Below are 144,179 nucleotides of genomic sequence, written 5' to 3' on the forward strand. Positions count from 1 at the left end.
CTTCCACTTAGTTGTGCCAGGCTCCTCACTTTCATCTATCCTATCAGATCTTCCTTGATCAACTCTTGTTCTTTTCCGACCCCGACGCTATTAGGTTTGCGAGGGCTAGGGAGTCTTTCATTTTCAAGCCCTTCGTGGCCTTTGTCTTCCTTTGTCCGATATCTTCATTTTTCGAAGTGTCGGATCCCTTCCATTTTTCTCTCTGATTAGTGTTATATAGAGGATGGTTGCCTAGTTGTACTTCCTCTTGAAACAATAATCACCACCACCTCCCGGCAGAGTCGGGAATTTTAACAATAATTTCTTATTTCCGCTGGCACAGGGGCTGGGTGTAAGTGTCATCATCATCATCATCATTTCATACACATCACGTTGCGCGGGTCGCCTACGGGAATATAATCAAAAGACCTGCGTCTAGCAAGTCGAACTTTTCCTCGGACACTCCCGGCACTAAAACCAATACGCCATTTCATTTTTACGCACATGTAGTGACATTCTAATCAAAATAAATTTTTCATTTGCAGATTGCTAGCCAAATGGGTGATTTAACCTTTGAAATATCAATCTAACCTCCCCCCCCCCCAACCCCCCCCCACTCAAACCTAGTCTCTGACTCCGACATGTTGGTATCACAACGGTTACCCTACGACTCTAAGGAAAAGTTAACTCGGGGTACAAAATGTGTTAATTTCACCATTGACATCATATCGACTTCTGAATGTAAGCTTCCTCAACGGTGTGTGTATCACGAATAGACAATTCTACACCCAACTTAAAGTACCATTTATGTAGACGTAGTACAAATACAGCAGAAGTTATATGGAGTAATAAATGTTGTAAATTACAATATATATCTTTTATCTACTGTATATAAATGAAAAATGCCTTAGCTGGCGGGACCTAGTGTTTACAGTGCACTATGTCTTCTGGTATGGGCTAGAGCAATCTTGTTACTTTCATTGCTCTGTCTCAGCTTTATCCTTGGCTTTGACAAAATGAAAGTGACTGAGGTATGAGTGTCATTCCTTCTGCAGCCAGTCCCTGCTATGAATGGTGTGAATATATTGCTCATAGGGTCGGTTGCTGCGTGCATTTCAGTGGGCTTGGCAGACTGATATGTAATAGCAACTTCTGGCTCAGTGAGGAAAGCAACGGGAAACTACCTCACTCCTCATTTCCCTAGTACGCCTCTTCAGTGATGCCTAGTCCATCTATGACAGCTGATGGCGGAGCTGTCGAGGATCCAACCAGCCTTCGGGCTGAGGACTAAACATACATATAAATAAAACCGTAACGGTCATGTGTCAGTACATTGACTATTTTGGCGAAATGTTCTTATGGATATCCGTTTCACGTATAATAATGACCATCTAGAGATTTTTTAGCTTGGTGTCTATTGGTTTGCCTCTTTTAGTTATAACCGAAAATCTACTGGACAAATTTCAACCAAACGTCATATTAGAATCCACCTATCCACAGGTAGGTTTTAGGGTTCATATCATTTCAAAATCCTTTGGGTTTTATAGGAAGACCGAAACAGTAAAATATCCATGATCAACATTAATGAAAATCCACGAATATGGCAGGTTCGATCTCCGCTCATTCCGATGGTATATGAAGGTGTTGGTAGTGCTTACTGATTTTTCTTACTATTTGCTTTACGTCGCACCGACACAGGTAGGTCTTACGGCGACGATGGGATAGGAAAGACCTAGGAATGGGAAGGAAGCGTCCGTGTCCTTAATCAAGGTACAGCCCCAGCATTTGCCTGGTGTGAAAATGGGAAACCACGGAAAACCATCTACAGGGCTGCCAACAGCGGGGTTTAAACCCACTATCTCCCGATTACTGGACACTGGCCGCACTTAAGCGACTGTGGTTATCGAGCTCGGTGATTATTGTTTTAAGAGGAAGTACAACTAGGCAACTATCCGCTATATAACATTAATCAAGAAAAAAATTGGAAGAGATCTGACACTAAAATACGACAGCCCCATGTCAATAGATTTACTGGCACGTAAAAGAAATTATGCGGGACAAAATCCCGTCAGTTGGCGTCTCGGGAAACCGTAAAAGCATTTAGTGGGACATAAAACTGATCACATTATTATTATTATTATTATTATTATTATTATTATTATTATTATTATTATTATTATTATTATTATTATTATTATTATTATTATTATTATTTGACATGTACACATTTTCGATAGGAGGATAATTAAGTGAGATATTCTTAACGGAATGTTTTACTGTCGAAGTCCTAGCTGTCATAGCCCAGCACCGGGTGGGATAGAGATGATTTTTAGCAACGATAGAATACTACTGGAGATATTTCAGCGAAACTTCAAATTTCGAATATTATTAAACAAAGATAGCTTTCTGTTTTTGTTTTACACGATTTCAAAATCCGTAAACGAACGGGAAGACCGAAACCGTGAATTTACTCTCTCACAAATGTCCAAGACCAACTTTAATGTATATTTACCAACTTTAATTGAAATCTATTTCTAAAACCTTTTTCTTATGAACATTTTTCAATAGGGGAAATAATGAGAGATATTATTTTTATAACTGGGAAAACTAATGAGCATTCTTCCCATACTTCTTTAATTGTCCTTTATTAACCGTATTGTTCGGAGGCCTGGAGTTCAAATCTGGATGCCTACACCAGCCTTTGTCAGCGGAAAAACAGAGCATTGCAATTCAGTATAGTAGGCAAGTGACAACTAGGGTTATCAAGGAAAGGATGGCTTGATCGAATCAAGGAAGACATACGAGTGATCAATGTTAATAAGAAAAATGCGCAGAAATGTTGAACTTGTTACTCGAGATTACATTTAGGCGAGGCAAAGAAGAATACAGCAATAGTTGAGCAAAAGGAAGATAAATGACTGAGGCCACATTCATTGTACAAAGGAAAGAACATTCCGAAAGAACATTCCAAAATTTCTTCTATTATTAATCACAGACCAAACTGAAATGACTTTAATGGAATTAAGAAATACGTCTCCTTCCAGATGGATGCAGACCATAAAATAAATGTTCGGTTGTGATACAGCTATTTCTTCTAAAAACTGTGTAGGATATTTCTGTTCCTAGTGATAGTCTTCTTCCCTCTAAATGTATATTCGAAGAAATGAAGAAAAAATAGGAAACGAAAAGGTAGTCGGATTGTTACAAAATGTTCAGCGAACCACTGGAATTTTTGGAACAGTAATCCAATTTGACTGTACAAATATTCCACTTGGTGGGTGAAGGAACCTACTGCTTCATTTAAATGTCTGTTTTCACACAAGAAGTGGAAGTTCATCTAATGTCGGGTAGAGACATATTTTCGGTTTTATATCAACCAGTTTGGAAACTGCGGATGAATTTCCTTTGCCATCATCCACTATTGATAGAGGTAGCTTCCTACTGTGGATAAAATACCGTTTTCTCCTACCATTCTTCTACCCCAAAAGGTGATATTGCTTCTTATATTTCCAAGTAAAGAGCAAGTCTTGTATTTATAAAAACTTTTATGGGGCCGATGACAACAACAATCATCATAATCATCAGCGTGATCATTTTCATCAAAACTTTTGTGGGATTTCGTGGAACATTTGCGAGGTAGTCAGGAAAGTTGATCGTGCGCCCCTAAACAACTCAGTCTCAATGAACATTAATTATGCATTACGGTCGATCGTTTACGGGTTATTAATTTTTTACAATTTGCTTTACGTCGCATCCACACAGACAGGACTTATGGTGACGATGATATAAGAATGGACTAGGAGTGGGAATGAAACGACCGTGGCCTTAATAAGATACGCCCCAGCATTTACCTGGTGTGAAAATCGGAAAACACGGAAAACCATCTTCAAGGCTGCCGACAGTGGGGTTCGAAGTCCCTTGCCTGGCACAAACCTTGTCGAGTAGCTGTCGCCATGTTCGTGTACCAGCAGGGGTACTGCATTCTAATAAAAGACGTCCTCAAAATATCGACCATATGCGTGTTTCTACACCTGAACACACCACCTCCTTGATGGTCGGGTCGGACACGCCCGTAGCATCGTTGCACGTATTCGATGGCAACCTTGTTCCACACTCTGTACTGTAATGTCTATAACGGCATTCCCGACTAAAAATATAATCCTATGAGGCGTCTAGTATCAAAACCGGCCAAGTCACTCAAGGCATATTTTTCAATATGGACGAAAAACCTGTAGAGACAAAGCAATGATGGTCAGAAAAGATTTTCTTTCACAGTTATATCCTTAATGGTTTAATATTTAAGTTCCGCTGTTTTGAGAAATCTAACTCATAATTAACCCATCTTTTTTGTTAATTTCAATTTTGACTTGGCCGTTTTTGTTGCAATTTTGTACAATTTCACAAGGTATGAAAGTAAATCTTTCAGTTCTCCACTCGGATCAATATCCACGTTACAGCACACAATAATGACAAAATACGAGCACATCGGAAATAGGATTGCTTTGGCGCCAATGACGGTAAGAAGCCCGCGAATACGTAAATCAGTGTTGCAAACGAACAAAAAACAAAATGTTATGACTTCAAAGAATATACATTACAAGGAACGATTTTGCCTACTGGTATTATCACATTGTTGCTTAATGTAACTGTTACCGAGTTTTTGTGGTAGTTATGCTTGAAAGAAGGTGCGGGGTGGTGAACAGGTCTCAAGCTACTAAGAGTAAAATTAATTTAAAATTTAACAAGGTTATATTTTCTTTTCAAAACAAAGAAATAACAAGCATGGCAGGTACAAAGTAGCAAGTTCACAGGGTAGTTACAATATTTACAGGATTTGGGCTTCGCGCCCTGACTGCACAATGCTAGGGCAATCTGCTCAGTTTTACCCCACAGACACAAGTTTCAACAGAGGGGCAGAAAACCCCATTCATGCCTAGGAGCCCTTGCTCCAAATTACACTGAAAAGCCTCCACGAGGCATACAATACTCAATTTTCAAAAAGAGCCACTCGCTCTCAAATTTAAGCCTCTCCCAGGCCACACCAAACTCCACCTTCAAGCTGTCCTCAACGGACGTAAACACAGGGGTAAAATACCCAATCTACTGAGGTCTATTAAATGAAAAGGAGGTTAATTAAATGACCTCTAAAATAACAATTTGAGAGGAGGCGAACTTGCACTCCTAATACACTTTGATTAAGACCTACTTGGCACTAGGCCGTAAATACAAGGGCTAATCCCATACTAAAGAGGTGACTTAAAAAGAGAATAATTTGTTTTACATTAACGAAGAATAGGTTGAGAAAAATAAGTTCACCTCAAAACAATATGAGTGGGAGCTCGAGAGGGTTAGCACTCTCTATCCCAGTATGTAGCTTTAAAAGAGAATATATGAAAAGAGTAGTTACATTTAGGAAAAGGTTACATGGAGGAATGCTTCGAACCCGCCCCGAGAGTTAAACTGCTGATCTAGCAAAGAAAGAAGTTATTAATCGGCCATTACCTTGTTGTTGATCGCTGCCGAGGAAAGAGGCGCTTCCCGCCTCCTGCTATGTACTTTACACACTGAAAGATGGAACAGAAGTGGCGCAGAGACCCAAAAATCAGCAGTTTATATCCTCTCGCGGAAGGTTCTAGGCGTTAGGGGAATGAAAACACCCGCCCACAATTACTTTATTGGCTAGGGTACAGAAACATATCCAAGTTGGGGGAAGATACATCGGATTGGTCGGAAATTACTAAAAGAAATTCGGGATTGGATAAATCTAAAACAAGGGGGAAAAGAGGGGTATACAGCCAACTTAAACAATAACAGAAAGAAATTTAACAAGAAACAAACATTTGAAATAAAAATTTCTCCAACAAAATAGCTCTTTGACTCCGCACTAGGGTGCACTATTGTTGATCTTCAGTAGTGTCCTCTAGAAGAGAAAGTTCACACTTCTTACTTCAAGCGAAACAAAAACACATCAAAAATGACACAGTTCAAAAACTCAAAATTTTCCACGTGGTGACATCTTCTGAGAAGGTAAAGAATTAATAGCGTAGATAAAGTTCAGACTTCCTCCAGCAGAGGAGTTTCAACTGGCGCAATTTTTAAATTAGCGGCGTGGAGGTGTACCGCCCGGTACAGACCTCCGCCCCCCAAAAGTTCCTCCAGGGGTGACACATAAAATTGTTTGAAAACAAGGTCCAAGTTTGATGTAGATATGGAGATTAATTACCAAAAATAATTTATAAGACTTTCTTAATTTGGTTTGATTCAGTTTCAAAATTTTGTTGTTGCAGGTGAAGTACAGTCTTTATGTTTGTAGAAGTTGAGTTCTGAAGATAAACTTTTAATACTTAAAAGTGATGAAAAATTTTGCAATGTCCACCAAATATTGCTGTTGAATTCCCAAGTGTAGTCATTGCTTATCGTAACTGTCCATGTAGTTGATGTTGATGAAGTTGGATGGCCAGACCGGCCGTTGCAGCTTGCGTCCAAAGGAGGCCGCTCGGACCCCTCAAGTACCCTGAGATACCGCTCACCCGCACTATGAGGGGAGCAGTGGTGTTGAAACACGCCGCGCCCGCGGTGAAGAAATACAGGCTGCGGGCAAGTAGCAGGGCGTGCGCCGCACATTAGCCTTGGCCGGGAGGAGAGCTCCGGCTCGCCGTGCACATGTCGTCCTCGCAGGGGCCGAGGGGGCCCGTCCTCGAACCCAGTCGCGGCACAGCGCCGCGCGGCTGCGGGGGCACTGAAACATTAAAGCTAGGCGGCAGAATATTGTTGGACCATCATCTTTTTTTGAGGGCACAGTCTTGTTGGAGAGGTAGAGGGGCCAGCGGCGTGCAAATATCCATGGCATTTAATCTAATCAAGCCACAGTGTGTATTGGAGCAGGAGACGGGAGCGTGGTAATGGCCGAGGCAAGGACAGGATGGCAGTTTAACAAATCGGGGGAGGTTTCACACAAATGCTTACATATAAAACAAAATATTATAGAAGGGGCAGAATGCCTAGAAATTGAAAACTCAAAAAAAAAATATAACCTTCATATCCCCTTTCACAATAATATGAAGCAAGTTAACACAGAAATTACACCGGTTTCACCTGTGACAGGTGAACCCTAAATATCCTCTCGGTGGCTGGATTGCTTACTAACAACGTAACTGGCGTAAGAAAATCGAGAATGATACAAGGCCCATGAAATCTGGGGGCAAGCTTGCCCGCGGGAACAAAGTTCTTGACCATCACCTGGTCACCTACATTCAAAGGGGTGGGTCTCCGTCCACGATCATACCTTTCCCTAACCTTTTCATGAGATACCTTAAGATTGGCTTTAGCCTTCTTCCAAAGATCTTTAATATTATCCGGATCTATTGTCTCGGGTAGAATGTCACTCAGAGACCAGAGGTTAGAGAGCGGCGAGTTGGGAACAAATTTGAACATTAAAGAGGCTGGAGTGAATTTATGTGATTCATGAACCGCCGAATTCAAAGCAAAAGCTAACCAATGCAGGGACGTGTCCCACCTGGAATGATCTTCATGATGATAGGCAATAAGTGCGGACCTGAGATTACGATTAACCCGTTCAGCCAGAGATGGTTGAGGGTAATAAGCGGAAGTAGTTACATGAGAGATGGATAAATCAAAACAGAATTTACGAAAAAGATTTGATGTAAACGTCTTAGCGTTATCAGACACAATATATTGGCACGGACCAAAAGAAGCAAAAATAGAATTTAGGCAAGTAATGGTGGACTGAGCGGTAGCCAGCTTAGTCGGAAATAACCAAGAAAATCTGGTAAAACCATCTACGCATACAAAGATGAACTTGTTAGCATTACCCTTTGACTGGGGGAAGGGTCCTACATAATCAATGTACAGGCGTTCCATGGGGCGCGACGCTTGATGGGAAGACAAAAGGCCTACCTTGGTGGACATGGTTGGTTTACTAATCAAACAGGATTTACAAGCCTTTACTAGTTCACGGATTTCACCGTCCATACCTTTCCAAATGAAACTTTCACGAATCTTTTCACGAGTTTTAAAGATTCCAAGATGCCCCCCTAATGGGGTCTCATGATAGTACTTGAAGATCATAGGCACAAGAACAGCTTGAACGACAACCTTCATCATCTTGTCATGCCTCGAAGGGCAACATAAAACACCATTCCTCAGAACATAAGGGACAACATGTTCCCCAGAAGAAAGGGTTTCCATTATCGGAGCCAGCGTCGGATCTTCATGTTGGTATTTCTCGATATCCCTAAAAAGCATGGGAGCATCTGTTAGGATGGCATTAACACCAGATAGTATGGACTCGGGAGGTGATGAACTGTCGACCGGGTCGTGGGTCTCGACGTCGTTAGAAAACATACGACTGAGTCCATCAGCAACAACATTTTCAGTACTTCTGATATGCCTGACATCGAATTGGAAGGCAGAAATACGGATGGCCCAACGGGCTATGCGACCAGTACGACGCGGCCTACCTAAGACCCAGCTTAAGGCTTGATTATCTGTCTCCAGGTCGAATTTAACATGTTCCAGATAGAGACGGAACTTCTCTAAGGCGAATAAGACTGCCAAACCTTCGAGCTCATATATGGAATACTTGGCTTCTTGAGCCGACAATGTCCTAGATGCATAGGCGATGGGTCGCCTCCCTAGTTCAGTCTCTTGAAGAAGGACTGCAGCTACTGCTGACGACGACGCATCAGTTTGGACGATGAATTTCTTCGAGAAATCAGGCATAGCAAGTACAGGGGCATTACAGAGAGCCAATTTAAGATCTTCAAAAGCGGCTTGTTGAGAAGGTCCCCACTCGAATTTGATGCCTTTCCTACGAAGAAGGTTTAAGGGCGCCGCTCTATTAGCAAAGTTAGGAATGAACTTTCTGAAGAAATTCACCATACCAATAAACCTGGCGATGCCTTTAATGTCCTTGGGAGGTTTAAAATCACGGATGGCCTGTGTTCTAGAATGATCGATGGCTACACCATCAGGTGACACAATGTGCCCTAGGAAAGACATAGAGGGCTTAGCAAAGGCAACCTTGGACAACTTAACAGTTAACCCAGCCTTACGAAGGCGATCGAGAACTTCTCGCAGATGATCTAGATGCTCCTCAAAAGTCTCTGAAAATACGACGACATCATCCAAGTAGTGATATAAGTACTCAAATTTGATGTCGGAGAAGACCCTATCTAGTAGCCTAGTGAGTACAGCTGCTCCGGTGGGGAGCCCGAAAGGCACGCGGTTGTATTCGTATAAGTTCCAGTCCGTGGCAAACGCTGTAAGATGTTTAGACTCTTCGGCAAGGGGAATTTGATTATAGGCCTGATTCAAGTCCTAGATAGTAAAGAACTTGGCCTTACGAAACCATGAAAAACAAGAATGAAGGTCAGGAAGGGGCACAGATTGCAACACCACCTTCCGATTGAGAGCCCTATAATCAATGACAGGCCTGAAGCCCCCTTGGGGTTTCGGAACTAGAAAAATGGGCGAAGAATACGCCGACTTAGATGGCCTAATAATACAATCCTTCAACATCTGATCGATAATTTCTTTCAGAGCCTTCATTTTAGGTGGAGATAGCCTATACGGTGGAAAACGGACAGGAATCGAATCAGTGACCTCAATTTTGTATTCAATAAGGTCAGTAACACCAAGAGTATCAGAGAACACCTCTGGAAACGACTGACACAGCTTACGAATACTATCAGCCTGCTCCTCAGGTAGATGTCTAAGGTCTAACGACATCTCATCCTGGGTAGGCGAAATAGGTGAACATGATACAGAATTACACTTTAATAGAGGGATATTACAATTAGAGGCAAATTTGAAAGCGCAAGACCTACTCTGAAGATCGAGCACAAGACCAGTGTGAGAAATAAAGTCCGCTCCCAATATAATGGGGCAAGACAAGAGCTTGGCCACAAACAATTTAACTTTCCATGCGAATTTAAAAATACGAATTTTGACCAATAAGGAACCTAGAATTTCTAATGGGGATGAATTAGCCGAAACATATTGAACAGGAGATGAGACATAGTCAGGTAGTTTACAAACAGATTTCAATTTAGAATACCATTCAGCCGAAATAATCGAACAAACACTGCCTGAATCTAAGAGAGCTGTTATAGGCTCGTTATTTAGCTCAATCTTAAGAAAAGGAACAGGTGCGGGGAAATCCGCCGCGATCCTAAGACACTCTTTGGGACCTTCAAAAGATAAATTTGAAAATTGCTCGTTCCCTGAATTTACAACCTGTTTACCAGGGGCTGAGTCTCGGGAAGATGGACTAGTCGACTCAGCCGAAGCCACTAGTCACTTATTATTATTGGCATAGGTAGAATCTGCACCAGAAGTTGAGCCGGAGGGGGTGCTATTCGAGTTTGGGCAGTTCTTGGCAATATGTGAGAAAGCCCCACATTTAAAACAGCCTTGTGCTGAACCAGCTCCATTATTTGCCCTACTAGTTTTGACCAATGGACATTTATTGCGAAAATGGTCAGGCGACCCGCAAGCATAACATTTACGGGGTGTGACTGGTCGGCGAGGTGGAGGCCGAGTATTGCTAAACGAAGGAGGGGGTTCTTTTGCCACACGCAAAGAATCGGCGTACCTAACTCCTTCCGCTGAGACGGCCAACGCTTCAAGTTCAGAGAAAGTTTGCGGGCACGCCGCGAAACACAAGTATGACCTATAAGATGGTGAAATGCCTTCTACAATAGCCTGTACAATCTGATCTTCAGGAAAATGAAGGGCAAACACCCTAGTATAAAACTTAATGTCTTGTATGAAATCAGCCAAGTTCTCATCCAATCGCTGTACACGATAATAGTACTTCTGAATCAGAGAAGACCTCGCGCGGGCGGGAATAAAATTTGCAAGCAAGTGTGCATGAAAATCTTCAATAGATGACTGTTCGGCTATGGCTCTTACTATTTTGTCAGAAAGAATACCAATTGCATAAGGATAGATGATTTGCAAAATTTGACATGGAGAAAGAGAAAAAACAAGGGCATGATCCTGAAATTCAACTAGAAATCTTAAAAATGAAATTACGTCACTGGTGGTATTAACGGAAAACTTAGAGATACCTCTGAGCAACATTGCCGAGGGATGAGGCAAGCTACTAAACCCGGGTGACATAGTAGGTAAAGGTTTCAATGGCAAAGTAGTTAATTCAGAACGTACATTATTTAATGAGTTACGGCGTTCAGACTCGTCCAATGGGGCAGAGGTTGTTTGAGCAGCAATGGTTTTCCTATTGACTTCTCCCTTATGAGGCTCTTCCCCGCTACCTACATTCACCGTGACGGGTTGATCAGTTTTGGGAGGAACCTCCCCAGTTAACAATTGAGTGACCTTGCTAGATAATTCAGACATATTTTCAAGCAGCGTACTAGCTTCCTTCTTCTGAACGTCATTCAACTTTAGAGACAACAGATCGTTAACTCTATTTGAAAAATGAAACAGCCTAGCTTGCACACGCTTAATTTGATTAGGAGAAGGATCATTTTCATCAAAAAAACTAACTACAGAAGCTAGCCCAGTAATATTCTCCGTGATCGTGGAAAGAGAGTCGTCAATTTCTTTCTCTCCCAAGGTGGGGATGGAAATGGGCAAATCAAGGGACTCTCTAAGCTTATTTGTGTCTACTGCAACCGTGCCTCCAGTTTGCACATTTCTAATAGTCAATTCGTAAATCAACTCCTCCTTGCGCAAATAGTTAAGATGGAGAACATCGCGAGGGCCGGGCATGATGACAGAACAATTTTGAAAAACTCAAAAATTCCAGCAACTGAAAAAATGGTTAGGGTTCGGAACAAACAATGTTTAGCCGTCAAAAGGGGCTAAATTGAGACCCATTCAACCACGCTCTGCTACCACTTGTTACCGAGTTTTTGTGGTAGTTATGCGTGAAAGAAGGTGCGGGGTGGTGAACAGGTCTCAAGCTACTAAGAGTAAAATTAATTTAAAATTTAACAAGGTTATATTTTCTTTTCAAAACAAAGAAATAACAAGCATGGCAGGTACAAAGTAGCAAGTTCACAGGGTAGTTACAATATTTACAGGATTTGGGCTTCGCGCCCTGACTGCACAATGCTAGGGCAATCTGCTCAGTTTTACCCCACAGACACAAGTTTCAACAGAGGGGCAGAAAACCCCATTCATGCCTAGGAGCCCTTGCTCCAAATTACACTGAAAAGCCTCCACGAGGCATACAATACTCAATTTTCAAAAAGAGCCACTCGCTCTCAAATTTAAGCCTCTCCCAGGCCACACCAAACTCCACCTTCAAGCTGTCCTCAACGGACGTAAACACAGGGGTAAAATACCCAATCTACTGAGGTCTATTAAATGAAAAGGAGGTTAATTAAATGACCTCTAAAATAACAATTTGAGAGGAGGCGAACTTGCACTCCTAATACACTTTGATTAAGACCTACTTGGCACTAGGCCGTAAATACAAGGGCTAATCCCATACTAAAGAGGTGACTTAAAAAGAGAATAATTTGTTTTACATTAACGAAGAATAGGTTGAGAAAAATAAGTTCACCTCAAAACAATATGAGTGGGAGCTCGAGAGGGTTAGCACTCTCTATCCCAGTATGTAGCTTTAAAAGAGAATATATGAAAAGAGTAGTTACATTTAGGAAAAGGTTACATGGAGGAATGCTTCGAACCCGCCCCGAGAGTTAAACTGCTGATCTAGCAAAGAAAGAAGTTATTAATCGGCCATTACCTTGTTGTTGACCGCTGCCGAGGAAAGAGGCGCTTCCCGCCTCCTGCTATGTACTTTACACACTGAAAGATGGAACAGAAGTGGCGCAGAGACCCAAAAATCAGCAGTTTATATCCTCTCGCGGAAGGTTCTAGGCGTTAGGGGAATGAAAACACCCGCCCACAATTACTTTATTGACTAGGGTACAGAAACATATCCAAGTTGGGGGAAGATACATCGGATTGGTCGGAAATTACTAAAAGAAATTCGGGATTGGATAAATCTAAAACAAGGGGGAAAAGAGGGGTATACAGCCAACTTAAACAATAACAGAAATAAATTTAACAAGAAACAAACATTTGAAATAAAAATTTCTCCAACAAAATAGCTCTTTGACTCCGCACTAGGGTGCACTATTGTTGATCTTCAGTAGTGTCCTCTAGAAGAGAAAGTTCACACTTCTTACTTCAAGCGAAACAAAAACACATCAAAAATGACACAGTTCAAAAACTCAAAATTTTCCACGTGGTGACATCTTCTGAGAAGGTAAAGAATTAATAGCGTAGATAAAGTTCAGACTTCCTCCAGCAGAGGAGTTTCAACTGGCGCAATTTTTAAATTAGCGGCGTGGAGGTGTACCGCCCGGTACAGTAACAACACAAGATTCCAGACAATAATGCTGCGTCATAAAGATTGTCGCTCGTTCCTTGACTTGGCCGGTTTTGAATTCACTGGCTGCATGACTTGACCGATTCTGTTCCACGACCGAGAATTCAGTGGTCTATAACATGAAGACATGGACGATTTTTAAGCATATTCTTGTTTCACCTGATAGTGCTATTCTTCTACTTCAAATTGATAACCTTAACTCATTTTCGTAAATTTTGTGACTTGGCCGGTTTTGATACTGGACGCCTCCGAATTATCACCTCCCCTTCAGCTAATAGCATTGACAACATTTAAGAAATGTCTCGGTAAACAATTTATAGAAAATCTGGTACATGGGCGACAGCCCTAAATGCTGATTGATTGATTGATTGATTGATTGATTGATTGATTGATTGATTGATTGATTGATTGATTGATTGATTGATTGATTGATTGATTGATTGATTGATTGATTGATTGATTGATAACTAAAACAGACGTAGCTCGTAGGCTATATGATGACAGGGCCTTTGTAACTGTTTTTGTTTAGGGACGAACTACCCCCCTCCCCCCAACAACCCGAACAATCCCAACATATTTCGGAACATCCTGCACGTGAAACTGTACCCTCACCGATGTTTACGGAATTTTAGTTATACCGTGGAAATAATACGTCCATCTCGTCTGGGATAGCTATCAACTAAAGCATTGTTACTGTCATGTCTTTGAGGGTTTTTTAAAGTAAGTACACGATAAGGGTCGTGTAGAGTCGCTGTAGTCTTGCATTGCGGATTCGTAGTGTTCAGATTTCACGACTGGCAGCCTGGAAGATAGATTTTTGTTTCCTGTTTCAACACTGGGCAATTTCTGGGGCTGTACCTTAATTTGAGACATGGTTGCTATCGTCACAGTCCTGGCCCATTCCTATTCAAGTTGCACAGAACTGAGTAATTTTCAAGTTTGAAGCAATATCTTAGAAAAATATAGTGTTTAGTGATATTTACTTGTGCAGAATATCAGCTTTCTCTGTTCAAGATTTTTCATTATAATAAATATCCGGTTCCATGGCTAAATTTTTAGCGTGCTAGCCTTTGGTCCAATGGGTTCCGAGTTCAATTCCCGGCCGGGTTGGGTATTTTAACTTTAATTGGTTAATTCTTCAGGCTTGAGGATGGGTGTTTGTACTGTCTTCATTTAGAATTCATCTTCGGTGGAACTCCATCCCCACAGACGCACATGTCGCCTACAGGGCGTCCACTCAAAAGACTTGTACCAGGTCTCTCTAAGGCCACACGCCATTTTACTATTATATTAAATGTTGAATATTGTACAACTTTCCGACTGTCAACTATTTTCAGAAATATTATGAAGGAACTATTAAACTAACTTGCTGCAATTTGCTTTGCGTCGCATCGACACAGATAGGTCTTATGGCGATGATGGGATAGGAAAGGCCTAGGAAAGGAAAGGAAGCGGCCGTGGCCTTCATTAGGGTACAGCCCCAGCATTAGGCTGGAGTGAAAATCGGAAACCACGGAAAACCATCTTCAGAGCTGTCAATACTGGCGTTCGAACCCGGTACCTCCCGGATGCAAGCTCACAGCTGCTAACCTCACGGTCAACTCGCCCGGTAAAACTATTAAATATAGAACCTTTATTTGATTATGCTTGTAAGGATAATGCCATCTAGAATGCAATAATAACAGTAATAATATAATAATTTGGTGTGGCTATTACTAGCCGAGTGAAGCTCTTGTAAGGCAGACCCTCCGATGAGGGTGGGCGGCATCTACCATGTGTAGGTAACTGCGTGTTATTGTGGTGGAGGATAGTGTTATGTGTGGTGTGTGAGTTGCAGGGATGTTGGGGACAGCACAGACACCCAGCACACCAATGAAGGTTAAAATCCCCGACCTGGCCAGGAATCGAACCCGGGACCTTCTGAACCGAAGGCCAGTACGCTGACCATTCAGCCAACGAGTCGGACAATAATAACAGTACTGAGAGTTCACTTATTTATTAAAACGTCCTGGAAATATATTTATTTACTAGACCTACTTCCTCACATTAAAAATGTATTTTGAAAGTCACTACTGTTTCCTTCTACAAAGCAGAAGACGGACTGCGTTTAAAAAGCTTCAGTGGTTTTTTGTATGAAAATTAAATTATTTGTTCATTTTTCGAAGCTTTATGCAACCACACATGAACTGATATCATCACTTCAGTTGAGCACACCCTGCGTTGCCCCCCACTTGTAGAGTTACTATTTTTTAAATTCGTATATCATTCACGGCCGCATAAATTTAACAAAGCCAAAACAAAGAGCAATGATGTATCCAATTTTTTTCCATTTTTGGTATAAACTTAGCATTTTAATGATTATCTCAGTAATATCAAAAACAAATAACGTAATTTACATATCATTAAAAAGCCATTACTTTACGCGTGAAATTTTTTGTCTCTAAGGATGACTGAAATATGAGTCTCGGAAGTCAGATAGAATATTATTTATGGCAAATGTAATGGCATTTCTATTGGTGCTACTGCAGTTCGGAACATATTTTTAAATTAATAATCTTCATTCGGAAGCCTTTCTACACCTATTTTAAAATTTTCGTATTTTATTCATATAGTTGTTTGCAGTTTTTGTCCAATTTGACATGTAATGTTCCAATTGAAAGTGCTAAAGCTGCCAGTAGATGATATGTGGGTAAATACAGTGGATAATTACGGAATGCCCGAATTATTGTCTGAATGACTGTTACGTCGACCGCGCATGAGTGGAAAAATACGAAGAAGACTGTTACCCGTGTGGCCATCAAACGTACTCTATAGCAACTTCATCGAGCATGCCTTCCTTAGTCGTACTGTCCGTAACTGATGACACTGGCATCATCTAAAAATCAAAGGGAAAGCAAAGCCATGTCCATACAGTCCATGAATGCCAGCGGAGAAGTGAAGGCTTCTGCCAATCGTAAGCAGGCCGCTCTGCGGAATGTAATGGTTACCTCAACGCCGGGCCACCTTTGTGGCTTAGATGTTAACCTGGTACTCATATCTGATGCCGGCTGAGTGAATTTGAGAGACATGTGCTTCTACAGAGGTGGAAATATCGTTTCCAGCTTTTTCGTCTCCCTGGTGGAGAATATGTAACGGCATGTAAGTCTCTGGTAAGACCCCAACTGGAGTATGGTTCCAGTGTATGGGACCCTCACCAGAATTACCTGATTCAAGAACTGGAAAAAATTCAAAGAAAAGCAGTTCGATTTATTCTGGGTGATTTCCGACAAAAGAGTAGCGTTACAAAAATGTTGCAAAGTTTGGGTTGGGAAGAATTGAGAGAAAGAAGGAAAGCTGCTCGACTAAGTGGTATGTTTCGAGCTGTCAGCGAAGAGATGGCGTGGAATGACATTAGTAGACGAATAAGTTTGAGTGGCGTTTATAAAAGTAGGAAAGATCACAATATGAAGATAAATTTGGAATTCAAGAGGACAAACTGGGGCAAATATTCATTTATAGGAAAGGGAGTTAGGGATTGGAATAACTTACCAAGGGAGACGTTCAATAAATTTCCAATTTCTTTGAAATCATTTAGGAAAAGGCTAGGAAAGCAACTGATAGGGAATCTGCCACCTGAACGACTGCCCTAAATGCAGATCAAGATTGATTGATTGATTGATTGATTGATTGATTGATTGATTGATTGATTGATTGATTGATTGATTGATTGATTGATTTAATTCACGTCTTTCTGGAAGAAATGAGCATGCTCTTACGCCCTCAACTAGGCAGCCTCTCGTCATCTAGACAGTGACGGATATTCCTAAGCTATTCCTTCAAAATACGAATTTAGTTTCATTAAATGTTTGAGGAGGCTACCTATAGGTTTTCATATTTGCAATTCATACATATAATATCACGTACAACAAAGTTTTCTTCTAAAAATACTTCTGAGAACAGTTTCAAGAGATAGTAGATTATACATCGCCTAAATGTAATAAATATTGTACGACTCTAATAATAATAATTGATTTTATAAATTTTCAACTGATCTTGAGGAACAGTCTGAACGATTTGAAATGCGTAAATGCCTACGTAATGTAGTACAGAATAAATTAATGCTAACATAAAAAATTTGAAGCATTCATAATCAGTTCACTGATTATTCACAAATTGATACAACAGAAGAAACTATCTTCGACTAATAATCCTATGTGTGTCCTATTTTGCCCCTCAGAACGACAAATAATGAAAAGGAATCAACTGTTCAACAGAAATGACCGGGCATATGTTGCTTTAAGTTTAGCACAAGTGATATTTTTGAAAGAAAACTTTGTCAGATGTTTGTAAGAGTACATTTTTTCAAGAGAGAGACCGGCTCCTGTCTGAATGATCAGTATAGTCACCTTCAGTTCGGAGGGCCCTGGGTTCGATTCCTGGTGGGGTCGGAGATTTTAACCTTAACTAGTTATTTTTCCTGGTTCGGGGACTAGATATTTGTACTGTCTTCAACATTCCTGTAACTCACACACCACACATAACTAAATCCTGCACTACAAAAACACGCATTTCCCATACAAGGCAGAACCCGTCCACCTTAGAAGGACTACATCAGGCGGGCCGAACATGTCCTCGGACACTCCCGGCACTAAAAGCCATACGATAAGTAAATAAATAAATCAAGAAGGAACCACTCCAAATACGATTTGATATTCAAGGTTAATCGGGAACAATTAGTCAAGTTTTGGGTTTCATACAAGATTCCTTTCATATCAGTATCAAGTTTTATAGGCCATTTCAGTCGTGACATTAACATCTTACCAAAGGCAGGCATTTATACAAGTGAAGGTACATTTCTCCCATAGCGCACTGTCATTGCATTGTCCGGCAGTGACGTCTCAAGGGCACACTAGCCGCTAGTACCTTGGAAAGGGTAATTTCACCATTGAAACTGTGTAAAGAGTTTGAATGCAAGATTTCCCTCTTGCCAGTAGTTTATAGTCATAACATGGTCATGCTAATTATTGCAGATTTTCGGTGATGCTATAATCAGAAGCAGACAAGATTAGATTAGATTAGATTAGATTTGATTTGATTTGATTTGATTTGATTTAATTTAATTTAATTTAATTTAATTTAATTTGATTTGATTTGATTTGATTTGATTTGATTTGATTTGATTTGATTTGATTTGATTTGATTTGATTTGATTTGATTTGATTTGATTTGATTTGATTTGATTTGATTTGATTTGATTTGATTTGATTTGATTTGATTTGATTTGATTTGATTTGATTTGATTTGATTTGATTTGATTTGATTTGATTTGATTTGATTTGATTTGATTTGATTTGATTTGATTTGATTATTTATCATCAACAGATTCTCCAATTGCAGATGATATAATAAATTCAAATAAAAACAGTATTAACAGCACTTACTACTAATACTAATATTATAACTAAGCAATAAATAACAGCCTACACATATTTACAAAACACATAAGGAAGAAATGAAAACAGGAAAGTGTTTATACATTTGAAATGACCGAAGAAAGGAAGTATAACTTTTAGTTACCAAATGAACAGAACTAGATACAAAGAACACAGAAACAGGAACAGGAAAGTTAGCACGTGTACCACAAAATTCAGGGCCACTGCCGAAAAGTCCGAACCCAGTGTGTCCCTTATGCAGTCAAAGCTTATCGGTGTGTCCTGTCCGATCTACTCAGTCAGTATTTGATAAAAATTACAAAATTGAGGAGCATGGCTTTTAAAATACTGATAAATTTTCTTTCGTCATTCACCTACTGAGCTAAGCATTGGAATGTGTATCATGAAGGAATCCTCCTGTGGGTAGAGATAGCAGAATACAAACACATTATCCCCTGGCTGCCTGGCTGTTGTAAGAAGCTCTCAACTTGGCAGTGTGGGCTGGTGGCCCCGGGGTTCTAATTAAGTCTAGTACATCTTCATTTACTTGTATGAGACTCTTCACTTTAATCCTTACAATCCGACCTCTCTTGGTCAGTATTAGATTTTTTAGGCATAATTTTTTTTTCACCCCATTCGTGGCACATCTGTTCCTTTTGCCGAAACCTTCATTCTTGGAAGTAACAACTTGTGAAAATTTGACAATAGAAGCTTTTGAAATGTGGTGTTACAGAATGCTGAATGAGAGATTGGTAGATCGAATCATGAATGAAACTAAATCGAATTGGCGAGAGGAGAACGATTTGTCATAAATTTGGCCTGAAGAAGAGACAGAATGACTGGACACTGGACACATCTTAAGACACCCAGGACTTGTTCACTTAGTTTTTGAGGAGAGTGTAGGGCTCTAAGCTGGAAGAATTGTAGGGATTGATTAAGGTGATTTCCGACGAAAAAGTAGCGTTACAAAAATGTTGCAATGTTTGGGTTGGGAAGAATTGAGAGAAAGAAGAAGACCTGCTCGACTAAGTGGTATGTTCCGAGCTGTCAGCGGAGAGATGGCGTGGAATGACATTAGTAGACGAATAGGTTTGAATGGCGTTTATAAAAGTAGGAAAGATCACGATATGAAGATAAAGTTGGAATTCAAGAGGACAAACTGGGGCAAATATTCATTTATAGGAAGGGGAGTTAGGGATTGGAATAACTTACCAAGGGAGATGTTCAATAAATTTCCAATTTCTTTGAAATCATTTCGGAAAAGGCTAGGAAAGCAACAGATAGGGAATCTGCCACCTGGGCGACTGCCCTAAATGCAGATCAGTATTGATTGATTGATTGAAGGCACGAAGACGACGAACAGATTAGAGTAGATGTAGTTACGTAGAAATGAAAAGGAGGTTAGTGCAGGATAGTCAATCCCTAACTCCCCTTCCTATAAATGAATATTTGCCCCAGTTTGTCCTCTTGAATTCCAACTTTATCTTCATATTGTGATCTTTCCTACTTTTATAGACGCCATTCGAACCTATTCGTCTATTAATGTCATTCCACGCCATCTCTCCGCTGACAGCTCGGAACATACCACTTAGTCGAGCAGCTCTTCTTCTTTCTCTCAATTCTTCCCAACCCAAACATTGCAACATTTTTGTAACGCTACTCTTTTGTCGGAAATCACCCAGAACAAATCGAGCTGCTTTTCTTTGGATTTTTTCCAGTTCTTGAATCAGGTAATCCTGGTGAGGGTCCCATACACTGGAACCATACTCTAGTTGGGGTCTTACCAGAGACTTATATGCACTCTCCGTTACATCCTTACTACAACCCCTAAACACCCTCATAACCATGTGCAGAGATCGGTACCCTTTATTTACAATCCCATTTATGTGATTACCCCAGTGAAGATCTTTCCTTATATTAACACGTAGATACTTACAATGATCCCCAAAAGGAACTTTCACCCCATCAATGCAGTAATTAAAACTGAGAGGACTTTTCCTATTTGTGAAACTCACAACCTGACTTTTAGCCCCGTTTATCAACATACCATTGCCTGCTGTCCATCTCACAATATTTTCGAGGTCACGTTGCAGTTGCTCACAATCTTGTAACTTATTTATCACTCTATAGAGAATAACATCATCCGCAAAAAGCCTTACCTCCGATTCCACTCCTTTACTCATATCATTTATATATATAAGAAAACATAAAGGTCCGATAACACTGCCCTGAGGAACTCCCCTCTCAACTATTACAGGGTCAGACAAAGCTTCACCTACTCTAACTCTCTGAGATCTATTTTCTAGAAATATAGCAACCCATTCAGTCACTCTTTTGTCTAGTCCAATTGCACTCATTTTTGCCAGTAGTCTCCCATGATCCACCCTATCAAATGCTTTAGACATGTCATGACCCAAACACAAACAACAATCTATCAATAAACTAGTGTTTACACACATTTCAGACTCATTGTCCAATGTATTTGTAAGAGATATCATTCGGAAGTATGTTGAACATGCACTACTTCAAAAATAGAATGTGCTGCCGTGCAAGCACGTAAGGCGAAGAGATCATCCTGTCTCCTAGGAGAAGTAAATCAGATAGTTTGCCTTTGGCCGAACGTTCATCTGCTGGACCGCAAATAGAAGTTACTGATATCGAGGGAAGGAGGGCGCGACCTCAAAGATAGGAATGCGTGCGTTCACTCTGAGCTGACTGTCACAGTGCGAGTAAGTACTTCACAACGAACTACCAAATGTTCTCAGCTAAAGTAGTGCACCTTTGAACTGGACCTTGTGATGGACTTTCCACTGAACAGCTGAGTAAGTTATAAAAACGATTTACCACAGTTTCGCAGTCCTATTGCGTCATGTAAATCCATTTTCATTAAAAGTGCACCAAAATTCAACATTATTTCTCTGATAATTTTGACTTAAGTTGAGACAGATGGCTAAGTAGCAATTATCTGTAGGTGTAATCTGCCATACTATTAATTTGTCCCGCATCTTTACTTTATTAACATTACAGTTGAAAATCCTTTTTACATGTGTAGAGTCTAGTGCTGCTTAATTGTCTTTTTATGTAGAATAGTGTGACTACTTGTTTGAAAGAGCCGATAATCCTTTACGAGAAACCCTTTTGACACCACTCTGTTGCTTATCACAACTCTTATCTCTTGACAATATCAACGTATCAATTCAATATTTTACATATGTATTTTCTCCGAAGTATCAAAATTAAAACTTGATTGCTTTATTACAAGTATCATTATAACTTAATGTATCAAAATTCAAATTTGACAAAAGTTTTACTTTAAGCGATAAGGGGAATGCAAATTCAAACATTTATAGTTGACGAGCAGAGGTACAAAATAAAAGTGGTGAGGGACCAGTCAATAACCGATACGTGAGTACATATCAGAGAAAAGTACTTTTAAAATATAATTCTTGGAATATAGAACCGAAATAGCCGAGCAAGACGGGGCTGCATAAGACATTTTTCGATTTGTTCCCTTCTACATAGGGCTGTTGAAGTAAGAACGTCAAGAATCGAACTCGTAATGCCGTTCATCATGCATACAAAGGACATAATATTTGTGTTGAAATGCATTACATACAGTAGTCTTACCTTCTGACACTTGTCAACCGGTGAAATATAAGAGTAGATTTCTTATTTTGAGTTGTGTTTAGTGTGTTTTTAGGTTACTGATTGTAATGTACTAAGTTACATTTACATTTCTAAATTCTACGTCCTCATTAGGCTACAAATAATTTGTTCAGGCTCATGCTTCTCCTGTCATAGTTACTGTTATTTATTCAGTTTGACACATCTGTTAATTCTTTTACGAAATGTCTTTCATATTTGGCATCAACGTCATTTGGTTGCTGTATTTGTTTCTTATTACAAAGACTGCTGAAACAGATGTTTCATGTGAGTATATGGCTGAAGACTTAATCAATAATGTCAAAGTCTTTCCATTTTGAAGAGTGTTTTAATCTTTCAATGATATATATTTCCAATGGGCTTTACGTCGCACCGACACAGATAGGTCTTACGGCGACGATGGGATAGGAAAAGTCTAGAAGTGAGAAGGAAGCGATCGTTGCCTTAATTAAGGTACAGCCTCAACACATGCCTGGTGTGGAAACAGGAAACCACGGAAAACCGTTTTCAGGGTTGACGACAGTGGGGTTCGAACCCACAGTTTCCCGCATGTAAGCTCACAGTTGCGTGTCCCTAACCGCACAGCCAACTAGCCTGGTTTCGATAATATCCAGAAATTGATTAGTTGCATAGTTTTGTATACGGAGGTGAGAATGGCGCCAAAACATAATGCAACCGAACATTTTGTGCAGTTAAAATCATTTGTAAAGGGATGCATTGTCTTAAATCCCCCTTTACATGGAACGTCCTGTCAGTTATGCCAAGTTGAGGTAATGTGAAATAACTGTTTGTACGTCTTTATGTACCGATAAAGAATTATTTTTTCATATTTCAGTTTCATCAAAATCTAAAGAAAAGTGCATTTGGAATAATTCATTCCATAAATATTCCGTTGACAGGAAAAACCGATTCTGAGTGGCTCAGACGGTAAGAGCGCTGGTCTTCTAGCAAAAGCTGGCGGGTTCAATCAATCAATCAATCAATCAATCAATCAATCAATCAATCAATCAATCAATCAATCAATCAATCAATCAATCAATCAATCAATCAATCAATCAATCAATCAATCAATCAATCAATCAATCACAGTTGATCTGCATTTAGGGTGGTTGTCCAGGTGGCAGATTCCCTATCAATTCTTTATCTAGTCCTTTCTTAAATAATTTCAAAGATGTTGGAGATTTATCGAACATCTCTCTTGATAAATTATTATAATCCCTAATTCCTCTTTATACGTTCTGACGGATGACAGCGGAGTGATGATCATGCCACACCTAGAGGTAAAGTAAGGGTATATTCTGCCTGAAGGCAGGTCCGAAACTCCGCAGAGGTGTGTCTGAGCCGGATTTTACGTACGATAGGGTGGCCAGTTCCTTTCCGCTCCTCCATTCCCTTACCCCCACCAACAGCGCGTTGCAACACATCCAAATCTGGACCACGCCCAATGTTGCTTAACTTCGGAAATCTCACGGGATCCGGTGTTTCAACACGGCTACGGCCGTTGGCCTAACCTGGAAGACTACCACACATTTCCCAATAAGTGAAACACAAAATTTAAGTCAGTGTATTTTTGTAGAGATTCTGAAGTTTAAACTTGATGTCCTCTTAAAATGACGCCGACTTCAGGAAGGACGATTTTTAATAATATAATATAATATAATATAATATAATATAATATAATATAATATAATATAATATAATATAATATAATATAATATCATATAAATATAATATACGTTATTATTATCATTATTATTATTATTATTATTATTATTATTATTATTATTATTATTATTATTATTATTATTATTATTATTATTATTATTATTATTATTAACAACTACATTGAAACTGGGAGATATCCTGATGGCAATGCTCACTTACAACAGCATGATAAAGAGGTAAAATTAAAACAAGTTCTATCCCCTGACCCGATGTCTGAAGCTCCAGGACACTGCCCTTGAGGCGGTAGAGGTGGGATCCCTCGTTGAGTTAGAGGGAAAAACCGACCCTGGAGGGTAAGCAGATTAAGAAAAAGAAGATTAAAGCAAACATTACGTAACAAGGACAAAAAACGTACAACAAACAATTCTGTGAAAACAAAACATTACAAGAAGTATCGAAACAAGATATTTAACGATAAAAGAATAGAAATAAAAAGGAAGTTCGTTAAAACAAAACTGACAATTAAAAATGACATGAGCGAAGTGTGCCATGATTAAGAGCAATCGCAAAGAAATTCATATGTAATTTGCGGAAAATAACTTAAAATATTTCCTTACGTGTAACGTATTTAATTAGAACGAAGACACTTAGAAATTCACCCAAAATTTACTATTACAAGGTAATCGCATGAATTCTCACCCACATATTTCCATTGCTTTAACACTACGACGTACAATGCAGTACAATGACTTACTACTAGCTTAGTATTTTATATTCAACACTAACAATGTTGTGAGATGGACAGTAGGCAATGGTATGGTGATAAACGGGGTTAAAAGTCAGGTTGTGAGTTTCACAAGTAGGAAAAGTTCTCTCAGTTTTAATTACCGCGTTGATGGGGTGAAAGTTCCCTTTCGGATCATTGTAAGTACCTAGGTCTTAATGTAAGGGAAGATCTTCATTGGGGTAATCATAAAATATGATTGTAAATGAAGGGTACAGATCTTTGCACATGGTTATGAGGGTATTTAGGGATTGCAGTAAGGATTTAGAGGAGAGGGAATATAAGTCCATGGTAAGACCCCAATTAGAGTATGGTTCCAGTGTATGGAACCCTCACCAGGATTATTTGATTGAAGAACCGGAAAAATCCAAAGAAAAACAGCTCGATTTGTTCTGAGTGATTTCCGGCAAAAGAGTAGCGTTACAAAAATGTTGCAAAGTTTGGGCTGGGAAGACTTGAGAGAAAGGAGACGAGCTGCTCGACTAAGTGGTATGTTCCGAACTGTCAGCGGAGAGGTGGCGTGGAATGACATCAGTAGACGAATAAGCTTGAGTGGCATCTTTAAAAGTAGGGAAGATCACAATATGAAGATAAAGTTGGAATTCAAGAGGACAAATTTGGGCAGATATTCGTTTACAGGTAGAGGAGTTAGGGATTAGAGTAACTTACCAAGGGAGATGTTCAGTAAATTTCCACTTTCTTTGCAATGATTTAAGAAAAGTCTAGGAAAACAACAGATACGGAATCTGCCACCTGAGCGACTGCCCTAAATGCAGATCAGCAGTGATTGTTGGCACATGCAAATGATAAATGGCTAGCATGCTGCCTTTTGATCCAATATGTCCTGGGTTCGATTCCGGGCGGCGTCGGGAAGTCTTAACCATAAGTGATTAGTTTGTCTCGCTCGGGACCTGGGTATTTGTAATATCTTCGACATCATCTTAGGTACGGCCCCATCCTCACAGACGTGCAGATCGCCTATAGGTTGTCTATTCGTAAAAGATCCGCACCAGACTTCTTGGGAGGCCGTACGCCATTGTTATTATTAATACAGGTAAGTTTATTTCCAGTGCCTAAATTCTACGATTTCCGTTAGATTGTGCTTAACACTGAAGTAGAACACTTTAATCGAGCGAGTTGGCCGTGAGATTAGGATCACGCAGCTGTGAGCTTGCATTCAAGAGATAGTGAGTTCGAATCCCACTGCAGTAGCCCTGAAGATGTTTTTCCGTGGATTCCATTTACACAGCAGGCAAATGCTGGGGCTCTACCTTAATTAAGGCTACGGCCACTACCTTCCCAACCCTATCCCTTTCTCATTCTTCCTTTGCCGTAACCTTTCCATGCGTTTTTTTTACAAGTTGTTTTACGTTGCACCGACACAGATAGGTCTTATGGTGACGATAGGACGGGAAAGGGCTAGCCGTGGGAAGGACGTAGCCTTAATGAAGGCACAGCCCCTGTATTCGCCTGGTGTGAAAATGGGAAACCACGGAAAACCATCTTCAGGGCTGCTGACAGTGGGTTCCGATGTGTTAGTGCGACATTAAACAAGTAGCCAAAAAAAAAAAAAAAACTGAAACAAAGAAAACGTAGAAATTTGCACGAAACTTACAGGATACTGAAGTCTATTCTTGAAGGATCTTACATTTCTGGGAAAAGGCTCAGAGACTGCTGTAATTATGAATTCCCCATTATTCAAAGGAATATTTGCCACAGTTCTCTGCGGTATAATTTTAATTTACGCTCATATTCAGTTCTGCTTATGTAAGAGGGCTTTCTAGTCCATTGTTTAACTCATTCCAAGCTGGCTTATTCGTATAGCCATTGTACAGTTCCCTATTCATTCTACGTCCCAGCGCCTCACACCCATACTTTTCTGTCGCACTTGTCACTCTACTTCTAAACGGCTTTCTAGCCAAGACGGTAAAGACATGATCAATGGCAGGGCACAGAGCTAAGTGCCGCGGTCCAGAAAGTGGAAGTCTTTACCTTCCACTACTTCAAGGTTCATCATGGACTGTACGGAGATGGTTTTGCTTTTTACACTAATTATAGGATTGAAAGAATGAAGCACTAACCTTGCTGCCTTTCGCTGGACCAATTCTAGTTCATAGATGAGCCGTGTTTTTCATTGGTCCCATACGGGTGGCCCATATAAAAAAGATTAAGGTAGTTTCTTAAAAGTTACGTAGATACGTAGAATCCAAACGCCGTGCAAAGTAAGTATGGAATACTTGCTGTTCCATACTTCAAAACATAATTTTATAAAGTTTTAAAATTCATCTGCAAGTGAGCTTGATTTGATATTATTGTTATTTATTTACTTATTTATTTATTTATTTATTTATTTATTTATTTATTTATTTATTTATTTATTTATTTATTTATTTATTTAATCCGTTTAGCTCCAGGGTTGGTTTACCCCGGACTCAATGAGGGATCCCACCTCTACCACCTTAAGGGCAGTGTCCTGGAGCGTGAGATATTTGGCGCGGGATACAACTGGGGAGTAGGACCAGTACCTCGCCCAAGCTGCCTCACTGGCTATGCTGAACAGGGGCCTCGTGGTGATGACAATATTCGAAGAGATATACAAGGAAGACGGAAGGAAGCAGCCATGGCCTTAAGTTAGGTACCATCCCGGCATGGAAAGTGGGAAACCACGGAAAAACCACTTCGAGGATGGCTGAGGCGGGAATCTTCCCTCTCCTCATTTAACCTCCCGAAGCTGAGTGGACCCCGTTCCAGTCGTTGTACCTCTTTTCAAATTTCGTAGCAGAGTCGGGAATCGAACTCGGACCTCCGGCGGTGGCAGCTAACTCACAGAGGCAGACTTGATTTGAGATAACAAATTAGATAATAATGTAGCTATTGATGCTTTCACGGCCCGTACTTACAGACATGATACTGTATAGGCTTTTGGGCTTATGCCGTGTCAAGAAAATAAGGTGAAATTCTTTACGTTTCGCAGAGAACTGTGCTCTGCGTCATCAGAAGAAATTCTCGACTATTCACGAGAAAGGCTTCTTAGACAAACTTTCTGTGCAATCGTCCCAATAAACATACTCTTTTGTAATATTATTCATATAAAAAATGTTGTGTCTGTGCGTACGTTCGGTTCGGATATGAGAGAGTTGATAGCATATACGATGGAGAGACTTGTCTGTCATCATGTCATAATTTCATGTACGCTCAAATTTCAAGTCCGTTTTTCATGAAATTTGCCAATATTATAGTAGAGACATCCAGAACTTCTCTACACTTGGTTGCATTTGAATCCGTTGGATAGGAGCTGAGGAATAACGTCTAGAATACCACTTCTCTGCCAGAGAGATGCGAGCAATCACTAAACAGCGACTTCCCTCGCAGTCCACGGACACTACGTCTAGATTCATTGTTGACTTCTTTCTATCAATAGTGGTTGTATTTGGTACTTCCTTGTTCGCTGTGTGGAATTCAAAGGTACTAGAACTGAACTCCTCAACGTCTTTCACACAGGACACTGATTGCGTGACTTTGTCTTTTTGTCGTGAAAACCTCTTTCTTTTTGACCCGGCGCTGGGCGTATACTAGCGCTGAAACCCCCAACACAAAACGTGACGCTATTTTGCAACTAACTATAACTGTATTGTCCAACGAGGAAAATCACTTATTTATTTTCCGTATCTCTGTCTGTCTGTCTGTCTGTCTGTCTGTCTGTCTGTCTGTCTGTCTGTCTGTCTGTCTGTCTGTCTGTCTGTCTGTCTGTCTGTCTGTCTGTCTGTCTGTACTAGCATCACGAAAACTTGGCTGAAGATAATTTAATAACAATACGGATAGGACCTATAAATTTGGGGAATAAGGCACTACAATCTAGGCTATAAATAATTTTATTCACGCTGAGTGAAATGGTAGTTTTATTTTTAAACTAGCTGGTGTACTCGTGCGTCGCTACGGAATTCTACATTGTATACATAATTGTATACACAGATAGGTCTTAAGGCGACGATGGGATAGGAAAGGCCTAACAGCTGGAAGGACGCGGCCATGGCCTTAATTAAGGTACAGCCCCAGCATTTGCCTGGTGTGAAAATGGGAAACTACGGAAAACTATCTTCAGGGCTGCCAACAGTGGGATCCGAACCCACTATCTCCCGATGCAAGTTCACAGCCGCACGCCCCTAACCGCACGGTCAAATCGCCCGGTAGGAGGAAAGGTAGAGGGAGTTGCTTTTAGTAGTAAAAGCGGAGAAAATAACACTACATTAGCCACAAATGCACAAACTTTTATGTTGTCATCCAGTCTTTAAAAAAATAAAGACGTTGTTGATTTGTTTCTATGTAAGAACCTAACGTGACATTTCTTAGAAGAACTAACTTTGCAAGTCTTTAAGGTATTAACAGATAGGCCTCTAACTTATAAGGTAGCAGGCATATATATATATATTTTTTTTTGCAAGTTGCTTTACGTCGCTCCGACACAGGTAGGTCTTCTTACGGCGACGATGAGACAGGAAAGACTAGGAGTGGGAAGGAAGCGTCCGTGGACTTAATTAAGGTACAGCCCCAGCATTTGCCTGGTGTGAAAATGGGAAACCACGGAAAACCATCTTCAGGGCTGCCGACAGTGGAGTTCGAACTAGGGAATTCAATCCCGGCCCTTATTTCTAATCCCGGGATTTCGGGATTACACTTGGTCAGTCCCGGGATCTCGGTATTATCCCGAGATTGAAAGTTACAAATAAAAAACAAGATATTCTCACAGAAATCAGCTGTTTAATTAGAAAATAAAAATTTAGACAAAAGAAACATATTTTACGGTATACACCTAGCTAATCTAATCACTCTAACTAATCAGACTTAGAGTCAGACTAACCAGATTTAAAATCACTCACTCTCTATGTTAAAATTATTCTTTTCCAAGAGTCAGAGAGATCTCTTTAAACTTACATAAAGTTAAAAAACCCTTATATAACAAACTATGCAAAAAACTTTGGAAATTAACAACAATCTCTCTGAACATAGACTAAATAGACGACTTTCATGTTGTGGCTACTCTCACCACTACTTTATACCTTCATATATTCCACATAATATAAATAACATTTGTTTGAGCGCCAGTTGCTTTTTTAAGAAAAACAACAAAATTCGGTAGAGCATACCTCTTATATCAATTATCTCAAGGCGTGAGGTGATAAACTCACATATCTGGCAATATACAGGGATATGGATCAGGACAATATTAAATTACTGTTGCATTTCCACAATTGAGGATTGTACATGGAACTGGAATCACTTATTATAATTAAAAATAAAACTGAGTTTATGACTAAATTTACGTCACAATGAACAATCATTTACGTCTTTTAATTTAACAAAAGAAATATATCGTGAGATTTGCGGTACAAAGAAAAGGAAAATTTAATCTAAACAAAAAAAGCTATTGGCATGAACTTGAAGTGAGATGTGATATCGCCGCTGATTACACTCTTCTTCATGTTATGAATGCATAACATGTCTGATGCTTTAATTACCTGTTGTCTGCATACACCGCTGTTGAACTTGAAAATTCTTGGGAAAACCTGTGAGCTGAAGTCGGGAGCCGTCTGTTGTAATCTTCTTATATAACAAGGAGTTGGCCTACATACCATGTACGCGTGTAGGGAGCTCCAATGTAATTACGTCCACTCAATATATTTTAAATAATTGGAAAATGTTATTGAGACATCTTGTGAAGTCCATCCTCACAAGAAGATGATGTTTCTTTATCAGCATAGTACCCGTCTCTGCTCGGATACAAGCACCACTTGTAGACTTCCTCGATGATTACCTCTTCAAACACAACTCTTAGCTCTGACCATCACACTAAGACCACTTCTTCCATTTGATACATCTGACTGTTACATATGATCTGCACGATATGAACTGCTTATGAACTGAGTACTATCAACTGAATAGATATGATGAACTGAGTACTGTGAACTGAGTGATATCATCTGCCTCTCTCACTACCGTTGCCTCGACTTATATCACCTCGCGATGACGACTCATCTCCCCACTCACTGTTCATCCCTTCCACTTCCACATACAGTAGCTGGCGAATACTGACACTTGGTCGCAATCACGTGTCCACGCACTGATGTCATCAGTCACGCGCTGTCTAAGCGTACCCAAGCGGACCAAGAATGACTATACCGAATGCGTCACCGGGAAATCTCCTTGTACACAACATTCCCAGTTAAACATAGCCTCGATTGCAAAATACTATGCCAGCTCATCTAGCCAAAGTTACAAGCCACAGCATGACAATATGAAACCAACAAATCTCACTTACTACAATACAGAATAATTACAAACATATTCACTTAACCTATGATTAAATACAATAATATACGCGATATCTAATTATTACAGTCTAAATGATGAGAAAAAGAATATATAAAATCTAATGAATAGGGTTAATAATAAAAATAATAATAATAATAATAATAATAATAATAATAATAATAATAATAATAATAATATATACAGAATGGAGTCTGTAACCCTGTTGTACGGTTACAGAACGCCTCCCTCATGAAATAATCGATTAAATGAATCGATTGATTCATGAAATATCTACACAATCACCTGAAATCGAGTACACCATAGATACATGTATAAAAATGCCCTTTACAAATTTGGTACGTAATATCATCCATCTGGATGTTCGTTGTTACACATATAAAACATTTATCAATTATCATTTTCACTTTGATTATACAGTATTATTTACATACAGATTACATTTCTTTCTCACTTCTGTCGTTTCAAACGTTCATTGAGTGTTCAAAATTAATTCTCGAAGACATTTCATTATATACACTGTCTCCAAGCACTGGAGTTTATTGCACTGCCGTGCTCACTTAATATCACAACACACGCTAATTTCACTGAAGTCCTGTTCGCAATGCCAGCTTCATAAAATATGGTGAATTAACATAATAATGAAACTTAATCAACAAACTCACATGATATATTTCTTAAGATTTCTTATATTGTATGTGCCTACGATATTTCCTTCCTTGTCTTCTAATGAATAAGCACATTTCCCAATCCGTTTCACTACGGTGAAGTATCCCTGATATAACAAGAAAAACTTAGAAAATTGACCAGCTTCTGCTGATGACGGGAGTGGCACTCTGAGTAAAACCTTGTCACCAAGCTCAAATTCATCCAATATAGTCCTACAAAAGTTAAGTTATCAATAACATTAAATTTGTGTTCGTAAAGATGTGTTCTACCAGGCCGATCGCTAAAAACATCACTATGTGATATCAATAATTCACACAATTCGTCCTTCTGACTTTCCGCTAAATTACATTTCTCCACTGTCTCATACAATTCATCTCTAGAATCTCTCTGTATGGACACATGGCAGACATCAATATTTTTCCTAATATTAGGAATTTCACAAGATCCTTCCGTTCTAGAACACACTTTATTCGCACTAATTTCTGACAAAACATCATATGGTAAACTGACTTCCCTGCTACTCTTTCCCCAAATAAGATTGACATTACACAGATCAAAATTTAATTTAGCCTTGTGACACGTTAACCAGTCGGTACCTAAAATAACGGCATAAACTAAATTAGGCACAACTAAGCATGGTTGGAAAATACATTCTCCACTTATGCTAATGGGGACAGCTATTTGTTTATTCACTCTTTGAGACTTGTTTCCAACAGCTGTTACGATGAACGTATTCCTCACTGGAATTTCCGCTACCTCATACTTCTCTCTCAAAACTTCCTCATACAGCTTGGAATTTACACATGACTTCTCACTACCAGAGTCCAACAAAATCTTACCTTTTCTGCCCCATATCAGCAGTTCAATCGTCGGTGTAACAGTAACACTACTTAAATTATCCTCATTACATAATATAAGATCACTTAACAAATCTTGCCTTATATCTAAATTTAAATTACACTTATAAAATTTATTGTCTACGATTAAGTCGTCACTTAAAATATTTGAATTATTGCTACTTAGGTCACAATCATGTTCACTTACAACTATAGGCTGGTCGACGTTGTCATACTTATCTACCTTATACGTGAACTCACCATTTACGGACTGTCTCAGTGACCTGTTTATACAGTCCGTTGCGTGTTTAAAGTACTTGGTTCGGTTACGACTTGTTGGTTACACACCTCAGTCGGCCTCCCCTGTTGCCTATTTCCTCTAGCGTCATTATTATTATTATTATTATGGCCTGTATTCTCCCGCCTCCCAGCTTCTGGTTGATTACCATAATCACGCCTCCCAGTCCTGAAATTTTCCGAACTATTCTGATAATTTCTCTCCCTGTGGAAATTATTATTAGGTCTCTCCTGATATTCTCTTCTGTAGTTACGATTATTCATAGTCCTGTCCTGATTATTAGATTGGTTACCCCTTCCTTCTACATTCCTATTTAGTGTCCTACTATTATTCAAGCTACTACCTAAAGCATCAAAACTTTCCAACAAAATCTCCATTTCCTTAATAGTCTCCACTCTTTGCATACAAACAGCTTCTCTTATTCTATCGGGATAGTGCTTAGCCATAAGTCTAACTATATCAGCCTCAGGTCCAATACATTCTAAATTTCTCCACACCAAAACATGAGCCAAAAAGTATTCAGTCATTCTAACACCCTCGTTAGAATTATACCTGCCAAACATTACTCTCTCTCTCTCTCTACTCTGAACACCTTCACTCCAAAATTTAGCCATGAATTTCTCCTTAAATTCAGTTAGACTAGACATCGAGCTTTTATATACTTGAAACCAAGACTTAGTCTCTCCTACGAAAGCATTAGATAAGATCTCCAATACAGTTTCCCAGCTAATAATATTGTCTCTTAATTGAACAGCAAATTTCTTCTCTACTACTCTCATAAATTCCATCGGGTTAAATTCTTTCCCAGAAAACTTAGGTAAGTCATGATCTCTAGTGATTAAACCATTATTTACAATTATCTCACGTACATTCTTACTATCACGCACTTCTTGCTGGAGTACTCTCTGGCAACTCAGAAATTTTTCTTCCACTGTTTCCTCAGTCTTTTCTTGAATTTTTCTTAATTCCTCCAACTATTTTTCCGATTCTCTCACCTTCTGTGATAATGATTTTTGTTCACTCTCTAGATCACCTACTTCTCCAAGTTTTCTTTCCACATGTTCTACCCTACTAATACATTTCCTAGTTTCTTGCCCCACTATATTGGTTATCTTTTCAAACCTTTCTTCTACTAACTCATTGATTTCTCCTTTATTAGACTCGATCTTGGCGCCTAATTCATCAATCTGTTTGATGCATGTCTCACTAATTTGCTCTATTTCCGTATGGAGATTGCTCCGACCCAATTCCATCTCAGCTCTGATGTCACTACACTCCCTATTTACCTTACTTTCTAAATTATTAATTTGCTTACTTATTTCTAACACCTTATGATCTATCTTATTACTAACATCATCAATCTTCTTATTAATACTATTTATGACATTACTCTGAGCTTCAATTTTCCCACTCATAATATTATTCTGAGATTCAATTTTCTCACTAATGACCGCTTCAATTTTCTCACTCATAATATTATTCTGAGATTCAATTTTCTCACTCATAATATTATTCTGAGATTCAATTTTCTCACTCATAATATTATTCTGAGATTCAATTTTCTCACTAATGACCGTTTCAATTTTCTCACTCATAGCATTATTCTGCTCAGTCATTTTGGACATCAGCAAATTAAATAAACCCAGGTCAATCACCCCTTTACTTTGATCTTGCGTGACAGCGTTTTCCTCAGTTTTTACTATTTTCTGACTTTCAGCAGGTCCCACCTTAGTCACCAACTTCCTATTTATGTTACCACCTTGGATTTCCTTGGACACAATAACCTCAGCCTCATCACCTGACTGCATATTGCTATCCTTGTCCATCTTCGGTTTCCTACTAATTTTTCGCGATCTCAAAGCTATTTCCCCTTGCACTTCCTTTGACATTACCCCTTAAATACAAACTTCAACAAAATGACCTTCCTAACATTACTCGGTGAATTTAACATGTGCGTACTCATTAAAAGAACTGATCCATGTATATTGCCATTCAGAAACACTTTTTCTGAACCTTTCGAGCCCCACGCTGGGCGCCACTTTGTGGCTACTCTCACCACTACTTTATACCTTCATATATTCCACATAATATAAATAACATTTGTTTGAGCGCCAGTTGCTTTTTTAAGAAAAACAACAAAATTCGGTAGAGCATACCTCTTATATCAATTATCTCAAGGCGTGAGGTGATAAACTCACATATCTGGCAATATACAGGGATATGGATCAGGACAATATTAAATTACTGTTGCATTTCCACAATTGAGGATTGTACATGGAACTGGAATCACTTATTATAATTAAAAATAAAACTGAGTTTATGACTAAATTTACGTCACAATGAACAATCATTTACGTCTTTTAATTTAACAAAAGAAATATATCGTGAGATTTGCGGTACAAAGAAAAGGAAAATTTAATCTAAACAAAAAAAGCTATTGGCATGAACTTGAAGTGAGATGTGATATCGCCGCTGATTACACTCTTCTTCATGTTATGAATGCATAACATGTCTGATGCTTTAATTACCTGTTGTCTGCATACACCGCTGTTGAACTTGAAAATTCTTGGGAAAACCTGTGAGCTGAAGTCGGGAGCCGTCTGTTGTAATCTTCTTATATAACAAGGAGTTGGCCTACATACCATGTACGCGTGTAGGGAGCTCCAATGTAATTACGTCCACTCAATATATTTTAAATAATTGGAAAATATTATTGAGACATCTTGTGAAGTCCATCCTCACAAGAAGATGATGTTTCTTTATCAGCATAGTACCCGTCTCTGCTCGGATACAAGCACCACTTGTAGACTTCCTCGATGATTACCTCTTCAAACACAACTCTTAGCTCTGACCATCACACTAAGACCACTTCTTCCATTTGATACATCTGACTGTTACATATGATCTGCACGATATGAACTGCTTATGAACTGAGTACTATCAACTGAATAGATATGATGAACTGAGTACTGTGAACTGAGTGATATCATCTGCCTCTCTCACTACCGTTGCCTCGACTTATATCACCTCGCGATGACGACTCATCTCCCCACTCACTGTTCATCCCTTCCACTTCCACATACAGTAGCTGGCGAATACTGACACTTGGTCGCAATCACGTGTCCACGCACTGATGTCATCAGTCACGCGCTGTCTAAGCGTACCCAAGCGGACCAAGAATGACTATACCGAATGCGTCACCGGGAAATCTCCTTGTACACAACATTCCCAGTTAAACATAGCCTCGATTGCAAAATACTATGCCAGCTCATCTAGCCAAAGTTACAAGCCACAGCATGACAATATGAAACCAACAAATCTCACTTACTACAATACAGAATAATTACAAACATATTCACTTAACCTATGATTAAATACAATAATATACGCGATACCTAATTATTACAGTCTAAATGATGAGAAACAGAATATATAAAATCTAATGAATAGGGTTAATCATAATAATAATAATAATAATAATAATAATAATAATAATAATAATAATAATATATACAGAATGGAGTCTGTAACCCTGTTGTACGGTTACAATGTAACAACATAATAAGTAGGTAGAAATTTGCTTAGCAAAATGTATTTAAAAATAACATTAACCAGTCACAGTTCACATTTCTCGTAAATATAAAGAAAACTAATTTAATAGCAACATTCTAGTTTGAATTGCGAAAATATGATCTGAGAAATAACAACGCGTCCAGTGTCTCATCACCAAACCTGCTTCTCAATTTGTTGCACATATATGCAGCTGCTGAGAAAGCGTGTTCAGGTTCGATGGAAGTTGGAGGAATCGTTAGTAAATACTTATAAGCCTGTTCTAGGTTATAGCTCCGAGTAGAATTTGAAGACTCGTATAGGTTCATTTCTTTCTTAACAATTCTGGAAAATTCATTTTCATTTAATGCTTCAGGAGACATAATTTTCATGCTGTTTTCTATTTCCAGCTGAAGTTTTTGTTTGAGCGTCAAATCACTTTTTCTGTATTTGCAGGCTCGATTTGAATATTTTGTTCTTCCACTTCGTCATTTTTTACCATTTAATATCTTAATTAAGGAAACAATGTGTTTTTTATCAGGACTTTGCTCAGACTTGAAAATGTACGCTTTGTTTCATCATCGAACGCCAACGCCACATTGTCACTATGAGGATTTTGTAGGTAGCATAATACGCCACTCAACTCATTTCTTCGGCGATCTTTCATGCGCTTTTGTAAATATATCTTGGATTTAGAAGCCAACTCGGAGCTACTGTCATTTAACTGCTTAAAAAGAAACTTTAGGGCAGCACCAGTTGTGCATAAATACGCATCAGTGCGACAAAGTGCTTCTACAGTTAATTTGACTGGAGCTAAGACTTTAATGATTTCATCGATGAGCTCGAAATCGGACTCTTCCAACTGCACTGGATTATTTAAAGCTATAAGCGGCTTTTTGACGCTAAATTTCAAGAAGGCACTCACTCATCTCACACACACGGGAGAGGTAATGTACCATTGCACGCAATTGTGGTCAGATTTTCACGCACATAGGGGATGAACTCATGCGCTAAACGAAAACAGGCATTTACACACCGAAAAGACGCATAAATAACGCACTGAGAGTTTCGCTTCACGCATTCTATTTTGCAAATTTTTAAAAATGATGTCAATCCCGAAAATCCCGGGATCCCGAAAACGTAATCCCGAAATCTACGGGATTGAAAAGCGATCGGGATCCCGGGGTCGAATCCTCTAGTTCGAACCCACTATCTTTCGAATACTGGGCATAATTTCTAATAATAAAGTGTTAGTAGGAAAATGTTTGAAAAGCTGTGCAGGAGCAATTTACAAACCATTTTTCAAAACCCATAGACGAAACACAAAAAGTAAATAACTGTTTGGTACTGGTCATTTATTTAAAATCTTAATAAATTACTAGCTTAATCAAGCTGACAAATCCTGAATTTGACAACCCTGAGTCAGACTAAAAAATGTCTATCTGAGTCTATCTAGTGCGGCCTTGGCTTGCTCCTGCCCTGGACCAAAAGGTGTTGTACCAGACACTTTTAGAGCTACAAAATGTAAACCTGTATACTAATGCTTTTACATGAGGATTCTCAGAGAAAAATTCTGATTTCGCTTGTCAACAATGTTCTGGAAAACGAAAACGTCATGTTTAAAACATGCTGTAAATAAATAAATAGTTTTAAACGTTTTGTTGGCAAATGTATATACATCTTTCGTAATATATTATTGAATAACAATAGAAAAGTTACCATAGACAAACTCATGGCTAAGAAGAAGAAATCCTCAGGAAAGTAAAAATGTATAAACTGAAACCTTAGGAATTGTTAGGTAAGTTTTAAGTTGCAGCTTAATTTCTAAGAAAGGTTTCAGACTATTGTTGTGAATTACCGTCATGTATTTTCCTAGTAACATTACAACTATTTGTATACGTATCATGCGTTCTAATATTTTTCATGATACCGTGTTCAGTTACAAGTGACAGATGTCAGCATAATTTTAAGTAAAGAAATGTACGTATACTGCCCAGCTAGTTTTCTCCCCGCATAAAACTGGTGTAGTACCTATACAAGCCTAAGTAAAGCCACAATTGAAGGAGTGTTTGTCTGTCATTCACAAATATATTGAGAAAACGAGGTTTCAACAGCTGAAATTAGTACCAGTTATGTTGTGTTGTGTCTTCCTTATAAGAAAGGATACAATGAACCTCTCACGAACACGACTTTTGTACTTTTTTAAAGAAAAAATATGTTTCTATCAGCGAAGTTATTGCCTCATTCGCAATGATGACGTAGATACAAAGCAATATCTATCGGTAAGATGTCGAACTTCGTACATCGTGAATTATATTGCCTTCAACATGTGCTGTATAAAAAAAGGGGGGGGGGGAGGATGTTCGGGAGTTAAGCTGGTACCAGATATGGGCTACAAGATTAATGCAATGAAGACCATCATACTTAATTTTTTTTGTAAAAATGTCTATCTTTCAACAAAATTAATACATTTTTTTCATTTATCTCTGTCGATAACCACGAAATACAGCGGCCCCCCTGTTGGTCGTAGTCGTTAAAGCGTCAAGTTTATGTGGTCTAACACCGTGGTTAGCTAGCTCGAGTCCCGCTGGTAGAAAAAAGTTACCATCAGAATGTTGGCCAGAGGGTACGCCGTGGAGGTGGTGGCATACAATTCCTAATCACTAGGATGTGTGCCAAAAGTCTGGATTAAATTCCAAACCACTCTCCAGTACTCGCATGGAGGAAGGGCATATAACGCATTTGATGGTGATTCGTTTTGGACAGTTGTATATAGCTTCCTCAAGAGTACTCAGATCCATAGACGTCAAAGTACAACTCCGAACTACAACCGCACTCAATATGAATTGTAAGGAAAGACTACGGCATCCCACTCGGAAGGGTGAGGTTAGAATCTCGGTCAATCTTGGGTCAATATTTTCATCTCAAGAATCACGTGAAGTTAGGAAGGGCATCCGGCATTAAACCCCAGGCAAAAACTAAAATGAACCTGGGTGACTCCAGTGACCCCAGAAATAACTGGGATACGCTGAAGAAAGCTTACATTGTAGTCCGCCTGTGTGGTGTAGTGATTAGTGCGATTAGCTGCCACCCCCAAAGGTCCGGGCTCGATTCCCGGCTCTGACACGAAGTTCGAAAAGTGGTACGAGGACTGAAACGTTGTGCACTCCACCTCGCACGGTCAGCTAAATATAGGGGGTGGGGGACGGTCAATTTCCACCTCACCCGTCCTGACGTGATTTTCCGTGGTTTCCCACTCCTCCTCCACGCAAATGCCGCGATGGTACCTAGATTGAGGCCACGGCCATTTCCTTCCCCTTCCGATATTCCCATCACTCCACCAGGCCCTTTTTCAGATGGCAGGTGAGGTCGTCTGGACTAGGTACTGGTCCTTTTTCTCAGTTGTATCCCCGACCGAATGTCTCACGCTCCAGGACACTGACCTTGAGGCGGTAGAGGTGGGATCCCTCGCTGAATCCGAGGAAAACCCAATCCTGGAGGGCAAACGGATTAAGAAAGTAAGAAAGACAGAGAAAGTGACAAATTCTTGGCTAGCTGAGTTTCCAGTTATCTCCTTGAAATTGAAGTGAATTTCCGTGTTGGTTTAAAGTTCCAGAAATCCGGTGTGCAGATCATAAGGAGGATCAGTGTTATCTTTATAGAAAATTTCAAGATTTTGTTTATCATTCTGGATATCTGAAAACGTGTCTTCGATAATCAGGACTTTGAAATATTGCACATGCTCCTTAAAAGTCCCTTGAGTGCCACAACTGGCACGCGTGCCCTCGGTTGGCCGCCCGTTCCTTAATTAATCAATCACAAACAATCACCTCTGATCTGCCTTCAGGGCTGTCGCCTAGGTGACAGGTTCGCTGTCAGTTGTTTATCTAGTCTTATCTTTAAAGGTTTGAAAGAAGTTGGAAATTAATTGAATCTCTCTCTTGATAAATTATTCAAGTCCCTAATTACTCTTATAAACGAATATTTGGCTCAATTTTATGTCTTAAATTACAACTTTGTTTACCTATTCTGATCTTTAACACAAATATAATCCACTCGTGCTAATTCCTCTACTAACGTAATTCCACGCCATCGGCTCACAATATGCCGCTTAGCCGAACAGCTCGTCGCCTTACTCCCAAGCCGTCCCAGCCCATAGTTTGCGACATTTTAATTAACACTACCCTTTTGTCGGAAATAACCCAGAAGAAAACGTGCCACTTTCCTCTGGCTTTTTCCTGGTTCTCAAACTAAGTAATCATGGTGAAAGTCTCATACACTGGAATCATATTATAATATTGAGGCTTACCATTGACTCATATGTCCTATCCTTCACTTCCTAACTTCAATGCCTAAATACATGTATAACTATATAAAGAGGTCTGTAACCTTTATTTACAACTTCATTTATGTGATTCACCCAATGAAGACCTTTCGTTATATAAATACTTAGGTACCTAACTGTGATCCCCATGACGTACGTTCATTCCATCAACATAGTATTAAAACGAAAGGACTTGACATCTTTATGTCACTTAGAACCTGACTTTTCTAACACACCTTTACTAACATGCCATTGTCGCCTATACATCTCACAACATTGTGGAGTCTTTTTGCAGTCGCTTACAATCCTTTATCTTATGTTATTACTCTATTCAGCATGGCATCATTCGAAAAAACCTAATCTGTGATTACAGTCTTTACTCATGTAATTTATATCTTTGTCGAGTAATTAGTCCGATGGCTGGTTTGACCTTCAACAGCTCTACCATATATATACAGAATGTTAGGGGTATACGTGCAGATATTTATTGTAGCAATAGAGAACGATGTGACGAACCAATATATTTATATATATACATATTAAACTTTTAGTAATCCCCGGAAGTTACGTTCATGAGCAAAAGGATACGATGTTCGTAGAATAGGTAATATGCCTTGTTCGTGTGACTGATTCCTTCGATAACAGGCAAATTATGCGCCAAACTTGTTTCTGTTTATGTTTAAGAGCAAACGCACTAATACAACAGCTTAACGCTACTGATACAATGCCACGAGATGTTATCTTACATTGTTGCCAAACTTTTTTTTGCTATTGGCTTTACGTCGCACCGACACAGATAGGTCTTATGGTGACGATGGAACAGGAAAGGGATAGGACTGGGAAGGAACCGGCCGTGGCCTTAATTAAGGTACAGCCCCAGTATTTGCCTGGTGTGAAAATGGGAAACCACGGAAAACCATCTTCAGGATTGCCGGCAGTGGGGTTCGAACCCACTGTCTCCCAAATACTGGATACCGGCCGCACTTAAGCGACTGCAGCCATCGAGCTCGGTAATGTTGCTGAACTAGTTATATGTTTAAGAGCAACTGAACTACGATAACAGCTGAAGGTTGCTTCTAGGGCATGCCATGTTACGTAACATTTTTGCCAGACTGGGTTTGTGGTTGTTAGTATTTTGTTTCCGTTTTAGGCTTCTCAAAGCCTTTCTCGTGGACAGTCGAGATTTTATTCTGATGACGCATAGTGAAGTTCTCTGCGAAACGTGAAGAATTTCACCTAATTTTCTTGACACGGCATAAGCCCAATAGCCTACAACATGTCTATTCTTAGGTATTATTTATGAATTACGTTATAAGCTCAGTTCCATTTCAACCAACGAATATGTCCATACAAATCCGGATAACACAATAATTACATTTATAGAAAAAGGTTTGTACGAGTACAAAATAGTACTCGGTGACAACACGAGAAGTTACAAGAGTGGATACGTAGGTAAGGATTAGGTGTACTTGTCACAGGTTTTCGAGTACAGGAATTGGTCTGGCATGTGCTTCTACCACCCCTACTTGCCCAGCGGCTACGGGAAAGAACAGCGACATGTGTTGGCCTTCCATAAAAACAGGTTTAACAACCCCTATAGTCTGCTACTTTACTCTACTACACGAGGGCAGTATGACATAACCGGCGTTTCTTACTACGGCCGTTCAAAATACATTAGGTCCTTTAATATTTGGCTAATCCATGGGGAAACTAATACTACAAGGTAAAAAGTACATAGCATATGCTCTGAGATGTATTTTTCTTTACCTATTAGCAAAATATCTGCACGTATACCCCTAACTCTCTGTATATAGCCCGATATCACTCGTCACCCATGTCGGGGAAAAAGGAGATAATTAAACGTTTTCATTTTTTTAGTTCTTGCAGTAACCTACTAAAGTCAACGGTCTCTATCTTTTGACACTAACAACATTACTCATTTCGTCATAACATTGAAGAAATAGCCGAACTTTTCCTCCAGGTTATTCAAGAATACAAAACAGTCCCCGGTAAGACCCAGATAAGTTATCTTGTTAATATTCTGAATATTGTTAAGAAAAGTGGCTACAACCATATAAGTCTATTTGTTTTATGTGTAATACATTCTCTGTGGTAGTGGAGGACACCGACATTATTATCCTTTAAATGAATTATTGACAGTGAATTTTTACAGCTGCCTCTGTTGAAGAGAACTATTAAATGTTAGTATCTAACAATACACAAATGTGACATACACGCTTCGGTTTTCACAGGTTCATATAAGAAAATAATTGTTGTTCAGTACAGGACAAGTCGATTTCATTCACGATCAAAAGCAGATAATTAATTCATTTTTAATTAAACAAAATTCAACCGAAACCACTATTTAAAAGCAGTTTCATGTAAGGCAGAGTGATTTGAGAACATTTGGTGAATCGGTGATTTCGTATTGTTTACAAACAAATGCTTCCACTGAGAAATTACATTTTTTTGCTTATCTTTTTATTTTCTGGGATGAGTGATATCTACAGTATATTATATAAGGACAAAAGATATTGTCAGCGGGAACCCTTTCTTAATCATTACAAGCTAGCCTGCTTGATGGCCATGATCGTTTAGGCGTTGGTGTGACACCGTAATTAGCCGGTTCGAGTCCCGTTGGTAGAAAAAATGTTTACCTTCAGATCCAGCAGTGTAAGAGAGGTAATGGTCTGAAATTTGTAATCACTAGATTGCGTGCCAAAAGCCTGGTTTGAATTTCATTCCTCTCCGTAGTGTAATGAGGGCATATAACGATGTTGATGGCGATTCTTCCATCGGATAGATTCGTAAAGCTTTGAACAGATCTCTTTGTGTTATCCGACACCAGGTTTCACCCTCTTCCTGCCTCATTATTATTATCATCTTCCAACATCCACATGCGCAGGTCATCTATGGGAGTCAAGTAGAAAGACCTGCACCAGAACACTCCCTACACTCAAATCCATACGATAAATTAATGAGTTTATTTATCAAATATAAACTTCACCTACTCTAATTTTCTAAGCCTTGTATTCTAGAAATATAGCTACTCATTCAATCACTATTTTGTCTATGAAGTATCTATGAAGTGCGTATGAAGTGTATTACATGAATTTCGAATACACAATAGAACTAAAGGACACCCTGCAACCAATGCGACGTAAACTTAGTGTGATAAAACACAGTGACTCATTTGAGCGACGTCACGGGTACATCATCTGAAGATCGAAGTCCTTTACACTGCAGAACATAGCGCATCGAGTCATGGTCACATCATCTCATGGACGTGTGAAGGACGTGCACATCTCTTACACTTCATGCTCCCACTGAGAGGCACAAGGACAACCATATCATCAAGCTTGCTTGCGTATTGCTTGATAACCGTGTTATTTTGGTCTTTCTAGGGCAATGCAACAGCTACGTAGAGATGAGGAGGTTAACACAAGGGAAAATGGCATGGAGAGCCACAACATGAAACTATAAATATTACACTTTGATAGATCCGTGTCGGCCCCGCGGTGTAGGGGTAGCGTGCATGCCGTTTACCCAGAGGCCCCGGGTTCGATTCCCGGACAGGTTAGAGATTTTTACCTGCATCTGAGGGCTGGTTCGAGGTCTACTCAGCCTACGTGATTACAATAGAAGATATAAATGAGCGTTAAGATGGCGGACACGGTCTAGAAAGTCAAGTATAACGGCCGAGAGGATCCTTCGTGCTGACCACACGACACCTCGTAATCTGCAGGCCTTCGGGCTGAGCAGCGGTCGCTTGGTAGGCCATGGCCTTCAGGGATGTTGCGCCATGGGGTTTGGGTTTGGTTTGCTTTTGATTGATCCGCCTTGTCAATACATTACAGTACCGTATTGACCAGCTCCATGGCTAAATGGTTAGCGTGCTGGCCTTTGGTCAGAGGAGTCCCGGGTTCTATTCCTGGCAGGGTCGGGAATTTTAACCATCATTGGTTAATTTCGCTGGCACGGGGGCTGGGTGTATGTGTCGTCTTCATCATCATTTGATCCTCATCACGACGCGCAGGTCGCCTACGGGAGTTCAATAAAAAGACCTGCACCTGGCGAGCCGAAAATGTTCTCGGACATTCTCGGCACTAAAAGCCATACGCCACTTCATTTCAGTACCGTATTTATAGCCTAACACACATTAATACACGAGTGCACGTTTCGAGAATATGAAAATATTTTCTTCTCGGGCTCCTGGTTGAAAATCACTTAGGCACATTTGGCCTGTTAAAATACTAACATAAAACTAACATAAAACTATCTACAAACTATATCTAATAAAATTCAAACACGAATTTTACCTCCATATTGCGCCAAATATCCTCATCACTTAAAATGCATTTAAACGTCCATGTGTGATATTGCACTGTTAAAGTTTTCAATATTTATTTTATGTTACAACTGCGTGCGCCTCATGTTACAAAGATCCTTCATTTATTTGTAACTTTGAAATTTATACTGTACCCAAGGGGAGTAATTATGAAATCAAAATTATATTAAAAGAAGGAGGTTGAAAGAGATAGCTTAGCTTTAAGAAAGGGATACATCTGTTCTAGGATTGATTGGTGTTTTAGGGCAGTGGTTCTGAAACTATGGTAATGCGAACCCCTAGGGGTACGTCTGAGAATTTTAGTGGTGTACGCGAGCAGCCTTCAGGGAAAAATGAAGAAAATTGAAATATGTAAATAAACAAGTTAATTAAAATGCCTTAATAATACGCTGGTGAGCAGATAAAAGGTAAGTAAATTTTTATTACAGGTACTGGGGAGTTCTCTCAGTTATTAGCCAGGTACTCATATTTTGGAACATATAATTTTAGGATTTTTGTTGGGGTACATTGAACGTTTAGCATGAGTGAGGGGTAAAATCTCATTGTAGTTCGAGAACCTCTGTTTTAGGGAGTAAAACACAGGGGTAATAAGTGGCTGCTAAAATACACTTTTTCTGATTCTGCCTCGTATTTAATTTTTATCCTTTTCAGGTTGGATTTTCCACTGTACCTCTACTTGCAGTAACAAGATCATCAATAGCGAGCTAACATATAGGTACTCAGTAACAGATTATGGGGTATTTGGCTCAGGATAAGTAAAACTGTAAGGGAAGAGATTACGATATCTTGGCTGATATGTGGTATCCCTGTCATAAGGCGTTTGTAGAGTGCCCCTGCACTGCAGAGAAAACAACATTACAGAAACCATACCGAGTCCGAAAGACACACGGTTGTTAGAAACGTTGTCCCACGACTCTTACCTAAAGCAACATCAATTCGTCGTTGTTCTGGCAAAAGGTCGTACTCACAATGGTCTTCCTATCCATTATTTTCCTTAAGACTGGTCACCCCTCCCAGCCACATTTGGATATGCAGATCATCAGAACAATTTCCGTTGTGTTCATTTTCATATGCTATGGTGTAAAGGAAAATGAACCTTAAGTACATTATACTGGAGGAGTGTGTCAAAAAGTCATGCAAACGTACATTCCTAGAGTGCTGTACGGATAGGTTCGTTTTTCCTTTACACGTCAGCATAGGAAAACGAACACAACGAATATTGTTCTGATGGACTAAATATCAATTTATGGCTGGGAGGCGTGACCAGTCTTAACGAAAATAAAGCATAGGAAGATCATTGGGAGATATGACATTTTGCCCTAACAGCGAAGAACTGTCTTCAGGAAGAGCTAGATCATTCTAATATTCTCAACATTGCACACACCAAGTTGTAGATTACTTTAGAATCTATCTTCATGATATTTCAACGTATCGCTCAAGCCTTCACCTTAACCTCCCGTTCAGTACACTAACATTGCATCATACGAGCTGCAACAGGATAAAAGCAGAAATATCTGGGCGCGCCATCTCATTGCATCTCACCAGACGTGACCTCTGACAGAAAAGTGCGTCACATTTTTATAGGCAAGCGAAATGTCATTTCAATAATAAAAGTTTCCATTATACTGCAGTTCTTTCAATGTACTCATATAAAGGAAGTGTTATTGAACCCGGTCGGGCGAAAAGCTTATTTGCATATCACTCCAACTACCTGAACATAATTTCCGAACGTGACGCTGCAGACACGGTAAGAAGAGCTCAGAAGGTACATGGAGACTTCAAAAATATAAATCCTCTATATTTTCGACGTGGAGTTCGAACTAATAATAATGGAATATTTACGCATGACAGCATTCAAGAAGATAAGAATCATGGAGGAACCTGACAATCTCGAACCCAAGAAATAACAGAGGTCACTTCTGTCAGTTGTGTTAACCTGTGTTGTTTCTACACATTCGGTTGTAAAGTTCGGAAAGTAATCATTTATGAAAATTGTGTATTTGGACACCATACACAAAATCCACAGTTCTAGACCATCGGGCAAGCAACTCAATGTTGAAAATATCCTATTGATATGAGCTACAAATTTTAGGTGAATAAAATATAATAACATATGAGAACGTATTCTTTATTTATTCCTAAAATTTAAAATCCTTTTCTTATTCATGGTTATCCGGTTGATTAGATTAGCAGTTTGCCTTTTTGTACCACTACGAGCGCTAATGTAAGTCAATGCATTGTTTCACTTAAGCGGCACTACGAGCGCTAATGTGAGTCAATGCATTGTTTCACCTAAGCAGCACTACGAGCGCTAATGTGAGTCAATGCAGAGTTTCACTTAAGCACCACTACGAGCGCTAATGTGAGTCAATGCATTGTTTTACTTAAGCATCACTACGAGCGCTAATGTGAGTCAATACATTGTTTCACTTAAGCACCACTACGAGCGCTAATGTGAGTCAATGCATTGTTTCACTTAAGCACCACTACGAGCTATAATGTGAATCAATGCATTGTTTCACTTAAGCAGAACTATGAGCGCTAATGTGAGTCAATGCATTGTTTTACTTAAGCACCACTACGAGCGCTAATGTGAGTCATGCAATGCAGTACGAGCGCTAATGTGAGTCAATGCAGAGTTTCACTTAAGCCCTTATAACTACATTCGGCGCGGACATTTTTCAAAAAGTCTAGAAACGCCTAAGGGTATTGAACAAAGGAACACACTACAGAAGGAATTATGCAAGTAAGTTAATCTGGCTAGGAAATGAATGAAAAGTCAGACTAGTAAAGGAACAAGCGATTTTAGGCTGTCTTTCCGAAACTGCATTTAGGTCGGAAATGGTCTTCGATTTCTTTTAGTTTGATAGAGCTGTCCAAGAATCAAAGTTTGAAAACCTTCCGGGCCCTTTAGCCCTTCAATTTTGGGCACAATTGAGGAAATTTACTAATTTTACGTTTTTCGCAGTATGGGAACCCCTACTTTGTCTGCTAAGAAATGTTTCGGACATTAATATATTAGAAAACACATGAAAAAATGAAATGGCGTATGGCTTTTAGAACCGGGATGTGTCCGAGGACTTCGACTGGTCAGGTGCAGGTCTTTTGATTTGACGGCCATAGGCGACCTGCGCGTCGTGATGAGGATGAAATGATGATGAAGACGACACATACACCCAATTCCCGCGCCAGGGGAATTAATCAGTTTGGTTAAAATTCCCGACCCTGCGGGGAATCGAACCCGGGACCCCTGTGACCAAAGGCCAGCACGCTAAACATTTAGCCATTGAGCCGGACAGAAAACACATGATGTGACGTAATCCTATGCATCTTGCATCTGTCAGTAAGGAGCTTGTTTTGAGTGTCTCTCTCCGGTGTGTTCTACCAGAGTGGTTAACGAACGCACGAACACACACTGGAGTTCGAGGATTCCGGTTCGAATTCAGAGAACAGAATAACGTCCGCATACACAAAATGTTCTGAGACCATTTGTATATATTTACTGTTGTAAACATCGGCATGAAAAAATTATATCTGTTAAAAAATTACGTTATTTTGAATAAAGAGTGACAAAAACTGGTTAAAACCTGCATGAAAGACATTTGTGTAGGCCTACTGTATAAATAGAGTTCTGTTGACCGAGCGAATGGTTAAGCGATTTGGTTCAAGTAGCTGTCAACTTGCGTTCGGAAGATGGTGTGTTCAAAACCACACTGACGACAGTCTTGAAGATATCAGTGGTTTTCACAACAGGCAAATTATGGGGCTATACCTTAACTAAGGCCACGGTCGATTCCTCCTCGATTCGGATGTGTATTCGAAGAGAAGAGAAATAATTGTAATAGTAATAGTAATAATAATAATAATAATAATAATAATAATAATAATAATAATAATAATAATAACAACAACAACAATAATCGAGTCCCTGCCTTTGACTGTACCGAGACGTACGAAACCCCCAGAGTGATACACCAGGAACTATAAAAACAGCAATGCCAAACTGGCAAATTTACTTAGGTAAGATTTCATTGTGCCAGAAAAAATGTTTATTTAAATATTTCGGAATTTCATGATTTATAGTCCATTCTGAATTAATATTTTGGCGCCAAAAACAACTGTTCCCGGATGAGTAACCAAACCGTCTCTAGGTTACTTTAAGGCCAGCGAAAGGGCTTCTAAATTCATAATTTATCTCACTTGTTTCATAACGTCATCAAATCATCATCATTGATTCGTTTACGCTACGTAAACAATTTTGTTAATAATATATATGCCTGGTATAAAAATTATTTGATAGAATCGGATGTTCTTGTAAAACGTAACATGTTATTCCACTTATAATTGTTCATTTTTACAGCCTTTGTATACTATTCTAGTGTTATATTCGTGTTAGACTGAAAAGCGTATGTGCTACTAATCATAATTACTAGCTGATAATAATAATAATAATAATAATAATAATAATAATAATAATAATAATAATAATAATAATAATCCACGATTGTTTTAATAATTACTATCTGAGAGTAAGTCAATTATTACCTAAAACAAGTAGTATCTTATTGATTCTACGACTGTTATAACAATTACTATTGTGACCTTATCGGTCATGTACATATTTATTTATTAATTATTTGGCAGTGAAAAACCTTTGTAAGCTCCCTCGTACTTGTTACAAAAAGTTGCATTAGGTTGCACATGCTTACACAGCTTTTGTAACCTGCTAAACACCACTCCGTCTTAACTAAAAGGATACACAGATAGAGAGAGGGAAGAAAATCTCAAGCCAGAAAAATCGATAATGATACCGTCACCCGTTGAAAAAAATGGCCGAACACGATGTTGCCAGCTCGCGAATTGCATTATTATGATGAGATTTCGAGACATGCATAATATTTAATATGGGAAACCTCGGGATGTGATATAATTTAATTATAGACATCTGACAAAATTCTAATTATTTATAATATATTAACGTGTGGAAGAATACGCAATCGTTGCATTATATAACACGCTAAGCGTCCCTTGTACGCAGCACCTTCATGGAAGACATTGTAGGGGCATTATTTTGATAATTAATTTTAAATAAATGGCCGAACATTTCAGGTTCCGCACATAACCAGACTACTTAAGAATCTGAGTCACACGTTTGAGTGTATTACCGATGTCATACGACACGTGGAACTATTAATTAAAAAAAGTAGTGGGGCGGAAAGGTAGCACTATATCACAATAATTTAATTCTTATCATTTTTAAGTAACAGTTTTCTAATACATTAATGCTCAATTATAATTATTTTCTAATTATTCGGAGTTAAATGTCCACGAAACGAGAAGTTCCCTCGAGTTTGTACCTTTCACACTGCTCAATTCCAAGGATATCATCAATCATCAATTACCGCTGATCTGCGTTTATGGCAGTCGCCCACGTGACAGATTTCCTAACACTTGTGTGCCTACCGAGTGTTTGCCTGTGCGGTTAAGTTCGTGCAGCTGTGAAGGTTTTCCGTGGTTTCCCATTTTCACATTAGGCAAATGCTGGGGACGCTTCCTCCGCACTCCTAGCCCTTTCCTGTCCCATCGTCGGCGTAAGACCTATCTGTAATGGTGCGACGTAAAGTAAATTGTAAGTAGTGTACTTAGTCTTTCTTTCAATAATTTCAAATAAGTTGAAAATTTACCGCACATCTCTCTTGGTAAATTATTCCAAACCAAAAACCATACGAATGTCTGTCCCGATTTGTCCTCCTGAATTCCAACTTTATATTCTACCATTTCTATTATTATCTATTTTGCTTCTCAGCTGGGTATAAGTATCGTAACTTACTGTAGTTTAAAAATACGATCGATTAAAAATATTTTATTATTATAGGCATATCGACTCTCTTTTTGGAACCTTTTCTTCTGAAGAAGGCGATTTGAGGTATTTCTACTAACAGCACTATCATACTATCATAACTCATTTGTGTAAGTGTGGGTGAGAAATCAGTTGCAACACTATTTCAACCCGTCACTCGTTCAATACTCGACATGTTATTATGAATATAATGGAAGTATGTCGGGCTCAGTGGGAGAATTGACCTCATTGAGGTGGTGCACTCCGATTATTCGAGAGACCTAGATAGGAAGGAAATGGAGCAAACACTATCTACCACATGAAATGTGGCCAACAGTGGAATTAGCAGACAGAGATAAAACTCAGTGTTATGTTCAAGTTAGATAGACTGAAAATGGAATTCGATGGGGAGCTATCAATATTAATGGGGCGTATGGAAGAAAGAAAGTAGAACTGGCTGAGTCAGCAAAGAGGATGCATCTGGATGTTCTAGGAGTAAGTGATATTCGGGTAAGGGGAGATGACGAGGAAGAGATAGATATTATAAGATGTACTTGACGGGTGTTAATAAAAGAAGGACAGAGTCTGGGGTAGGGTTGTTCATCAAGAATGCTATTGCACTCAACTTAGATTCCGTTAGGTACGTAAACGAGCTAATGATGTGAGTATATTTGGCAGTTGGAGGAATCAGGACGAGAATTGTCTCAGTGAGGGTGCAGATGAGGATGAAATTGACAAGTTTTATGAAGCATTGAGTGACATCCTAGTTAGAATCAAGAGCAAGGATAGGATAGTGATAATGGGCGATTTCGATGCGAGAGCGGGAAATAGAACTGAAGAATACGAAAGAGTGATTGGTAAATGTGGGGAACGTATGGAAGCCAATAGGAATTGGAAGCGTTTTCAGGACTTCTGTGCTAGTATGGGTTTAGCAGTTACGAATATGCTCTTCAGGCATAAGGCTATTCACCGCTACACATTGGAGGGTAGGGGTACCAGAACCTTAATAGACTAAATTTTAACCGACATCCAATTCAGGAACTCTGTTAGGAATTTACAGGATTTTCGGGGTTTTCTCGGTTAAACAGACCACTATCTTATATGTAGTGAAGTAAGTATATCTACGCCTAGGATAGAGAAAGTGAAATCTGCTGCAAACGAATAAGTGTAGAAAATCTCAAGGACGAGGAAATTGGACAGAAGTACATAGATATACTTAGTGAGTAGTTCTGAACAGTGAACAGTAAGCAGGTTCAGGATATAGAAAGAGAATGGGTGGCATACAGGAGATGGCAAAAAACGAACATCTTGGTGGGATGACGAAGTGAGAGCAGCTTGTAAACGTAAAAAGAAGGCTCATCAGAAATGACTCCTAACAAGGGCTCATGCAGGCAGGGAATTTTACATAGATGAAACAAACAGAGCGAAACAAATAGTTGTTGAATCCATAAAGAAAGATTTTGGTAACAACCTGGAAAGTATATTTCAAGCAGCAGAGAAACCTTTCTGGACAGTAATAAAGAATCCTAGGAAGGGAGGGAAAAAGGAAATGAACAGTGTTTTGGGTCATTCAGGTGAACTCATGTTAGAACCCAGGGAATCACTGGAGGGGTGGAAGGAATATTTTGAACATATTCTCAACGTAAAAGGAAATCTTCCTGTTGGTGTTGCGAACAACCGAGATCATGGGGAGGAGGAAAATGATGTTGATGAAATTACGCTTGAGGAAGTGGAAAGGATGGTAAATAAATTCCATTGTCATAAAGCAGAAAGAATAGATGAAATGTGACTTAAAATGGTGAAGTACAGAAGGAAGGCAGGGATGAAATGGCTTCATAGAGTAGTATGATTAGTATGGAGCATTGGTAAGGTAGCTTCAAATTGCCTAAAAGCAGTAATTGCACCTATCTATAAGCAAGGGAACAGGAATAATCGCAACAACTAGGTAAGGAATTCAACAGAATTGAATGTCAGATAGGTGATACAGAGCTGGAGCTGGTAGATATTTCAACTATTTAGGATGTGTGTTCTCCCAGAATGGTAGTATAGTAAGTGCGAATGAATCAAGGTGCAGTAAAGCTAATGCAGCTTGGTTGCAGTTGCGATCAACAGTATTCTGTAAGAAGGAAGCCAGCTCCCGGACGAAACTATCTTTACATTGGTCTATTTTCAGACCAACTTTGCTTTACGGGAGCGAAAGCTGGGTGGACTCAGGATATCTTATTCTTACATTAGAAGTAAAGACATGAAAGTAGCGAGAATGATTGCTGGTACAAACAGGTGTGGACAATGGTAGGAGGGTACTCGGAGTGAGGAGATGATGGCTAAGTTAGGATGAATACGATGGCTGAAGCTGTACGTATAAACCGGCTTCGATGGTGGGGTCATGTGAGACGAACGAAGGAGAATAGTTTACCTAGGAGCATAATGAACTTTGATATAGAGGGTAAGAGAAGTAGAGGGAGACCAAGACGACGATGGTTAGACTCAGTATCTACGGTAACGATTTAATGATTAAAGGTATAGAAGACTGAATGAGGCCACAGCACTTGTTGCAAATAGATGTTCGTGGCGACATTTAGTAAATTCATAGAGGTTTGGAGACTGAACGCTGAAAGGCATAACGGTCTATAATGATGAAGTATGTATGTAGACTGAAATGTTGGCATAGATAGTATTATCGCATTCATAAAGTATAGATATATTCATTGATGCTACATGCTTCAGGATGCCACTGTTGTGTTTTCCTTTAGGATCATAATATAACTAACATCAAGGGAAAAGGTATATTATTTCAATCTAAGCAATTCATAATTATGAATTTAATCTATATCTTACATATAAAAATAGTCCGACTCGTTGGCTGAATGGTCAGCGTACTGGCCTTCGGTTCAGAGGGTCCCGGGTTCGATTCCCAGCCGGGTCGGGGATTTTAACCTTAATTGGTTAATTCCAATGGCCCGGGGGCTGGGTGTTTGTGCTGTCCCAAACATCCCTGCAACTCACACACCACAAATAACACTATCCTCTACCACAATAACACGCAGTTACCTACAAATGGCAGATGCTGCCCACCCTCATCGGAGGGTCTGCCTTACAAGGGCTGCTCTCGGCTAGAAATAGCCACACGAAATTATTATTATTATTATATAAAAATAGACGTGTGTGTCCGTACATTTCACCTTGCAGCCAAAACTACCAACCGCAGACCACTTGTCTTTGTGTTTGGTGTTGCATGTCGGTAGCTGTGGTGATTTGGTAGATATATGGATTGAAAGTAGCCAACAACTAGTCCGGCCCGCAGTGTAGGGGCCAACGCGTCCTCCTGTCACCCTACCACGCAGGGTTCGATTCACGCTGGGTCAGGAGTTTTTAATTGTAAATGATTGATATCCCTGGCCTTCGGATTGGGTTTTTGTGTCGTCCTTAACGTTCCTTTCCTCACATTCAAGACTCTACACTTCCTTCATTCTAATTACAGGCAGGTTCATACCATATGGTGCAAGTAGGGGCAAGAGATCTCTATAGGTCTTCGTCCGGAACAAATAGCAATTTTCTATTAAAAAATCTATTATAAATCTCTATACATAAAAGGCTAACTTCGACTGGCTGTAATCAACGCCCAGTCAAAACTATGCGACATAAATAAATCAAATTTGAGGATACATTTATATCACTAAGCGAGGATTTTTGGATATTCCGTCGCTAAGGGTGTGAAAAGAGGGTGAACTGTTTAAATGAGTGCATCTGTATCTCAAAAGATTAACGGTTTACAGACTTAAAATTGGTATTTGGAATCTACTTTAAAAATAGAGAAACCCGTAATTTTTTGTTTCGTAAAATTCCCTTAAGCGGGTTGAAAAAGGTGAAAAAAGTGGTTCAATACCTTTTATGAGAATACTTATATCTTAAAAACTGATGATGTTACAGACGTGAAAATTCGTACTTGGAATCTCCTTTAGAAATAAAAAACACGTTTTTTTTTCGAAAAATCCATCTAAGAGATGTGGGAGGGGGCTGTGAGAAAGACTAAAAAACGGGTCTAATACCTCTTACGAGGACACAAATATCTCAAAAACTGAAGATATTACAGACATGAACATTGTTAATTTGAATCTCCTTTAAAATACAGAGACACATTTTTTGTTTTCGGAAAATCCACTGTAGTGAGTGCTTGAAATGATATGAAATAGGAGTTGAAGTATTTTAATTATGATACTTGTCTATTGTAAATGAAATCGCAACGACCGTGTGTCTGTACATTGACTATTTTGTAGAAATTTATTCACATTTATTCATTTCAGGTATAATAATAAAATGACCATATGCATAAATTTTACCTTTCGTTTTCTCAAAATCCATATTTTTACTCATCATCATCATCATCATCATCTGTTTACCCTCCAGGTTCGGCTTTCCCCTCGGACTCAGCGAGGGATCCCACCTCTACCGCCTCAAGGGCAGTGTCCTGGAGCTTCAGACTCTTGGTCGGGGATACAACTGGGGAGAATGACCAGTACCTCGCCCAGGCGGCCTCACCTGCTATGCTGAACAGGAGCCTTGTGGAGGGATGGGAAGATTGGAAGGGATAGACAAGGAAGAGGGAAGGAAGCGGCCGTGGCCTTAAGTTAGGTACCATCCTGGCATTCGCCTGGAGGAGAAGTGGGAAATCATGGAAAACCACTTCGAGGATGGCTGAGGTGGGAATCGAACCCACCTCTACTCAGTTGACCTCCCGAGGCTGAGTGGACCCCGTTCCAGCCCTCGTACCACTTTTAAAATTTTCGTGGCAGAGCCGGGAATCGAACCCGGACCTCCGGGGGTGGCAGCTAATCACACTAACCACTACACCACAGAGGCGGACCATATTTTTACTCCTCTCCCCAAATTCAAGATAGCAATATGCCCGACAAGATAGAAAATTGAAATATGGCAAAATAATATGTTTTAGCCTGTCACCCACGGAAAATATCAAGGATGTTCATATTTTTCACTTTTTACCACCGGAAAATATTGAAATATGGACGCAATTTTAATGCCAGTGCAGACCCTTGTTTCGAGGTATTTCGTGGCTAAATGTTAAGCCGTATCACAAAACGGATGGCACTATTTCGGTTTAATTTTGTATGATCTACAACTTTGGTCCTATGATTTTTGTCGCATTAATGTCTCTTATGCATTAGAATTGGCTGTGTTTCTCGATTGTACATAAATTTTACAGTTTTTACACAAATAATTCATAGTTTGATACACTTATAGCAATGAAAGAGTCATCAAATTTAGCAAGAACATTGTCCCTCCTAGTAGCCATATGTGAGCCAAATTCTTTGTTTCTAGCTGTCACATAAGTATCCGAAAAGTAATGCAGTGTGTGAAAACCACACCCAAATTTCTCCATGTTCAAAATTTCTAACTCAATCTAACCCATAAATGGAAGACATACGAGGAAATATCATAGAATCAACAGTTTAGACAGCTAAAAGTGGCGCCTTGTAGTGCAATCCGTTTGTCCACATAACGTACCGTTTAGCAGCAGTTATATCTGTTAATGATGGTCTGCAATATTGTAAACATGCATATACTTTCGTATGTCGATGTATATAAATATATTCATTGAAGTTGATTTGTAGCGATCTGGAGGGGGTGTGTCTGTCATTATAATAAATGCTTTACAAATCCATATTGATTGTTAGCAGGAGGGCGTTTGCTCTTGTAATCAATACTGACTGACCGACTGACAGAAGGCAAGAGACCATGCAACTTTCTACAAAACTCCCCTACCTGATTGCGTCTGGAAATTGGAAAGAGGGCCTGTAACGAAAATTCCCCAAATCAATTATGACCGCACAGTAGAAAATGGGGCCTTCTGTTAAAATTAAAACTTCCCACTTCGATTGTGAATGACAATAGGCAAGTAAGCCTGCCGTTATCATCACATCTCCGCAACTGGCACTTTACATTGAAACAACATATGGGGACCTCCCGATGCTGTTTCTTAGATAACGCTAAGAGATGTGCAATCAAGCAAAAAACTTATTCACTGCATGTACAGTAATTTACCTCGATATCCGTATACAATGTAGAATACCGTAGCGAAGCACGGATACATTTGCTAGTCTATATATAAAAATATACGTGTGTGTCCGTATATTTCACCTAGCAGCCAAAACTACCCACCACAGACCACTGGTGTTTGTGTGGTAGTAACATCGAGTTTCTCATCGTGCACTATGGTGGTTGCGTGAGGGTAGCTGTGGTGGTGTGGTAGATATGGAGGTTGAACTTGGCCAGCTACATATGAAAATATACGTATGTGTGTTGTATATTTCACCTTGCAGCCACAAATACCCACAGTATACCACGGGTAATTGTGTGTGGTAGTAGCCTCGCGTCTCCCATCGTACACTATAGTGGTTGTGTGTCGGTAGCTGTGGTGGTGTCGAAATATGGGGGTTGAAGGTGGCCGATTATATATATAAATGGCAGTGTGTGTTCATATATTTCACCTTGCATCCCCAACTACCCACCGCAGACCACTGATGCTTTTGTGTGGTAGTAACTTGGAGTCTCCTGTCATGCACTATATGGGTTGCGTGCCTGTAATTGTGGTGGTGTGGGAGATGTGGGGAATAGAAATGGCTGACTTCGTCCCTGAATGTATTAAAATGAGTGAGAATGTACTGGAAGGATCGGAGTCAGAATGTACTCTAGAAGGCTGTGATGTGTACTCCTTGGTTTTATATATCATCTTTCATTCATCTCACAGGAGTGTGGCGATCTCAGAAATATAACAGTTTTCTTTTTGAGTACATCTGTGAGTATTTTCTGTAATTTATGAACAAAAAGCAGATACTTATTGAAACAGCTCCTTAACAGTATCATTGAGGCAGTAATCCCAACCGACAGAGGAAGAAATCGGTTTTCATACCAAGAATTCCATTGATCTCTAATGATTTATCATTTTGTTTCAAACGATTACACTTTCCAGTGGGATAACCTTATAGTAAGACTATCAGTATGACTCAGCGTCAAACATTCTACAATTGCGGAGTTAATTTGAAGGGTGTCTGTTTCACACATGGTCAGCTCAACGTTGCTTTCTCCCGTGTCGGACAAGCAGAAAATCTGTTTGTGCATGCGCCAGGCAACAAGATATCAAATGAAGTGTATGAGAACGCACTTTCATGAAATGATTTAGAATTGAAGATATTTATGTACCCAGGAAAAGAGTAAAAACAAAAGAAGAATCAGAAAAGAGTGGTCTTTTAATGCACGTCTTCTGTATTAGATAGAGAAAACCGCACGGATGTACAAAAGAACCAAGCGAAGCGGGTTGTCTTCAGCTGCTTTGCACGTATTACATACATCTTTTACGTGTAGTTTTCGCTAGACCTACTGTCTCCATTAATGTATGGATACTCGTTGCTATGAACACGGTATCAATAGTCGCTCAAATTCTGAAAATTTAATCTATTTCCTACATGGTTCATACATAGCACGAACAGATTCACAGCAATCTTATCTTCACAAAGTAGGAAGCAGCTGGCATGATTGCCTCCACGAGTTAAGATCAGCATCTAAAGCAACACCTCCATCAGGGAGGTTGCTTGCTTGTTGTTTAAAGGGGCCTAACATCGAAGGTCATCGGCCCTCCATCAGGGAGGCAAAGTGTATTTGCAGTCTCCCGAATATTAGAATTTGGGCTACTTGATCTATTACAATTAATTTTGGTTTGTTTTTATCCATATCATGAGGCTCATTGACGATATTTTTGAAAGTTTTCTCTAGTTGTTTGAGAAGTAGAATAAACTACTTATTGTTATTGATTTTACACACCGTCGGCATCCCTGAATGTGATTTTCCGTGGTTTCCCATTTTCCCACCAGGCAAATGCTGAGGCTGTCCCTTAATTAAAGCCACGGCAACTACCTACCTACCCCTAGCCTTTCCCGTCTTTACGTGACCAAAATACTTTGATTCGTATGTGCGCCGTTAAACCACCAGAAAAAAAAACGCTTTTAGATCATATAAGCAATTTTTTAAGGTATTTGGAGATGCTGAGGTGCCGGAATTTCGTTCCGAATGAATTCTTTCACGTGGAAGTAAATCTACCAACAAGAGGTTGTCTCTTTCCGGTGGTATGCTCAGATAATCAAGTACATCAGCCTTCTTATCGGTTATGAAAATTCAACCTAGTTCCAAATATGGCTCAATCTTGGCATAATCAGATTCACAGTAGTTAAATCGTCGTCCGTAAGATCACTGGATAGGCAGAAATTCGGTATCAAAGTGAAGAAGAGTGATTTTTTTTTCATGTATCTGCCATGCAAGCATAATCAGTTAAGGCACTCGTTGTGACAGTGACGGTGTTGGGGCTTAAATCCCTGGTACGATAGAAATTTAAGCACTTCCGCTTTAGATAAGTAAACATAACGTCCATTTAAAACATGTATATCTGCAAATGTGTATCATATGATTAAAACCTATATCATTTTATTGTACAAATGAAATGTAATCAAACATTTCATGTATGAGATAATATTTGTTATGAATTGTATGTGTTTCAGAATATATATGCACAATATGTTTAACGCTGTAGTAAAGATATATACTCTCTCCATGTAAGCTTATACACTACGGGTACAACCTTACTCTTCCACCCCTGTTAATACTGAATGTAGTGATATATAGTTATTCTCTAACTGTTGGGTTCGATTCAGTGTCACTAACCATACAGTTTAGGGACCCTACCTGCCGATACGAAATCTTACAGTTACTGTTAATCTTGCACGTTGGCACTATGTAGTCATGTTTTTTTTCTCTTGACTTGCGAGATTTATATATTGCCACTGCTGTATTATGAAAATCACTAGTGTTACATTTGAGGGTATAAGTAAAAGCATATTTTCTTTTTCTGTAGTATTATAAATCTGTTTGTGTCTTCTTCTCCTTCTTCTTCCACTGCTTTTTCCCACACCTGTGGGGTGGCGGGTACGAACTGCGTCGCACAGGAGGATTTGACCCTGTTTTACGGCCGGGTGCCCTTCCTGACGCCAACCGGTGGTTGATAGTGGTATGTCGTCTGAATATGAAGAGGAGTGTGTTGGGACGGACACATATATCCGGTCCCCGAGCCAGAAGAATTAAGCAGAAGTGATTTAAGTCCGCGATCCGCCTCTGTGGTGTAGTGGTTAGTGTGATTAGCTGCCACCCCCGGAGGCCTGGGTTCGATTCCCGGCTCTGTCACGAAATTTGAAAAGTGGTACGAGGGCTGAAACGGGGTCCACTCAGCCTCGCGAGGTCAACTGAGTAGAGGTGGGTTCGATTCCCACCTCAGCCATCCTGGAAGTGGTTTCCCGTGGTTTCCCACTTCTCCTCCAGGCAAATGCCGGGATGGTACTTAACTTAATCCCACGGCCGTTTCCTTCCCTCTTCCTTGTCTATCCCTTCCAACCTTCCCATCCCCCACCAAGGCCCCTGTTCAGCATAGCAGGTGAGGCCGCCTGGGCGAGGTACTGGTCATCCCCCGACCCAATGTGTCACGCTCTAGGACACTGCACTTGAGGTATGATCCCTCTCTGAGTCCGAGGGAAATGCCAACCCTGGAGGGTAAACAGATTAAGTAAATAAGTAAGATTAAAGTCCGCGACCCGGCCAGGAATCGAACCCGGGACCCTATGAACCGATATAAATCTGTTTGGGTGATACCAAGTAAATAGAGTTGTGATATGTTCGAATAATACATTTTATAACGCAGTTGGTTTTAAATGACGAACGCAGCATTTTAATAATACGGTATTTTTTCGTCCAATTCGTATGTATAGAATGCAATTAGGATATATAAGAAGCAAGAAAAATCTGCAAGGACTTCACCGAAAAGGACAGTTCAGTTGAAGTAGAAGGAAGTTTCGTTATCAACCTAACATAACTCAACCTTGTCTTGTCACGAGTTTGCAGTTTGCAGACATAGCCTTTCAAGATAAAGACAGATATATATAAGATTAAATTAAGTGAGGATGAGAGAGAAAATGCATTTCCTTAATTCCTCATTGAGCTTGAAAACCGACTTAATTACGAATAACTTCACTGGTAATTTATTTGGGTAAGGGAACCTCCATTATTGATACCTACATTGAGGTTAGTTTGCTGATGGTTATGTCCCGTGATTTCAAAATGTAACTAGTCAAGTTGGCAGCAGTGATGAGCCATTAAAGAAAGAGAATAGGGTGGTGATATTTGCTTTTTTAGTATACAGCCTTACGTGATGAGTAGTATACATAGTAAACATGCAACTCCCCCACTGTCAGCAGCCGTGAATATGGTTTTCCATGGTTTCCCATTTTCACACCAGGCAAATGCTGGGGCTGTACATTAATTAAGGCTACGGCCGCTTCCGTCCCACTCCTAGCCCTTTTCTGTCCCATCGTCGTCGTAATACCTATCTCTGTCGGTGCAACGTAAAGCAAAAAATAACTTGCAACTCATTGGCAGTATGGTATTTCAGTGCTGTTTCCTGATTGTACTTCATGTAAGACTTTCCAAAAGCTGGTTTCCGAGTTTCGAGAAGAAACTTTATTTTAACTGTATGTCTACCCCTCTGTCCCGTTTTTAGAAATAGGTCGGGCATGAGATGAGACGAATTTATGTGGCGTGTTTTCACGGCGGATCCCATTTCTGACTCCAACCTCAGTTGAGGAACTAATGAAGATAAAGTGAATGAAGGTGAATAAAACTGGGTAAGGCGGTAGAAAAAATCCGCTGTGGCCTATGAATAGGAACTGTCTCGGAATTTTTCTCGAAGTGAAAATGGGAAACCACAGAAAAGCATTCTTAGGACCGCCGACTGTGGGGTTCTAACCACGCGTCTCCCGAATGCAGAGCTTGGATCCATAGCCGTAGCGCGTTAACACTCGTGGCCACTCCGCTCGGTAAACTTTATCTTAATTCTTGACATTAAAATGTTATTTCTTTTCACTTGAAATTAACTTTCAATTGTACCAAATTAAATCTCGTTCCAGCTATTTCTATGAAGTGTTCGCAAGGAAAATTTTATTAGACCAGCTGTTACCCGCGGCTTTGCTCGCGTGGATTTCGTACTTTGATAAAAGTAATCATTCCTCGCTACTGCACTAAGAGATTTTCTGAAACTTTCTAAGGCACAAAAGCTTACCGGAAAAGTGAGGTTCATTTACCCCAGTAACTTCTTGAAAAACCGCGTGTGGCATTGAATCTTGTGACATGGAACTGTCCATGTGAGAAATAGCCCACTCTCAAGTCGAAAAATAATACATTCTTTTAGGAAATTCCAAATAACAATTTCCATGTCTGTAACATCAGTTTTATAAGTTTCCTCATAAAAATAATTCAACCCAGTCTTCATTTTCTTCACACCCCTCCTCCCATTCCTTAAGTGGATCTTCCGAAAAATAAAATATGCGTGTGTCTTTATTTTCAAAGGATATTCCAGTATCAATTTTCACGTATATAACATCTTCATTTTTTGAGATATACGTATCCTCATAAAAAGAATTCAACTTCTTTTTCAGTTCTTTTCACGCACCCCCTTAAGTGGATTTTCCTAAAACAAAAGAATACATCTTTCGTTTTTTAACGGAGATTCCAAGCACCAATTTTCACGCCAGTGACCTTCAGTTTCGAGACAGACTACAATTACTCTCACTTTTTCACATCTAATACGCAGCTATATTCTTCAAACTGGGCAGACCTATCAAAGTTGGTCTTATGGCATGAAAATACAGTACATCTCCATCGCCGAATATTGGGTTGCTATTTCCAAATAACAGGCACGGTTATGATCCTCCTAGCAAGAAATGAACTTTATGAAGCTTGGTGGCGTGTTCCCATCTTCCTATGTACAGCATTTCTCACCGGACTATCATGATATAGCGTAAACTGTCCGGCTCCATGGCTTAAATGATTAACCATTTGATCACAGGGGTCCCGGGTTCGATACCCGGCAGGGTCGGGAATTTTAACCATCATTGGTTAATTTCGCTGGCACTGGAGCTGGGTGTATGTGTTGTCGTCTTCATCATTGCATCCCCATCACGACGCGCAGGTCGCCTACGGGAGCCAAATCATAAGACCTGCACCTGGCGAGCCAAATGTGTCTTCGGACACTCCCGGCACTAAAAGCCATACGCCATTTAATTTCATTTAGCGTAAACTGCTGTCGCCTAGCGACAGTCTGTCGATCAAGTCGATCCGATCTTGGTGCGGGTTTGCAATTAAATTAATTACATAGAATTACTCATTACAAAAATACTACCTCTCGGATTTCGTTCAAATGAATTCCTAAACCCTCCCAAGAGTAATAAGAAAACATTGTGACATTTCGGTCTAGTAGGTTTTGAGTCCATTTGTGACATACAAACAAACATTCATTTATATGTATATACTAGAAAATATAACTCCGTTGAAGAGTAGAGCAGTTAGGTACGTAGATTATAGATATAGCATATAATAATTTAATCGTAATAGTTCTATTAATCTGCACGTTTTTTGTTTTTCTTTCGAGAGTCAGTATTAATATTCATTTCAGGAGTCGGGCATATGGAGGGACTGAGGATAACTACTGTGCTGACCTCTTTGGGGTGGGTGCCATGTTTCCTCGATAGCATGTCCGAGAAGTTCCATTTCTTACAATAATATTTATAACACACTTTTCAGGCCATTCTTTTTTCTGTTCAACTTCTCAATTACTCACAAATACTTGTATTAAATTTTTGTTCAGCATGTTTCCGGACAGGTTATTCTTTGTTTGTGCTTTTAGTGCACGTTTTTCAAATTATACTATAATCATTTTTGTAAACTGCATGTATCGAAAATTAAGATTAAAATAATCAATACCATCTCCCGGCTCTATGATTTCTGAAATTATGGGAGATGTGTATTATCTTATCTTAAATCTCCCGTTAACACTATGGTTGTGAGCTTTTCAATAACCCATCAGTGTAAATACATTTAGCCTTCATTATTTGATTGAATATTAAAGAATACTGCAGTTAAGAAGAGTGATGATGAATTTTATTTAGCGAATATCATAGGGACATACAAAATTATCTATACATAGATTTTGTTACCATCCATTGATACCAATATTTTACAATTGAAACTCTTCACATCAACTGAACATGCGTCATTTTGTCGACTCACCGCACGTTTCTCCTTTCTTGTGAGATAGTGGATAGAACTTCTCCACCATGCCTCCTTGACCTAACGCAGGAAGCTTTCGCAGAGGTGATGGCTCCTCCCCGCCATCACCCGTGGCGACCATCCAGTAAGTCGATGCGCTTTGTCGCCCCCGGAATCCTATCGGACGCGCACCTCATCCCGCGTATTTGTTAATATCTCCGAAGTTTCAGTCGTTTCCGACACTCGGGACTGAATCCCCAAACAAAGAAAACCCCTGTTCTGAGGAGCAGTACCTCGTGTCGAGTTCGACTGTCACCCCGACGATATTAACAAGTACAGTGGGGTAGTACCAACTGCGATCGCAGCAGGCTTCCCCGTAGTGATGGCCCCTCCCCGCCATCACCCGTGGCAACCATCCAGAGAGTCAGCACGCTTGATCGCCCCCGGAATCCTTACGGACGCGTGCTGTGTGAACGGGGAATAGAGACAACTTTTCTTATCCTTCTTATATGAACTGAATGCGGACTGCACAGTAAGCGACCTGTTCAACAATAGTATGTTTCTGTCGTGTCTTATTGTTGACTGTGCACCGAATGTGTTGCGATTATGGAGCAGAATGAAGGCTTCTCCCAATTCCATTATTTCCTACCAGAACTTAAAATTATAGGTATATTACACTAAGGAAGAGGGGCGTAAGAAAATAGAACTCACTTTCTCTCGTATATTATATTGTTTCCTTCCGGAGGATTGTTGAATTGGGCTGTGAAACTTCTGCCCTCGCATTCTGTTCTGGACACTTTTTCCTTTAAGGATATCAAATACTGTAGTAACGTTTCTACCTCAGTCCTGGAGATGGTGCATCACGCTCAATGATCAGTGACCACTATGTGTCGCATGTATGAGAAGCTGCCACTTTCTCATATATTAATACGTTTTTGTGACAATAATGAGATTATACGTTTCCTTAGAAACAAATCCGACATGTCAAGCTTCCAAAAACTGAACCGTAATATCATTTCCAGTTATTCAGAGAACTTCCTTCGTGATGTACAGGCCGTTTCGAGCCTTTCATCTACCCGAGAGTCCACATGCATGTCCCATACATTCTAAATACTGCCTTACGTTGTTGCTATATAAAATCTTCCCCCACGAGCTACATCTCACATTAATATAACAGTTAACATTTTTTAACTCTCCATCACATACTTTCAAATTTCTGTGAAGCTTATACAAGATGCTTGTTGTTTTAAGGGGCCTAACATCGAAGGTCATCGGGCCCACTTATACAAGAACATGAAAGCCCCAGGGCTATTAACTTAGAGCGTGGGTTGGCGACCAGGGGGCCTTTTGATTTATTACAGAACTCTAAATCACAAAATAAATATAAATCTGGAGTATACAGATTCAAATGTAATAACTGCAGCTCCTCGTACATCAGTCAAACTGGACGCAACTTTAATATCAGATACTCCGAACATATCAACGCCGTTAAATACAACAGATTCTCTGTTATAGGACAACACATACGAGACTCCAAACATAATTTCACCAATATTGAGAAAACACTACTGAAAATCGTTTTATTCACCTTGATCTATACTTCAACCCAAATTTCAATTTAAACGACATATCTGAAAAACCCAATATTCTTTTCGACTTCCTAATACTTTTTCTCAAAAATGCTAAATTTCTAAACACGAATTCAATTTCCCATGCCTTACACAGTTCCTACCCACGTTTTCTACCTCCAATAATCCATTCTCCTAACCCACTCTAAACTACCCCTCCTTTATTTCCCTATCCTATCCTTTCCCATTTTCTTTTAACGTCCAGTTCTGTTTATCTTCTCTTATCTACTAATCCTCCTCCTTTATTACCTTATCCTATCTTTTCTTTTCACCTCTCCTCTCGAAAAAATATATTTTCCGAATTGAATCTATACTATACTAGCTGACTACCCGGCGTAGCCTGGTTGGTTTAGGATGTTTTCTTTTAAGATTAGTATCACCAGTTAGTTAAGTTAAAGTGAGTTTTTATTGAATTCCTTTCTGGGATATGGATTTTTACCATCCATTACATAGTTTTAGAGTTATTTAGATGTGTTTGATTTCAAGTTTTAAATGATTTCATTTATGGGTAAAATTTTATCCTTGTGGAAGCTCATATTGTTTGGGAAGTATTTGATCCTTTCAAAAAGATAATAGGTGATAACTTAATGTGTTTATCAGTCACGATATAGATATGATCTACACGATTTTAACTGTCATTGAGACTCTCACCAATCAGCCTTGAGACCCCAAACGCAGTGGATTCACCACTAATTCTCGGTCATTTTATACTATACACTACAAAACTCCTTTCAGTGCACCGTCCCAATGGAGGCTGAACGTCGACTTAAACGATATTCAGGGAGTCACAACAATGAATTCGACATTAATATCGGTTATTTTCTATTATTTTTTTTAATTTTTGACGGTTGTTTTTACGTTCATTTTAACCCCTTCACAACCTCCATACCAATTGCGGTGAAGTATGACTTATCCATCTAGAGTGTCACAGTTCAACTCAATGAACTCGTAAACATTAATATCAGTCATTTTCGTTTATCTTTACATTTTACCACCTCCACGAAGAGTGCTACTGGTGTTTTACCCAATAGTATTTTGTTTCAGATAGTAAGTCATATGTGTACCAATTTTGTATGAGGGCTATTTTGGAAGAAACACAGAACGACGCCCGGAGTATCAATATTCGTCTCACTACTCCAAACTATTTTCGATTATTTTTACATCTCAGCCCTTCCCATCCCACCCCTAGCGTGTTAGGTCTACCATACCTCCTCGCAGTTTGTCTCACGATAGTAAGTCATAAATGTACCAAGTTTGGCTGAAATCTCTCCCGTAGCCCAGAAAACTATGGATTCAACACTAATGTCGGCCGTTTTTAGTTATAATTAAATTTAGTATTGTACCAAGTTTAGTTGACACCTATGCTGGAACATGCATACAAACACCCAAAATCTCGGTCATTTGCACATTATCTTTTCTTCACCCCTTCTCACAACCCTGCTTACTGGGGGTCAACTCGGACTTAAACGACATCCGGAGTGTCACTATTCATTTCAGCCATCCCGAAAAGTATGGATTCGACACTATTTTCGATTAATTTTATGTCTCACTCACCCCCACCCCTCCAAGGTCGCCGAACTCACTTCAATAGGGAACACTACGAAATTCTTATCTCTTAATGCTGAACATGGACTTTTAAAAATCCAGAGTGTCACTATACATCTCAGCGACGCCGAACACTATAGATTCGTCACTATTTCCGATTAATTTTATATCTCATTACCCCTCGCCCACCACCCCAAAGGGTGATGAACTTTGAATTTGAAAAATTCCGGAGTGCCACTATTCATCCCAGCGACCCCGAAAACTATGGATTCGACTTATATTTTCTATTACTATAATTATTATATCTCACTCCCGCCTCGTCCACCCCCCCCCCCCCACTTAGGGTGCTGAATATGAACTTTGAAAAATCCGGAGTGCCACTATTCATCTCAGCGACCCCGAAAACTATCGATTCGATACTATTTCTGATTATTTTTATATCTCACTCTCCCCTCGTCCCTCACCTCAAAGGGTGATGACCTTGGACTTTAAAAATTCGGAGCGTCATTATACATTTCAGCGACCCCGAAAATTGTGGATTTGGCACTACTACCGATTATTTTTATATCTCATTACCCATCGTCCCCCACCCCAAAGGGTGATGAACTTGGACTTACAAAAATTCCGCAGTGTCACTATTCATCTCAGTGACCCCGAAACTATGGATTAGACTTGTATTTGTTATTATTAATATGTTTATATCTCCCTCCCCCTCGCCCCCCCCCGCTAAGAGTGCTGAATACGGACTTAAAAATCCCGAGTGTCACTATTCATCTCAGCGACCCCTTAAATTATGGATTCGACACTATTTCCGATTATTTTTATATATCATTTCCCCTCGTCCCTACCACCCCAAAGGGTAATGAACTTGGAATTCAACAAATTCCGGAGTATCACTATTCATCTCAGCCACCCTGAAAATGATGAGTTTCTATTTTTCTCCTTCTTATTATTATTATTAATTTTTTTTAATATTATTATTATTATTATTATTATTATTATTTCTCACTTCCCCTAGCTCCCGCCCCGAAGGAGACTGAAACTGGACTTTAAAATCCGGAGTGTCACTATTTATCTGAGCGACCCCGAAAACTATGATTTCAACACTATTTTCGATTATTTTTTTAACTCGTCCCTCAAGGCCCCCTCTTTAAGGGTGCTTGTGGTGTCTTTCCCCCACGAGGTTTTTTCCTGATACTAAGTCATAGGTGTACCAAGTTTGGTTGAAATCGCTCGAGTGGTATAGGAGGAGATGCAATACATACATACATACATACATACATACATACATACATACATACATACATACATACATACATACATACATACATACATACATACATACATACATAAGTACATACATACCAATATACCCACCTATAGACCTATAGATTACATAGACTCGCCTTTGCTCGTTGGGAACCCCCAGTTGCTCTTCGTTAGGAGGGGGTGATAACTCTTGTCATTCCATTGTTGATATTCTATATTTTTAAAAATTTCTTAAATATTGTACACGTCTAATACACAGCTACATTCTTCAAAATGGGCAGACCTATCAATGTTGGTACTATGACATGAAAGTACATCTCGATCACGGCATGTTGGATTGCTATTTCAAAATAATAGGCATAAGAATGCACCTCCTATCAAGAAAGGTACTTTGTAAGTCAATGCGGCGTGTTTTCAACCTCCTATATACAGCAACTATTATCCTCATCACGACGTGCAGGTCACCTACGGGAGTCAAATCACAAGACCTGCACGTGGCGAGCCGAACATGTCCTCGGGCACTCCCGGCACTAAAAACCATACGCCATTTCATTTAGCGGACTATCATGGTAATACGTAAGCTGCTGTCGGCTAGCGACAATCTGTCCATCAAGTCGATCCAATCTTGGTGCGGCTTTGCAATTTAATAAAATTACATAAAATTACTCATAATAATAAAACTACCTTACCAATTTCGTTCAAACCGCTTCATAATCCGTTTCAGATGAAATAAGAACAAATTGTGAAAATTTCAGCGAAATCGGTCCAGTAGTTTTTGAGTCTATTACCGTCAAATATACCAACATCCAATTTTGTATATATAGATATTCTTAAAACTCAATTTCGATGACGAGTGGATACACTTCTTCTTCCGAGAAGTAAATGAAAGGTAAAAATTTCGTTATGAGAAACTAATATTCTGTTATGAGAAAGTTTCTACAGTCATCTCTAAGGTTTCGAAAATGTAATCTATTTCCAGCATGGTTCATACAGATCATGATCAGAATCAAATAATTTCCTTTTCACAAGGAAGGAAGATATCGGGACTGAATTGTTATCACTTACAAGAACTGAAAAGTATCCTGCCAAGACATTATAATGAAACCCATCCTCACGATAAAAAATGGAGTCCAGGCTGAACTTAAAGTTTAGAGTTAGAAATTAAAATGAATTCTGAGGGACTGAAAATGTGACTAGATGACAAGAAAACAATTTCGTTCTACCTTGTTTGGTCAACATCTAAACTGGTCGGGGCTGTAATATTTATGACCTTATATTTCAAACTTTTATTGCATTCAATATATTGTGAAGATGCCCGCCATGTTTTATGTAAGGATTTGGGAGGAGCAAGGTAGGCTGGCTCCAGAAGCGAGCTACATCACCCAGCTGGGGCTGCACCCTATCCCTACTGCAGCAACCAATTAGGATCGGGCCAAGCGTGCTGGGCCATCCCCGCTGCTACCGCTCCGTGATTTCCTTTCAGGCCTCCATAAACACGCCAGAAGGGACTCGAAGACGTAACCAGAACATTCGATTTCCGTCGGACTTCAGGGGCTTCTGCTCTCGCAAAGCATCTGTAAGGGCTGGCTTCCCTATTTAAGGCAGGCCGGAAGAGCTTCAGTTGTTCATTTTGGTTTCAGTTTTGCCAGCGTTTGAGACATTTCACTTTGGGTTGAGTTCCACTAGGGTTTGAGATGGTTCAGTCGTTAGTGCAGCTGCGGAGTACTGGATTATTCAGTGAGAGTGTCGACTGAGTGCTGTTAGTGCTGTGCGTGTAAAGTGACGGCGAATGCGGAACAGTGCAGGTGAGTAACGAAGAACAGTAAACGATGACCGCTACGAGTGTACGGACAGAACTGTGGAACTTTGTTGCGTGCGGGCTAACTCTGGACTGTGCGGTCGCTATCGTTGTACAGTGAGTTTAATCGTTAACTGACCTGGGGTCGAAGTGACAGCTGCATACGTGTTTGTAGCGTAATTGTTTTAGATTGTGAGTGTCAGAGTGAATAACTAGTGTGGTTGAACAGTGAGAACAGAGAGAGACCGAACTAGCGTAATTGTGTGTCTTTGTAATTGTCTAAGTAACCATTTAGTTAGCTAATAAATGCTAGAATAAACTGCCAGTTGTGTGTTCGTTTACTCACCCACCTCCACGATACAATATGGAAATGTTTACCTTGAATGTTTAGGATATTCTTAACGCGTAGTTCATGGTAGCTTCAAATTAGTCGAATATTTCAGCACGAGTTTAGCTCACCATGTCTTTATTAATTTTGTCATCTTCGCTTATATACACAGATTAGAAGATATATCTGATACACTAGATAGGCCTAGTTCATCAAAGATAAAACTTACTTATTTAGAATTTATGAGTAGAGAAGGCAATTGTGCAAGTGATACTAGTGAATTCGTATGTATTCTTATTGTTTATTAGCACTTGTACCCGTTCATCGCATGGAAATTTGTCATGGATTACATGTTTCCTTCCTTAGTACATGGAAATTTACAAGCCTGTATTCAAACGTTTAATACGGCATGTTAACTTACATTTTTCTACGAATGCACGTGACACTAACGTGAAATACTATAAAGATCAGCACGTCGGGACAGAATTAGGACGATTAGAGAGTTTATTGGACGGTACAGTTCCAGGTCCGAAGTTGTGCGAATTTCTCCTTGCTTCTCAGTTACATATTGTTGTTTCTCTGACCATGGGAGTGGCGCTGTCGTCGAGGACTCATGACACACACCGTGGATGATAGCCTCCCGTATTATCTGTCCTAACGAAACAAGGAAAACGGCTCTTAAGTTCATTCCGTTAACCCAACTTTAAGTGAAATACACCAAGAGTTCCACGCAATTGGACTAAAAATAAAAATTTTCGTAAACATCTCCCATATTTACCGTCGGACAATAAATAACGTATACGGAACGAAATAATGGGGAAAAAACATATTCTTAAAAGTTCGTTATATACAGTCTTCTGGTAGACGTAATTATCCGAATATACATTGGGAAAAAATTATTTAAAAAGGTAACTCGATGTCATATGAACCTGATAACACAATCCTAAATGAGTAGATTAAAATTTTCACCCGCCTATGCACTAAGTCCACTGGGATTTAGACTGCAAAACAGTTCGTTAATTATATATCCCACATAAATCCTCCTATGGAAACCATGCACATGAGGACAAAGTTTTAGAAATTAATTTCTATTAAGGCAGGTAGATTTCCATTCATTATAGTTGTGGATATTTTGTGGGAGTAGAAAATCACGGTTTCAGTTTCATATAAACCCCAGTCACTTTAGCGATTCAGAAATAATATTGGCCCTAAGACCTTCCCAAGGAGAAGTGGATTCTAAATATCAAGTTTGGTATAAAATATCTAGTAGTTTTCACGTTATCAGAACTCAGAAAAACGGACAGACACCAAAGCTAAAAATTATGCGCATGGTCATTATTACACCTGAAACGGATAACTGTACAAAAATTCTCCAAACTAGTAATTGTACAGACACACGGTCACTACGATTTTATTTATATAGAAGATGAAGGTTAACCAGCAAAGGGAATGCAACTTGCCACTATGAATGTAGCACTGCATAACCTCTTAACCCACCAATCAGAAAATCAGCTTTGATGATAAAAGTTCGTAACCCATACAGACATTTTCAATTTATTTCATAAATACCGAATGTTTTAAATTGGTTGTTAAATGATATTAAATTACTACAATTCAAAAATGAGAAAGTTTAATAGTAAAAGCACGGGAAGGGTTTTGGTGTCCAATGAATTTCATTTTCGGGGTTACAAGTCATCGCACGCGCACCGTTGATACATTTTCAGATTGCCAAATACTTCATGTGTAACAAATTTTAAAGTATTTGTAATGATACGGAGGGTTAACTAAAACCTAGAAGACCAACAGAAAATATATTACGGAAAGAATCACAAAACAATTTTTTCCCCTCACGGTTAAATACATTAAGTAAAAGAATGAAGTTGTATATCGTCGCTGCCGGGACAAAACCTCCTATGTGAAATATTTTTGCTTAGAACTTTGGCCGGTAAGGGTCCGTCGCCTAAGGTGCAATATTGTGTGAATATAGTCAAGGCATTCTCGCTCTTCATATTGTATGTGCTGCGGGTCAGTATATCTCCAAAAATATTATCACATGGGAGGTTTTGTCCCGGCAACGACGATATCCAAGGGCAGGTTTCTTTGAACAGGTAGACAACAACATAACGGACAGAGTTACCGGTTCCGTTCGCAATTTTGGTCCAAAGAACGCGTTTTCTGCATTTTGTTACAAAACATTTTCCATGCGTTCCTCTACAGGAATATATAAATATTTTGTCAGTTTTACCATTTGAATTCCATAAATCGTCCTTTTTAGTATGGCTGACGGCTACCACACTGCCTTTTTCTTCATGGTAAATTTTCACTTTGGAGTGTTCAAATTTAACATTTTATTTCTCACAATCTTTGTTTTCGATGTTGAGAATGCAATATCGGCACTGGCCATTTGCATAGATGCTAGGAAGGATTCCTTTGTTTACTTTATGATCGTAACTATCGTTTCATTTAAACCACGCGAACACGTGATGGTGAACTCCGGAATACAAATGGCATTAGTTGTTTCAGTGACAACACTATCCAAAAGTCTATGGCCACCCTTCTGCCATGAACCATATAAATCAATAGTTATACACCTTTAGTTGTCACTAAGGACAATGGTTTCATTAGCATCTCTTATCATTGACACTTCTGCCACTTCTTTTAGGACATTTAGAAGTATGTCTAGATATAGAGAAAATAATTTAACAGGTGGAGTTGGCAAATCCATCATTGCACAAAAGTCCGAGCTGATTTAATACATTTTTCTCTACACCTACTGCCATATGCAAATCTCAAGATTATATCATAGCCCCTAGCTACTTTCTTCGATGTCATATATGGTGTTGAAACTCTGAATGAACAATAGAAAATAGTTCATGTAATTTCCACTGCCTTCCTACTCCCAATATCTTCAAATAAATATACATGTTGAATAGTTCCACATTATTTAGACTTTACAAACTGCTTGATAAGTGCAGATAAAACATTAATATCAACAAAAATATAATTCCGTTTTTGCTGTTTATATTTTTATTTTCTCATTATTTGGTGTTTATCATATATTTGTCAGTGATTAATAGGTTTAGAAATTTTGGGAAGAATAAACGTACTGTTAACAGATACAGTAATTCTGTCAATAGCTCTGATGTAGGCCTTAATAAGATCGACCCCTTTATGCGTCTAGTTACGTCCTGTATACATTTTCTGTAGGCTTTCAACTGTTTAAAAATTAATATACGACAATGGCAACTATTTTTTCAACTAATTTGCACGGTGCTGCCAAACAATGGTCATATGTCTTGGAAAGCATGGCACTCATGGTACACGGACACAGCACGAGATGGCGGTGCGTTGGACAGGTACCAGACTCAGGGGGATGGGACTGCAACAGTGAGTCAGGTTCCGTGCTGATTGGATATGGCGAGGGAAGAAGAGCACGCAAACATCAAAACATCCGTTCTCTGGGGTGTCAAAATGCCCAAGAATGTCATCAAGAGCTTGAAAAAGCTGTGGGGATTAATGTATTTTGGCATTTTTCTGAAGTACCCCAACGTCCGTCAATTTTCAGTCCCATAACTTCAAGATCTTCATTGGGGTAATCACATAAATATGATTGTAAATAAAAGGTACAGATCTCTGCACATGGTTATGAGAGTATTTAGGGGTTGTAGTAAGGATGTAAAGGAGAGAGCATATTTGTCTCTGGTGAGACCCCAACTAGAGTATGGTTCCAGTGTATGGGACCCTTACCAGGATTACTTGATTCAGGAACTGGAAAAAATCCAAAGAAAAGCAGCTCGATTTGTTCTGGGAGATTTCCGACAAAAGAGTAGCGTTACAAAAATGTTGCAAAGTTTGGGCTGGGAAGACTTGGTAGAAAAGAGACGAGCTGCTTCACTAAGAGGTATGTTCCGAGCTGTCAGTGGAGAGATGGCGTGGGAGGACATCAGTAGACGAATAAGTTTGGATGGTGTCTTTAAAAGTAGGAAAGATCACAATATGAAGATAAAGTTGGAATTCAAGAGGACAAATTGGGGCAAATATTCGTTTATAGGAAGGGGAGTTAGGGACTGGAATAACTTACAAAGGGAGATGTTCAATAAATTTCCAATTTCTTTGCAATTATTTAAGAAAAGGCTACGAAAACAACAGATAAGGAATCTGCCACCTGGGCGACTGCCCTAAATGCAGATCAGTAGTGATTGATTGATTGATTGATTGATTGATTGATTGATTGATTGATTGAATATTCTTTCTATTTACAATTATATTTTATATTTTCTGATGTTTTCTGATATAATTCCTTGAGGGGATTCAAAATAAACTTCACTTTGCGACATCTGCACGCCAACTTACACCTCATGTTAATTGACTTTCACCGCCAAAACCGTACCGTATCGTAAATAGGTGGCCATCATGTGATGACATCATGTGAATTCGTTAGTTACTGTGGTCATATCTTGTGCGTTCATCCTTCTATTTTAAAAATAACATACGAAACATTCCCGTACGTATATGTAATACTTTGTGAGCTGTAATCACATGTTGCGATAAGGCTCCCACGCACACTGACGCGATGTTCATTTCGGGACAATACTGGCTCAAGGAGATTATCACTGTTTACCGAGTGTACTACTCACACTAGGGTGACAACGGAATCTTTGATAACCAAGTGGTTGTGACTCAAAGCAGTTAGAATATGTATTTCTGTGAAACAGGAAAATGGACATCGTTTCTGATGGCTCTCAGAATTTTATCACAACTTCCAGTTTTTATTTTGAAATATATACAAAATCATCCTCCATCCTTCAGGAGATGGGAAATCAATATATAACATTTTTCCAGATCCTCTCTCGACATGTTTATGTCATAGCACAATTATTTATTCTTTTCCTCCTGAAAGTAAATCATAAAAAATTATGACAAGCATTTAATCTGTAAGAATGTTTTATGCATACATTGCATACTGGATCTATTTAGGGTAGACAAAATACTTACTGGACTTCACCTTCGTCTTCATCAAGGACGACCGTCAGAAGTAAAACTTCCTTCAAAGTTGGGTCCATGATTGTTTACTGACTGCGATAATATCACACTCTTAGGTATATCGCACTAGTGTAGGGGCTTCCATTTATCAATCATCACTAAATCACCGTTGATCACCGAGTACAGTATATTGGCCGTGCGGTTAGGGTCGTGCAGCTTTGAGCTTGCATTCGAGAGATAGTGGGTTCGAACCCCGTAATCGGCAGTCCTGAAGAGGTTTTCCCGTGGTTTCCCGTTTTCATACTGGGTAAATTCTGGGGCTGTACCTTAATTAAGGCCACGGTCGCTTCCTTCGCACTCCTAGCCCTTTGCTATCCCATCGTTGCCGTAAGATTTATCTGTGCCGTGTAAAAAAAATAAAAAAAAAACATAGATCTACATTTAAGGCTGTCGCTATAATTAGATATCGTCCCGAACTGAATATCTCCCCTCTTTGAGGGAGACTTTTCATGACGTGTTACATCGATTTTTAGCCGGAGATTCCCGACCTCAGTTTCAAAGACGTTTAACCTTAAAATAAAGCCAAGTCAAATTTGCCGAAGGCCACTGATGTCTCCAGATGGAGTACAAGGTAAAATTTTCTATTATACTTAGCTTCGAACTAAGCAGGTTGGAGTAGTTATCTCCATGTCTTACCGACTCTTGATCTCCTCTCTCCCAACACCCCTCCACGAATTAATATAGCGACGACCTACTTCTAATACCTCGTATCTAACAATACTGTTCCTATCCATTATTGTCCTTAAGACTGGTCACGCCTCCCAGCCACTTACGGATATGCAGTCCGTCAGAACAGTTTTCGTTGTGTTTATTTCTCCGCTGCTCATGTGTAAAGGAAAATGAGCCTTACTGTAGAAGTGCGTAAATAGGTCATATAAGCAATATTCCTATAGTACGGTACGGTAAGGTTCAATTTGCTTTACACTATAGCATAGGGAAATGAACCCAACAAAAATTGTTTGATGGACTGCATAACCATACACGCCTGGGAGGCGTGACCAGTCTTGAACTAGGTCGACGAATGGTATTATAGACATGAAGTATAAATGGATCGATTGCTTTGGAAATGGCACGTGTCCAGGAAGGTTTATTTTCAAAGAATTAAAAAAGATGTGTTTATAACATAAAGTAAATACGCAAGGATGATGACCGCTACACCTTTCAAAAGAACATCTCCAGACCACTTGATCATCATATTTTAGGAATTTTATACTAACATGTTTCTGATATATGGGCTATTGTTTAACTTGGACTTGTGTTGTTTTTCGAACAACAGTAAATAATTTAAATTTCTTCTTTATAAAACTTTCAATGCCCATGTATACCAAGTGGCCCGCCAGCGCTGTAATTTCTACGTATAGTGTCCCGCAAGCACTAATGATGAATGGGATATCTAAAAGCTCATTTTCACAGGGGTATTACTGCTTGCAGGTTAGTTACGTCAGAAGACGAAGAGATAACAACCGGACGGCCGCTCGCTGCATGTTCCTCAGCGCTACCCGTCAAATCCGCCCCCTTGTGTTAGGAAGCCTCGTTTTCGAACGCTCTATAGTAGGCTGCTGTTTGGTGCAGTAACACCACAAGTTGCTCTCAACATATCGGCAATGGCTGGTGTGTTCAGCAACAACGAATACACAGACATCTATGGAAAATCTGGCCGGAATGCAGCCGAACCTCGCAGATGGTATGTGAAGGAGTTTCCAAGTAGCTGCCTGGCTTCTATACACAGAATTGTAATTATGATCTTATGGATCGTCTAATGCACACAATACATACAAGTAAATTTTGGGTAGACTGGAATGTCTTTATGTGTAGAAATTAACGAGTTATTAATATTTTCTTTCTGCAAATGTACCCTGTTACAGAACTGTATAGTAAAATGACTGCTATTTCCACATCCGAAATGCAGCACGTATTAGCGCTCCTTTTTAAACCAGTGATAGGCATCCCATTCATCACTGTTGCATGCAGGTCACTTATAAGTAGAAGGTACGGGACTGGATGGCCACCTGGTGTATTCAGAGAATAAACACTTCCTCCATGAGGACAAAGTATACTGAATACATTAATGAATATACCGATGATGCCTCGTTATTGATAGTGAAACTTTCAATGCTTTGAGGGACACACCATTCGTCAACGATTCTGATAGTTCGAATCATGAGCGGAAATTTTCAAAGAACTTAGGTATTGCTCCTATTGCACCAATCACGAGGCCTATCACCTTGATAATATAGAAGGAGTAGTTGAGTAGTAAATGCTCTTCTTTTCCTCGTGAACTTCAAAGAACTGATTGGCATGTGATTCAAACCAAACCGTAGGATAAATAATATATCCATTGGTGTTGATTTTTGAAGGCTATCATATCATCCCTACGTTTACTGCCATTCTTTGACAACCCATGGAGGTTTTTGTGCACTGTGTAACCAGCGTCTCTTAATGACTGATCAATGGAGCTTCGTATCGTGTGGTGTCTAGTAAGTGGCAGGGTTTCACCGTAGGGACCGTATTCCTGGACATGGGATAGGGTTTTCATTTCGTTGTGGCAATACCGATAACGACTATTATCCTAAGACCTGCCTGGCACGGCTCGAACGGCTGAGGTATTAGCGGTCATCTTTAGAGCATCGCGATAGTCACTGCAAGATATACCGACATGGTCTGTTATCCATCTGTTCGCTGAGCGTTGTTCTTTAAATAAGGTAACTCTTTCTACATTTTGAGGAAGCTAACACCATTTTTGGAATTCCTGATCTCTCACGAATTGGAATTGTTCTATTTTCTTAGAATCTAAAAGACCATTCTTGGAATTTAATAAGCTGTCACAAGATGAAATGTACAGGTTTTATGGACAGATTTTACTCTCCTCTTCCAAAATGTGAGGGTTTCTATTTATTTATTGGGTACCAAGGGCTATAATCTCTTGCAAGACACCTTCTCACTGTGATCGGAAAAATAACAGACCTTTCAACTGGATTTACTGTATTCCTTAAAATGAACCAACTTAATATTCCTAGGAGCTTTAAGTTGCGTTTAAAGAACTTCCAACGACTATGATGTTCTGTGCTTAAAATATCCTAAAACTTAGGACACATATTGTTACACCATGTTAATGTTTTACTGCTTACATTTCCAGGCAAAGGCAGGATTCTTTCACTTTACTCAGTTTTCGATATCCTTCGTAACAGTTAGTCCTTGACCAACAATTGCACTTGTGTTGTTTCTCAAAAGTCGATTCGTAATATTTTCAACGTCTCCTTCACACATTTTGTGATGTCGACGGAAGACCTATATTCACATAGTGCTTATATTCTTACGTCTGCTTCGTCACTGCGTGCTGTTTCTATTAAATTCCAGACTGAAATCTCCAGATTTCGAACCCAGAACATTCAAGTCGAGATCCGGTTGGGAAAACTGCTCCGCCAGCGTTCACTCCATATATAGTGTATAGCCTAATTGCATAGCCCTACTTTATAATATCCGTCACCGAGGAATATCGTAGCTTCTTTGATATTCTCAAGAAGCTAATCGGTATGAAATTGCCATGAAGTGTAGAAATGACGCTCAACAGGATACGAATATGACATGGAATGTGCGCAGAAAACCTGCACACCAACGTGGCAAACCACTCTCCTCCCAATTCATACTGAATATCAAATGCAGGTCATTCAACACGCTGTGGATGATTGCACCTTACAAACCTTTCCTGAAAACCTGGAAGTTATCCACGCACAGGCTTACCTCGACTAGATTAGAAATTTAGACATAGTTTTGTAGGCCAAGCAACTTGTAAATAATGTGTATATATTCCGGCTGCATCTGTTCACTCAGTTTTATACAAACACGAAGATTATAGCCTAACCTAACAATATTTACTTTGGCTACTCATACAGATAATGTTGTCCGGTCTTATTACGCTTTCTATAATTCATTTATTTGTTCCAACCAAATCAGCATTAATGATCGGATGATGATACGGAATACTGAAAATCCTATATAACGAAACAGTCGTGTGCAGGGAATATGATAAGAGTCTAAGTGAATGACTGGAAGTACAGGGCAAATTCGCGCGGATAATTGAAAACGCGTACAATACGATTTTGTTTACTTTAATACACGACTTGTATAATAATACAGAACATACATTACTGTTCAGAAATGCAATAACCCACTAAATAACCACATTTATCAATAAAATGTCAGGCTCCATAGCTAAATGGTTAGCGTGCTGGCCTTTGGTCACAGGGGTCCCGGGTTCGATTCCCGTCAGGGTCGGGAATTTTAAACATCATTGGTTAATTTCTCTGGCACGGGGACTGGGTGTATGTGTCATCTTCGTCATCATTTCATCCTCATCATGACGCGCAGGTCGCCTACGGGAGTCAAATCAAAAGACCTGCACCTGGCGAGCCGAACATGTCCTCGGACACTTCCGGCACCAAAAGCCATACGCCATTTCATTTCATTTCATTTCATCAATAAAATATGCGCAAATTAAATTTACTTACAATGTCTATTGATGGTAGAACACTTGAGGCAGAAAATGTAGCTATACAAAAGGTCAGTTTTTGTCGTTCGGCGAAAAACAATCGGTAATGTTCTTTTGCTTTCGATATTATTTATGTCGTATGCAAGTAAGAATGCTTTTAAGTGCAACAACATGCCGCTTCACTGCTGCATTTTATAGTGAATTCTAAGAGTTTCTGTTTGCTATTGATGATGATGATGCTTGTTATTTTAAGGGGCCTAACATCGAAGGTCATCGGCCCCTTGCTATTATTAATGTTCATGTCTGAACACCAATTTCATAATAATTCGCTAATTTCTTTACTGTTTGTTGTCTGTCTGTTAGGTCATCAGCCCAGAGGCTGGTTGGATCCTCAAATAGCACCACCAAAGGTAATACGGTTATAAGGAAACCCCAAAAACCAATGGCAGCACCAAAATGAGGCGTACTAGGCAAGATGAGGCGTGAGGCAGTTTGCCATTGCTTTCCTCACTGGGTCAGAAAGTATTATTGCAGCACGACTGACCCTATGAGCAGCACCTTTCCTAACACTCAGATGCACTAGTCATGCTCTGAATGTCATTACTCAGCACTACCCATACCCCAGCGACTTCCATATTGTCACAGCCATGGATGTTGACTGGGACTTCGGTGGAAGCTACACTTTACTCTGGCCTGTGCCAAGAGATGGATGCAAAAGTACTGTATCCATCAAGAAATGACAGCAGGACTGGTTCTCCTTTCTCGAATTTTAATTCAAAATCACTTTTTTGTGCTTCATAGCCATGACTGCTATACAGTACATTGTTTAGTGTTTTCTTCTCGAACAAAGCATGCCGCCAGCATTCAAAATGCCGTGACAAAGATAAAGGAAATAAACATAATGATACACTAAACCCCGTGGGTGCACGGATAACCTACAAACTGGATAATCCGCACCCGGATAATTCCGGATAATTGAGAGTTTGCTGTAGTACTGCTATAGCAGTGCTCCGTGACAACCTGCGATAGCCAAGCTGGTGGAAGAGAAAAGATTTTCACCGAGCGAGTGACCACTTGGTTTGGGACACGCAGGTGTCAGCTTGGATTTGGGAGACAGTGGATTCGAATCCCACTCTCGGCAGCCCTGAAGATGGTTTTCCGTATTTTCCCATTTACACACCAGGCAAATGTTGGGGCTGTACTTTAATTAAGGCCACGGCCACTTTCTTCCCACTCCTAGCCCTTTCCTATTCCATCATCGCCCATCGCCGTAAGACACTATCTGTGTCGATGCGACGTAAAGTAAATTCTACAAAAAAAAAAAAAAAAAAAAAAAAAAACAGTGGTCCTAAGTCGGAGGCTCGAAATCGATGTAGGAATATCTCACCTCCACCGTGCTCAGACTTCCTTTAATCAAGGAGATGGTTATTTTGAATATTTGTTCCATTAATCGAATGGCCATGCACAAGCCCATTGCACTCTGTCGATATAAAAATGATATAGATTTATCTTCATCAACTCGCACGAACATTAACAACGATATAAAATTAAATGAATACCCAATAAACCGATACTCTGCCCGAAGGCCTGCAGATTACGAGGTGCCGTGTGGTTAGCACGACGAATCCTCTCGGCCGTTATTCTTGGCTTTCTAGACCGGGCCGCTATCTCACAATCAGATAGCTCCTCAATTCTAATCACGTAGGCTGAGTGGACCTCGAACCAGCCCTCAGGTCCAGGTAAAAACCCTGACCTGGCTGGGAATCGAACCCGGGGCCTCCGGGTAAGAGTTGTTGGCATTGCATAATATATTGAACATAAAAAATGAAACGTATTTCGTGGAAAATGTATTGACAAGTGTTATACGTAGTTCAAAACTCTTTGTGGGGTGTGAATCTACAATATCACAAGTTTTATTTTCGTTTTTTATATATTTTAAAAAGAGATCACAATGCAAAAGGACAGCCAACATAAACCACGTGCTTGGCTGATCTTAGTCATATGAATCCTCTCATGAAAGCACGAGTTAGTGTGCACATTTCTTTCTTTCTTTCTTTCTTAACGTGTTTACCCTCCAGGGTTGATTTTTCCTTCGGACTCAGCGAGGGATCCCACCTCTACCGCCTCAAGGGCAGTGTCCTGGAGCGTGAGATATTGTGTCGAGAGATACAACTGGGGAGAACGACCAGTACCTCGCCCAGGCGGCTTCACCTGCTATGCTGAACAGGGGCCTTGGTGGGGGATGGGAAGATTGGAAAGGATAGGTAAAGGGGGAAGGATGCGGCCGTGGCCTTAAGTTAGGTACCATCCCGGCATATGCCTGGAGGAGTAGTGGGAAACCTCGGAAAACCACTTCCAGGATGGCTGAGGTGGGAATCGAACCCACCTCTACTGAGTTGACGTCCCGAGGCTGAGTGGACACCGTTCCAGCCCCCGTACCACTTTTCAAATTTCGTGGCAGAGCCGGGAATCGAACCCGTGCCTCCGGGGGTGGCAGCTAATCACACTAACCAGTACACCACAGAGTCGGTCTAGTGTGCACATACTTGGAATAAAGCAAGAAAAAGTTGAAAAAGGGAATATTAACACGTTGAAAGTCCCAATTTCTGCCTCAGTGATAAATAAAATGTTAAAAAATTAAAAAAGATAACCAGAACATCACAGCTGATACTGTTGGAACCAATAGACCGCAAAACCGCGACATGTACCACACCTAAGCCAACCGCACAGTTTACGAAGATTGTCGAACAAACACACAGCGCATCACATCAGATTATATCCCAAAACATAAATATTAGCGATAGATAGCTGCGGCCTGCTCGAAAGATTAAATGACAAAATATCTGAACAGGTATTGTTCTTGTTGTAACCAAGGTTGAAATTTACAAACACAACTTTTATTTGCTTCACTTTATGATATTTACACAAATAACAGAAATTTATTCTGAAGCAAAAAGGAATATTGAATCTTGAGAAAAGTCTGTCTTTATACAATATGTACAGGTTTACAGTCTTTATATACACTTCTATCTTGAAAAGATAGTCTTTGTAAATTGACACGTTGATAGTCGAGAACTATCTGGCACACTAACATAAATGTCTTTGAGAGTCCTTGTTTGTTGAAGTGCCTGAATTCCTAAAAAGCAAGTTCAATTGATTGAAGAAATTCCACCTAGCGAAACTAAGGGAGCTTGCGTAAATTAGGGAATGAAAATGGCTTGTAAAAGAATTACGGAACATAGGCAGCGGAAACAGGTAAGGGAGCGGTGACCAGAGGTGAAACCTCGTACTGCCAGAAATTCAGTCCACCTGGTCGAAGCACATTTTCAAGAGGAGTAGCCTCCGTGCTCGACGTAGGGTGTATTCTGGAGCTGGACACCGGGGCGAGTGGGCAAGTGAGCAGGCAGGGAGCTCCTATTTATAGTACACTCGATGGTCAGGCACGCGCACTGAGGGCTGCGCGTCGAAGCTAGCAGAATGATACACAGGCGCGCTTGCAGCTGGCTGGTGGAGCGAGAAAGGGAGCGCCGGACATACAACACCCTCCCCTCCTAAATACGCCGGTACGGCGTGAAACGGCGGCGGCGCTGGCGGCGACTGCGATGCTGGGGCGGAGCTGCTGATTTCTCTGTTGTATTGTCCGGAGCTGGAACTGGGCGGAGTGGCGCTGTCTCGTCCTGAAAGGAACCCATTGTTATTAAATGATCTAAAGCTCGTTCAGCAATAGATTTATCTGGTTTAGCAATAGCATCAATAGCTGGACAGGGGCGGTAGCGCAGACGTATCTGATCTTGATGGCGGCAGATACGTGTCTCCGTAGTCTGTATCTCGTATAGACGATGACCCAAAGATCTGCAGATGACTCCAGGTATCCAGAGTGGGTTGGATTTGAATGTCCTGGTGTAGACCTTGTCGTTGATGGAGAACTTTGTTGGTGAGGTCTTATGCTGGGCTGGAAGAGGCTGTAACAGAGAAAGTAAAGTTCTGTGAGGTCGTCCATGGAGCTTCTGTGCAGGAGTGATATTATCAGCGCCGGGTAGAGTTCTGTAGTTGTTTAAGAGTTGGAGCAAGGCTTGGTCTTTAGTTAAGCCTGAAGAGACAGCTTTCTTCATACTTCTTTTAAATGTTTGTACGAAGCGTTCAGCTTCACCATTAGATTGAGGGTGAAAAGGTGGTGCTAGGATATGACGAATGCCATTATGTGTACAAAAGTTCTGAAAAGCAGTAGCTGTAAATTGAGGTCCGTTGTCCGAAATGAGTACTTGCGGTAAACCTTCTGTAGTAAAGATTTTCTGGAGAGCACGAATGGTAGCTTCGGTTGTAGTAGTCGAATGCATATCCACGACATATGGAAAGTTTGACAGTGAATCGATGACTATTAACCACATGGAATTGAGGAAAGGACCTGCGAAATCGATGTGAACTCGTTCCCATGGAGTAGTAGCAGGAGGCCATGAAGCAAGATCAGAAGACGGGGCGTTCTGATTCGTTTGACATTGCTCACAATGACGTATTAGCTTTTCGATGGCGGCATCAATACCGGGCCAGTAGCAGTGTTGACGGGCGAGTTGCTTTGTTCTGGAGATACCCCAATGGCTTTGGTGTAATAATCCGAGAACTTGTTTCTGTAGGCTAAGTGGGATAACCACTCGGAAGATGGTGCCTGCTTCTAGTAATACAACTCCGGCACGAGTCGTGAGACGATGCTGCATACGATGATAAGGTGCCAGGTGGGCAGGAAGTGTGCTCTGAAGAGGCCAACCGTTGCGGATGTAAGTACGTACCGTAGCAAGTGTACTGTCCTTATCCGTAGCTTTAGCTATGCAGGTAGCATCAATAGGAAAACTGGATACAGTATCTTCAAGTTCTATGTCCAACTGAAGACATTCAGATTCTTGAGAATCGAAGGCAGTATCAGGACCAACGGGTAAGCGGGAGAGGGCATCAGCATTACAATGCTGGGATGTGGCTCGATATACAATCTGATAGGAATAATCAGAAAGGAACATGGACCATCTTTGAAGCTTTCTGAGGGAATTCTCTGGGATCTTATTACCAGGATGGAATAAGTGTACTAGAGGCTTATGATCGGTAATGATCAGGAAATGGTTGCCATAGAGATATTCATTGAAACGGCGAATACCAAAGATGATGGCTAAAGCTTCTTTCTCTATCTGTGAGTATCGACGTTGATGGTCATTAAGTGTTTTCGAAGCGAAGGCGATGGGGCGTTCTTGTCCATGACGATCCTTCTGGGAGAGAACGGCACCGACACCGTAGTCTGAAGCGTCAGTAGCTAGCGTGATGATCTTGTCGGGCTGAAAATGAGTGAGTTGTATAGCTTGAATTAAGGCGTTGTTGATTGTTTTCCATGCCTGTTGGCATTGCGGAGTCCACTGAAACTTAACACCTTTTTTACGTAGAGCGTTTAATGGAGCTGCCACTGTAGCGAAGCGTGGAATGAACTTATTATAATAGTTCGCTTTGCCTATGAAGGACTGAAGCTGCTTGAGGTTCTGAGGTGCTGGCATGTTTACTATCGCTGAGACATTCTGTGTACTAGGACGAATTCCATTCTTATCAAGTATATGTCCTAGGTAGTGAACTTGAGGTTGAAAGAAGGTACATTTAGCGAGATTCGCTCGTAGGCCATTGTCTTTCAATTTCTGGAGAAGGAGGCGTAGATTGGTTAGATGTTCCTGATGATCTTTTCCAGTAACAATAATATCATCCAGGTAGTTAGCACAACCGGGAATGGAGGCGGTGAGTTGAGCCAAATAGCGCTGAAAAATAGCCGCTGAGGATGAAACACCGAAGGGGAGCCGCTGGAGCTGGAGCAGTCCGAGAGGAGTGTTGAGTGTGAGAAATTTCTTAGATTCTTCGTCTAAAAGTAGCTGGAGATATGCTTCTTTAAGATCAACTCGAGATAAGAATTGTCCACCAGAGAGACGACGGAATAAGTCTTCTGGACGTGGAATAGGAAAGATATCTGTGTCGAGTTGTGCGTTGACTGTAGATCGAAAATCGCCACAAAGTCGAACATTACCATCAGGTTTCTTGATTATCACGAGTGGAGTAGCCCATTGACTAGAAGTAACTGGTACAACAATTCCAGTTTGTATCCATCTTTCTAATTCTTTCGTGACCTGGTCTTGAAGTGCTAGGGGTACTGGACGAGCTTTGAGGAAGCGAGGCTTAGCTCCGGATTTCAGCTGTATGTGAGCGGTATAGTCTTTGGCTGTGCCGAGCTGAGAGTCGAAGACTTCAGGAAACTGCGCTAGGAGAGCGGTAACGTCAGAAGTAGGATGCAATGTAGATACGACGTTAATGTTGTCATGTATCTGGAAACCAAATAAGTTAAATAGATCCATGCCCATAATGTTTGATGCAGTGTAGTTGTTAACTACGAGAAGAGGAATGGCCTTCTGAATTCCTTTATAACTAGCCTGAAGCTTGATTTGACCTTTGATGTCAATTTTCTTCTTGTTAAATGTCACGAGCTGGATGTCAGCTGGAGAGCATGAAGGTGAACCTAAGTCGTGGTAGGTAGTCAGGTTAATAATAGAGACAGGTGATCCAGTGTCTAATTGAAAATCGACAGATCGATCAGAAAATGAGAGAGGAATGATGATTTTGTGAGAATCCTTAGTGGGAAGAATAAGAGTGATCTGATCAACTTCCATGTCTTGGCGGGGCTGTATATGTTTCCGGCGTGCTGCAGTAGTCTTAGCAGGGCGGAGCGAACTTTGACAGACAGTCTTAATGTGTCCAAGTTTATTACATCGTTCACAAGTAGCTTTGAAAAAACGACAGTCACGACGTTCATGATGCTTGAAACAACCTCGGCAGGAAGGCAGGAGTTTCGAGGTGCTTTTAGAATTGGGCTTCCGTGTAGCATTACGAGAGGGAACCTGGCGAGAATGCTTGGTGGAGAGCGCCTTATCCGTACGGTTCACTGTAGCAGAGGACTTGCGGGCCTGAGGCGAGACTTGTGCAACTTCGTGTGGAGAAGCTATGGCTGCGGCAGTCTGGGTAGTAAGCTCATAAACCGTAGCAATACGCTGGACGTCTTCTAAAGAAGGGTTACTCTGCTTGACAGCGTCAAAACGTATTTTGTCTTCAGGAGTATGTAATATTATCATGTCCCGAATGAGAGAATCAGCGTAGGATGAACCACAACCGTCCTTGGAGCAGATGAACTGGCAGGGTTTAGCTAGACCACGCAATTCAGTTATCCATTCAGTATGTGTCTGATGGGGATGCTTTCTGCTCTGAAAAAATTTATAGCGAGCAGCCACTATGTGAGGAGCTTTGGCATAGTGTTCCGTGAGACGGGCCAAGAGCTGCGTGAAGGGTACCTCAGATAAGTGTTCTTCTGGACTTAATTTACGTAGTAATTCACACGTAGCATTGCCAACCGAACTAAGAAATAGTGCGCGGCGGCGTTGATCATCTGAGACAGAATGGCAGATGAAATGCTGTTGTAAACGGGCTAAATAAACTGACCATTCTTCCTTAGCCGGATCAAAAGCAGAGAACGGAGGAATAGCTGATGGCTGTGTAGAGACAGAAATAGCTTGAATAGCCTGAATTAATGCTGCCTGTTGTTGTTGCATAAACTGTTGTTGTTGCTGCTGTAAGGCTTGGAAGACCGTAGCGAGTTGTTCCGCAGTAGCCATTGCAAGATGCGTGCAAGAAAGAGTAAGGTAAGCTGTGTGTCAGAACTGGTTGGAGTGTCGTTGTTGTTTAGCACGTCGCCGTAGAGTTGACAACTGGGCCTGTTGAATTGTAGTGTCGTGTTTACCTCGTTGCTATAGAGTTGGCGATTGGGACTGATGACGTGTAGTTTGTTGCTGTTACCTCGTCACGATAGAGTTGGCGACTGGGGCCGAAGAATTGTAGAGTTGCTTTTTTTTTACCTCGTCGCCATAGAGTTGGCAACTGGGGTCGAAGAATTGGAGGTTGTTGTTTTTACCTCGTCGCCATAGAGTTGTGTTGTAACCAAGGTTGAAATTTACAAACACAACTTTTATTTGCTTCACTTTATGATATTTACACAAATAACAGAAATTTATTCTGAAGCAAAAAGGAATATTGAATCTTGAGAAAAGTCTGTCTTTATACAATATGTACAGGTTTACAGTCTTTATATACACTTCTATCTTGAAAAGATAGTCTTTGTAAATTGACACGTTGATAGTCGAGAACTATCTGGCACACTAACATAAATGTCTTTGAGAGTCCTTGTTTGTTGAAGTGCCTGAATTCCTAAAAAGCAAGTTCAATTGATTGAAGAAATTCCACCTAGCGAAACTAAGGGAGCTTGCGTAAATTAGGGAATGAAAATGGCTTGTAAAAGAATTACGGAACATAGGCAGCGGAAACAGGTAAGGGAGCGGTGACCAGAGGTGAAACCTCGTACTGCCAGAAATTCAGTCCACCTGGTCGAAGCACATTTTCAAGAGGAGTAGCCTCCGTGCTCGACGTAGGGTGTATTCTGGAGCTGGACACCGGGGCGAGTGGGCAAGTGAGCAGGCAGGGAGCTCCTATTTATAGTACACTCGATGGTCAGGCACGCGCACTGAGGGCTGCGCGTCGAAGCTAGCAGAATGATACACAGGCGCGCTTGCAGCTGGCTGGTGGAGCGAGAAAGGGAGCGCCGGACATACAACAGTTCTCATGATATAAAAATGCTTTGTTGTAAGTTTATATCTGAAGACATGTTTTCAGAAAACAACATTTTCGTAGTGCATATTTGTTGGTTAATATAAACAGGGGCGTAATATCCAATAGACTAGATATCCACTGGATAGTATACTGAACCCATGACCTTTCACCAAAAGGGTTCAATACGAACTATTAAACCTCGTAATACAGTTCATAACAGCTTAAAAGTTCTTCCTTTCCTTTTCGATCCTTCGCATATTATTAAAAAACCCATACATTTGCGCATGACTTAAATCTGATCTCTAACCTAATGTTATGTTGCACGTTATTTATTACAATTATATTAGAGTTGTGTACGCCACTGTTTGTAGAGGTTAGTGTGATTAGCTGCCATCCCCGGAGGCCTGAGGTCAATTCTCGGCTCTGCCACGAAATTTGAAAAGTGGTACGAGGACTGGAACGGGGTTTACTGAGCCTCGGAAGATCAACTGAGTAGAGGGGATTCGATTCCCCACTCAATCACTCTCGAAGTGGTTTCCACTTCTCCTCCAGGCAAATGCCGGTACGGTACCTAACCTAAGGCCACGGCCACTTCTTTCTCTCTTCCTTGTCTGTCCCATCCTTGTCTATCCAATCTAATCTTCCCATCTTCCGACAAGGCCCCTGTTCAGCATAGCAGGTGAGGCCGCCTGGACGAAGTACTACTCTCCTTCCCAGTTGTATCCCCGACCCAATGTCTCACGCTCCAGGGCGCTGCCCTTGAGGTGGTAGAGGCGGGATCCATAGCTGAATCGAGGGAAAAGCTAACCCTGTAGGGTAAAGGGATTTAGAAAGAAAGTAAAAGGTTATTCGAGTATTAATACATTATGCCCATAGTTATACATAGTGCCAAGGAGCCTACCAGATGTGTGCATAAGTCTTTTCCGGTTTTACAAACAGATGGTGCCAGCGAACAGTACACAGCGTATGAATTTGACACATACGTCAGTTTGTTTGTCTGAAATTATCCTACCAACACACACAAGTTGAGTTCACCAAACACTAGCGACTGCGTGGTATCGTTCAGTGATCATGTCCACGTTTGTGCCTGAAAAGGAGCATATGCGGCACATATTGCTTTTCTTATTTAATCAAAAGGAAAGGCTGTGTAAAGTCATCGTTTTCTGGCAGAAACATATGGTGAACACGCTTGATCGATTAGAACATGTGAGGCATGGTTTCAACAATTTAAACGTAGTGATTTCAATGTGAAAGACAGCGCACTATGGTAGACCGCAAAAGTGCGAAGACGAGCAATTGCCAGGCGAAACCATTAATGCTTTCGCCAACAAATGTTTAATTTAAATCACGCATTGATCGAAAGACGACCGAAATGGGCCAGACGACAAGGCAAAGTGTTTTTGTTATACAACAATGCGCCATCTCGCACAGCAAAACCAGTGAATGACACCTTGAAATCGCTTGGATGGGACATCCTTCAGCACCGGCCGTACTTTCCCGACGTGGCGCCGTCTGACTACTGTATCACCTCTTCGCATCAATGGGGCATGCGCTCGCAGAGCAGCACTTCAGCAATTTCGAGGAAGTTGGAAAATGGCTCGACGAATGGTTTGCCGCAAAAGACAAGCAGTTTTTCTGACATGGTATTCATAACTTACCTGAGAGATGTGCGAAGTGTGTAGAACAGGGCCTCTCAGGGTGCATGCGCGTGGTGCATGCACTGTGCACGGTGCAAAAGACGACTTGGCTTGGTTGACCAGAGTGCAGACCCCCACTCCTCGATTTGGAGCAATAGCACTAACTCTCTCTTTCCTCACGCCTCTCTCGCTCGCTCCGCCTGTCTCCCTCTCCCCCACTTGCGCCGTAGCGCTCCAAATCCGGGTTGAGTTGAGCCGAGTATAGCCGAGTAGAGCCGAGCATAGCCAAGTAGCCCAGAGACGAAGCGTTGATCCGAGCTATACCGAGCGGCACCGAGCGACACCGATGCACAGTGCACGGAGCTCTTGCGCCTCGCTCTGCACGCGTGAGATTTTGGGCGTTTGAGAGGCCCTGGTGTAGAAGCTGATGGCCCATTTTTTGAATAAACAAAAAAAATGAATTTTCCTTGAAAAATACCTGTTTTCTTTACCACAAAACCGGCAATAATTTATATGCATACACCTGGTGCTCTCTAGATAGTAAATGTAAATTCGTATTCTCATACGAATATGCATGAACCATTTTGACCACATACGAGCCCTCCTACCAATCTTATATTTCTGGCAGTGCCGAAAATCGAACCTGGGCTCCCCACCGACTGATACACTGCTGACGTGGACATTCTCCATTTGATAAGGTAATGAGATTCATACCTCTGATGTGACCGTTGAACTCTAGAGAAACTTCTGTCGTGAGTCACTCCTGAAGTGAAGCCTCGCCGTGGGACTGGTTACGACTGGTGATGCATGGCAGATAGGAACGTCACTGTATGGTTATGAGTGTTTCCCTGTTACAGGGTTACCATACGTCCCGCGTTAGCCGGGACCGTACCGATTTGGAAGTTCAGTCCCAGTGTCCCCCCCAGTTCATAGTTTTGTCCCGATTTTTATGGAAACCGTTGCTAGAAAATAATTCACGCTGTTTCATTCTTTATAACTGATCTTGTGGGGTTGACTTATTTTCAAAACACGTTCATCTCTAACACTTGGTAGCTAAAATCTGTATGAATATGCGTTTTTCCATGTGCACTACTAATGATGAAGATGGCAGTGATTCTTTACGCCATATAGGTCTTTTAGCTTCGGGAAAACATAATCAATGTGATGGATCCTTTGATTTCTAGACCGGTACCACTATCTTGCTGTCAGATAGCTCTTCAGTTCTTACGTTGTTCGGGTGGAACGCGAAGGCGCATCACATCCAGTTAAAAATCCCTGGTACTGGGGCTGTACCTTAATTAAAGCCATGGCAGCTTCCTTCCCACTCCGATCCTTTTCCCCTCTCATCGTCGCCATGCAAAGCAACTTGTAATTATTAAAAAAATTCCTCGCCTGGCCGGGAATCGATTCCGACTTCTCCAGCTAAGAAGTAAACTTGCTACCCCTAGAACATGGGGCGAGCTTTGTAATAATAATAATAATAATAATAATAATAATAATAATAATAATAATAATAATAATAATAATAATAATTCTCACACTTTTTGGAAAAGACGATTGAAATTTTATGGACACATTATCAGAATGAACACCAACAGACTAACGAAAAGAATTCTCAACCTGGCCCTTTCATTAAAAACCAAGAACAGCTGGCTTCGTGAAATTGAAACAGATCTCCAGGAAATCAACATCTCAGAAGACATTGCACAGGACACATGTAAATTCAGATCCAAAATTGACAATCACCACTTTGAAGACAAACCCAACACCAGAGCTACTATAACTTGGACAGAAGAACGAAGGAAGAAGCTCAGCGAGAGAATGAAGAGATTTTGGGAGGAAAAGAAGGCCAACACATCAGCTAAGCTAGTTCAACCGTGCTCCTGAGTAGGGCATAATGATGTATAATAATAATAATAATAATAATAATAATAGTAATAATGCCGGTTTAAGTAGCTCGGGTGGTAAGGCGCTGGCCTTCTGAGCCCAACTTGGCAGGTTCCATCTTGGCTCAGTCTGGTGGTATTTGAAGGTGCTCATTTACGTCAGCCTCGTGTCAGTAGATTTTCTGGGACATAAAAATCTCCTGCGGGACAAAATTCCGGCACCTCGGCGCCTGGAAAACCATACAATTGTAATTAGTGAGACGTAAAGCAAATATAATAATAATAATAAGAAGAAGAAGAAGAATAAGAATAATATTTAATTGCTATTAGTTATAATAATAATAACATTATTTAATAAATAATAATTTAATAAATAATGTTATTATTATCATTATATGTCCAAGAAAGTTACATAGGTCCATATTTACTATGATTCATAACCGCATGTTCATTCATGATGTAGGAATAAAAATATTATTTTTGCTTTAATTCAAACATGGCAGTTCAAAAAATAAATTCCGTTATGTAAAATATTCAGATAATCCTAAACTAATAATTGAAAACAGATGCTGAGAAATCGTGCATTTAAGAGCTATCTTTGTTTTACTGGGAATGAATCAATTAATGACAATGTAACGAAGTACAAAGTTCAGTTTCTATTGACTGTTTAGATTGGACCCTAGAGTTGATACAGTTTGAGGGTACTTAACGAGCTATCCCTGAGGTGTTTGTAGGGTGCAGGGGAATGGAATAGCGTATGGATACGAAGACAGGGAGAGAGAGGGAGAGAGAGATGGAGTTGGTGTGTTTTACCTTTGTTTGTACATTTTCATTGGACTCCAGCGTCTCATGTACTCGTATCTCGAGAAGATGTGTACAGTATATAGAGAAGCACGTGGAATAGAGCCGGTGGAAAAGACCTGTGACTTGGGGACTTTTCCACAACACAATAATAGATCGCTCGGTAATCGAGTTGACATTTGATGACGTTACTCACTGAACAAATTTGAGAACGAAACGCTGCTTCATTACCTTCACTAAAGAAATATAATAAGTCGTTGTTGACAGGGTCATCAGGCCGTAGTCTGTTTTGATGTAGCTCTCTACGCCACCCTATCCTGTGCTAACAATTCTGCGTAACTACTGCATCCTACATCTAATCTAATGTGTGTTTAAAATATTCATTCATGCCTTGGTCTACCCCTACCGTTCTTGCCGCCTTCACTTCCCTCAAAAGCCAACCAAACAAGTCTTTAAGACGTTCTCTCTCTTCCTCTGTTCAAATTTGGCTAAATCGTTTTCCTATCACCAATTCGATTCATTATCTCTTCAGCTCACCTTCAGCAATCTTCTGTGATAGCACATTTCAAAAGCTTCTAATATCTTTGCTTCTGAGCTAGTTATCGTCCATGATTCACTTCCACACAATGCCACACTCCAGACGAATGACTTCAAAAACGCCTTTCTAATTCCCATATCAAAGCTCGAAGAGAGCAAATTTATTTTCTTATGAAAGGTCTTCCTTGCTTGTGCTAGTCTACATTTTATGTTCTTCTTTCATCTGCCATCGTTAGTTACACTGTTACCCAAGTAGCAATATTGATCTTCTTCAATTAAGGGTTCATTTCCTAACCTAACATTTCATTGTTTTGGAATTAGTTAATTTTATCTTGTACTCCATCTCCAAGAATGTGGTGATACCATTCAGCAGTTTTTCGAGATCTTCTGCAGGCTCAAATAAAATAAAATCAGCGGCAAATCTTAGAGTTTATATTTATTTTCCTTGGATTGTGATCCCATTCCCAAATTCCTCTCTGACTTCCTCTACCGCTTGTTTTATAAAAACGCTGAAAATGAGAGGGAACAAACTGTAGTCCTGTCTTAATTCTTTCTGAATTACTGCTTCTTTATCGCATCACTCGATTCTGATCGTTCTTTTTTCTTTACTTTTTACAGTTTGAAGATATTCCTTATTTCTTGGCATCTGATCCCAATCACCTTCAGAATCTCAAATAGCTTGGCCCATTATCAGTTTATATATTTCTTAATTCGATTTTATAACATCAGACGTAATGTCAAGATTGCTTCTCGTGTTCTACCTTTCTCCTGAAGCCAAACTGATCTCCCATTTCAGTTTCAAATTTTCTTTCAATTCTTCTGGAAATAATATGTGTTAACATTTTGCAAGCATTGATATACTAAACTAACGATGTGGTATTTTCCACACTTGTCAACATCTACTTTCTTGGCAATAGCTATAACAAAATTCCGTTAAAAATCTGATACCACTCCTCTTGTGTCATATAAACATCCATCTAAATGGAATAACCTCGTCTTGCCAGATTCTCATAGATCAGTCAGTAATTCCGATTGTACTTTGTATGGCATTAATTCCAGGCGTCTTGTTGCTATTTAGGTCTCTCAAATATCTGCCGATGGGATTTCCAATTTCATCAATATCACCAGTCTCTTATTGTTCCAGAACCTTATCATCTACATTTTCCCTTGATATAACTATCGAATAACTTCTTACCACCTTTCTGCCCTGTCTTCTTTTCCTAGAAGTGGTTTTCCATCTGTGCTATTTATATTCATACACCTAAATTTCTTTTCTCCGAAATGTTTCTCGATTTGCCTATATGGAATCACTTCCTTCCCTACACTCATCAACCTTCAACATTCTTGCTTCTTCTCTTTCAGCCATTCTTCCATAGATGACCTTCACTTTGTGTCTACTACATTCGTTGATCGTCTCTGTTCTCTCTTGTCTTCCGTATGTTTTGCATCTTGCACAGTACTTTTGCCGTTCGTCAGTCAGGTCTGTCATTTAATTACTTCTTGATCTTGTCTTTCTCCCTAACGTTTCTTCAGCAGACCGACTGATCTCATTCATCACGACAGTCCACTGTTCATCTATCCTGTTTATTCCATCCTTTTAATTCAGTCCTTGTGCATTTTATTGAAACAATCTCTCACTATCTTTCTTTCTTTTCCTTCAACTTCCCTGGATCCCATCTCCTTACATTCTTTCCTTTCTTCAATTTCTTCAACTCCAGACGGTGGCTTCTCATGACCACCAAGTTATGATCAGAGTCCACGTGTGCTGCTGGGAACGTTTTGCAATCCAACAGCTGGTTTCTGAATCTCTACCTAGTGATACCTTCTAGTGTCTCAAGGTTTTGTCCACGTATACAGTAGTCAAGGACTAAATTATGGGCGGTGCAGAATTCTTACAGCTGACTTCCTCTTTCATTCCTCTATCCCAGTTCAAATTCTCCTACTACATTACATTATCTTACTTAACCTACCTCTGCATCCAGTCTTCCATCGCAGTTAGATTCTTTATCTCTCCATATATTCTTTCCGCTGAACTAGTAGGCACTATTATGGTGGGCATAGGCTTGGTGTCTATCTTGACGAAAATAATTCGTTCACGATGCTGATCACAGTAGCTTTCCCAGCGCCATATTTTCATATTCATTCTTATTTCTTACGCATTCCTCCTTTGATTTTGTGTTGATAATTGTGTAGTCGCCTAAGCTAAATTTCTGCTCCTTCTGTATATCAACTATGTCTAACTTTATTCTGTCCATTTCCCTTTTAACATTCTCTAACCTAACACAATAATTCAAATTTACCCCACTCGGGTAGTTCCAACTCAGATATCCAAATGGGGGAATAATTTATTCGGTAGGAAACCATCATCAGTACATCGTTCATTCGTACAGAGAGCAGCATGTCCTCGGGAGTTAGTCACGGCTTATGCCTCGCCATGGGTGTCGAGAGTGAAATAGTGTCTCGTGAAACCTGTTTCTCACAGTTTGAGTTGAAATGCGTTGACCTATAGCAGCTCGAATATCGTTATTCAGCATGGTGGCACTTCGCTTAGGGTTCCTCCGAGCTGACATTCGAAGCTAATAATAATAATGGCGTATGGCTTGGTGCAGGTTTTTCGTAGTAAACGGCCGACCTACATGTCTGTGAGAAATGGTCTTTACCTAAGATGATTTCTAATGCTACAGACTTCACAAACACCCAGCCCTCGAGTCAGACGAAACAACCAATTAAGTTTAAAATCTCCGATCTATCCGGGATTCGAACCCGAGATCCATAAGGCCCAAGGCTAGCATGCTGACCTTTTAGGCATGGCGCTGGGCAATTCGAAGGTAACTGTTATCGAGTACAGTTGTACAGTATTCTTGGACGGTCTAAGCGAGACAAGTCAACAGCAGTTCCTGTCCCCTTGTACCGCTTTTGTGTTCGAACCCCATCACTTTCATTACGAGCAACTACCCTTGTTGACCATCCTTCTTGACACAATGTAATTGTGTGTACACGCCCACATGTCAACATCACTTGTCATGCCAATCTAGACACTTACTATACTCCTTAGAACACACCTCTAATGCTTCCACACAAGTGCTAAAACTTCAACTGAAATACTGTCTCCCGTCTGAGCGAAGCGATCTGCCTGTGGGTTGGGGTTTCGTGCAGTTGTATGTTTCTACACAACTTAAGAGTCGTCCTTTTGATCTGCATAAGACAGGCGAAGATGGAAACACAGTTAAATGACACATATGACCATTTTCGGTCCCTTAGTTGGTCCGTATTGACTAGTTTCATCTATACTAATATATAAAGAGCTAAAGTTTGTTTGTATGTAATGGCTAATCTCGGGAAGTACTGGGCCGATTCTAAAAATTATTTAACTAATAGAAAGATACATTGTCCCTGAGTGCTGTAGGCTATATTTTATTTTCAAAACAATTCGAGGGGGGGGGGGCGACGTGGGGAGATATAAAAATACTAGGCTAATATAGGGGAAATACCGAATTTGTCGTACAAGGACGATACAAAGCTAATTTTAGCCCCTTGACGCAAACAACAAAACTCGTCATGCCCTAGTGGCCCGAAAACCATGTTTTAAGGCCCTAAAACCAACCGTTATTGAGATATTGGCACCACACTACCCCTGCTCTAGGAACCGGATAAAGAAATGAACTGCCGTAACCATGGCAACATCAGCTCCAGTATGCTTACAGCAGCGAGATTATCTACAATGTGTCACAGTAACCTAATATGTTACAGTCATAAAATTTAGTATTTGGAATCTCCGTTAAAATAAAAGAACACACATTTTGATTTTCAGAAAATCCACTTAAGGGGTGAGGGTTGAAAAGAAGTGAGGAAGGAGTTGAATTATTTATATGAGGATACATAATTATATCTCAGAAACCGAATATGTTACAGGCGTTAAAATTGGAATCTCTTTTAAAAATAAATGAACGCACTTTTTCTGGAAAGTCCACTTAAGGGGGTGAACATTAAAAAAAAAGCGAGTGATATTTTAAAATGAGTATCTTCTTCTCTTCTACCGGTTTTCCCATACCTGTGGGGTCACGGGTGCGAACTCTGTCAAACATGCGGATTAGACGCTGTTTTACGACTGGATGCTCTTCTTGACGCCAACCCTACGTGTAGGGATGTAATTACTATTGCGTATTCCTGTTGTGGTTGGTAATGTGGTGTGTTGAGTGAATATGGAGAGGAGAGTGTTGGGACAAACACAAACAACCTGTCCTCGAGGCAGAAGAATTAATCACACGCGATAAAAATATCCGACCCAGCCCGGAATCGAAAACGGAACTCTGTGAACCGAAGGGCTCAATGATGAAGCCTCACCAAGGACTGGGACAGTTTTTAAAATGAGTATATCTACAGTATATCTCATAAACTTAACATGTTACAGGCGTGAAAATTGGTATTTGTAATCTCCTCTAGAAATAAAGAAACCCCTTTTATTGACTGTTTCTCACATGTAGAGTTCCATGTCGCATGTTCCAGATTTAGCTCTGCCAGTAGCCTGGTCATCTTAGCCCCAAAAGGCAATGCCACAAACGTGATTTACAAAGAGGTTCTGGCGTAAATGAAATCCATTTTTTTCCGGACAGTTTTTATACTTTAGGGATTTTCAGATGATGTCTTAGTGCAATACCAAGGAACAATGTCCGACTCGTTGGCTGAACGGTCAGCGTACTGGCCTTCGGTTCATAGGGTCGCGGGTTCGATTCCCGGCCGGGTCGGGGATTTTAACCTTAATTGGTTAATTCCAATGCCACGGGGGCTGGGTGTTTGTATTGTCTTCATCATTATTTCATCCTCATCACGGCGTGCAGGTCACCTACGGGCGTCAACTAGAAAGACCTGCACCTGGCGAGCCGAACCCGTCCTGAGATATCCCGGCACTAAAAGCCATACAACATTTCATTACCGAGGAACAATTAATTTATATCAACTTACGAAATTCTCGCGAGCGAAGCCGTGGGTAACAGCTAGTATAATATATGACGAGTGATTGTTTGGTCCGTCCTGTAAATATATTATTAACATCTAATTTTGTACAATGTTACACTCGTACATGTTTCGGGAGCCCCAACTCCTTTCATCAGCGATTTCTGTACCGACATCGATATAGGGGTGATGCAAACTTTTTTGGTGTGTGTATAAAATCGAACCCTGGACCCCTTAAACCAAAGGCCAGCATACTAATCAGTTAGCCACACTGTAGTGGTAGATGCTATACCGATTACATAATAGTGGCTAACTCAATAGCTTTTGTTTTTATACGAACTAAGCAGTAAAGTGGAGTAACACATTTTCAACTCGAGATTCTATGATCATAAAACAGTTCTTGTCGACTAAAATTGACCGTTTCCTGATGGTAGTTACCCGAATCGATTGTGTTCTTAAGTGAAAGCTTGTAAACTTTAAATTAGCACCTAAACTGCATAATGACCGAATAAAGTGAAGCAAAGCCATCTTCATACAGGCCATGAAGGCCCTTGGAGGAGTGGAAGTTAAAGCTATGCGAACCCTTGGCACTAAGAGGGATGAACTAGTTACCTCTATGCCCGGCCTCCTTTTCCCCCAAGGATTAACCTGGTACTCTATTTTGGTTTAAAATTAGTTAACCTAAGGGCCATGTGCTACTCCAGAAATGGAAATCACGTTTCTTCAATTTTTCGAGGCTTCCTGACGGGGTACCAAGCCCACATCATTTCGGGTGAACCGAGTACACTTTTACCACCTCGACTAATCTCGTTGGCTGAATGGTCAGCGTACTGGTCTTCGGTTCAGAGGGTCCCGGGTTCGATTCCCGGCCGGGTCGGGGATTTTAACCTTCATTGGTTAATTCCAATGGCCCGGGGCCTGGGTGTTTGTGCTGTCCCCAACATCCCTGCAACTCACACACCACACATAACACTATCCTCCACCACATTAACACGCAGTTACCTACACATGGCAGATGCCGCCCACTCTCATCGGAGGGTCTGCCTTACAAGGGATGCACTCGGCTAGAAATAGCCACACGAATAATTATTATTATTACCTCGACTAATAATAATAATAATAATAATAATTAAAATGAAAACATGAAAACCTACAACCTGTTTTCCAGTCATTGACCGGGTCAGGGATGGAATGAATGAAGCAGATATAGGCTATTAGTACGATGGGGTCCCCACTCCCAAAGTGATTTATTAATGACTGATAGATGCTATGAAATGAGAATGGAGAGTGTTGCTGGAATGAAAGATGACAGGGAAAACCGGAGTACCTGGAGAAAAACCTGTACCGCCTCCGCTTTGTCCAGCACAAATCTCACATGGAGTGACCGGGATTTGAACCACGGTATCCAGCGGTGAGAGACCGACGCGCTACCGTCTGGGCCACGGAGGCTACAATAATAATAATAATAATAATAATAATAATAATAATAATAATAATAATAATAATAATAATAATAATAATAATAATAATAATAATAATAATGTTATTTGCTTTACATGCAACTAACTACTTTTACGTTTTTCGAAGACGCCGAGGTACCGGACTTCAATCCGTCAGTTCTTTTACGTCCCAGTAAATCTACCAACACGACGCTGACGTACTTGGGAACCTTCAAATACCACCAGCCTGAGCCAGGATCGAACCTGTCAAGTTGGGGTCAGAAGGTCAGGGCCTCAACCATCTGAGCCAATCAGTCCGGCTTCGCCACGACTAGGTAGCCCTTACAAACTGGAAAAGTTTTGAAAATAATAGGGCGCTGCGATGTGTTAATACTCCATTCAATGCCACGAAAAGTGTTTCGCATCTGTAAACCTTTTTCTGGCTGTTCATCAAGGTTACTGTTTATTCTGGATCATCTTGATAGAACATTTTTGTAGGAAATATTTGTTCCACTTCGGTGTGAACATATGGTGTTTACAGTACATCTTCTCTATTTGCTTCTCCATTTATCACTGTGGACAGGTCGGGTTTACTGCAGGATGCGGTCGTGTCACAGTCAAAAGTCCATTCCTTCTTCGGTGCATTCCAAAAATAGACTGATAACGAGAGTCATTGACATTTTTAGTGTATGTATAAATAGTAATGCTTAGCTTAAGAGTTGTTGTTAGAGATTATTACCTTAGAAATTGACCAATAAACATTCCTTGAATTGATTTTAATGGAAAAAACCTGTGAAGATATAAGAGAAGATGATCGAAATCTGTATGAATATTTAGTGTATTTGCATTTGCAATAGCTACTGGGCAGGACGTTTCACAGAACTGTGCATCAATAAAGCATCCCTCAGTTTCCTGTCCCAGAAATCAACAGGTAATGGACTATGAGAAATTATACGGAAATTAAAAATTAAAGGGAAATTGGGAAAGGAATATACTGAAACTAAACTCAAAGGGAAATATCAGCAAATAAAATATAGAAACTAAAATCATATTCATATAATTCACAGGATCGCACTGCATTTTGAAGATATCCGATCTTCCGCACATTCAAGAGAAATCTATAAATACTCTTACCTTTTCTGAAAATATATTTTAGAAATTGAGTCTAAATAATATCTGTCTCTGTGGTGTAGTGGTTAGCGTGATTAGCTGCCACCACCGGAGGCCCGGGTTCGATTCCCGGCTCTGCCACGAAATTTGAGAAGTAGTATGAGGGCTGGAACAGGGTCTTCAGCCTCGAGAGGTCAAATGTGTAGAGGTGGGTTCTATTCCCACCTCAGTCATCCTCGAAGTGGTCTTCCGCGGTTTCCCACTTCTCCTCCAGGAAAATGCCGGGATTGTACCTAAGTTAAGACCACGGCCGCTTCCTTCCCTCTTCCTTACTTGTCCCTTCCAACCTTTCCTTCCCTTCGCAAGGCTCCTGTTCAGCATAGCAGGTGAGGCCGCCTGGGCAAGGTACTGGTCTTCCTTCCCAGTTGTATCCCCTTGACCCAAAATCTCACGCTCTAGGACACTGCCCTTGAGGCGGTAGAGGTGGGATCCCTCGCTGAGTCAAAGGGATAAACCGACTCTGGAGGGTAAACGGATTAAGAAAGAAACAAGGGAAGAAGAGTCTCTAATAATAATTAGCCCCATGTCCTACCCTTTGTGTCCTATTTTCCATTATTATTAGATTGATTTATGATGTTTTTGTATGTAATGAATTGGCCAATAATGGGTATCTAACTTCATATAACTATTGCCACCACCTTACAGCCCTTGTAAGGCGCATGTTCCGATGAGCGTGGGCGGTTTGCCACCTATGATAAACTGCATATTATTGTGGTGGAAGGTAGTGTTGCGTATGGTGTATGAGTGTCAGGAATGTCGAGGACAGTACAAACACCCAGTCTCCGAGCCAAGGGAATTAACGATTTACGGTAAAATGCCCCAACCAGGTCGGGAATTGAACGCGATGCCCCGAGGACCGAAGCAAAGACACTGACCATTCTGCCATGGATCCGGACTAATACTAATACCATACTCCACCAACAAGTAGTAGGTGACAATCAATCAATCAGTCAATCAATCAATCAATCAATCAATCAATCAATCAATACTGATCTGCACATTTGGGGCAGTCACCCAGGTGGCAGATTCCCTATCTGTTGTTTTCGTAGCCTTTTCTTAAATAATTGCAAAGAAATTGGAAATTTATTGAACGTCTCCCTTGGTAAGTTATTCCAATCCCTAACTCCCCTTCCTATAAACGAATATTTGCCCCAATTTGTCCTCTTGAATTCCAATTTTATCTTCATATTGTGATCTTTTCTACTTAAAGACACCATCCAAACTTATTCGTCCACTGATGTCCTCCCACGCCGTCTCTCCACTGACAGCTCGGAACATATCACTTAGTCGAGCAGCTCGTCTCCTTTCTCCCAAGTCTTCCCAGCCCAAACTTTGCAACATTTTTGTAACGCTACTCTTTTGTCGGAAATCGTCCAGAACAAATCGAGCTGCTTTTCTTTGGATTTTTTCCCGTTCCTGAATCAAGTAATCCTGGTAAAGGTCCCATACACTGGAACCATACTCTAGTTGGGGTCTCACCAGAGACAAATATGCTCTCTCCTTTACATCCTTAGTACATGGCGGAACGCTGTTAGTGCTGTGTGTGTGTGCTCCCAGTTTTCGATCATTAGCAAGTGTAGTAAAGGCGTAATTCGTTACGAAAATAGTGAATTTCAACTTTAAAAAGTGTGTGTTGCTTACTTCACATCATCACTCTGTGCTGTACAGTTGATTTTTGCAAATATAAACAAAATTTAAGTATGGGAAGAGACAAGAGGAACGCGGCCAGCCGGGGAACCAGGACCGAGACGGGACCTGTAGCCGGCAGCGGAAGTGAGGCGACCCTAGCGGACAGCACTGTTCAGCAGGTAAGAGAAGCCCTACAGTCGAAAGACATTCTCTCGGCTATCGTTGAGGCAATAACTGAAAGTGTCACAAAGGCCGTGGCTGAACAACTTAAGGCCACCCTGGACTTCAACACTGAGATTATCATTGAACTTAAAATTGATATTAAAAATAGGGAAATTGAACTGAAAGCAGTGCAGGATGAACTCAAAAGGAGTACTGATGCTTTGGAGCAATATCAACGTAGAGGAAGTGTGCGTGTGTTCGGAATTCCCGAATCACCTAATGAGAATACGGACGAACTTTCAGTCAGGTTGTTTAAAGATAAACTTGGCCTTGACATTGCCGTGCAGGATATTGATAGGTCTCACCGAGTTGGCAGGCCGGGGCTGGGAGTGAAACGCCCTATAATAGTGAAATTCGTAAGCTATAGGAAAAGGGAGGAAGTCTTCCGTAACAAGCGCAGGTTAGCAGGCACTGGAATCACTATCAGGGAGGACCTGACTGCGGCTCGCACTCTCATATTAAAGGCGGCTGTAGATAAATTTGGAGTGAGAAATGTCCGGACCATACAGGGACGCATTGTTGTAAAAAGAGGGGAAACCAGACACAACATAACAACAATGGATGAACTGAACGCTCTCAAATAAATGAGCAATACCATAGTGTAGTATCTCACCATGTGTATGTAGATTCTACTGTGAAATAGCTTTCTAGTTCCTCAACTATTTCTTCATTTGTAACAAATTCGTAAAATAGTCGTATAGCATTCACCAGTTCTACCCACACGTACAAACTCTTTCTCTTCTACTTATTTCTGAAATTCTCGCCGGCAGGTGCACTTAAAGCCTGGAGCACAGCACCTTAACTAAACGCTACTCTAGACTAACTCTTCAACTGTATATTAGTGTAATTTTATTAGTATCCTTATTTAATTATTATTATATAATTATTACTTATTTTTCTATTGAAATGTTCAAACATATGCTATGTGAATTTAATTATCTGCGTGTGTCTGTCAGTGTGTGTGTGCTATCAGTGTTTGTTCCAGGAATGAGTCACCTACTCCTTAAACATGTCAGCAGCTGGTGTCCTTAAAACTACTGTTACGGTAGATGAGGCATTCCTGAGTGTCATTGATCCGAGTGTATTCCAAGACGAAAATAACCCTCGTGTACCTTCACCAACTGTCCCCAACCCTCAGGCTACTGAACTGTTATTGAAACAATCTCTGTCTCAGTTCTCGCGAAGTCTACAGTGTTGCCATATCAATTCTCTCTCACTCCTCAGTCACATAGATGAAGTTCGTTCGATAATATCAACCTGTAACATGCATATTATGTGTATTACTGAAACCTGGTTATCCGATAAAATTAGCTCTAACCTTGTAAATCTAGAAGGATATACTCTTTATCGGCATGATCGCACTGCCAGACGTGGTGGAGGTGTAGCAGTTTATTGTAGAGATGATATTAAATGTAGAATAATTATCACATCATCATCTGGCATCACTCCACATACAGAATATATGTTTGCTGAGACCATAATTGACCGTCAAAAAGTATTGGTAGGAGTTGTCTATAAACCACCGAATGTTACTAATATCTCTGACCTTGAATCTGACCTTCTCAAACTAATACCAACCTACGAGCACATACTACTTCTTGGTGACTTTAACTCAAATATCTTAGCCCCGACTGGCAAATCAGAACGAATCAGCAACCTACTTACCTCCGTCGACATGACGATCTTACCGCTTGATGCAACGAATCATGTTCAGACACTTAAATACACAAGCCATACTGGAATTGACCTCCTAGTTACAAATAACCCGCATAAATTTCTGAAGTACGGTCAATTTCCTGTACCTGGCATATCAACTCATGACTTAATTTACCTGTGCTACTCTCTACGTGTACCAAAATACAGAGCTAAATACATTAGTTATAGGGATCTGAAAAATATCGATCTACAACAACTCCAAAATGATGCGTACAGTTTACCTTGGGAAGATATAAAGCAGGTGCAGGACACAGACATGAAAGTTAGAAGATTTAACTCTCTACTCATAGGACTATATGACAAACATGCTCCAGTTAGGCAAGCTAGAGTCACTCGCTCGCCTGCACCTCGGTTAACAAGCGATGTAAAAGCAACAATAGCTCGCCGTGACGCAATGTTCCGCCGATACAAGGAAACAAATAATGAATTAGATTTCGAACAATATCGTCTTTTACGTAACAGAACAAGGCAATTAATTCGCAATAGCAAATTTAATCACATTAAAAATGTAACACGGAATTTAAATGCACGTGAAACCTGGAACGAACTTCGAGCTATGGGTGTTGGAAAATGCGAAGAGCCACATATGCCAACTATATCTCTCGATACACTTAACTCTCACTTCGTAACTAACCCAATAAAGGAATCTCAACCTCAAAATCATATCAATCTAAATAAAATAATCAGTGACCTTACAGAAAACGAAAATAATTTCTCTTTTCACTCTGTCAGTGTAAATGATGTAAAGCGTATTTTAAATTCAGTTAAGTCAACAAGCTAAAGGAGCAGATAACATCCCAATAGGCTTTATAAAAAACATTATTGGCGCGGTCCTACCAATTATTACCCACATTGTAAACCACTGTCTCACCACCGGGACGTTTCCAACTGCATGGAAGGATGCTCTAGTAACCCCAATATTAAAGCATACCGGTACCACAGCAAACGCGCCATCTGATTACCGGCCTATTTCGATTCTTCCCCCTCTCTCGAAAGTTCTTGAACGAGTTGTACACGAGCAGCTAGTAGAATTCTTAACCAGGCATTCTCTTTTTGACCCATTGCAATCTGGCTTCAGAAAGGGACACAGTACTACGACTGCACTTCTTCGGGTAACAGATGACATAAGACTAGCAATGGACAAACGGCAGGTGACGATACTGACACTCCTTGATTTTAGTAGTGCGTTAGACACGGTAAATATAGACATACTATTATCCAAGCCACGCTCTCTGCATATCGGCCCGATAGCCATTAATTTTTTTAAGTTGTACCTAACAAATCGTCGCCAGTGCGTAGTGGTAAACAATCAAAGATCCCAATGGGCTGTAAAATCATCCGGTGTCCCTCAAGGGTCTGTTCTAGGGCCCTTACTGTTCGTCTTGCATATTAATGACATATCTTCCACACTTCAGTATTGCAACTACCACTTATATGCTGATGATATGCAGATATACAAACACACCACTACAAACAATTTACATGAAACAGTACAGCACATTAATTCGGATATTGAAAGGCTTACCGCCTATGCTAAAAACAACCACCTACTCCTAAATCCTCGTAAAACACAAAGTATTATCATAGGAAACTCTAAATTATTACATGTAATAAGCAATATCAATCCTCCTCCAATCATAATCAATGACATTGCTGTACCGTACCTTAAAAATGTAACTAATCTTGGAATCTCCATCAATGAGAATCTGACCTGGAATGAACACGTAACAAATGTATGTAGAAAGGTTCATGCAGCTCTATATCCCCTGAAACGTCACAAGAATTCTTTTCCTCAAAAACTTAAATTAAAATTAATCCAAGCACTACTATTCCCAATTTTAGACTACTGTGATACAGTACTAGTCAATCTAAATGCTGAACAAGCTTTGAGACTTCAGCGAGCACAAAACTCATGCATACGATATGCCTTCCAACTGCGACATGACACTCATGTTACACCATATTTCAAAACATTGGAATGGCTACGCATAAATGAACGAAGGAATTATCACCTAATGACACTTGTTTACCAAGTGCTCTCGACGAACACTCCTACTTACCTCTCTTCTAATTTTCGTTTCCTTTCCTCATTCCATGAAATTAGTACCCGTTCTGGTTCCTTACTTGAAATTCCACTAAGTCTAACGAATTCCTACAATCATTCCTTTTTAGTTACCGCATCGAGACTCTGGAATACACTCCCAATGGACATTCGGCACCTTACTTCCTCTCATAAATTCAAATCTGCCTGCAGAAAGTTTTTTCTGGTAACATAAAACTGAGTTGTGTGAGTCATTGTGTGTATGTTGTGTGAATGGGTTTTCTTCATTTATTATGATTATTATTATTATTATTAATAATAATAATATTGTTATTATTATTAATATTGTTATTATTAGTAGTAATTATCACATTAATTGCTGTACTGATATGTAGGCCTAGCTTACCGGTAGTCTTAGAATTATCTGTCTGTAGTATTATTACTTTTTAGGATTTCTATGTCATACTTTTATGTTTACATTTTTAAATTCTGTTTATAGTGGTTAAGTGTAAGAGAGGGCCGTGAGCCCTAACTTCGCCACAAATGTAAGTCAGGAATAAATAAAATAAATAAATAAATAAATAAATAAATACTCTCATAACCATGTGCAGAGATCATATTTATGTGATTACCCCAATGAAGATCTTTCCTTATATTAATACCTAGCTATTTACAATGATCCCCAAAGGGAACTTTCACCCCATCAACGCAGTAATTAAAACTGAGAGGAATTTTCCTATTTGTGAAACACACAACCTGACTTTTATCCCCTTTTATCATCATACCATTGCCTACTACCCATCTCACAACATTATCGAGGTCATTTTGCAGTTGCTCACAATCTTGTAACTTATTTATTACTCTGCAAAGAATAACGTCATCAGCGAAAAGCCTTATCTCCGATTCCACTTCTTTACACATATCATTGATATATATAAGAAATCATAAAGGTCCAATAATACTGCCTTGAGGAATTCCCCTGTTAATTTTTACAGGGACAGATAAAGCTTCACCTACTCTAATTCTCTGAGTTCTATTTTCTAGAAACAGAGCCACCCATTCAGTCACTCTTTTGTAAAGTCCAATTGCACTCATTTTTGCCAGTAGTCTCCCATGATCTACACTATCAAATGTCTTAGACATTTCAATCGCGATACAGTCCAATTGACCTCCTGAATCCAGGATATCTGCTGGAATCCTACAAGTTGGGCTTCATTGGAATAACCTTTCCTAAACCCATACTGCCTTCTATCAAACCAGTTATTAGTTTTGCAAACATGCCTTATATAATCAGAAAGAATGCTTTCCCAAAGCTTACATACAATGCATGTCAAACTGACTGGCCTGTAATTTTCAGCTTTATGTATATCACCCTTTCCTTTATATACAGGGGCTACTATAGCAACTCTCTATTCATTTGGTAAAGTTCCTTCATGCAAATAATAATCAGACAAGTACTTCACATATGGGACTATATCCCAACCCATTGTATTTTATATATCCCCCTAAACCTTATCAATTCCAGCTGCTTTTCTAGTTTTCAACTTGTGTATCTTACTCTAAATATCATTGCTGTCATAGGTAAATTTTAATACTTCTTTAGTATTAGTCACCTCCTCTATCTGGACATTATCCTTATAACCAACAATCTTTACATACTGCTGACTGAACACTTCTGCCTTTTGAAGATCCTCGCATACACAAGGGGCAAATTATTACGTGATACTTAAACTCAGCTCCTGTAGGACTGCATAAAACGTAAGTGAAGAAGTTTCTTTCTTTGACGTAGCAAAACGTCCTCCCGAAATCACAGTCAAATACCCAAGCCTTGCTTCTGATCTACTGTATATAAATAAAATCGAAATATCCGCTTAGAGTAAACTTTTCCTTGTGTGTGTGTGTGGGGGGGGTTAATGTATGATGATCTGGACTTTAAAGTACAAGTGTTAGAGGATGGTGCAAGAGGGATATTTTATATACATAATTTCCCATGGTTAAGAATTGTGTATGTATGTCAGTCTGTTTGTTTGTTTGTTTGTTTGATTGATCGTTTGTTTGTTTGTTTGTTTGTTTCTTTCTTTCTTTCTTTCTTTCCCTCATCGGGCGAGTTGGCCGTCCGGTTAGGATCACGCAGCTGTGAGCTTGCATCTGGGAGATAGTGGGTTCGAATCCCACTGTCGGCAGCACTGAATATGGTTTTCTGTGGTTTCCCATTTTCACACCAGGAAAACGCTGGGGCTGTACCTTAATTAAGGCCAAGGCAGTTTCCTTCCCATTCCTAGGACTTCCCTGTCATCGTCGCCATAAAATCTATCTGTCGGTGCGGCGTAAAACAAATAGCGAAAAAAAATTCTTTACCTCAGGATAAGAAACTGGCTGATCCGATATAATAAAACTTTGCATTTATGCTCCTATTCGCCAATACTGTTTTATATATTGTAGTTTAGTGTACAATTTTTGCTGAATATATGTACGTACTGTATCATTACTTTACAATCTAGACGCAAATAGGAAAGAAAAAGGGGCAGACAAAATGGCGCACGGCAACTTCAGGCAGTATAAATATAAGAGAAATGTCACGGAAACTCGGATCAATCTAAGTTTAGAAGGCGCAGATTTATAAAGACCCTGTATAAGAACGTTGAGGTGGAACAGGTATTGTTTAAAAAAGTAATTGAAACCTAATTCATTCTTTACGGGAAGAAAAAAGGATTGCATCAAATAAGGCATCGGAGAAGAAAGAAGACGGAATATGTAGTCGTTACAGAACGAAAGAATAGTTTAAACAGAAGACTGAAGCATAATTGCGAGCTATACAGCAGAGAACAGCAATCGAGATATGGAGAAGATCCGAAAAGTGAATTTGAGACCACTGCAGAGAAGAGGCGAGAAGTGAAAACTCCGTACTTCAGGCATTATAGTACACTGAAGAGGGATTAAATTAGCAATTCGAATCCATAATTAGCCTGAGAAAAAATATATTTATTAGCAAGAAACTATATCCACTTAGGAATATAGACGCAATTTTACGTAGGAACAATAATATATATTAAGAGGCTAAATTAATATCTTAAATATGTATTCTACCAATCCAATGTTAATTTCTACTTTCATGAGCAACTGTGACATCAAGGAATCCGCTTAAGCTGAGGGAGAAGATTACATAGGATGCCATAACGAAGCAGAGCAGCAGCAATGCATTGGGACCAGAGATGACGTCTGGAGAGTTGGAAATCAGCCGCATGGAGCACGTGCAACATCCGAGGAGAAGGCAGCAGTTCCCAGAGGAGTGACGAGATATGAGATAAGTTTCTTGTTTAAAGGTATTTATATCATTAGATAGAAATAATTTTCTTCAATGAAATATTCCGTTCAGATTTATTCTATGCCCCAAATTCTAACCGCACTCTTATCTTAATAACCGCGAATATTAATTATTTTAATTGATGTGTATACTGACATGTGAAGTGATATGCTTATGCAGATGCTTTTAGTGAGTGTATCGACATATCATACCAATCTGCTTGGAAAGGCTATTCAGATATGATTCTGAAAGCATTGGGAAGAATGCATGTCTTATAAGACGTAGATGAGCTCTAGGAGGCAATACGATTGATTAACATGACCACACCTGTACAAATTAAAGGAAGAGATGGATTCCACTTGAATTATTGAGTATTGCAGTAGTAATATCGTCGAGGAAGAATATTTCCGTAATTAATGAGATGTTATAAGGAGGAATAACGAAATGAGAAGAATGATGGCTAAGAAGATATAGTTTTGAATTGTGTATTTTTTTTTTATTTTTTTTTTTTTTGCTAGCGGCTTTACGTCGCACCGACACAGATAGGTCTTATGGCGACGATGGGATAGGAAAGGCCTAGGAGTTGGAAGGAAGCGGCCGTGGCCTTAATTAAGGTACAGCCCCAGCATTTGCCTGGTGTGAAAATGGGAAACCACGGAAAACCATCTTCAGGGCTGCCGATAGTGGGATTCGAACCTACTATCTCCCGGATGCGAATTGTGTATTAGTAGAGACGTTGAGAGTTAAATGTTTATATTTCGAGAGGTTATATGTAAGAAGAAAATGTTACGGAGTTGTATGATACATATCGATAGAGGATCGTATTGAATAGATATTATAGGATTATGTTTATGTTGAGAAGAGTGTATTAGCAAGAGATCAGCTGATTTTTATGTCAAATTAAAACACATAGTAACATACCATGAGTATTTGTTAGCCTCCTCAAGCATAATGGTGAAGATATAGGGATAGGTGACAAGAGTAATCGACATTTTTAGGATCTTTCTTTCTCAAGCGAACTATAGGTTGAGATATTAGCTAATTCAAATGAATGGCACGGCGGAATATGAAATGAGGGCAGACTATGATTAACGGTAGAATAATATCTGAATGTTTGGCACATCCTTTCGTTTACTATACTAGTGGATGGAGAATGAAAGTTATATTTGTCTTGTTTATGTTTGCTAATATTGCAGATGAGATTTAATATAGAAGAAATAGATGAATATTTCATTTTCTAACAACATTTTTTGAAAGTATGGCAACAATCTATAGTCATATTAAGGAAACTTATCAAATATCTCGGATCTCACAAGTGAAACACAAAGTTATAAGAAACCAATTATGAAATTTCCCAAATAATGAAGAGAATAAGGATGAAGGTCTTGTATAAGGACGTCAGGTATATTAAATATGAATGAAGTTAGATGAAAGCCAACTAATCTACGTGAATTATATTTTCAGTAGGGCATCTTATTCATCATTCGACTTAATTTTTTTCGACAGAGGAGTCGATTTTGCTAGTTGCTTTACGTCGCACCGACACAGATAAGTCTTATGGCGACGATGGGACAGGAAAGGGCTAGGAATGGGAAGGAAGCGGCCGTGGCCTTACTTAAGGTACAGCCCCAGCATTTGCCTGGTGTGAAAATGGGAAACCACGGAAAACCATCTTCAGGGCTGCCGACAGTGGGGTTCGAACCTACTATCTCCCGAATACTGGATACTGGCCGCACTTAAGCGACTGCAGCTATCGAGTTCGGTCAGAGGAGTCGAAGTGTGATTTAGATGCTAATAGATGGTGTTAAATAATCCAAAATTATGAAGTTTAGTATTGAATGGATGAGTTATTATCAAGAGGAAGATACCATTTCAATTGTGATTCATTGCCAGATAGAAATGTAAAATATGTTTGATTTTTATATGAAAGCACTTTGTTCTTTTCTCGTGTTAACAGAAATTTATTTTATTTTTTCGCCAGATTAGCATGCTAATAAATTAGTATAATGATAAGTTGGATTTATTATTCATGAAAGATAGGATAAGATATGTAGAGTTAAGACAACATTCATTAGCGTTAAGAATTATTCATACTGAATGTCCAATGGAGACGTCCACCGACAGAATTGGTTTATTGAGCCATACTAAGGGGACTAGAAGGCGATCTTTCTCGGAACCTACGATGAATAAGTAGAATATTCATGAAATAAATTTTCTCCCTGAGATGCTACCGGTATTATTACACTTCAACTTGGACGCAGGTGGGGTAGAGTACATTATACAGTACAAACAGTGGCGTAGGTAAGGGGCAAAAGGGATATTTATTCCCCCTCATGAGGCGTTTGAGAAACTAAAAATACAATAAAAATATCCATTTGCAAAAACATCCGTTTAAAACGTGTTTTATTATTCCTAAACCTATCATCCCCCCGTAAGAGTCTCCCTGGCTCAGACGGCAGCGCGCCGGCCTCTCACCGTTCGGTTCCGTGGTTCAAATACCGGTCAGTCCATGTGAGATTTGTGCTGGACGAAGCGGAGGCGAGACAGGTTTTTCTCCGTGTACTCCGGTTTTCCCGGTCATCTCTCATTCCAGCAATCTTCCTTCACTCCAATATCATGTCGTTTCATCTGTCAGTCATTAATCATGAGTAGTGCGACAGGCTTCGGGAGCCGGCACAATTCTTATCATCACCGCTAGATGGGGGCTTCATTCATTCTATTCTTGACCCGGTTGAAATTAGAAATAGGCTGTGAATTTTCATTTATCATTCCCCACTCAACCGTAAATTTTATTTAACTGGTTCTTTGCGCATTTAGAACGTGCATTTTGAGGGTTAGGTTACATGCAGCTTTGATCGGCAAGTTACGAATGGCTGAGAGCAACTGGAAAGAATTTGTTAGATAAGAGGATGTCTGCTTGTATATTATTTTGCGGAGTAGAAGCAACGAAGCAGGCCCTGCGGTGTAGGGGTAGCGTGCCTGCCTCTCTTACCCGGAGGCCCCGGGTTCGACTCTAGGCCAGGTCAGGGATGTGTACCTGGATCTGAGGGCTGGTTCTAGGTCCACTCAGCCTACGTGATTACAATTGAGGAGCTATCTGACGGTGAGATGGTGGCCACAGTCAAGAATCCAAGAATAATGGCTGAGAGGATTCATCGTGCTGACCACACGACACCTCATAATCTGCAGGCCTTCGAGCTGAACAGCGGTCACTTGGTAGGCCAAGGTCCTTCGGGGCTGTTGCGCCATAGGGTTTGGTTTGGATTTTAGAAGCAACGAATGATAGCTACGACGATTGTTTATTGTAAGCCAATTTAGCTCATGGAATGCAGGAGTTACGATGAAATTTTCAAATGCTCATTATAAAGTGGACGCAAGCATTCTGAGCTCTCTCCAGTGGATTAGTGAGATCGCCACTTAGCCTGCCTTACACGACGTCGCAGTAGTCGAACAGAGGCATTATTAGCTGCTGAACCAACAACTTTCAGACCTGACTAGTGTAAAGCTTTGACCCACAGTGGCACTGGATCCTGTAACTAAAGGTTATTTTCCCTGCATACCAGACCAGTAATGTTACCCTGAATTAGAGGTGTACGTCCTCCAAACGTGATACCACCCCCAAAAATGACAGAACTTCTTTGGAGCAGATGGTGCTCCAGGCTGGACAACTCGTTCTCTCACCGGATCGTCTCCAGACTTTTTCTTTTTTTTGCTAGTGGGTTTACGTGGCACCGACACAGATAGGTATCATGGCGACGTTAGGATAGAAAAGGCCTGGGAGTGGGAAGGAAGCGGCCGTGGCCTTAATTATGGTGTGACTGGTGTGAAAATGGGAAACCACGGAAAACCATCTTGAGGGTTACCGACTGCTAAGCGCACGACCAACTCGCCCGGTCTCCTGACTCTAATTGTCCCGATATATGGGTGCAAGGTTATGGTGACTTGTCAGGAAAGAGCGTTGACCTTCACGTTCACTTTAGTTGTGCTTGATGTTATGGGCTATAAGTTGTTGCTCACCTTACACGAGCTACTTTAATGTGTGATTTGATAGTGTATTTTGGCACACGCTTCTTGATATCAGTCCTTCATCGTGCAGCCGATTTTTAGCACTGTCTTATCTGACACAATTACTCCGACGGCCCATGAAGATCCTGGCGGAACGAGGTGGCAGTAGCGGTGGGCCTACGACGTGCTGAAAGTAACAAATGCCGAACCTCTCTGCGAGTTGTTTTGTCAGGGCATCCCATGCATTGTTGATCAGCAACTGTTCGTCCCTCCTGTAACATTTTCCCACCTTTGGAGGCATGACTCTGACCCACTCTAACACGAACAGCGACATCCATGTGCCATCATCCTATTTGTAGCGTTGTCACAATTCGAATACGAACAGAAGCAGAAATGGTGTACCTTTGTCATGTTTAGCTCAATCCTACACGTACTGTCTGTACACCATCGACCTTACAAGTGATGTTAAACTGATGGACACGACAAAGGTCTTCTATCGGTCAAATATCAAACCGAATGTGGGTTTTTTGCTAGTGGCTTTACGTCGCACCGACACAGATAGGTCTTATGGTGACGATGGGATAGGAAAAGCCTAGGATTTGGAAGGAAGCGGCCGTGGCCTTAATTAAAGTACAGCCCTAGCATTTGCCTGATGTGAAAATGGGAAACCACGGAAAACCATCTTCAGGGCTGCCGACATTGGGATTCCAACCCACTATCTCCCGGATGCAAGCTCACAGCCGAGCGCCTCTAACCGCACGGCCAACTCGCCCAGGTGAATCTGGGTTTAGCATCACTATGTATCTCAAACATCGTGTGAAATAGTAATATGCAAAACATTTTTTCTGAACACTGCAAAAGGTAGATCAGCCCGGGCGAAAATGTAATTTTGCATTCAATTTGGGAAATATCTCGGGGCAATGGTCACATACAGTAGTGTGGTAATAAAGTAAAGTTAAAACATAATTACCGAACAACAAGAACAACAACAACAACAACAACAACATCAACAACAGTAACTACTACTGCTACAGCTACAACAAGAGTACAACAAGCAATTCCACGGAAAGAAAATATTTCAAGAAATACTACTAGTTTAACGTTCAGAATCCAGCATCATCATATACAAATACACACACAACTTCGGAAGATAGTGGTTCGAATACCGCCATCGGCAGTCCTGAAAATGATTTTCCGTGCCAGTACATCTTCCGACACGAGGCCGACGTATTTGAGCACCTTCAAATACCACCAGACTGAGCCAGGTTTGAATATGACAAGTTGGGGTCAGCTCTACCGCCTGAGCTATTCAGTCCGGCAAAACGTACTTCGAAGTAATCACTATCATCAGGTAACTAGTATTTACGTATATTGAACAAGTGTCTTCTTTCAACTGTACACTCTCCAATGAGTTTATTTACTTTGGTCAATTCTTGTTCCCTTCCGACACGCATGCAGTGGTGGCGATAATGGCCCCGCAGACACCCCGGGGCTTGTATTACGGAGAGTTACTCCAAACTTAGACCGTCGTAATGCAGAGCTTCTCCCGTCAATAGGAGTACGGTAGTTATTTTTGAAAGAATGTGGGTTTCCCAACCTGCTCCAATAATAACCATGCCTTGCTGCCACTCACTACAATCGACAAAGCTTTTGAAGTTATTAGCCAGGTCTGAGAACCCAGTAGTCAGCGAAGATGCTATAACAATGACTGCCTCATTATCTAAACTTTAAATACTGAAGTTTCTAGTCTATTTATAACTCTCGGCAGTCAGTGTAGGTAAGTTGGCCTACGATTGACGGTTGAGTTGTAAATAGTAGTAAATTATTTGGACCTAGGAACGAGATTATTTCTTAATATTGTGACGGTCAGCGCATTTTGGTCACTATAATTGGAAGATCCATTTCTTGTGTGTGTGTGTGTTCGCACCTTGTAAGTGTATTACTTCAATTTCTACGGATGTGAAAACTAAATTGTATAACTTATTATTATTATTATTATTATTATTATTATTATTATTATTATTATTATTATTATCGTTGTTGTTCATTGTAATAATATACAACTTTGTACTACGAAATAAACCTGTAACTTTTCTTATAAGGAAACGAGGGACCCATTTTAATTATTGCGGGGTTGGATTTATTTATTTATTTATTTATTTATTTATTTATTTATTTATTTATTTTATTTTATTTATTTATTTATTTATTTATTTATTATGGCTTCATTCATGTGGCGATGTTAGGGCACCCGGCCCTCTCTTACACTCAACCACAATACAACAAATAATATTGAGGCTATATGTTCAGTCCGTCAGCGATGCCGCTGGTGGGATCCTCAACAGCTCTGCCATCAGGTGTCATAGATGGCCTAGGCATCACTGGAGAGGCGTACTAGGGAAATGAGGAGTGAGGTAGTTTCCCGTTGCTTTCCTTACCGAGCCAGAGTTGCTATTACATATCAGTCTGCCAAGCCCACTGAAATGCATACACCAACCGACCCTTTGAGCAACATTTTCACACCATTTGTAGCAGGGACTGTCTGCATAAGGATTGGCATTACTAGTATCGCTCATACTTCAGTCACTTTCATATTGTCAAAGCCAAGGATAGGACAGAGACAGATATATTAAAGTAACAAAATTGCTCTAGCCTATACCAGAAGACATAGTGTACTGTAAACACTAGGTCCTGCCAGCAAAGACATAATATTGAGGCTGCCCATTACTAATTATATTAATTATACTACACGTCTTAAAACAATACGAAATTCCTCCTGTAGCACTAAACAATACCATTATTCCATTCCGTGAAACAGTTATGAATCTTGGTGTGGCTATAAGCGAAACATTGAACTGGTCGCAACATGTGACGAAAGTGTGCCAAAAGGTATATCAAAGCCTGCATCCTCTGAAGCGTTTTAAAAATATATTTCCTTGGTCCTTGAAAATAAAGCTAATTCAATCACTCTTGTTTCCAATTCTCGAATACTGTGATACAGTTTTTATTGATATCAATAACGAGCAAAGCATGAGACTGCAACGTGCCCAAAATGCATGCATCAGGTATGCATTCGACATACAACTATACGCCCATGTATCCCCATTCTATACACAATTATCTTGGTTACGACTGAATGGCAGACGTAGACTCCATGCAACTACTTTGGTGTATCAAGTGCTTCCTGAAAACACTCCTCCTTACCTATCCACCAGATTTCGCTACCTTAGTTCCCTACACCTGTTCAATACCCGGTCAGGCTGTACGCTAGAAATTCCTGTGCATCGAACCGCACCCTACAACAGATCGTTCACGATCACCGCCACGAGCTGGTGGAATGAACTCCCCAATGACATCAGAGAAGCTAAATCTAAGACAAAATTTAAAATCCTTTGCCAGCGTCATCTTTTAAGCACTTCCAGTCTTTCTTGAGTGTGAATGGGATGCATGAATGAGAGTGAATATGGTTGTTTATTACAATGTGTTCCTGTATGTAATTTAGTTATACTTTACTCGCCTTAGTTTAGTAAGTGATACTTTAGTTGCTTTAGTTATACTTTAGGTTGTAAAAATTTCATATGTTTAAATTTTATGTAAAAATATTACATTGCATATACATGAAGTGGTTAAGTGTAAGAAAGGGCCGGGAGCCCTAACTTCGCCACAATAAAGACGCTTTAATAATAATAATAATAATAATATATTCTTTCCAAATTAAGCTTAAGTTACACACCCACACAATATGCAGCTTATTAGCTTATTAGCTCGTTAATTCAGTCCTCTTTTCTCTCTCACACAGACACTTGCACTTGCGAGCTTCTTAGGGTCGCTACTGCATGCATGGCATTTGTTTAGCGAAGACATACGACTTTTCCATTGGCCGATGACTGACTTGGATATTAAGCTCCTTAAAATAGCAGTCAGTCAACATTAACGGAGCTTTCCACTTTCACCGTTACACCTTACGTGCGCCTTTCCTTTGCTTATATCTTCAGTCATCGAACGGTTGGACATCTTCCTTTCGTTTAAGATTCGAGTCAACAAGGGATACTCCAAAAATAATAATTACAATTGCCACCATCACCACAAAACCATTGACTATTCAATCAGTTTGTTATTCGATTCAAGGTTACCGTGTCTAATTAATTCATAACGTTGTGTGAATACAAAGACACTATTGTATTGGCAGATAAACAGTTCTGAAATATTATCTGGACAATGATTAAAAATAATGTATGGTACGAATACTTCTGGAAAATACCAGCGTATGTGACATGTATCTTGTAAGAAATCCTAATTGAATTTCAGTATCTACACAGTGTTAAATATAGGTGCGTAATGAAGTACTTCTTGAAATATTCCTGTGGATAATTATTGTGTAAGCATGTAACATTTCCAGCAAACTCTGCTGTTTATCAGACCTGTTGTAAAATACATTGCCTTTACTCTTGTTTGCAGACTCATACGAATTCTTGTGGTACTCCTGTCTACCCAGGAAAATCACTATGGATTACTTAGCAGCGCCTTTAGTGCTGTTGCTGCTGCTCCTCTTGCTACAGGGTCTTGGTGGATTTCCAGGGATGATCAAGCGCTCCGGCTGTAACGAAATGAACGGCTTCTGCTCCTGTGTGCAAGAATTCAGCCTCCAGTGTGTTGACATGGGCATCGATAGCCTAAGCTTTCTACGTGAAAATCTGCAGAACGATAGCTTCGCCTTAGTCTCTCTATCCTATAACAACATATCGGAGATACTGAATGGGGACCTTCCTTTCTACTTGTTCACCGAACTTGTAGTGTTACACATGGATCACAACGCAGTCTCGGAGATACAGCCTCAGGCTTTCGAAGAACTTCCTGCACTCAGAAATATAAACCTCTCTTTCAATAGAATATCCAACATTCACAGTGACACTTTCAGAAATAATACAAAACTGAGAGAGTTAGGACTATCGCAGAATTATCTCACAAGTGTTGACTTTGTACGGAAGGTTCCTAGTTTGCAGTACCTGTTTCTTGATGGCAACAAAATTTCCATTTTACCAAACAAAACATTCAGCAACAGTCCGTCCTCGGATCTTTATCTTATCAACCTGAGAAACAATAGTTTACAAACAATAGAGCCAAAAGCGTTCTATGGATTAACTAAACTACAGTTTCTTCTTCTCGAAGGTAATTCGTTAACAGTGTTGCATCCTGGAACATTCAGATTCACACCAAACTTAAGATATCTGCATGCAGACAGGAACAGACTAGCGAACCTCAGCTTATCCCATAACACTATAAATTTGAGGGAAGGTTTCTTCTCACAAAATAACATTTCTGTACTTACAAATGATATTTTCTCCGGATCGTCAGTTGTTCAATTGGAAGAACTTAACTTAGAAAATAACTCTATATCAATAGTAAGACACCGTGCGTTTCAACGTCTACAACGACTGTGGAAGCTGAATTTATCAGGAAATAATATTTCATTAATATATCCAGATACATTTCAGAATACTACCTGTCTTAGTATATTAGATGTGAGCAACAATCTAATAGATAATTTAGACTTCGTAAGAAATATTCATAATTTGGAATACTTACTGATGTCTCACAATAAGGTTAACACATTATACAATGAAACCTTCTGTTCTTTTAGAAACTCCTCTGAACTCTTTCGAATTGATTTATCAAGTAACTCTATATCTACCATAGAGCCCCTAGCATTTGAGTGCGTGCAGGATCTGGAGTACCTAGACCTCTCTAACAATAATATATCCTTCCTGTACAGTGACATATTTCGAAAAGTTACAGAATTATTGGAATTAAATCTGAGTAACAACCACATAACTGAAATTAGAGCTATTCAGAATATTCCAAATTTGGAGGTGTTAAATTTGTCTAACAATGATATTCCTATTCTTTTCAATGAAACTTTCTCCACAACTAATTCCTCTCGCCTGCAAAGGATATATCTCGCAAAAAATAATCTCACTAGAGTCGAACAGTTTGCATTTGCAGGTATTAGAGAGTTACAAATGTTAGACTTATCAGGAAACAACATATCACTCATCAGTCCAAATACCATACCATATATACGAAATTACTACATCGCTTAAACACGAAAAAGCTACGAAATTCAGCAACATTTCTTCTGAATTAACTCTGACTCCCTCTCCCTCGAAAGGGAGTGTAGACAATGGAGTTATCAGAGTATCGTTTTGTTTAAACGGAAAAATAATGTATTTATTTAGATCTTGCGGAGATTGCAAACAATATTTTCAGATTTTGTGAATCTGTTTTTCGGATAGAATAGTACTTTGTGTGGAGTTTAGTTAAAAACCGACGTTTCATGGCACTTCAGTATGGTTCACGTTCAAATTGTTTGCCTTCATAGCTAGTTAGAAAACGTTCGGAGAGATCTCAGTAAAGTGATAACATACATATCTTGAACTTCCAGTAATACACTTTTAAATTGGAGAAGATAATATTCATAAACATATTAACGAAGTCTATTATGGTTCAAAACGAAATTAATTAATCATTGAACCGGTTCCATCCACCTGCATTTAAAACGTACCCACTTTACGGATCATAGAATGTAAAAATAGTTCCGTTTTACTGTCTGAATTTAAGAAATGATAAATAAATAACTCATTAGAATGTTTTAGAATGAGACTTGCTCATCAGATCATCTTCATTCCAGATTTCGAACAGAAAAACACTGATGTTGAGTACTTATAGGCTTAACTGCACAACACATTTGAAACCGGTGAAAAAGTAACATGGTTTTGAATTCATTGTAGATTACGAGATGTCATTGATATCAGTTTTATTAATCGTCTAGTGAATTATCTTAAGTAAAAGAAAAAAGTTATGAGAAATTATTATACATTGGGATAAATGTAACGAAAGTGCCACGGTGGAATCCCATCGAAAATGTTTAAAATCCACCCGTGCTAGAACTGCCCCCCAATTTCCAGGCTTAACTTTACCAGGAGTCCAGTCAGCTTAGAAGAGATTTCTTCTATGCAGGAGCTCGGTTCTTAGGTCAAAATCTTCAGAGTGAAGTGTTGACTACACTGCCTCGTTTTCTGCTTTGGAGAGGTCAAGAATGAGTGGAGTTTGTATATTTGTATATTTGTACATTTGTATATTTGGTCACTAAGGGCAATTTACCTCGCATTAAGAATTACATTCTTAGAGGCTTAGCCAAACTTAACAGTGTGAAGATACATAATATGGAAATAAAGGGGCAGCTTTAAGTGCTCTTTTTAATAACACTATACATGGGGACAAAACATAACGACCTCTCCTCACACCACTATTTTCCAGCAACAGCCCGGTGTCTATTAGCGGCTTGTACGTCTACCATAGACCGCGTTGCCAAATCGTCTACTGCACTCAGCACGAAGAAAGGGTAAAGACTGAAGAGCGTGTGAAAGAAAGTGGTTTGGCAACCTCACCACACCAAACAAGGATCACTTAGAACTCATTAACTCAGCAGGGTGCAGGGTGTGATTGACAACTGGCTTCCAGCTCGCTTCCAGGGACTGAGGCCGTCGTGTTTTGTCCCCAAGTATAACTGGTTATGCCCGTGCAGAAGAAACTAATGTGGTAGATTCAAAAGACGGCCACGAAATAATACTGAAGTGTTCGTAGATGAAACAAAAGTGTCAGTTAAGTCATATGAACATTTTCTGACAGAAATGTGTTCACAAAAAATAGGCATTATTTTGGAGATAATGTCCTGTAAAAATATGTGATGTAAAATATTCCAGATCTATATATTTCGTTACACCAGTCAAATGAGATACAAATATATGATAAATGTAATCAGTTGGTATAAATTTCGCATGAACAGTATACTAAATTAATATTTTTGAAGAGTATGAATACGTTTCCAAATAAAATGCGTAATTGAACATGGGATGATATGGCACATAACTTAGTGTCAGTATGAAGCTGATACTATGATTGTGTGAATATAAGTACTTTATCGAACTTGAAGGAAAAATTTAACGTAATGTAGTATAGATACTTTGTGTGATAACGAATGCACAACTTACCGAAGTGTGTAGTAATCCATTTATACCTCTTCTCTAGTTGCAAATAACAGTTAAACCCATGAAATGATAAATAAATGATACATAAATTTGCACCTACGACCTGCTCTATGCGGTTCCTGGACCAAAATCAGAGACTAAAATGTAAGATACAAAATAATATTTAACGAATTTCAATCAATCATCAATAAGTCACCACTGACGTGCATTTAGGGCTGTCGCTACGGTGGCAGATACCCTATCAGTTTTAACAACAACACGACAGCGCTCTGTATATATTGTTTTGCATTGTTTCCATTATGTGACATAATTTCTATCGTAAAACTTTAGAAAACTATAAAGGAAATAAAAAATCCAAAAAGAAAAGGACATTTTCTGTACACATTTTTCAGAAAATGAAGTGCGGAATTTAATCGCCTTGAATTGATGAGAATAGACTCTTAAGCTCCTCTTTTATACGAGAATTTAAAAGTTCAGCTCGTAGACATGTCGCATTCTTCATATTGCAATTTTTGCACATTGCACATAATTGGATAGAATAGCACATCCTCACATTTGCTCATTTGCTCAAGATTCATATAGAGTAGTGCAAATCTCGTGCGTAAATTTATGAACAAACTTGCATAGTCTTCAAGTATGTTCCATTTATGCATTATCAGCAAGTGGACCAGTTTGTTGTTTACCGTTGTAACATATAATTTCAGCAAGAATTTTGAGAAGCATAATAAAAATAGGCTTACTACGAGAAATACGGTTATGTTTAGAGTGTGAAGTTTCTATTTAAATGGAGACTTTAAATAATTAAAAACCACAACGTTCATTGTACACAGCAATGTCTAGAAATAATTACTTAAAAATTGTAATAATATTTGCTTCATTCATTTGTGCCTAGACCTACACTTTACTTGTATGAATTAAACTATGTACCATCATTATATATATTGGAATGCATGTAATACATCATGTTTCAAAGGGGAAAGATACTCCTATTTGGAACAAAAATTGCATTTTTAAATTCATTTTCCTGTTTACAATATATGTCTTCCTCTGCAGTGTGGTAATAATAAATGTTATATTGTTTGCCGTTAATAAAAAAAAAAGGTTCGTAAATATTTATGTACACTCACATGCCAAAAAATAATGGGATAGGGTTCTAGTATTGTGTAGACACTAGAGCCTATGCTAGTTCGATCAAGTGCAGCGATCGCTTCCTCTCTATCATATGCTTATCCTCATTTCCCATAACTTTCCCTTTTTTACCCATGGTAAATACTTATTTTTAATATTTTGTTTTATGAAAGACTTACATTTTCAGTCATTATTACACATTATTTGTCCAAGAATATATTATTACTTGGGTTCGGAAGTTTATGATCTAATGAATGACAAAATATGCAAACAAACATGCTCTAAAACTAGCTATATATGACATAAAAAGGGTAAAATAGGACTGAAGCATTTTAGGTATAGGTAGCAAGTATTAGAGTATTACTAACAATAAACGTGTTAAAACGTGATAGGCGATAACACAACAGGCACATTTAATCAAGCAAACAGGCAAAGCTACAGTAGGTAAAGTAAGATTTTACACATTCATTCAGTATCATAGAACATAGAAGCAGTTCACATTCTGTTGTCCTAAAAATATGTATATAATTTAGCATGCTGTTTGGTATCTGTCAGCGTGCATTATAGCATCTCTTTCTCGGAATCATGTCTTCTAAACCTGCTACCTATCTCTTTTGGGAAGAAAAAAATGCATCTACTACAGTATTTTGGAATCCTGTGTTTCAAAATCGACGCAGATAACATATACCGTGTTAAAAACGAAGCCTCAGTTTAAATATAAATGATCATTATGTAACCAAATATGGCCTTATCTCACCAAAATGAGCAAAGCATGACCAAACAAATAATAATGGCTGAAATATGCATTTATATGCAACATAAAATTGCTTTAAACAGGGTCAGGAACCCATCATCAACAGTTATTTTTCAGGTTTCACGTAACATCCGAACCTTAGTTATTAATCATGGCTTTTTGCTATTTATATTATTATTATTATTATTATTATTATTATTATTATTATTATTATTATTATCTATTGTACCCGTTCTTCGTACGTACATATGTACGAAGGTGAGAATGAAACGAAATTCAATTAATTTGAATTATAAACTCACTAAATATGAATCCTAAATTACACAATATTAAAAATGTAGAAATATGGAATATAAATATAATATTATTATTATGATGATGATGATGAAAATGGATGGATAAATAAACTACAGCCCACAGCATTTCTGAAATTTGGATGAGCACGCTTAGCATTCTCAACAATACAACTGTAGTTTCCTAAAGTTGTCCGCAGAATGGCGCCCTCATTCTTCAGATGGCCTATTAACAAACGAACAAGGACTGTACACAAAAGATGACGAACATGCCTTCACATGACATCTTATTAGGCGCAAAATGAGTAGAAAATTCATTGATAAAGGCGACCACAAGGCTGCCTGGCCGAGGCGGTAAAGGCGTGTTCGGTTCACCCGGAAGGACGTGGGTTCCATTCCCCATCAGGAAGTAGAAAAATTTAAGAAGATATTTCCACTTCCGGAGGTAGACATGGGCCTCAGCTTCACTCAGCCTACACCCAAAATAGTACCAGGTCGATTCCTGAGGGCAAAGTCCGACGGGCATAGAGCTAACCACTTTGCCCCACCAAGTGCAGATGTTACGGATAGTGGAAGCCTTTACCTTCACCCCTCCAAGGGCCTTCATGGCCTGTACGGAGATGACTTTGCTTTAACGGCCCCGTGGTGTAGGGGTAGCGTGCTTGTCACTTATCTGGAGGCCGCGCGTTCGATTCCCGGCCAGGTCAGGGATTTTTACCTGGATCTGAGGCTTGGTTCGAGGTCCACCCAGCCTACGTTATTAGAATTGAGGAGCCATCTGACGGTGAGATAGGGGCCCCAGTCTAGAAAGCCAATGACGGCCGAGAGGATTCATCGTGCTGACCACACGACACCTCGTAATCTGCAGGCCTTCGGGCTGATCAGCGGTCGCTTGGTAGGCCGAGGCCCTTCAAGGCTGTAGTGTCAAGGGGTTATTAGGTTAGGTTAGAAGGCGACCACAGCCAAAATAACAAGAATATGAATTTTGTCGAAAACCACTGGAGTTACAAAGAAAATGCATTGATGTTTTTTGTAAAAAAAAATCGATATTAAGGCCACACGGTTCACTTCACTTCTCGTTTATCCGTTATTTTCGTTGATGTAGAGCAAATAAAATGTCGAAATTTGGAAATTACCCCTGTAAATCCTGCACTCGCTCGAAACGGTGACATACACTATACATATCAAAATCGAAAGTATCCCTTGCGCGACTCAGGATTTCAAGCTATAATCTTTCCAAATTTCAACCCAATGGGTCCAGCAGTTTTCGAGCCTGTTCGGAACAAACAGACACACAAACACTCACCATACCACTTGTATTAATAATATAGAAGATAATTACTTATTAGGAAATATAACAACTCTATATTCAATAATTTATACGTTTATTTACTTGGTATTTTCATAGTAACACTGATTTAACTTCAAAGTGGGTCCACGGATCGCGCAAGTTTATCGTCCAGATAAATTTAGGTCTTGATAGAAAAAGTTTAAGAACGCCTGTTCTACTGTATGTCGGTGATATATAAAACTGGCTCAGACGGTTAAGGCGCTGGCCTTCTAACCCCAACTTGGCAGGTTCGATCCTGGCTCAGTCCGGTGGTATTTGAAGGTGCTCAAATACGACAGCCCCGTGTCGGTAGATTTACTGGCACGTAAAAGAACTCCTGCGGGACTAAATTCCGGCACCTCGACGTCTCCGAACACCGCAAAAGTAGTTAGTGGGACGTAAAGCAAATAGCATTATTATTATTATTATTAATATATAAAACTTTGCATAATTCTAACAAAAAATAAAAAGGCATGTAAATAGTCCATTCTTCTTCTACCGCTTTTTCCACACTGTAAGAGGGTACTTTATCTATTAACAATCACATATTGAAAATATTTTTGTTTAACTGAATATAAATCAATATGTGAAATTTTTCCCCACGATGGCGCTCAACATGTCATTGCAACCTATTCATACGGCGAATAGCTATATAACCGTCCAACAAGAAAACTAATGACATCCATGTATTGTATCAAGTGTTATGTCTGAATTAATTACATCAGAAGAGGACAGTTATAAGCCAGCCATTGTATGTGACATGACATTTCTTAAAATCACAAACAATATTACACTTTCCCAGTCTTTAATATAAGCTGTAATATCCTGGAAGAATTTCTTCAGTCATTTTTTTTCAATATCGTTTACTTTATTCACTTGTGTTTAAACTTGTATGTATGTTGTATTAATACTATTTGTCGTTATTTATAAATTGGAATACACCAAGTTTTTAATGTACCAGTGTTGTTTTTATTACCCTCCACTGAACAGACTCATAAACAATCCTTTTCTTTAGTAATAAATTGGAATTAGAATAGTAATAAAAGAAACAGTAAATTATTAATATTTTAAATTGGATTTTCTTCTTTGTTTATGTGTTTACTATGAATATCTGGCGAGAAGTTCGTGCATGCGGGAAAAAGGGTGCGGAGGGTAAACATGGCTACTGCGCAGAACTTAATCTCAACTCTCAAGGCCTGACAATAAACATCGATTCCGTCCGCGGTGATTCTTGTCAACTAAGGTGCTGTCATGAAGTTCAAAGTGGTAGTGCGCTTGTGCTTAATAACACATTTACTATGTGGACTGTATAATGAACAGTTTAATAATGAACACGCATCTCTTTCAAAGAGCTCGCACTGTTTATCACGGCTAATGTTTGTAGTTTTGTGAATATCTGTTCCTCGTGCCGTACCACTTCCTGTGAGACGCAGATAGTACTGTAGACTTCGGCATTCGAAATTTTACAGAAATAGGTCAATTTTCTCATGTACAGTGAGTATATATGTAGTTTATTGTTATGAATACCAGAGCACACTCGGAAATAGAAAAAATCGAGGAAGACGGTTGGTCTGGCTATTTTGACTAAGTAGAGTCAACCACGGTGTATTACAGTATTATTAAGGGAAGAGTATGAATTATTTTATTTCCAGCTTCATTATTTGAGTCTTCATCTGATAACCTTATATCACTTCGTCTACATGTAAAACGTTACATGGTAGTTATCGTTATAACGAGAAAATTGTACGGTAAGTTCGTTGTTAATAGGGCCTACTCCACCGGGCGAGCTGACCGTGCGGTTAGGAGCGCTCAGATGTGAACTTGCATCTGGCAGATACTGGATTCGAACCCTACTGTCGGCAGCCTTGAAGATGGTTTTCTGTGGTTTCCCATTTTCACACCAGGCTAATGCTGGGGCTGTACCTTAATTAAGGCCATGGCCGCTTCTTTCCCACTCCTAGCCCTTTTCTTTCCCATCATCGCCATAGACCTATCTGTGTCGGTGTGATGTATAGCAACTACAGAAGCTGTATGGCCTACTCCAATCATTTAATTGAAATAATATCGTTCCCGACATGTTGAAAATTGTTTCTGTAGTTACATAACAATATCTCAGTAAGTGATCATGGATATCTAGGATGCGTTTACTGTGGGTTTAGGGCGGGGTTCTTGTACGTATTTGGAGTTATGTCACAAGCCCCACCTTCCTTGTATTCAAACAACAAAGCTGAATTACACGTTGATTATGTGCACAGTAAGGCTGTACTCTGTTTCATTGAAGTATTTTAAAAATATTTTCAACAACTCTGGGTGGTTATGGGGATCTACTGCAATTTTGGACCTTAAGGGCACCATAAGATAGAGGCATTGATGTTTGTAGGAGCAACAGTGATATCAAAACGGGCTGTTGAAGGAAGAAAACGGAACGTAAGAAAACGGAACTTACCAAGGGTGAAGACGGAGGTTATCAGGTGTTCTTACTAAGTATGACAAGTATGTGATAATTAGTGAAGTACGATTACTGGGTAGGAAAATTACAAAATGAGTGAATGAAGTGGGAAATTTGGTGATTTTGAAAATGGGGAATTTAGTTAAAATTTGAAAGTCAAGATAGAATTGAAACAATTCAAGCTGTCCGTAAGGTAATAAATAATAATAATAATAATAATAATAATAATAATAATAATAATAATAATCGCAGCCTTCGTGGCTCAAGCGGTAGGGCGCCGGTCTCTCACCGCTGCGTTCCGCGGTTCAAATCCCGGTCACTTCATGTGAGATTTGTACTAGACAAAGCAGAGGTGGGATAGGTTTTTCTCCGGGTACTCTGGTTTTCCCTGTCAACTTCCATTCCAGAAATACTCTCCAAAAACATTACGTTTCATCTGTCAGTCATTAATCATTGCCCCAGAGGTATCACAAATGAGGAATTTAGTTAAAACTTAAAAGTCAAAGTATAACCAAAATAATTTACAATGAGACTTCGTTACAAAGCAGAAAATTAGCGGAATATACTATAGAAATTAAAGCTAATTTAATGTTACAATATGTGCAAAGCTTTTATTCAAGTCTAAACATGAAAATGTCTCTATTATATAGGCTTATGTGTACATTTCCTTATACTTTCTTTCTTCCTTTCTTTCTTTCTTTCTTTTTTTCTTTCTTTCCCTCTTCTCCTTAAAGCTTCTGGTATAGCCTTTCCTCCTGTGAGTCGCTTGCTGAACTTCTCGGTGAAGTGACCAGCAGTAGTATCCCATCATACTGGTATTCAAGCGGCCCTGATATCTTCTTTCCATCACTTTCATTTCTTGATGGAAACGCTCACCTTGCTCCTCACTGACATCCCCCAAATTATCTGGGAACAAATGAAGGTGACTCTTCGATAAATGAATCTACAGACCCACTAGTCCTAAACTTTTGAAACCGGGCGAGTTGGCCGTGCGCGTAGAGGCGCGCGGCTGTGAGCTTGCATCCGGGAGATAGTAGGTTCGAATCCCACTATCGGCAGCCCTGAAGATGGTTTTCCGTGGTTTCCCATTTTCACACCAGGCAAATGCTGGGGCTGTACCTTAATTAAGGCCACGGCCGCTTCCTTCCAACTCCTAGGACTTTCCCATCCCATCGTCGCCATAAGACCTATCTGTGTCGGTGCGACGTAAAGCCCCTAGCAAAAAAAAAAAATAAAATAAAAAAAATAAACTTTTGAACCTATCCAGCATGTTGGCCACAATAGAAATTGTGGGTCTCTTTTGTTACCCAAAAACTTAGTAACAACCTGCTTGAATTACACACTAGCCCTCCTCTCATTGACTTTCCATTTTCATTCAAAATTGGAATCTAACATCATTTATAGGATATCAGGTCCAGCAAACACGCCTTCTTTCAACTTTGCTCCTGATAAATGAGGAAACTTCTCGCAGAAATACTTGAAACATTTTCCATCTTCGGGCAAAGCTTTCACGAACGGTTTCATTAGGACTAATTTGACGTGTAGAGGAGGCAGTAGAATGTTTTCGGGATCTACGAAGTTCTTGCGTACAATGCTCTTCTCTCCAGAATTTAAAACTTCCAACTTTTTTGCACCAACGTTGATCTCTGTCCCTACTGTCCCATTCACATAAGAAAGATAGGAATTTAATTAAAACCCATTTTTACCTATTTCAATAGTGCATGTAATACCTTCGAATATGCTACAAATGTTCTTAAATATTTAGTTTTGAAATGTAAAATAATGGTGGGTGATGCAGCTTTTCTTATTGTCGTATTCGGATTCAGCACACTAAAAAGCATAAGAATATGGCAAATTATATTTTTTAAATGTTTTTCATCGTTGGTCTGTGTAATTGTAGGATCATGTATTAATACATATATACGCTTAATTGAGATAGATCATAAGTTTGGAACATTTAATATCGTCGCTTCACCGGTAAAAGGTTGTAATGCACAAAGCTCTTCCTATCGATTATCCTCCTTAAGTCTGGTCACGCCTCCCAGCCACATATGGATATGCAGCCCATCAGAACAATGTTCGTTGTGTTCGTTTTCGTATGCTGACGAGTAACCGAAAATGAACCTAACATGCATTATACAATAGGAGTGCGTAAATACGTAATGCAAGGGTTGCCAGTTTGTGATAGGTATTTATATATTTGTACTATTGTCCTCTTTGACCTTTCGAGTAATTATGACGTTTATCCGCAATTTAATATATGGGTTCGTGTAATCTGCTTCCTTTTTTATGATAATAATATTTCTAGCCGAGTGTAGCCCTTGTAATGCAGACCCTCCGATGATGGTGAGCGGCATCTGCCACGTGTAGGTAACTGCGTGTTATTGTGGTGGAGGATAGTGTTATGCGTGGTGTGTGAGTTGCAGGGATGTTGGGGTCAGCACAAACACCCAGCCCCCGGGCCATTGCAATTAACCAATGAAGGTTAAAATCTCCGACTCGGCCGGGAATCGAACCCGGGACCCTCAGAACCGAAGGCCAGTACGGTGACCATTCAGCCAGCGAGTCGGACATTTTTATTTACCGGTATGTGTGTATAAATTTCGCATCCATTACTGTATAACCGACGTCCTAAACCAATAATAATAATAATAATAATAATAATAATAATAATAATAATAATATACACACATGCACATGCATCTTTATTACAGACCGTTATGCTTTCAGCGTTAAGTCTGCAAGCCTCTGTGAATTCACGAAACGCCGCCACAATCCTGTATTTGTTACTAGTTCTGTGGCCTCGTTTAATTCTATACCATAAATCTCATGTATAAATCGTTAGAAACCGAGCCAAACAATCGTCGTCTTGGTTTCCCTCTACTTCTCTTACCCTCCATAACAGAGTCCCTTATTCTCCGAGGTAATCTATCCTCCATTCGCCTCATATGACCCAAGCACCGAAGCCGGTTTATGTGTACAGCTTCATCAATCGAGCCTTTATTTTATCATTCCGAGTACCCTCCTGCCATTGTTCCCACCTGCTTGTATCAGCAATCGTTCTTGCTACTTTCATGTCCGTTATTTCTAACGTATTAATGAGATATCCTGAGTCCTCCCAGCTTTCACTACCGTGAAGCAAAGTTGGTCTGAAAACTGAGCGATGTAAAGATAGTTTCGTCCGGGAGCTGACTTCCTTCTTACAGAATACTGTTGATCGGAACTGCGAGCTCACTGCATTAGCTTTACTACACCTTGATTCAATCTCACGTTAATACCATCCTGGGAGAATACACATCCTAAATACTTGAAATTATCGACCTGTTCTACCTTTGTATCACCAATCTAACATTCAATTATCTTGGATTTCTCACCTACTGACATCAATTTAGTCTCAAAAAGGCTAATTTTCATTCTACATACTCATTGCACTTATTTTCAAGTTCCAAGATAGACTGCAGGTTTTCGGCACAATTTGCCATTAAGACCAAGTCGTCAACATAGGCCAGACTGCTTACTATATTTTCACCTAACTGAATCCCTCCCTGCCACTTTATACCTATCAGCAGGTGATCCATGTAAACTATGAAAAGCAAAGGTGAAAGATTACAGCCTTGTCTAACCCCGAATAATAATAATAATAATAATAATAATAATAATAATAATAATAATAATAATAATAATAATAATAATAATAATAATAATAATAATAATAAATAATATTATTAATAATAATCCGCCTCTGTGGTGTAATGGTTAGAGTGATTAGCTGCCACCCCCAGATGCCCGGGTACGATTCCCGGCACTGCCACTAAATTTGAAAAGTGGTACGAGGGCTGGAACGGGGTCCACTCATCTTCGTGAGGTCAACTGAGTAGAGGGGGTTCGATTCCCTCCTCAGCCATCCTCGAAGTGGTTTTCCGTGTTTTCACACTTCTCCCCCAGGCAAATGCCGGGATAGTACCTAACATAAGGCCACAGCCGCTTCCTTCCCACTTCCTTGTTTATCCCTTCCAATCTTCCTATCCCCCACGAGGCCCCTGTTCAGCATAGCAGGTGAGGGCGCCTGGGCGAGGTTCTGGTCATCCTTCCCAGTTGTATCCCCCGACCCAGAGTTTAAAGCTCCAGGACACTGCCCTCGTGGTGGTAGAGGTGGCATCCCTCGCTGAGTCCGAGGGAAAAACTGACCCTGGAAGATAAACAGATGAAGAAGATAATAATAATAATAATAATAATAATAATAATAATAATAATAATAATAATAATAATAATAATAATAATCGTACAAGCACAGTTTCCATGTGCAGGCATTTTGAATTAGCATCCTATAGGCTGCCTTCGTTTCAATGTCGACGTCCCACTGTATCAGATGGCAGAGAAATGGATCTCTTCCGAGCGATATGAGTCAGCGCAACACATCTTGTCACCAGAGAGCTTTTACATGTTGTCATCGTACACTATGGAGTGCCGAATGCACTTTCTCTGCCCTCCAAAAATCCAACTCCCTCTTTCGGGTTTAAACCAGCGATCGTAGGAATTACGACAACTGAACCGCGCAAGGAACTAGCTCGATCCCTTTACCTTTCATAACGCGTAAGAAATTGACTTTACTTTTCTATTAGTTTCAGTTAACAGAATCTTTGACATTTTGTGAGTTCTTCAGACGGTTGAAGCGCTGGCCTTCTTACTCCAACTTGGCAGGTTCGATCCTGGCTCAGTCCAGTGGTATTTGAACATGTTCAAATACGTCAGCCTCATATCAGTAGATTTACTGGCACGTAAAAGAATTCCTGTGTGAATACATTCCGGCACCTCGGAGTCTCCAAAAACCGGAAAAATGTAGTTAGTGGGACGTAAAGCCAATAACATTATTATTATTATTATTATTATTATTATTATTATTATTATTATTATTACATTTTGTGGTTAGTTTACATCTTAAAAACTGATTTATACATCTTTTAAACTGGACGTCTTTATTGAGCGTGTCCAACTTCATAGCTGGTTGGTTGGTATGCTGGCCTTTCGTTCAAGGGATACCGGTTTCGATTTCCGACCAGGTGGGGCATTTTAACCCTCATAGATTAATTCCTCTCGCTCTGGGGCTCGATGTTTGTGCCATCTTAAATACAAGAATTCACCTTAGGTTTGGTCCTATCCTTGCGGATGTGGAGATCGCCTATAGCACCTCAACTCAAAAGACCTGCACAAGGCCACTCCGGAGACCATATGCCATTAAGTTAATTAAAACTGAAAACTAGCATTTTATAAATGTTATAGCATTGGCTTATTTTAATAATCTGTGAATAGCCGGGCTGAGTAGCTCAGCTAGTAAAGCTCACGTTGGCGGGGTGGTATTTGATGGTGCTCAAGTACGTCAGCCTCGTGTTGGTAGACTTACTGGGACGCAAAAGAGCTCCTCTGGGGAAAATTTCCAAAGCCTTGGATTGTCTGAGAGCCATAAAAGTACGCATGCAGTAAAACAAATAACAGTATTATTAATTTAAGAATTAATCTAGACATCGTTAGGTATTTTTGATACCCGAGGAGGTTGAAATAATGTATTCTTTTCTTGACTGACATATGAGTGTTGACCTCCAATCTGCTATCACACGTATCGTTCTAACTCATCCTTCCAGCCTTCTCTTTTACAACAACACACTCAACATTGCTCAAACTGAAATAGGGTGCACCAAACTCGGGAGTGTTCAGTTGGTACATGATGTAATTAAGTATTGAGAATTTATCAGTGTTGCTCCCTAGCTCATAATGATTGGTTGTCGTAAGAGGAATTTTCGACCAAGTCAGAATATGCAGTCACTTTCACTCACACCTCTAAACTGCACTGGAATCAGCCTTTGACTCACGCACTGAAACTCCCTTCTGGACAATGCCCACACTCCCATTCCTTCCTCAGTTGGATGGCTAATAATGTATGGAACTCATATCGTGTGGAGAAAATTTGAATAATGATTTCGAACTGTCGTGATGATCGCACTAGCCTATTTGTCGACACGAAAACAACATACACGAAGTATTTTGAGAAACTCATGACTGAGAACATAAGTTATTAAATATGTTTTTTTTTTGATGGATTCTCTCGACATTCTAGCCAAATTTCCTTTTCTCAGAAGTATTACAAGGTTTTAATTGGTTGTTTTCACTGTCGACTCATTTTCTAAACACCTAAAATATACTGCATCTTTGAGGGGGAAAAAAGGATGACATTCCTGGAATGTTCTCTCTCTTCCATCCAACCAAATTTTCAACGTCAGTTATATAATTGAAGCTGCAATGGAATATTCTCCGTTTATCATTCATTGGATAAAAGACACAATTGGTTACAAAAAGGCTACTTCAGTGTGATTTCCTATTTTTTGGAATATTATCCTTTGTCCACTCACTCGTTCAGTTCCAACAAGAAATAAAGAAATAAATAAAACAAACTATATCTTAAATGACAGTAACCTACGACAAGAACTGTAATTCCTTATATAACTTTTATTTAATTAGCAATGGGAAAGATATGCTTAGTGAAGACAGTGATGAACACATCGGTCGAAGCGAAAACATCTAATAACTGTGCCCACCCAACAAAAACAATTATGCTGTTTGTTTGTTTACAATATGTTTTACGTCGCACCGACACAGATAAGTCTTACAGGAACGATGGGATAGGAAAATCCTATGAGTGGGAAAGAAGTGGACGTGGCCTTAATTAAGAAACAGCCCCAGCATTTGCCTGGCATGAAACGGAATACCAACGAAAACCATCTTCAGGACTGCCAACAGTGGGGTTCGAACCCGCTGTCTCCCGGATGAAAGTTTACAGCTGCGCGCCCCTAACCACACGGCCAACTCGCCCGGTAAACAATTATGTCAAGATTTGTCGTACTTTCCTGTTTTATTAGTTTATTTAAATTGTATGAGCTTGCATTTTTTACAACATAAATTTTACCCTTTGATGCAGCCTTGTATAGATATTGCGCAATAAACAATATGGACAAAATCATTTCAGGAACATTTGCTCAAATGAGGTTGAAATAAGGCATTTTTCGTTCATGCGAGCATCAATGTCCTGTTTTATATTTAATCAGACTCCTACAAAGTGTGGGCCAACGGCCGTAGCCGTTTTAAAACACCGGATCCCGTGAGATCTCCGAAGTTAAACAACATAGAGACCGAGGAGATAAAAAGGGAGGGGGGTGTTTATTCTGGTGAAAGAAACTTATTGTTCACATGAATGGTTTACCGATGAAAGGGATGAAATATTAAGGATAAAAATTTGTGATAATATGAAGGAGGTGGGAATTATAGGAACATACAGGCCTGGAAGAGAGGAAAGAGACATGGAAATATATATATATTTTTTTTTTTGCTAGGGGCTTTACGTCGCACCAACACAGATAGGTCTTATGGCGACGATGGGATAGGAAAGGCCTAGGAGTTGGAAGGAAGCGGCCGTGGCCTTAATTAAGGTACAGCCCCAGCATTTGCCTGGTGTGAAAATAGGAAACCACGGAAAACCATTTTCAGGGCTGCCGATAGTGCGATTCGAACCTACTATCTCCCGGATGCAAGCTCACAGCCGCGCGCCTCTACGCGCACGGCCAACTCGCCCGGTATGGAAATATTTGAGAAAATAATAGATAATACTCATAAAAACAATAATAATGATATGGTAATAATTGGGGGAGATCTAAACTTGCCTGAGGTTGAATGGAATGGAGCTGCAAGTGAATCCCATGAACAGAAACTGGCAAATAAGTTAATTTGGGAGGGAAGATTTACGCAAGTAGTACAAGAACCAACTCGTCTCAATAACTTACTAGATGTATTCTTGGTTAAACCATGGGAAATTGTTGATAAAACTGAGGTAATTGAAGGAATAGGTGACCTTAAGGCTGTAATAATGGATGTAGGACTGGTACCAAAAAGGCTTAATAAGAGGGTCACACAAGACAAGAAATTGTACAGAAAAACTAAAGTTGATGAATTTGGGACTTACCTTAAATCACAATTCAGTTGTTGGATAAGTGAAGGGAGTAATGTGGATACACTTTGGTCTAAATTCAAAGGAATCGTTTGGGAAGGAGAGAAGAGATTTGTACCTGTTAAGAAGGGTAAAATGACCTCAGACCCTGTTTATTATACAAGGGAAATAAGAAAATTAAAAAGAAAATGTAGAATAGTAAACAGGAAAATCAAAGAAGGTAGGGAGAGTAGAGAAAGTAGAAAACAGCTAATGAGGGAACCGAATAGAGTGAAAAAGGAAGCAAAAGAGAATTATATGAATGGTATTCTTCAAGAGCGTAATGACCACAAAGGGAAATGGAAAAGTCTGTATTCATATATCAGGAATCAAAAAGGAAAAGGAATCCACATTCCTACAATGGTGGGAGAAGGGGGTGAACACTATTTAACAGATACTGAGAAAGCAAACCCCTTTAGTAGGGAATTCAGAGTTTCAGTAGATGATTGTCAGGAGTTGGAAACCGTAATACCAAAGGAATGGAAGGAATCTATAATAATACTAATTTATAAAGGAAAGGGTGATAAAAGGAAACCAGAGAACAACAGACCAATCAGCCTGATCAGTATAGTTTAATATCAAAGTACATCAGAGGGATATGTGATGATAAAAATTGGTTCATGAGGAGCCAGTATGGATTTAGAAAGAAATTTTCTTGTGGGGCACAACTGGTGGGATTTCAGCAGGACATATCAGATCAATTGGATTCAGGAGGCCAGTTAGATTGCATAGCCATAGATCTTTCCAAAGCATTTGACAGAGTGGAACATGGAATATTATTAAAGAAATTGGAGGGAATAGGATTGGACGTAAGGGTTACACGTTGGGTAAAAACATTTCTAAATTCAAGGGTTCAGAAAGTCAAAGTAGGAATTAACGTATCGCAGGAAGAGAAAGTTTGGAAGGGAATTGCACAGGGTAGTATAATCGGTCCGTTACTTTTCTTAATATACGTAAATGATTTAGGGAACAATATAACATCAAAAATAAGATTTATGCAGATGATATAATTCTTTATAGGGAAATAAATACCATTGAGGATTGTTCAGAATTACAAAGGGACCTTGAGAGTATCCAACAATGGATTGAAGAGAATAACATGAAGGTTAATGGAGGCAAATCAACTGTTACAACATTTACAAACAGGAGTTTTAAAACTGAATTTGAATATACTTTGGATGGGGTAGTTATCCCAAAAGATGGCAAGTGCAAATACTTAGGTGTAAGATTTGAAAGTAATTTGCACTGGAAGGGTCATGTGGATGACATTGTTGGGAAAGCATACAGATCGTTACATGTCTAATGAGGCTACTTAAGGATGCAACAAAGAATTAAAAGAAAAAAGTTACTTAAGTATGGTTCGTCCATAATTGGAATATGCAAACAGTGTTTAGGATCCTCACCAAGAATACCTAATGAAAGATATAGATAGTGTGCAGAGGAAAGCAGCAAGATTTGTAACAGGGGATTTCAGGAGAAACAGTAGTGTATCAGAAATGTTAAAGGAACTTGGGTGGGAAACTGTAAGTAAGAGAAGGGAGAAAACTAGACTTATAGGATTATATACAGCCTATACAGGAAAAGAAGCATGGGGAGATATCCGTGAGAGGCTTCAGTTGGAAAATAATTATATCGGCAGGACTGACCACAAATATATAATTAGAAGGAATTTTAGCCGAAGCGATTGGGGTAAATTTTCATTCATTGGGAAGGGTGTGAAGGAGTGGAACAGTTTACCAGGGGTAGTGTTTGATCCTTTTCCAAAATCTGTACAGATATTCAAAAAGAGAATAAACAGCAACAGAGAAAATAAATGAAATGTTAGAGGGCATTCGTTCAGTGCAGATTAATGTAAATAATAAATGTGTGTGAATAAATTAATTCCATCCCCTGGTCTAAGGAGTTTCGACAGCCAAAGTAGGGGACTGCCTGTAGGGGTGAAGTACAGTGGGTACTTCGAGGGCCCTGGGACCGCTACGGTAGCTGTGAAGGCCCTTCAGGAACTCTGAAAAGTGGTGGCAAAAGGGGCTCTGGTTAAGACGCAGCAGGTCGTTATGCTACTTAGGTTCCAGAATGGGTAATGAAAAGAAAAAGTAAATAAATGCAATGTAAACATACTGTATATCAGTTGACCATATTTGTAAGTAGTACAGGAGATATTATAAGTAGAATTTTGTAAACAATGCAAATTTATTAAGGATGAGCTGTGTGTTTAATAGAAAAAAATGTTAGCATAAATTATATAATATTGTATTATAGGAAAATTTTTTTCTCTTGTTAATTTAATATTTAGTGCTTGACAATAATGTATTTTAGTGTACCATTTGCCACCGAGGTAGACACCTCATTTGCAAATAAAGAGATTTTGATTTGATTTTTTGAACATTGGGCGTGGTCAAGAAATGGATGGGTTGCCACGCGCCTTTGGGGGGGGGGGGGGGTAATGGAATGGAGGAGGGAAAAGGAACTGCCCACCCTACTGTACGTAAACTCTGGTTCAGGCACACCTCTGCGGGGGTTCAGACCTGCCTTCGGGCAGAATACACCCTTACCTTATTAGGTTGCCTTGTAAAGGTATAATTATCTAAACGGGATGCATGATACTGGCTCAAGTTCACTCCGATTACATTTCTTTTACTTACGGTACCTACTTATTTGCTAGTTGCTTTACGACGCAGCGACACAGGTAGGTCTTACGGCAACGATGGGATAGGAAAGGTCTAGGAGTTGGAAGGAAGTGGCCGTGGCCTTAATTAAGGTACAGCCCCAGCATTTGCCTGGTGTGAAAATGGGAAACCACGGAAAAACATCTTCAGGTCTGCCGACAGTGGGACTCGAACCCACTATCTCCCGCATGCAAGCTCACGGCCGCGCGCCCCTGACCGCACAGCCAACTCGCCCGGTTGTACTTACTTAATGACGCACTAACACATCGAAGATTTTCGGTGACGGAAGGATGGGAAAAGACTTGGGAAGGTAGCTGCCATGGCCTTAATTAAGGTACAGCCCCACCCTTTTCCTGGTGTGAATAGCCTATGGAAGACCACGAAAAACCGTATTCATGGCTGTCGATGGTGGGATCCGAATCGACCATCTTCCGAATGCAAACTCATAGCTGCGCTACCCGTACCGTACGGTCAACTCATCGTTTGGCCCGTTTTAATAAAGATGTACACTCCCTCAGCGAATGTAAACTTTATATCGACCATATCACCGTAAGCTACTGTTAAGAATACTCATAAGGAAAGCCTACTTGAAGCAGAGTAATTGTGCTTAATTTTTATAAGGAAACTTCACATCTTTGGCCGCGTGATAGGGCTAAGGCTGATGACACACGGAGCGGTTTTCGCCGAGTCGGCAGCCGAGTCGGCGCATGTTTCTATTGTATCAGATGGGATGAAACAGACAGAGCGGTGCTCGCCGACAGGCGGCAGATTTGCCGACTCGGCCTGTCGTGTAGCTGGCGGTGCAGCGAGCGTTTTGAAGACTTTGTGCGCGCTCTAGCGCCATAGATTTAATACATTCAGCTGAATCACGGCCGACTTGATGCTTCGCTCTAGTCGGGCGTGGCTGAATTTACGCGGCGATTGCATCCAAAGACTTTAATATTGCATCATTGGTAGGTATTCTTGTATTAGATATCATGAAGTATCTTTGAAATTCAATAATATACACGTAAAAGGACATATAGAGTAAGTAGACTTTTGGAATAAGAATAAGAACAATCCTTTATTTTTCGGTAATTTTAGCTAGCTTCCTCACCTAACGTCACGCTCACTAATGTGTTTTGTCCACTGCCTGCTCGATACACACCCGATGACTGCTTATAAGCAGTCATTTTAGATGCAGTTCGAGCAGGCAGTGGTTTCGTCACAGTCGGCAAAAACCGCTCTGTGTATCAATCACAGGCGGCGGCCGACGCGGCTGCCGACTCGGCAAAAACCGCTCCGTGTGTCATCAGCCTAAGTGTATGAAACTTTCTATAACCTCCCTGCCGTGGACTCCGCAGGGGTGTGTGTGTGTGTCGAAAATTGTTTCCAGATGTGTGGCCTGTGATCTGGAATAAGACACTATATCCGAATTCCTGGAGTAAGTTAGAAAACACCAGGAGCGACCACAGTCAGGAGAATCACATCCAGAGACATTACTTAGATTTCGGATTCTCGAATGGTGCGGATTCCTTGTCCTCCCGTGGAACAGGATTCTCAATCACTTTGCTACGAAAATATGTTTTCAGACAAACACTACTATTAAGCTACAAGACTATATATAGGCTATCTATCAATGACTTTATTTTATTATGCTTTTTCAAGAAATTTTGGTCTTAAGAGATACCAGACTGTAGATTTCTCGCTCTAAAACGGTTCAAAATATCAGATATTCCAGTTCTTGATGCTGGTTACTCTCATTTAAGATTTAGCAAATATTGTTTTTGTGGGAAATTGAACGAGTGAGTGGAAAAGGGGAATGTTCCTAAAAAATGGAAAATTAGACTGAGGTAGACATATTTTAGTTAATTGTGTCTTTTATCCAATGAATGGAAAAAGGGGGATATCCCAATGAAGCTTCAATTATACACTGACTGACAGAGCAAATGCAACACCAAGAAGGAGTGGTCAGAACTTTATGCCAATTGCAGGGTAGACTGACGTCACTGAGGTATGCTCATGATGTGAAATGCGCCGCTGTGCTGCGCACGTAGCGAACGATAAATGGGACACGGCGTTGGCGAATGGCCCAATTCGTACCGTGATTTCTCAGCCGACAGTCATTATAGAACGTGTTGTCGTGTGCCACAGGACACGTGTATAGCTAAGAATGCCAGGCCGCCGTCAACGGAGGCATTTCCAGCAGACAGACGACTTTACGAGGGGTATGGTGATCGCGCTGAGAAGGGCAGGTTGGTCGCTTCGTCAAATCGCAGCCGATACCCTTAGGGGTGTGTCCACGGTGCAGCGCCTGTGGCGAAGATGGTTGGCGCAGGGACATGTGGCACGTGCGAGGGGTCCAGGCGCAGCCCGAGTGACGTCAGCACGCGAGGATCGGCGCATCCGCCGCCAAGCGGTGGCAACCCCGCACGCCACGTCAACCGCCATTCTTCAGCATGTGCAAGACACCCTGGCTGTTCCAATATCGACCAGAACAATTTCCCGTCGATTTGTTGAAGGAGGCCTGCACTCCCGGCGTCCGCTCAGAAGACTACCATTGACTCCACAGCATAGACGTGCACGCCTGGCATGGTGCCGGGGTAGAGCGACTTGGATGAGGGAATGGCGGAACGTCGTGTTCTCCGATGAGTCACGCTTCTGTTCTGTCAGTGATAGTCACCGCAGACGAGTGTGGCGTCGGCGTGGAGAAAGGTCAAATCCGGCAGTAACTGTGGAGCGCCCTACCGCTAGACAACGTGGCATCATGGTTTGGGGCGCTATTGCGTATAATTCCACGTCACCTCTAGTGCGTATTCAAGGCACGTTAAATGCCCACCGCTACGTGCAGCATGTGCTGCGGCCGGTGGCACTCCCGTACCTTCAGGGGCTGCCCAGTGATCTGTTTCAGGAGGATAATGCCCGCCCACACACTGCTCGCATCTCCCAACAGGCTCTACGAGATGTACAGATGCTTCCGTGGCCAGCGTACTCTCCGGATCTCTCACCAATCGAACACGTGTGGGATCTCATTGGACGCCGTTTGCAAACTCTGCCCCAGCCTCGTACGGACGACCAACTGTGGCAAATGGTTGACAGAGAATGGAGAACCATCCCTCAGGACACCATCCGCACTCTTATTGACTCTGTACCTCGACGTGTTTCTGCGTGCATGGCCGCTCGCGGTGGTCCTACATCCTACTGAGTCGATGCCGTGCGCACTGTGTAACCTGCATATCGGTTTGAAATAAACATCAATTATTCTTCCGTGCCGACTCTGTTTTTTCCCCAACTTTCATCCCTTCCGAACCACTCCTCCTTGGTGTTGCATTGTCACTGTCAGTCAGTGTATAATTTACATTGAAAATTTGGTTGAGTGGAGGAAAGAGAGATCATTCCAAGAATGCTATCCTTTTTCCACAAAAGAATACATTATTGTTTTAGGTGTTTAGAAATAGCGGGACTTTTAGTCGACAGTGAGAGATGGATTTGTTGCCAGCTACAGTAATATTGCTACGTGCATCTGCTGCTGAAACACATTAAGCAGGCTATTTTTGACACTGATCGTGAATGACAGATTATTGGCAGTCAATCACTACTATTCGAATCGAGGATATAATCTCTATCCCTCTGACTGAAGCTTCTAATTTGTCAAAGTTGTTTAAAGACTGTATCGGATTTTTTCGAGAGAAAAGTATGAGAAAATCATTCGAACTGCAAGGAAAAGCAAAAATCTCTTTGAAGTTAAGAGCGTCCAAACCAACCAAGTGCTGAACTTCAAGGATTGGTGGCCTCGCAATTTCAAGAAGGTATCCGAGTACAATGACAAGAGTGGTTGATCCTTCAACGTTAATACATACAGCAATCTGGAGGACAATAATTCACTGCCTGACAAAATAACTTAAGCACAGAGAAGGAGTGGTACAATATTATCCCATTTAGGGATACATGCATACCATTGATGTGTGAGTAAATAATTACATTTAGAAGGATCTGTAATCTGTAGAACACCCACCAGAGTGCATTCGTGATGGCACCCTTGCTGATAAGTTGTTACCTGTCAACTGCTGTGACTCAGACAGTTAAGCAAGACGTGCAGTACAGTACAAAGCACCCGCGATGCCTCGCAGACGCGTTAGACAGCCTATCCATCAAGAGGCAGCATTTGACAGAGACCGTATTGTGGGACTGCATGAGGCTAGTTGCCAGGCATGTGGATCATTCAGATGTCACAGAGGCCCGACGTTGGATTCAGCGGGTACATGAGGGAACCCATCACGTCGTTCACGTTCGGATCGACCAAGAAATACCACCCCTAGGGAGGACCTGCGTATGGTGCGCCAAGCATTGCGGGATCCCGTAACTTCGGCACCCGCCATCTTCGAATATGTACTGGAGACTCTACAACATCCTGTGAGTTCCCGCACAGTGTCTCGACGTCTTGCATCCGCCGGATTGGGGTCCTGAGCTGGTTCTTCTTACTCTAGTATAGAAAAAATCAAGATAATTACTATTCTAAGAGTACAGTGTTTGGAGTGTAAATATGTAAATTTAAAATTGTCTACATATATGTAAATATTCAGTAGAGTTTATGTACACATATGGAGATGGAGGCACTGCCGTGTATGTGGGGCTTGCCCTTTCTCCATCTACCACCCCTAAAGTGTACATGCACAATTTAAGGAAAATAAATAAATACGTAAATAAATAAATAATAATAATAATAACAATACGTCGGTCTGACATTGACATCAGAATAACAACGCTTGCGTTTGGAGTGGTGCCTTACTCGGGAGGCATGGGCAGAGGACGACTGGCATCGCATAATGTAATGAGTCCCGCTTCTCCATAACCTCCGATGATCATCGTGTGCGGGTTTGGCACCTCGAGGGCAGAGGGAAGATCCTGGTCATATTGTGGAAAGATACACAGGCGTAATCCCTGGCATCATGGTGTGGGGAGCCATAGGATATGCGTTCAGGTCACCTCTTCGGCAGACTTTGACGGCACAGGGATACACCACAAAAAATCTGCGTCCGCACGTCTTGCCCCCTATGGCACAGCACCCTGGGACAATGTTCCAACAAGATAATGCCCCTGTCTATGTATTGCCTAGAGCATGTCGTGGTCCCCCCGTGGCCAGCAAGATCCCCGGA

The 144,179-nt window shown here is 40.1% G+C and overlaps 1 protein-coding gene across 1 annotated transcript; it reads left to right on the plus strand.

The window, feature by feature from the left end:
* Nucleotides 1-21,534: 21,534 nt before the first annotated feature.
* Nucleotides 21,535-119,997, plus strand: LOC136857537 (leucine-rich repeat-containing protein 15). The gene is made up of 3 exons (XM_068225015.1): nt 21,535-21,602; nt 118,803-119,899; nt 119,986-119,997. The coding sequence occupies exons 2-3, from the start codon at nt 118,850-118,852 to the stop codon at nt 119,995-119,997; spliced, it is 1,062 nt and encodes a 353-aa protein (XP_068081116.1). The 5' UTR covers nt 21,535-21,602; nt 118,803-118,849.
* Nucleotides 119,998-144,179: the final 24,182 nt, after the last annotated feature.

Source organism: Anabrus simplex, chromosome 1 (assembly GCF_040414725.1).
Source record: "Anabrus simplex isolate iqAnaSimp1 chromosome 1, ASM4041472v1, whole genome shotgun sequence".
NCBI lineage: Eukaryota > Metazoa > Arthropoda > Insecta > Orthoptera > Tettigoniidae > Anabrus > Anabrus simplex.

What these genes read in the sequence shown, in the direction of transcription:
- LOC136857537 (XM_068225015.1), top strand. Translation starts at nt 118,850, where the DNA reads ATGGATTACTTAGCAGCGCCTTTAGTGCTGTTGCTGCTGCTCCTCTTG.